Here is a 138713-nt window from a genome sequence, read left to right as displayed (position 1 = left end):
TCCACTTATGAATCACTTTGATCCAGTTGTTACCCAAAGGGGAAGGTCTCCTTGTGAGTTGTGGGGCATCAGCAGCAAAGAGGAGGCAGTGAGAGGGAGTAACTGAGGGATCTCCAGCAACGTATACAAGGATTGTCCTGGCTGGAGAACTCCTTTCAAGAAACAGATATTTCAACCCAAAAGGGGATTTTTATTGAAAATAACAAAAATCAGTGGCACACAACACATTCACACCACACACATTCAAGGGTAACAAGGAAAGAGAGTAAAGGGTGGGTGATAGCTACCATCCCGACATCCAAGAGAGAGAGGGAGCGTTGAGTGGCCAGCACTTCAAGGTGGGAGGGCTCGAACAGAGTGCGAGGGTGGAATGCTGGATCCAACCAAGCACACACTTTGGGCTGAGGGGCAGTCTATTTTATACCACGGACCCTACCTTGGGGCAAGATTGCATCTTCTACCCCCAAAACAAAGGCTTGAGTCGTTGTTCACAGGGTGGGACAAAGGATTGAGACAAAAAGCTGTCGAACTGTCTTCAAACTGGGACAAAAAGCCAGTAAACCTTCTCCAGAGTGTAACAAAGAACCAGGAAGATTTGATTAGATCTTCCCAGGCGGAACTGAAGTTATCAATTGTGATTGATGACCTGCAAAGTGGACAGGTGAATCTATCAGTGCTCAGAATCGATTAAGAAGAGGAAAGCGGTTAAGGTGAGATCGATAGGGTGGGATGTGCTGATTAATGCCGGCTCTGTTGTATCAGAATCCTTAGCGCGCCTAGGGACAAGGGAGGGGGTCAAGCTGGCCTCGCTTGTTTCTCCCCATATTTGCACATTCCATCTCCTGGGCGGGATCTGGCTTGCTGGCCTGGACAGCGGCTTCCATGTTTTCTGCCTGCTTGGGCAATGCATTGAATCGGTTACTAAAATCATGTAAACACTGCAGAAATGATCTTTTGATGTCTACCATAAATTGGTCACTAATTTAAGTCACCTTTCCCTGGACACTCAAAGAAGCGGGGTCTTACAGACCAACTAGTCCAACCCCATACCCAGTACACGAACAGCCTAAAGCAAGGGTGGCCAAACTGCAGCTCAGGAGCCGCATGTGGCTCTTCTAGACATATTGTGCGGCTCCCAGAGGTCTCTGAGTATTGCTGTGGCCCTACAGCTTATTTTAGTTTAGTTTATTTCCTTCCCTCCTTTCCCTTCTTCTTTCCATGTCTTTCCTCCCCTCCCCTTCCTTCTTCCATGTCTTTCTTATTTTCAATAAAAATGTTGGTGTTGCCAGGTCCGACTCAGAAAATACCTGGGGACACCCCTTTGGGGGTGAAGCCTATCAAGGATGTGATATCACTTTTATCAAAGGTCAGGTGATGGCTCTTCCCAAGCTTCACCCCTTCCTCTGATGTCACTTCCAGCATACTGCACCAAATCCCCACCCCTTCCTCTGATGCCACTTTCAAAATACTCCCCCAAACTCGCCTCTTCCTCTGAAGTCACTTCAATGCATCAAGTCTTGCGGCTCTCAAACATCTGACGTTTATTCTATGTAGCTCTTACCTTAAGCAACTTTGGCCACCCCGACCTAAAGCATCCCTGACAAGTATCCATCCATCCATCCACTCCTTGAAAACTGCAAATAAGGGGGAACCCACCACATCCCTAGGCTGCCCATCCCACTACTGAATTACCCTTAATATGAATAAGTTTTCCCTAATGTCCAGCTGGTACCTCCCCCACTGCAGTTTAAATCCATTATTTCAAGTCCTATCCTCTGATGCCAACAGGAACAGCTTCCTTCCCTCCCCTAAGGGACAGACAGCATTTTAAATACTTAAAGAGAGCAATCATGTCTCCCCTCAACCTCCCCTTCTCTAAACTGCGTATTCCCAAGGCCCTCAGCCTTCCCTCGTAGGGCTCAGTCTCCAGGCCCCGGATCATCCTGGTTGCTCTCCTCTGCACCCATTCTGATTTGTCCACATCCTTTTTGATGTGAGGCACACAATACTCCAGGTGGGGCCTGGCCAGCACAATATACAGTGGGTCAAGGACATCCTGTGATTTGGCTGTTATGCCTTCGTCGATACACCCCAGGATGGCATTAGCCTTCTTTGCTGCTGCATCACGTTGCTCACATTGAGCATCACATCCACCTGTTCCTCAAGATCTTGTTCACGCATATTGCTACCCAGGAGTGTATCCCTCATCCGGGAAGCATGCTTTGCATTTTTGTTACCCAGAACCTGGCACTTATCCGTGTTAAATTGCATCTTATTCAAGTCTGCCCACTTTCCCAGGATGTTCAGAGCTTGTTGGATGCTGTCTCTGCCTTCAAGGGTGTTTGCTGCTTCTCCCAGTTTGGTGTCATCTGAAAATTTAATCAGTAATCCCTTCACACCCTTGTCCAGATCATTTATAAAAATACTAAAAGGCACTGAGCCCAGGATCGAGCCCTGTGGCACTCCACTGGACCCCTCCCACCAGTCAGACTTGATGCCACTGACAACCGCTTTTGGGATGTGATTATTCAGCCAGTTCCTTGTCCATCTAACCATCATAGGTGCCAGTCCACAGTCTTCCAGTTTACCCATCAGAACCTCATGAGGAGCCTTGTCAAAAGCTTTACTGAGATCTAGATAAACGACATGGACGGCATTCCCACGATCAGGTAAGCCTGTCACTCGATCATAGGAGGAGATGAGGTAGGTCCGGCAGGCCCTGTTGGGGACAAATCCATGCTGACTTCCTCGTATCACCATGTTGTCCATCCGATGCTTGCAGATTTCTGCCTTGAATATCTGTTCCTTCCAATACCTTCCCTGGGACAGAGGTCAAGCTGACGGACCTGTAGTTCCCAGTAGTTGCCAGAACAGATTTTAAATCACTGCCTGACAGTTTATTGAAAACAAATGGATTGAAACTGAACCCAGACAAGATGGAAGAGATGCTGGTTGGGAAGGCGGATATTGAAGTGTGCTTCCAGCTGACTTGCAGACTCGGTTAAGAGCCTAGGGGTTATACTGGACCCAGCACTGCTGCTAGAAAGTTAATGCAGCTGCAAAAAATGCCTTCCACAAACTCAGTCAAGCCTAAAATTTGCCCCCCCCCATCTTGACATGGCTCATCTGGCCTCCTGGGCCCACAGCATAGTAATATGCATATAAAGATGTATACTTGGCGGTGTGCATATTACTCCCACTCCTGAGCCACTCCATGGGCTACCCATCAGTTGCTGGGCTTGTGTTTGACTGTGACATGCAACGCCCTTCGTGGGCTCGGTCCCTCATATCGACAGGAGCGCCTCCCCCCTTCAGCTCTGCCACGGCAGCTTAGCTTGCCTGAACAGGGCTTTTTGCAAGTGCCACCCAGAAAATGGGCAAAATCAGCAACTGCATGTACACGCGCATTCTCTGTAGTGACACTCCCCCCCCCTCCCCCGGCTTTCTGCAAACTATGCAAAACGGAATTATTCAGGAAGACTTTCTTACACAGATAATAGGCCGGAGCTGTCAGGAAACGCATCAGTCAAGGGACAGGAATTATTTTATTACTACGCATTGTTTGTTACTGTCATTAATCATGTCATGACAAATTGCTTATGTTTTGTTTAACATTATTTCAGCTCTGTATGAAATTTTTGCTTGTTTACTGTATTGTTTATTGAACACCCCAGGTATTGATTGTACAGAATTGCACTGAGAATCCGCCTTGAGTCTCAGTGAGAAAGGCAGACAATGATTTAAATAAATAAACAGAAACAAATCGCCCTGTGAGATACGTTAGGCTAAGAGCTTATGACTCTGCCATGGCAGAGTGGGATCCAAACCTGGGCTTCCCGGGTCCCAGTCCGACACTCTTCACCCCTACACTGCACTGGCTGTCCCCACACTTGCTTAAACGTCTTACTTAGAGATCAATGGTTTTTTAAAAAAAGTGCTCACCTTTTTGGATATGTACCTAAGTAACTTAACATCTAAGTCCTATGATTGGACGGGAGTGAAAAAGCTGCCATCCATGCAACCCAGGTGGAAATGTATGACACGTCTGACACGTCTTCTTTCTTACATCCCATCCCACCCACAGCTCGTTTTACACCATCATGATGATGTTCTTCATCATCATCATCATTGCTATTATGTGATGTTATCACAGTCCCATCAGATGTTTCGCTGGAATGTTTGGTCCCTTACTGACTTGGATTTTATCTAGGAAGCCAGGCATCAGCAATACAGAGCATGATCCAAGTAGTGTGGCTGTTTGCAACTGCCCAGATGTTATCCAGTCTATTCTGATATTGTTTAGATGTTTAGTTAATCTGAGATAACTGTGTTGTTGTTGTTGTTGTTATCTGGGAATGGAGAATTATCAGGAGGCTGCATGGTTTAATCCCAGACTGGGTGGAAACTGGATCAAGTTTATATTGGAGTGCATAGAAAACAAACCGTAAACTGTAGGAGGGCTAAAAAACAATCTCCTTCAAGGACTCAAGGGGTGGGGGATTTTGCACAGAGCTTTGACGTAAGACAAAGAGAAGCCATTCACTCCTGCAGCTTTATAAAAAAAAAGAGAGAGGGGGGAGAGGGAGAGAGAAAGAAAAGGAGAGAAAAAAACAAGTGTAGCCTTCAGATTCCCAGGAGAAAGTTAAGGCGGAGGTGACTTAACTTATCCGTTCTGGAGACAAACTGTCCTGGATTCGGGGAGGTAAGTGGCTCCGTTATCACTATTTATTCCTCCCCAGCAGGGAGCAGGGAAGCAAAGACTCTGCTCCTGCTTCAGCTGCAAGGTGAGCTCCCAGTGTGCTCTGACAAGGTAAAAGGGAGCTTGAGTTGTCGGAGCTCACAGAGCTCTTGGCAGACATAGACCCCTAAACATGCAGCTTCTCTCCCCCTGGCATGCAGCCGCATTCTAGCAAGAAAATTCTCAACAACCACATTTGGTAATACTCGACTTTAAAGTAATGGAATGTCAGACAAGTCAGAGTGGGAATCTAGGAGCAGAGAGAGGAATGGTGCATGCATGACGGGATGGTAAAGGAGAGCCAGAAAGGGAAATGGGAAGCTCAAGGGAGGGCTGGTGCGTATGCGTTCCTGCAAACTCTGTGCTTCAGCACCCTGGACAAGTCTGCGCTCCCTTCACGGGCTTTAGAAACTCCACTTTTTCTCTTGGAGAAAGAGAGGGAATTTTGCATCATCAGCAGGCACTAGAGCAGGCAAAAGCAGGCACACAGACTTCATTCCAGCAACACAGCTGGATAACAAAGTCGGGGGTGGGGGTGGGGGGAATGGAATAGCCATGAAATGGGTTCAAGAATATGGATAAGTATAATTTTTTACTCCATGTTTTTCTTCCCACTCACAGCCATGTTAAAATTTACACATATGGCAAATTCTAAAGATTTATTCTGCATTCAGAATATGCAATGCGAGAGAACCTGTCAAACATATATTAAACACAGAAACACACACACACACTATTATAATGACAAAGTTTTAAAGTCACCTTGCTCCTAAACAACATTAGCATTTAGGATTGTGGCCACAGGGTGGCCAACCAGTTTTTCTTCTGGCAAGAAAGGGAAAAGTGGGTCTACTCTGATCACCGGAAATGCTCTGCTAGGGTCTGGGTTTCCTTCGACTTGCTTAGTTAGCCAAAAGACTTGTGGGACAGGAGTGTACTAAAGAGGGGGGTTGGGCTTGATTGAATGAAAAAGCTGACTGGATCCAGCCTGCGTCTGACATCAGTTTCCCCTGTAAGTTAACCTGTAGCTTGCTGGCCTGTCCCTACTAGACGCATGGAGCAATTGTTCCCTTGCTTCTTTCTCCATTCATCAAGATTCAGGAGAAGGCTTGGATGTGAAACAGGCAGGAGTAAGTTTTACTTGCATTATTGGGGAACAAGAGATTGGGATCATAATAGAGCCAAGATCCAGAGCAACGGTATTCCTGCTCCCGAATTCCTGTTCCAGAGGTATCCGTATTCCTGAATTGGGGGAAAGCTGCATCATGTTTCAGTCTACCTGGAGGAAAAGGCAACAGGGGACATGATGATTTTTAGTACTTTTTCTCTTTTTTTAAAAAAAGAAGTGTCAGTACTCATGATGCTCGCTGCCTTGGGGCCAAAGTTTGCCGGCTGAAGGAGGTGCTGATACTGTGGAAATGTACTGCCAGAAAAAAGTCCTCCATGAAGATAGTTTGGGTGGGTAGCCCTGTTTGTCTCAGTGGAACAGCAGGATTTCAGTCCAGCGGCACCTTAAGAGGCTAACAAGATCTTTGGAGGGTCAGCTCTCGAGAGTCAGAGTGTTTATAAGGTGCCACTGGACTCAAATCCTGCAGAAAAAATCCGGCTGCTTTTGTTCACAGCTGTGAACCGGGATAGGAGTTAGTCCTTCATGGGCTCAGGGCTCTGAAATAATGATCTACAGCTGGGACTAAAATGCACCTTAAGGCAAAGGCCAGGATCCAAAGAGCTTCCCCAGGCATGCCTGTTGCCCCTCGGCTTGCTCCACAGGATGCCGAGCTTTTCTTTCTGAGAGCAGCAGACCTCCCTCGCCCTGTGCCACCTGCAAACTTGATTACGCACATTTCTCTCCTTCCTAAAGTTGTTTGCCCTGCGGCATGGGGGAGTGGGGGCAGCTGTTCAAGAAATCCAAGGACAAAGTTCCTGCGGGGGAATGGAACAAGTTGAATGGCTTTGCAGATCCTGGAGAAGAAACCTAATTTCCGCTTCTGTCGCATTATTTATTTACTGTATGATACCCTGCTCGTCTCCCCACTAAGGACTCGATGCAGCTTACATCGTTCTCCGTTCCTCCATTTTATCCTCAAACAACTCCTGCGAGGTAGGTTAAGCTGAGAGTGTGTGACAGGCCCAAGATCACCCAGTGAGCTTCCATGGTAGAGAGGAGAATCGAACTTAAAGTGCCCTGGCTCTCTAACCACTACACAACACTGCCTATATAGGGGTAATGATGCTGGGGTGAAGCCACAAGACAGGAAAGGGATGTTGGATGCTGAAATAAGGATGCAAAGGAACAGGTTACCTTTTGGGATAAGGGAAGCAGCAGGAAGGAGGGACCAGACACGAATCAGGGCATGGGAAGGGCCAGCGCCACACGAGCGAATGGCGTGAAAGACACCGGATTGGTCTCTAAGGCCGGCCCTTACTGGCGGGCAAGAACCAGCTACGGTCCGCCATAGAACCCGGGGCAGGCTGAGAACCGTTCATGGGACAAAAACCTCCTCTTGGCCTATGACTGGAAAAGCCGCAAGTGCCAAAGACAGGCAAGGGATGAACCCCCCCCCCCCAGCTCTCCACGCTTGTCCATCACTGAAATTTGGGCTACCCACAATGTTGTGCTTTACAGTATTGTGCTTTCTAGCTGCTGTAGCATAGTGGTTAAGTGGTTGGGTTGCAACTCAGCACTCTGCTGGTTTGACTCCCACTCCTGCCATGAGCTCTGCCGGTGGCCTTGGGGAAGCCCCTCCTCTTAGCTCCCCAGCTGTATTGTGGGGATAAAAACAACACTGACTTTGTCCACTGCTCTGAATGGGGCATTAATCTGTCTACAGGAGCGGAATATAAGCACAGAGTTATTATTATAGGAAGGACTGGCTGTCACTTAGATTGCAGAAACAGGAGGCCTTGGGCACACCAATGAGAAAAAAGGAAAACCCACATCCTACGCTCTGGGGCTGGCTGTGGCCCCTTCTCCATGTTCCTTATTATAGTCAGTTTTGCCTCAAATCCCTTGCAAGCAAAGCCTGCGTAACTACCCCCTCTCACAAAGCCCCGTCCTCAGCTGCCCTTTCTAAGCCTCAACAGCAGTTACAAAAAGCTATCTAGTCAAACTCACTGGCTGCCCGCCTGCTTCCAAGCACAATTTAGAGGCCTGGCTCTTACCATTAATGCCCTCAGTGGCTTGGGGCTGGGGTCCTGTAAGAACTGCCTCCTCCTGTACTGTCCAGCCCACTCCCCCAGTTAAAACCCTTCCCTCAAGCCCTGCTGTTTGTCCCCCGCTTCCAGGGGTGAGGTGGCTGGGGTGACCACCCTTCACCTGTAGAACACCTTTCACCTTGAGGCTTACCTGATATTTATCCTACTTGCGTTTAGATGCCAGGAGTTTAATTAAGGGTTGATATTGACCATCATTTTAAAAGTTTGTTTTTAGCCTGCAAAGTGTGTGAGAGTCCTTTTAAGCTGCTTGATGTTTTATGTTCTGGTTGGGTTTTTATTAATAACTTATGGAGTTTTATGTTTTTTATTTTGTTTTATTTTGTAAGCTGTCTTGGGCGGATTCCCTGAAGAGTTGGCACAGAAACGTTCTGAATAAATAAATAAATAAGATGTTCTCTTATGAGCACTGTGCGGACTGCTTTTGGTACACATCTCAAGGAGCCTTATTGGTCACACAATCCAAATCTCACTCTCTTCAGTGCATGTTGATAAGGGGGCAGGGAACTGTGTTGGCAATAGCAGGGATACAACTAAGAGATTAATTAGAAAGGGATGAGTTGTGCGCTGCCTGGGTTTTTATGGTGGACTGCTATGCTATTTTTGTTCTTGTCAGATTCCAGAAACCCAATGGATTCTGGGATCACAAGCAAGACTCACCGCAACATGAGATTCACCTGCTCTCTTTTCCTTATGGGTGTGTTGTATGTGACGCCTTTCTTCTGCCATAGCCATCTTGACCCCTTGGCTCTTGGTCGGGCTGATCCCCAGTGCTGGGAATCCTCATCGACTACCTTGCTGGAGATGAGAAAGCCCCGTGTTTCTGACTCTGTTGGTGGCTTTTGGGATTTTATGATCTTCTTGAAATCATCTGGGAATCTGAAGCATGGAGCTCTGTTTTGGGATCTGGCGCAGCTCTTCTGGGATATCTACGTGGACTGTGTACTTTCCAGGACCCACGGCCTAGGGAAAAGGCAGCTGGACGAAGGTCGGCAACAAGTTGCAGCTCGTCCCTCTTGGATTGCAAGGAGTAAGCAAGGCGATTGCCTGTATCCACTGTGCTTTTATTGCATGTGACAATGCATGTAACATTTATTTAAGACTAGTAACAAAGCCTGTTGTGGAAAAAATAAAACGGGTTTAGGTAGGGGAGGGCGGGCAGGAGGGTGGACATTGCCACCTGCTCTGCTCCTGATCCTGGCTAGGTGAAGTGGGGGGGGGGGCAGCCATTGCCACCTGCTTCATGCCTGACCCTGGCTGCATGAAGGGGGGTAGGCATTGCCACCTGCTCCTTATCTGACCCCAGCCGTGTGAGGGGGGGCAGACATTGACACCTGCTCTGCTCCTGATCTCAGCCAGGAAAAGAGGGGTTGGACACTGCCACCTACTCCATGTCTGACTCCGGCTGTGTGAAGGGGAGGTGGACATTGCCACCTTCTCTGCTCCTGATCCCGGCTGGGTGAAGTCGGGGGGGCAGGCATTGCCACCTGCTTCATGCCTGACCCTGGCTGCATGAAGGGGGGCGGGCATTGCCACCTGCTCCTTATCTGACCCCAGCCGTGTGAGGGGGGCAGACATTGACACCTGCTCTGCTCCTGATCCTAGCCAGGTGAAGAGGGGTTGAACATTGCCACCTGCTCCATGTCTGACCCCGGCTGCGTGAAGGGGAGGTGGACATTGCCACCTTCTCTGCTCCTGATCCCGGCTGGGTGAAGTCGGGGGGGGGCAGGCATTGCCACCTGCTTCATGCCTGACCCTGGCTGCATGAAGAGGGGGCGGGCATTGCCACCTGCTCCTTATCTGACCCCAGCCGTGTGAGGGGGGGCAGACATTGACACTTGCTCTGCTCCTGATCCCAGCCAGGTGAAGAGGAGTTGAACATTGCCACCTGCTCCATGTCTGACCCCGGCTGCGTGAAGGGGAGGTGGACATTGCCACCTGCTCTGCTCCTGATCCCAGCTGGGTGAAGTCGGGGGGGCAGGCATTGCCACCTGCTTCATGCCTGACCCTGACTGATTGAAGGGGGCGGGGCAGGCATTGCCACCTACTCCTTATCTGACCCCGACTGTGTGAGGGGGGAGCAGACATTGACACATGCGCCGCTCCTGATGCCAGCCAGGTGAAGAGAGGTTGGACATTGCCACCTGCTCCATGTCTGACCCCGGCTGCGTGAAGGGGAGGTGGGCATTGCCACTTGCTCTGTGCCTGATCCCAGCTGGGTGAAGGGGGGCATTGATACCTGCACCACACCTGATCCCGGCTGGGTGAAGGGGGGCATTGATACCTGCACCACACCTGATCCTAGCTGGGTAAAGGGGGGCAGGCATTGCCCCCTGCTCTGCACCTGATCCCATCTGGGAGAAGGTGGGGAATGGGCATCACTACCTCCTCCATTCATGATCACTGCTGGGTGAAGGTGGGTGGTGGGTGAGTATTGCCACCTGCTCTGTGCCTGATCCCGGTTGAGTGAAGGAGGTTGAGCATTGCCTCATGCTCCTCTCCTGATCCTGGCTGGGTTAAAGGGGGGCAGGCATTACCTCATGCTCCACTCCTAATCCTGGCTGGTGAAGGGACAGTGGGCATTGCCCCCTGCTCCGCGCTGATTCCAGAAGAGTGAAGGGGTGGACAGCATTGCCACCTTCTCTGCTCCTGGGAGAGTGAAGGGGGGTTTCACATTGCCTCCTGCTCTGCGCCTGATCCTGGCTGGGTGATAGTGGGGGAGCAGGCCTTGCCACCTGCTCCATGCCTGACCCCAGCTGGGTGGAGGCAGGAGGTGGGCATTGCCACCTGCTCCCCTCCTGAGCCCAGCTGGGTGAAGGGGGGCAGGCATTGCCACCTGCTCCGCTCCTGATCCAGGCCGGGTGAAGGGGGCAGGCATTGCCTTCTGCTCCGTGTCTGATCCCAGCTGGGTGAGGGGAGGTGGGCATTACCACCTGCTCTGCACCTGATCCCAGCCTGGACTTCACATTGTGGCTTGCCCTCTGGAGGGGCGGGTGCCTCTTTTGGACTTCCCTCCATGGCAGCACTCTCTGGAGGTACACCGGGGTAGGAAATGAGTTGTCAGGAATATGGTTTGCCTTTTATATAGTAGGATAGGAAGACCAGGATCATGTGCACAAAGTCCATGCGAACTCTCCTTCCCCTGTCAGAATTTCTTTCATTTCTAGAAAGGGTGTCACTGTTATGGGAAGGAACTCTGTCAAAGGAACTCTATTCCCATGTGGACTAGAGTTGAAAGGCAAAGGAGGGCCCCATATTACAACTGACCCCATGTCTCAAATGGTAATGTCAGGTAATGACCCTGAAGTTACAATTCTAAACACACTTGCTTGAAAGTAAATGAAACTTAAATCAGTGTGAGTTGATTCCAAGTTAGGACTGGGTCACAGGCCCCATAAAAACCAACAGACAGTACAGTTAGCCCCATTTAAGCCTATTTTGTAGCTTTCAGCGGAACCTAGTTGCAACTAAGTGAATTGTGGGTGTTCACATGACACTACCCTAAATGTAATTATTTCAGCTCAATAGATGTGGCCAACTGCATACAATTCAACCAATGCAAGCATCAAAGAGTCCATGCGATAAAAATAGAGGCAGATGAATTATTGGTGTTGGCTTGTCCATAAGTTGGTTGCTGTTTAGTTGATTGGAAATGGTTGACTGGAATCTCTTAAGCAACTTTTTTTCAAAAATGTCAGGAGTTCTGCTTGGGCTGCTTTTGTTTGACTCAACAGAACACATAGCAAAGAAATGTCAGGGCATCACACCCACTGCATTTTACTGGACTGAGTAGCAGTTTTTCTAAAAGCCAGGGCCGGATTGAGGGGGGGGGCAAGGGGGGTAGTCTGCCCCGGCGCCGCCAGGGAGGGGGTGCCGGGAGCAGCTGCCAGCTGCTGGAAGTGCGCGGGCGGCAGCGCAGGCAGCCTCCCAGCCCCCCACGCTGTCTTTTGCCTGCCCCGCAGGACAGGGGGCAGCCAGCTTGCCACAACCCCACTGTCCTGTGGGGCAGGCAAAAGGCAGTGCGGGGGGCTGTGAGGCCACCTGTGCCATTCACCTGCCCCACAGGATAGGGGCGGCCAGCCGCCCCCTGTTTTGTGGGGAGGCGAATGGCGTGGGCGGCTTCCCAGCTCCGCATGCTGCCTCCACCGGCGGATCGCGCAGGCAGCACGCTCCGCCCTGCACGATGACATCACAGAAGTGACATCATCACACAGCGCTGGGAGCACACGCGCACTGCGCATACGCGCAAGGAGTTGGACTAGGGTTGCCCTGGGCGCCGGCAACCCCAGATCCAGCCCTGCTAAAAGCATCTGCAAATTCTCAAGCCATATAAAACGCTTGATAATATGGATTAGAACTCATACTCTGGCAGCAGGTCCTGGTTTAAGGGAAATCAGGATTAGCAATTTACCAGGTAATTTATGAATGAGAAATAAGCTGCTGATACTTTAAGATAGTCAATCAGTTGCAGAAGAATTTCTCTTAATTCCATCTGAGTTGTGAAATGGTTTCAGTTGTGTGAAACGAAAAAGAAAAGAATTGGTCTGTTAATTTTCTCAAGTGCATAACTGAGAGCTAAACTAGATGTTTGGCCTGTGGACATTGATGCTGGTTTAGAGCTGAGCTTGGCCATTTAAAAATGCCAGAGTGGGCCTGCAGTGGGACCAGGTTATCTTGTTCCCCCTCTGTGCCTTTTCAAGTACTGAAACAGCTATGGAGGGGAGGGGGCTGTTTTGGCACTTAAAAGGCACTTAAAAACTGCTTGGTCCCTCTGTGCTCACAGTTTTAAAAGGCTGAGTTCAGCCCTAACATGGTGTTGGCATCCACAGGTTGGACTCATGGATGCTGTAACATCTAGTTTGGATCTGAGGTGTGAGGATATTAAAATAACACTTAGGGCCACATTAGGGCACAGTAGAAGGGCTAAAAATATAACTGAAGCCTTTTGGTGCCAATCTAATTAAAGAGCAACTTTCAACAGGGTCTTCTAATTGTGTTTCTGGCCATTTTGCACCCTGAGCTTACTCAGATTTCATCTGTTGCTCAATGAATAGAGCCAGTTTGGTGTAGTGGTTAAGAGTGCGGGACTCTACTCTGGAGAGCCGGGTTTGATTCCCCCCTCCTCCACTTGAAGCCAGATGGGTGACCTTGGGCTAGTCACAGCTCTCTGAAGCTCTCTCAGCCCCACCCACCTCACAAGGTGTTTTGTTGTGGAGATAATAATGACATACATTATAAACCACTCTGAGTGGGCATTAAGTTGTCCTCAAGGGCGGTATATAAATCAAATGTTGTTGTTTTTGTTATTATTATTATTACTTAATGATGACTTTGATGGTACTTTGAGTAGTCACCCTTGTGTGCATCAAAATGGCATGGTTTCAAATCAGGAAGCAATCTTAGACCCAAGCTACAAGAGACAAATTACATGAGGAGGAGCATGTGAAACGAGTCGCAATGTTAGCTGGGAAGCTGAGTTTTAAAAGAGATCGGAAGGTTTTGTCAATTTTCCCTCTCTACAGAGCCAGGGAAGATAGCTCCTTAGAGGGTTTGTTAATTTCCTCTGACAGAGGAAACTGACAGAGCCTTGGGGAGATGAAGAAGAAATTAACAAACCCTCTGAGCAGCCATCTTCCTGGCTCTGTAGAGAGGGGAAATTGACAGAGCCGATCTCTTTTAAAACTCAGCTTCTCGGCTAACATTGTGACTTCCTTCATGTGCTCCTCCTTCTGTAATTTGTCTCTTGTAGCTTAGCTCTTACAACAAGTCCTCAAAGCCACTTAATGTAGATTTAGCCACCTCATTTTCTGTTAACTAGGTTGTTACGTTCACAAATGGAAAGCCTTTTCCAATGAATGTTCAGGAGCGAAATGGGAGTACAGAACTAGGAGACAGTCATTATTCAAAATGGAAGAAAGCAGAATAAAAATGTGATCTTGTGTACATGTCAAGAACTGAAGGCAGGACCTTTGCACACACTAGGAAGGTATGTGAGCAGCAGCATTTCCATGCATACTGCAGTCCGATCTCTCAGCCCCTAGTAATAATTTTTTAGCTGTCCTGAGAATGTATTAAGATTTGTTTTAATGCCAGAGAATGGAATTAAATCAGAAACAAAACTGATTATGTCAGGGAATTTAAATATCAGAAACATGTTTTCATGTTGCTTTCCCCCCAACATCTAGGGGTTTTTTCACAAATTCAGGTGTTTCCTGTAACGAAGAAGAAAGAACTGACTGAAGATCTAATAAGCATCCGAGTGCACAGGAGCGAGTCTGCTTTACTTAGAAGAATTACTGGGCAGTTAAGAAAGAAGATGAAACAAACCTAGAATTGGCCAGTTTTTTAAAAAAATAATGCTATTTCTGGTGGATTTTTTAAAAAAAACTTTTAATTGCATTTATAGTTGTGAGAAGAATGTCTGTATTCTTTGGATCTAACAAAATCAGCTGCAAAATTAAATCCCATTGAAATTAGGACTAATGTTTTTGACAACTTCCGTTCTTTTCAACAGGACTTGGAGCTATTTATTGCTGGATTGTGCCTTTGGATAATTGTAAACCGAGGGCTGGTAGTCAGCGATGAATGAGTTTTGCTGCTTCTTGCTTTAAGGCGGGAATTCCGTTCAATAAACTGCTTGGTTCATAAGCAGCTGGTCGAGTTACTGCCTCTGCATATTTAGGTCCTATCGCACGGATAGGGATGGGGAAACGAAAGGCTGCCCACACGTGGGGATGAAGCCCTGCTGTCTGGCTCAATGCCACTGCGAATGCTCCTGCACAGAGTCCACACAGGGCAATTCTCCATCCCCTCTGGCCTGCCATTTCCACAGAGGGCTTTTTTTTGTCAGCTTCAGAAAAATGTCAAAAAGCCCTTTTGGGTCAACTGCTAAATGCAGGTGGGGAGGTCTGGAAATCTGCCTTTTCTTGTCCACGTGGGGGTCTAAGCCACCTTGACTACAATGTTTCTGGAAACATCAGATCAAAGCAGGTTCCGAAACACCGGAGCAACTGTGGAAGGCGATGGAAGGAGGACCTCAGGTGAATGCTTTGACCTCCCCGCCCCCACCCCTGCGGTTTGCAAGCCATGCTGAAGCAAATCCTCTGTGGGAAGCAGTCTGTTCTGCATGGGGCTAAAAGTGGAGCGTTCGTATTTGACCCGTGGAAAATAAGGGCAGCTGCCATTTCTTATCTGTTGCTATTGAAATCATGCCATTCACTCTTAAGCCTAAACACACAGATGTGCATGTCACCCCTAGAGAGGTTGATCAGATTGACATATATATTAGCATCTATAAGGCTTTGGTTTTCTGCTTAGAGAGAACATCAGTTGCAGCAGTGGTGTCCATCTTACAGCAGGGAACAACTTCTGCTGTTTTGAACTTTGTGGTCTTTGCCAGAACTGTTATATGTGCTTAATTAAAAATCCTTGTGTCACACCTTGTGGTTATCAGTGAAATGTGTTGACACAAAAGGAAAACTAAGGAGTGCCACAAACGTTCGAATGCCTGATGATGCTACAGACCGCAATTAGTTAACCCCGGGCCCAGGGGTTCTGTCCTGTGACATCTAACAGGGTCGCACTTACTTGTAACTGTTGACCTATAACCTGCGCATGCACTGTTCCCATGTGGGACTGCACAGAAGACATGATGATGAACCACACACACACACACCACCATTCCATGCAGAGTTACTGCAATCTGAGCTCACAGACTTAGACTAGAGTTACTCTGCATTAGGATTCACTCTGTAAGTCTTTAACAGGAATCCTGGAGAAAAGGACTGTAGGACTGATCAAAATCTAGACTGAGATTCAGAAGGCACTTCATTAACAGACTTAACAGCTGCTGAATGGAAGTCCTGTCAAATCAAATTAATCTGCTGTTCTCCATGACGCAAGTCAGGGGGGTTTATCCTTTTGATCCAATCAAGATTTTGTTTTTTAAAAAACACCACCACCAAAAAAAATCCTTCGAGATGCTAAAAGCAGATTTCTGTTTTGAGGTAAGTTGCATAAAAGAGTGGTTGAAAGGATGGATTTAGACATTCTTCCAGGATAGAAAAGTAATGTTTTTTCATCTTCCATTGCTTTAATTTTTTTTCTCTAATCTTACATTAGTCTGCAAAGACCATACAAATTAGGGTACAAACGCAACAAATGCAGTAGATAGAAATGCCACGAGTTAGAGAATCATACAACATGACCCAAACATATGGAACTTTAGTTGCCCTGATGTGAGCAGGCGTTCGTGGTGCTGCAAATGAAGGGGGGGGGGCTTCACCTGACTCTCCCCTTATTCTTACATTTGACCCTGAGACAACGGGTGTGGAGAAGACCTTGCTCCTTAGAAGAACAGCGAAGGACAACTGATGGGAATGCAGAACCCAGAGAGCCCCAACTGGACCTTGCAACAAAGCAGAGGTTGGCAACCTTTCATCATTAAAGAGCCAAACTAAAAAATCCAGAGCAAGAGAACCTACTTGCATAACTGAAACTATATAACTTGACAGTACTGATAATTCACGTGTTGATTATTAATTAATAAAGAGTCTACAGCTCAAACATTGGTTATTACATAGTAAAGAGTCCAGGAGCAGCTTTAAGACTAACCAACTTTATTGTAGCATAAGCTTTCAAGAACCACAGCTCTCTTTGTTAGATGCATGTCTTAAAGCTGAAGAGAAGCTGGACTGTATTTATTGTATAAAGTTGTTTTAATGTTATTTGTATAATATTTTATCTGTTTTTAACTGTTATTTACATAAATTGAAATGTTGTACTCTGCCCTGAGCCCGCCTGGCGGGGAGGGCGGACTAAAAATCTAATATAATAAATAAATAATAAATAAATATTTTGCAACTACAGACTAACATGGCTAACACCTCTGGATCTATGACTGGTTACTACAAATCCTTTATTTAGGAAGTGGCACATACAGAGTTTCACAATGATCACTAAATATACACAGAAGCACCCTGTATGATAGTTTTCATGCACTGGTATAAATTTGTGCATGGTTTGTACTTGGATTACTGGTGGCAATCGTTCCCCTATATCACTTCTTTTTATAAAGCATCTCTTTGAAGCCCTTTAGACCCATAAGAATCTTTGTCTGCCATTCCCTTCACCCCCTTCCTCAATACCTTGATGAAACTATTTCATTTTCTTTTATAACTGGTTCTGTATGGAGCCCCATTTGGTTCTGGAGCCAAAGGGCTTTGGTTCTGTAGACCCCTGTCCTAGATCCTACGAGCTTCTCCTTCAGTGTGTCATTTGCAGCAACCAGTCTCATATTGCTCGTCTCAACCATTAGCCTGCCAGAAGCCAGGAATGAACAAGAGGGAACGGAAAATCTGCTTGTAATGGAGACATACTATCAAAACTGGCCCATTTACTCCCTCCCTTTTTCAAAAGAAGGGCCACTGAACCAGATAACAAGAATTTGAAAATAATGGGATGCACAAAATGTATTCTAATATATTATTTAATTCAGTGTATTTTTTTTAACTTATAGAGTGATTTACCAGTTAATCTGTGCAATATTCCAAAAGTGAAAATATTTTCTACATGCAGTTCTTGAGCACATGTTTTTAAAATTAAAAAACAAATAATTCCAGAAATATTAAACATTCAGTTTATAATCAACAGTATTAATTGTTTGGAAAATCATCCTGACTGCATGATTTAAAACTTCTAATGTAGATTTACTTAAGAACTACAAACAGGTTCAAGGCAAACATAAGCCCTTCACAATGACCATTTCAATGTTTATTGAAATGTAAATTATTGCTATTTATATAGGGTACTATGAAGGATTGTATGAGAATTTGTAGCATGTCTATTTATTCACTGTTTGCACTGGGCACTTCAATAGATTGTGAATAGCTTTGTAACTTCATTTTAGTCTCACAACAGCCTTGTGAAGTAGGCTGGGCTGAGCTGCAAAAGGAGGACAGTTCCAAGGGAATGGAGCGAGCAACATGTTTAACTGAAGACGTGAACCCAAGGCTCTCTGGGCCAAGCCCAGCACCCTGGCCACAGCACCATGCTGGGCAATCTGCTTAACTTTGCTGGGACGGAGCCTGAAGATATTGGCACGTAATTCCCTGTTACTAGAAGTGTTCAAAACGTATCATAAAAAAGGATTGAATGAGGCTGCTCTATGGAAAAAAGCAGAAACCAGCTTCAGAGAGGCCAAAGGAATGACGGACTCGTCTCTAAGGCAGCGCAGCGCTCTGGAAGCAGAGATCTCTCACCGTTCGCTCTAGTCTGCCTCTGTGTGAATGTTGCAGGGTTTCTTTACCATGAGCATTGAGGCAAGGAAGCAGCGGTGCCAGCAGCACTCGGGCATTTCCTAGCTGGCAGACTTACTTGGCGGATGAGATCGGAGAAGGACTTGGAAACATGTTCAGCAGAGGAGAGGAATTCCTCCTCGAGAGCAGAATGCTGGCCTGAAAAGAAAGGGGGAAAGAATCTGTAGAGTCAACAGACATTTGAGCAAACTGGCTGCATTCTGACTTGTACCACTGCATTTTTAGTTCCGTGATTATAAAATTATTTGGTATGATGCGGACATCAAATAAATGAGAGGGTTTCAAAGCATAGGGACGAATAGGAACGATTGTGGACTGCTGTAGCTCTCTGTGGCATCAGGAATGTTGTGACGCCTTCAGACACCTTTTGAAAGTAATTTGGATGTCAGGAAAAGGAAAGACATCTGCATTTTTTAAAACGACTGACAGTCATCTGTAAATGAATAGAAGACACCTCACACTGTCAATTAAGCAGATGCAATAAAGTGAAAAACCACGACATGGAAGGATTCTGGCCTGTCCATGGAACACAGCACAGTTCAAGAGCAACACTTCAAATGCCATAATGCAACAGGCTCCAGGCTGAAACTGACTCCGGGACTCCTAAGGAATGTCAACATGCTCCGATGCTTAACATTAAAGTCACCTTCCTCAGATCATTTGTCAGTGCAGACTACTAGAACACACAGCATACAAAACACAGCACGAAAATTCTAGCATGGGAGCTACATTGGAATAAAATGGAAGCTGTGCCACAGCAAGCCTTCCTGAGCAGCTACAGTTTGTTTCAATCAAGTCTGTCCAGGACAATTTACCAGGAGTAACCTATTCACATCTATGAAAACTGACATAACTACTTCAAGAAACCATACTTTGTCTCTTTGAAGCCCCCAAACAACCATTGTATTAATACTTCCTTTTTTAGGACCAACCAAAATAATCTCAAAATAGTGAATACAACCTTTTGAGTTCCCCAAAACTTTTCATCAGACTGGAAGTTAAGGACGAAAGGGGAGAGGGGAGTTATTTTGGAGCATGTTGCAAGAGCCCAAAAGTCTTCAAAAAGTTTGCACACTGAAATAGATTACAGTTAATGAAACTTCATGGACCAGTCTTTCACAGAGCACCACATCATCTAATTCATCTGAAATACATCCTGGAGTCCACTTTGAGAAAGCTACAAAACTGCAGACTTTGGGGATTTTCCAGTATGATCTGGACCAGTATCATGTTTAATGGACAGTAGCTATTAGAAAGGAGGCTGAAAGCAATACTCTCCTTTCCCCTGATCCCAACAGTGTAATGTCCTGGCTGTAAGACATTCTGCACATGCTTAGATATCCTCTCTGTTTCTTTATGAGCACGTGTATCCCAGAGGAGCGCAGGTGTGGAAAATAAATATTACCAAATGAAGCTCTATGGTGCCCCACAGATCTCTGGGAACTCTCACCTGGTTGTGCTTGGAAAGAGAGGGCCTCTTTCAACTTCATCATCAACTGTTGCAGTTCTTCTTCCTCTTCCTCCTCCTCCTCTTCCATGTCCTTCACACTAAGAAATGGCTGTTGTGCAGTAGGACAACAATGGCTAATGCTCTGACTTTGGTTGGGGTGGCTTCTTTCAGGCATTTGAGGAACTCTTCTCACCCCATGATTTCGATGATGGTTGGCTTCAGGCGTGGCACTTTGGAAGAGTTCTTTCCTTAGTGGGATCTCCAGTGATTCTGAGTTCCTGGTGAACAAACCAGTCTGTGGGCCTAAAAGCCACTTTTGTTCAGGACAAGCAGAAGTGGGATCCAAAGACTTGTCATCAGCGTGCCCTGTGCCAGAAGGCTTTACCAGAGAGCAACAAGGTCCATTCAGGAAACTTCTTTCTTTCAAGGACTCCTCAGTACATTGAGTAATATTCTAACATGATATAAAGAAAAGACAAAATGCTAATTAAAATATTGACTAATATTCACAAACACACTGAGGTCCAATAATGGTACAGAGAAAGATGGAAGCCAAATTTGGGCCATGGCAAGGGAATTAATAATACTCCCAGTGTAGAGTATTACTTAGTGACCCTTACATGGGCTTCCTTTAAAATTGTCAGCAACTCAGAAAACTATGTTTGGCCTTCAGCATAAGACAAATAACCAAGAATTCTTCCACCTGGTATCATAATGTTAGCATATTGATAGACTGACTGTGAGTATGGAAACAAAAAAGAGAAATTTAACATACTGAATAATAACTATACAACAGCACTACTATAGTAATGTTGAAATAATGGTAAAAGCAACACAGCTGTTGACAAAAATCATGATATAGCCTGACGACCCCCCACCACACAGATCTATAGTTCAAAGTGCTCCGCAAAGCATTTATTGGCCTCCAAATCCTGTTCAGCAGTTTCCATTCCAGTCTCAAAATATATGTGAGTAAATGGTTTCAAGAATCAACTATTAAGCCCCCCTCAGGAATCAAATTCTTGATTTATGAAACTCCCACACCTTTATACCATTTATCTTCAGTTGTAGATGTTGCACAGTTTGGGATTTTGTAGTGTTAAGACTGTCTAAACCAACCTTTTTGCACCTGCGGGCATATTTCGAATTCTGGCAGAAGGTGTGGCAGGCGCAACCACAAAATGGCTAACACAGGAGACACAGCCAACCACAAAATGTCAGGGAATGAGATTACACATCACTCTGATAATAGCTCTCCGGTATTTCAGACAGAAGCTCTGTTTAATAGGATGCCTTTTAAAAGTAACACATTTAAAAATATTTTCTTGCATATTTACAAAATAAGTATACATATTGCTAAGAAGCCCTCATCTGGCAGTATCTTTCTTCATTTTGTAGGCATCTAACTCATTTATGCAAAAGGAAAAGGGAAAAAAAATTCTCCTGGCTTCTCCACTTCAGATAAGCCCAGACATTTTCAGCCTGCACTATTTCTTGTAACAATCACAGTTGGTGGTGAAGGGCTACTAACTTATGTGGACAATAAGAGATTCTAGCCAGACTTTGATAGGAACATAAATTATTTTTTGAAAAGTGACCAGAATTTGATGTTATTAACAATGCCCACCTGATGCAAACAGCATCAGAGAGACTCCCCTCCCAAGTCATGAAGGCAATTCAATAATTACTGTAAAGTAGAAACTTTGTGTACAGAAATGCCAGTCGGGACAATCCTGTTCAGCAAGAACATAGGCAAATTCTTTCGACCAGATGGTTTCCCTTTCAGGGAGATATCCCTCTTTATACCCTCCTCTCTCCCTTTCTCCTTGCTGCTTCAGGCCTCATGCAACTGAAATTAAATCAACAAAAGGTCAGAGAATATACAACAACACTTTCCACCATTGCTTCTCAATGATATTAATTATCTTGGTTGGATTAGTTACAGTGCCTACTTTAATGACGTGCCAGTTTGATTGGATTTGATTCATTTATGTTCAAATGCATAATCTAAGCTTGGGCAGAACTTCTGCCAACAACACATTAGTATTGTTTTGCTTCATAGGGGAGATAAAATATATCATATATGCATTTTCTATCTTAAATATATGTAACAGCTATTTTTTATTCATTAAAACTCCTATAAAACATACACACAACCCCCCCCCACAAAGTCCACCTGAATTATAAAAATATATTCAAATTGGAAGGATCTGATGACTTCAGAGATATTCCAGTTAGGTGCATTAAACAATTCAGCCAGGCTGACCCGTCATGTTCAGCCAGAAGAAAGTCCCACTGCGTATTTACACAAGTAGAAAAGAGCAGGGCTTTTTTTCAGCGGGAACGTGGTGGAACGGAGTTCCGGAACCTCTTGAAAATGGTCACATGGCTGGTGGCCCTGCCCTCTGATCTCCAGAGGCGTGGAGGGCAATCTCAACTCCCCTCTGTCTGGAGATCAGGGGGCGGGGCCACCAGCCATGTGACCATTTTCTCCAAGGGCGACCCACTGAGTTCCGCCACCTCTTTTCCCAGAAAAAAAGCCCTGGAAAAGAGCAAGAGTCCAGTAGCACCTATAAGACTAACAAAATTTGTGGTAGGGTATGAGCTTTCGTGAGCCACAGCTCACTTCTTCAGATCTGAAAGCTCATACCCCTGCCACAAATTTTGTTAGTCTTATAAGTGCTACTGGACTCTTGCTCTTTTCTACTGCTACAAGCAGACTAACACGACTACCCATCTTGATCTATTTGCACAAGTAACATACTTTACATAAAGCCACTGTTGTTATTATACCATAGACATTGGGCACTCAAAAAGGCCCATTTGGCCCTACCTACTTTCGAAAAACATTTGGAGTTGTGGGGTCCATGGGCACCACATTGGGGGCCCCGGTTCTACACTTGCTGTCCTTCTGTGTTAGAAGACAGTCACCAAATAGTCAACCTTCCCACTTGCTCCTGGAGTTATCCTGAATTAGGTTTTTTTTCCATTTCCCCTTCCTTGAATTTGTTTCACTGCTCAGCAAAACAAACTCTTGACCATTGCTACCCAAATAGAAATGGCAGATGGGATCTAAAGCTGTTTAGGTCCAAGCAAAGGGTTTTGTGCTAGCCCCGGGGAATTTCTCATTTGGACAGCTGAGCCCAACTTGAAATCCTGCTCAGTTTCAAAAGCAGTCTGCCTGAAGAGAGAAGGATGCTGTTGTTTGAGAGGGACATTCTCCGTGGAAGAAGTTTTGCAGTCCTTCAGGATCCTGGCCTACATTCCCTCACTGTGTTCACTTTATCTGTCTTTTTCTAACTGGATTATACAGCAGGGAGATTTGTGAGAACTCATGGAGGAAGCTAAATCTCATTCTGTCCCTGCTTTCACACACTGGCTCTGCCTTGCTTGCCAGCTTTGGCACCAGCAACTGTGCCCCCCCCCTTACCAACTTCTCTTCATTGCGGTAATTTCCACCATGGCACAATGCCAAAGATGCTGCCTCAAGTTGTGCTTCCATGAACAAGCTTTAGGTCTGCGTGCCCTGTCCCAAGCACAGGTGCCAGGTGGCTCAGGCAAAGCATGGAGAGGGCATGAAATTCTACCTACGGTACTCTGAAGCATAAATGGTATCAGAGGTGTCAGTGTTATGTTGAGACTAGCGGTGTGCAGCACTAAAAAAAAAATGTATTATTCAGACTTGGCTATTCAGAATACCATACATATTTGGTATTTCTAATATTCAGTTCCAAAAATACCAATATAGAATTTGGATTTAGGTTTTGTTTGGAATTCCAAATATATTCGGCTCCATTTCTCCCGATGGGGAAATATTTCCAGGGGGCTAGAGGAGACATTTTTTTCAAGAAAACTACACCAAACTGCAGGGAACCTTGCCCTGCCCATGTTTTAAGTGAATTGGACCAAAGGATGCAATTTTACAGGCCTCTGAACAAGCTGCTCCCAGCCACTCTCCATTGTTTCCTATGGAGGAAAATTCAAGGCTTTCTGCAGGAAGCCTTAGCCAAACACACAGCAGCAACCAATGACCAAACATTTTCCAAAGCAACAGAATGCTTTAGGCTGATCCTGCACTGGGCAGGGGGTTGGACTAGATGGTCTGTATGGCCCCTTCCAACTCTATGATTCTGTGATTCTATGATAACCAACAAAGCCCAATAGAACCAACGTCAAACCAGAGAATCCCACCAGAACCAAACTGAAGCAAGGGACACTGTTACAAGCCCAATAGAACCAATGCCACTCAAAGGTGCCAAGCAGAACCCAGGGCCAATGCAGGCCCAACAGAACCAAAATCACAGTAGAGAATGCTAGCATCCAACATAGCAAGCCAATGATGCCAAACCAGCAGCCAGACCTGGCAATGGCATATGGCAAGCAAGCAACACTGCCCCAGACACACACACAGAGTAATGCTGCTGACTCCTCCTGTTGCCTGGGAAGTGCCTAGAAAGCAGGGGTGGGGCAAGCTGCGGAAACTTTTAAAATGCAATTCCCAGGTATGAGAGACCTCCAAAATGTTCTGTCGTTTGCAGAATTGCTCAGATCTTGCAAACCGGAGGAAGTGGCATCCTTTATTGAGTTAAGCCAGCTCATTTGGGGTCTTCCTCTTTTCTTACTGCCGTCAACTTTTCTTAGCATTTTGGACTTTTCTACTTAGTCCTGTCTTCTCATGACAGCCTCAGTTTAGTCATTTTACCTTCTAGGGAGAATTCAGGCTTGATTTGATCTAGAACACACTTAATTGTCATTTTTGCCATCCATGGTATCCGCAAAACTCTCCTCTAGCACCATATTTCAAATTAATGAATTTTCTTCCTGTCAGCTTTCTTCATTGTTCAACATTCACATCACTACATAGTAATGGGGAATACCATCGTGTGGATTTCTTGATTTTAGTCCCCTTATTCTTAAGGACCTTTTCTAATTTCCAATAGATTCGTATAATTTGGTAATGTAAATATTGGTTTATCTGAATATATCCATGTATGCTGGGTACTCAAATAATTCCAAATGTATATTTTGCAAGTATATATCCAAATATTCCCAAACTGAATTACACATCCCTAGTTCAGGTATCTAGGCAACCTCAAATGGCATCCAATATCATTCTTGTTGCAACGTCTTTGCATGTACAGACATGGCTGGTTTCATTTTGCTTATTTTAACTCCCCCTATTAAATAAAAAGTTAAGGATTTCCCTGCAAACCTGAGAATACCCCTAGGTTTGCCTCTTCCTTAGACGTGTAAGTCTTACTTACAGTTTTTAAAATTCTCATGAGGATCATACTTGGCTATTAGATACATATTTTTTTTCATAAAAAGATACATGTTTTGTTGGATAGGTTTTAAAAGCTGCTGTTAATGGAATAGCAAGAGTCTAAAGTTTTGTTGAGATTTTCACTGGGATTTGAGTCAGATTTATAAATGATGAGATGGGGGGGGCTGATTCAAAGGAAGGGTTTTTTGGCCATTTGCTTGCTTGCTTTGCATGGTCTTGAAGGGTGACGTCCTTTACTTAGCTCTATTTCTCTAATTTTGAGTACCATTTCATTAATTATTGCAATTTGAGCTTGAACTCACAACTCCCACAAAGCTCATAAAATGTGAAGATGATAATAGCTCTAGATGTAATTGGCTTGGAAATAATTTTCAGTGTCTTTAGCTAAGAAAAATCAGGTTATAGATATAAAATTGCTTGATGCCCAGAACAGATGACTCATGTAGACAAAGCAGTACAGGCTAGCTTGCTTTCCTGCCCCACACAGCCAATTTACTGAGTGCTGATAAAAGGGACTATAATAAATAAGACTATTGTTTTAAAAACTAAAAAGACAGAAATGAAAGTAGACTATCATTTTGCAATATCAATTTATTATACAAACTTGGCAAGGCAGTATACATATAACTGAAAGATTCGGGTCCAGCAGCATCTTGCTCCTGGACCCAAATCTTGCTCTTCTGCTACAGACCAACACGGCTACCCACTGATACATATAACTGACTAGCTTGATACCCATGCTTCGCTACAGTATTTAACTACTCAACAGCTGACCAATCAGAGAGAGGGCGGTGAAAGCAGGCAGGAGCCTGCCAGCCACACAGGAAAGGCAGGCCCCATAGGGAGATTGGCAACCCGAGTGAACTTTGAGAAGAAGACTGGGGGGTGCATTTGACCTCCGGACACATTCAATGACTCCCAATTGCAACTGCAGAATGTTTAGAACGAGGACCAATCAGGCCGCATATGCAAATGACCTCTGTGTTCCAACTGTCTCTAGGGGGCAGGGGATGAGGTGTGGAATGTTGTGAGCCCCAATCAGCCCGCATATGCAAATGACCTTGAAAGGCTGGCCCAATCAGGGAAGAGTGGCCGAGCTGGCAGTGGGTGGGGGTGCAAGCAGGTAGCAGTCTGCCAGCCACACAGGGAAGCTGTATCCCTTTGGGAAAACACATTTTACCCCTTTTTACCCCTTTAGGGGGTGAATTTCTTAAAATCTCTTCTTAATGGGTGTTTATATCAGGAAAGGAATGTTCTCCCCAAATTTCATGTTTCTAGATTCAGGGGTTTGGGCTGGGCATTGATGAGTCAGTCAGGACACTTGTCTTTATAAATAGAGATTTTCTTATTCCAGGGTTTGGAAGTTCTTTTTCAAACTGTTTTGCCACAGGTTGGGAATCGTAATGTGTGATAATGACATGGTCCTGTCGGACTATTGGTCCCTTTTGTATTTTTTCCCCAGACTGATAGTGGCTTTTCATGTTCTTAGGTAAAAGAATCTTCTGCAAATTTTCAACAGCACACCACTTGAAACTTCATAGGTCAAGAACTAGAGTTTGATAGGGAATATGCTATTTATCTTCCATTGTTAATAGCAGAGTGTTTCCTTACTAAGCTATTCTAGTAGGATTTCCCACCTAACACTGTTTTTTCCTTATGAAAACAATTTCCCCTCCCTGGCCAGGCAAAGGTCCTGCTGTACCTTAATTCCCTGCTTCACTTTCTGCAGCTCCACCACAAGATACTCCTGGCTTGCGATTAGGTCATGGATCTTTGCTTCTAGTCTACGGTTTCCATCTTCTTGAGCAGAGTGAAGCAGCCGGACTTCGCCCTTCCTCTTGTTCAGTTGTGTCCTCAAGTATCTGAGGGCAACAAAACAGCACAGGGCCCTTACAAAACGAGGGGAAATAGTAGAAAGCTTTCATACGCATCTAAAGAACTGCATGTTCCCATATGAACCTGACTGACAGTGCCCTGCTTCCTAGTAGGCCTCACCTGGTGTGCCCCTTACCTTCAGAGAGAAGATGGGTGGCAAGTGGGGGGTGGAACATGGAGTCGCCACGGCCCCCTGGCCACCGAGACAGCAGTGCTGGAGGCAGGCGGGAAGGAGGAACAAAAGCCCAAGCTGTCTGGGAGCAGCTGGAGGCTGGAGGAGGGGAGAATGGGTCCCCCCCCACCCATGAATCTCTCAGCTCCCCACTTTAACAGGCTACTTTTCATCCCTTCTCAACACATAGCATTATGTATTATTGCAAATCTTGTCACACATATTCTTTTCATTTGTCTGAAATGACATTTCCCACCCAGAACTCTTTAGGATAATTTGGGTAAGAAATCTAAAATACAACAAAGAAGATTATTAAAATAGACTTCGTGACTTTACCATTCACGTATATAAATATATTTCTGGATTAACTGGAAACTGTTTGTCATATCCTTATTAATAAACCTGCATTGAAACTGTATTGATCAAAAATAGAATGAATGTCACAGTTATGCTTTTCAGAATATGTTTTTTTGATTTAGATGACTGGCTTCATTTATAAAATTTATTATTTATTTATTTAATTAAATTTATATTCCACTCTTCCCGCAAGTAGGCTCAGAGCAGATCACAACATATAAAATACATAATAATAACTTTGGCAGCATAAAATATAAAATCAACAAACCACTAAAAACAGCTGCGCATGTATCTCACCAAGTAAACTGTAATCTATAGCCTAAAATCTACAGCATAAAACCTGAATAAACTGTAATCTACAGCATAAAACCCCATGAAAATAGTTACTCAATTTGAGTTCTAAGCTTTGACATCTAAATTCAAAATCTGTATATGAAAAAGTAATTCAGAGTTTGAATTAAATGAAACTGAACATATATTTGATCTTGATCAGCTTAATTTCTCTTCCACTCCATTCTGAAATAGGATTTTTTGGAGGACTGACGGTTAGGGATAAAGCACTTCCTATGACTGCCAGTAGCACAGTTAGGAAATTTTAGACACTGGGCTTAATGGCTTTCTGGGGCCAGTAAAGAGAAGCACAGAGGTAAGCAAGGACCTTGGTGAAGTAGCATAGAAACAGAAATCTCCTCAATAACTAAATAAATAAGGAAGTTGGCTTCATCCCATCCAACTGTCTCCTAAGTAAACACACAGATGGTGAAACCTGACTTCTTTAGTCAGAGGTACCCACTGCGCTCAATAGGACTTGCTACCAGCAGCCTGCATTTGGTTCTCTCTGCTGGCTTGAACCAACAGCATGCAGCTAGAAGGGGGTTTCCACAGTGGAAACCAAAACAGAGCGACTCTTGGTTTACTCTGGCCAGACCCTGATGGTGAGCCTGCTGCATGTGAACCCTGGGCACTGACTTTCTTTTTTCTAGCCTGCACCAAGGCAAGATAAATATGCCTGCTGTCCCATATAGCTTTCCTAAGGGACTTCTGTGCACCTTTTCTCTGGCCACAAAAGCTCTTGCTATTACTCTTCTGATTGCAATCAAAGTACCACACTACACATAAGTGGAAAAAAGGAGAGACTCTGTATATCCTAGTTATTCAAGGCAGACTATGAGCAAAACCATCACTCACTTCTCTAATCTAGCAGCAGAATCTGACTGATGAGTGCAACACCTCCTCCTCCACCAGGCTGGTGTCTATGCCACTTTCTCTTGTACTGCCAAGACAGATGCAGAGATAAATACTAACATTAGAGAAACAAGTCACTGATTGAGTGCACTAGTGGCATGGAGTGTTTTTCTATAGCTGAGAACTATTGTCAAACACATGTTGCACAACTCACCAAGGCTACAAATTAGTAAAGAGTCCAGTAGCACCTTTAAGACTAACCAACTTTATTGTAGCATAAGCTTCTGAGAGCCACAGCTTTCTTCATCAGATGCATTGTCAGCTTTCGAGAACCACAGCTCTCTTTGTTAGTTGCATTGTCAGCTTTCGAGAACCACAGCTCTCTTTGTTAGATGCATCTGTGGTTCTCAAAAGCTGATGATATATCTGACAAAGAGAGCTGATGATGTATCTGACGAAGTGAGCTGTGGCTCTTGAAAGCTGATGCTGCATTTGACGAAGAGCTGCGGCTCTTTGAAGCTTACGCTACAATAAAGTTGGTTAGTCTTAAAAGTGCTAATGGACTTTACTATTTTGCGACTACAGACTAACACGGCTAACTCCTCTGGATCCAAGGCTACAAATGCATTCATACGCACCTGCTCTCTCTGCACAGGGCCTTGACAGATTCCTGGGTTTTAACCAATTCACCCTTAATGGAAGAAAGTACCTGGAGGAAAAGAAGAAGGAAACACACTCAGTGTTCTCCAGGTGAGGAACTCAGCAGACACACAGAATTGGTGAAAGGATACATTTTGCTGCTCAGCAGGCTAGAGAATATATTTACTCTACTCAATGGGTTGGATCCAGACTAAATTGGCAGCTGCCTGCCTGACCTCCCTCATCCAATTCCTCCACATCCCCTATCCCCCAGGCTCTGCATTTTGTGGAGACAAGAGGGCTGCAGAGGAAGGGGTGAGTCAGGGAAGTTCTAATCTGGCATTGGAAAAATTATTCTGGACCCAACTCAATGTGCACAAGTGCTGAGAACAGAATACTGCGTAGCATTTGGTGACTGTGGCTGTCCAGAAAAGTTCTGTCAAAAGCTGCGCCAAAGGACATGTGAGGTGGGCAGCAAAAGTCAAAGAAAAAACACTTTGGGTGGGATCCTACCGACTTTTTTGAGTAGATCCTACTTTTTAAAATGTCTAGCAATCCAGATTTGAACAAGTGTCACACAAGATGCCTACTATCTTTCAAAATATCCTGGAACTTTGACTGAATATCATCAGACCTCCTATGAATATCCTGTATCAATTCTGAACTTGGTAATTACAAGGCATGTTGACGACTCTTGGACGTCTAAAACCCTTTTCTTCATTATACCTCTCGTATCCCTCTGATCACATACTGATCTTTGCTATGCACAAGGACAAAAATGCTTTATTTGAGTTTCCACAGATATTTCTAAACTGGACATAGTTTTAAGATTTCCTTATCTATTCTCCATTTTAAGTCACACTGATGTGTAGACATATCTCAAATGCGTAAGTGTTCAACCACACTCCCAGGAGATAATTTACAATTGTCATTCATTTCTTTAGTTGAATTTCTGTTTAAAATTACTCCCTCCCCAAAGACTAGCTAATGTTTGGACAGCGTTATGGTGGCCTGTGGAATACAGACACAGGCCTCAGAAGTCAGCATGCGGTTCAGTCCCTGTGCCAGGTCTCAGCTTTTGGAAGTATTCAGGCAAGACACTTTCAACAAAAGGTAACGCCTCCACTGAGAGAGGGGCACACGCTGAGAATTCTCTTTGATCGCCACTGACTTCCTTGGGTGCTCCATGTGACTTGAGAATGGCAACCATTTTGTGTGTTTTGAGGGTCCAGCAAACTGATCAGCCCATGAGGGACAGAATATTTTTGAGGCAAGTGCTGATGTGCAACACACATCCTGGCAGCGTAAAATCACAAGATGCCTTGGAAGGTGATGGTTCTCAGCATCTCCCAGCCAGTCCTTGTATTAGTCATTTTTTCAAGATGCTTTCAGGATGACTGTTGGCAGCTGAGACACAGAAAAACAGGGAAGCACTTATCTGTAACTGTTGCTCATTGAGTGTTCTTCTATGCAGGCAAACATGGGAACTTCATCGAGTGTCTTCTGTGCAGACACACATAGGACTGTACAGAAGACCTGACGATGAAGAATCCTTCACCGGCTTTTACGTCCAGCCCTCTGACACTGCTTAGGGGAGGTCCACCGCTGCATTCATTACCTGTCTGGATGTGTCTTCTTGACTCTGCGGTCTGTTGTGGTGTTCCATCTGCTGTGCCTGGAACACCTTAACACCTAAGTTTCTGCTTGTTGGTAGGTCTAATCTATTCACTGAGAGGAAAGCATTAGGGTGTGCCGGCTGTTTGGAAGAGATGAGAGCAGCAGAGGAGGGTCTGCCAGAAAGAAAGGAAAAGGAGGAGGTAAGGGATCGTCAAACAGTGAACCCCTCCACTCATCCCTTCCCAGATCAAACCACACTAAGTAAGCTCAAAAATATTGTGGCCTGGATTCAAATGAACAAGACGACAGCAGTCTGCCCCCTCTGCTCAAATGTGGCATAGAGGGAATGTCACAAAAAGCAAGGGTTACATCAGTGCTTAGTTCTTGCAGCCCCTTCTTATATGCCCAGGGTAAGGCCAATCGCCACCTTGGAGACAGGTAGCAATTTTCCCCAGGCCAATTTGGCTAGGGATCCTGGAAGTGTTTTGCCATCTTCTGGGCATGGAGCAGGCGTCACTGGGGGTGTGGAGGGAAGTAGTTGTGAATTTCCTGCGTTGTGCAGGAAGTTGGACTAGATGACCCTAGAGGTCCCTTCCAACCCTGTGATTCTATGTTTCTAAGGATGGTGCCAGCAGTTCGGGGGGCAGGGTGGATATCAAAATGTACACTTATCACAACTGAGACCTTGTACACATCTCAAATCGTTTTTAAAAGTTCCTAGCCAAAGGCTTAAACTGAACCTGGGAAAACACTGGAGCAGGCTTCTGGTGTTCAGGCAACATAAGCCATTCGGAGGCAAATAACTCTTTGGCAGCAGACAGGAAGTTCAGGGGAAAGAAAACTGGGGGAGGGGAGCCTTGTTTACACACAGCAGTAGATCCCTCCCACTTCTTCTCTAAACCAGGCCTCCTGTTGGATAAACAGGTGGCAGCGGTGGCCGGGGTGCCTTTTACCTGCTCTGGCTGGCGAGCCAGGTATGGCCCTTCCTGGGCAGGAAAGATCTGGCCACTGTGGTGCATGCCCTGGAAACATCCAGGTTAGATTACCGCAATGCACTCTATATGGGGCTGCCATTGAAAACTGTCTGGAAACTCCAGTTGGTGTAGAATGCTGCAGCCAGAATGTTGAGTAGAGTGGGTTATAGGGACTCTAGTTGGCTTCCAGGCAGTGTTCAAGGTGCTGGCATTGATCTTTAAAGCCTTATGCAACTTGGGACCAGCATACCTTAAGAACCACCTCCTCCATTATGGACCTACGCGTCAACTCTGGTCATCTTCAAAGGCCTTGCTTTGGGTGCCTTTGACAGCTGAGGCTAGAGGGGGGGGGGCTACCTGAGAAAGGGCCTTCTCAGTCATGGTGCTGAAACTTTGGAACTCCCTTCCCCAGGGAGATTCGCCTGTCTCTCTCTCTGTGTCATTGTCTTTTGCCAGCAGGAGATAATGTCTTTGTTTCGTCTGGTGTACCCCCAGGAAACTCTTATTGGCCCTGTGCCCTGATTGTCTGTTTGTTTATATCTCTCTGTTTTTATTGCATTTATATATGCATTTTAATTATCTGCTCTTTGCCACCTATTTTGGAAGAGAAGGGTGCATATAAATGTTTTTAATAAATAAATAAATAAAATGCCAATTTTTGTTAGACTCTATTACTTGGAAGTACTATTTTGAAATTATAAAACATCGACAGGGTGGGGTGAGGGAGCAATTCAGAAAACAGTTCATCAGTAGTTCAGAGAGCAAATCCTATGCAAATGGACCAAGCAGGAAGGGTGAGGAGAGTTCTGCATATGTGGGGAAGTCCCAGTTTGTAGAAAAATCTACCACAGGGAGTCTTGGAACAAGAGTGCCGTGTTAGGAAGGGGGTGTGACGCGTGAAAGGGGTGTGGAGAAATGAGAAGGGTGGAAGGGAACAGAAAGCTCAGGAAGAAGGAAAAGGGGGAGGGAAGGATAAAGGGGTAAAAGAAGTAAAACAAGAACAAAATGTATAAAACCGTTGTGTGTATGTAAAGTGCCATCCATTCGCAGCTGATTTATGGCAACCCTGCCGGGTTTTCAAGGCAATAGACGACCAGAGAGACCCTGGACTTCCTTGGTGGTCTCCCATCCAAGTACCAACCAGGGCAGACCTTGCTTGTCTTCCAAGATCGGACAAGATTGGCCTAGCCTGGGCCATCCAGGCCAGGCCATAAAACCATTACCCAAGGGGGTACCCAACGGGAAAGGAACTCCCCACCACCACCACACAAATTCATGAACAAATAACACAATACATATGTTTCTTAAGGGTTATAATATCGTCCTGTACAAGTCAATCTGAAGGCAACCTATTATTTCAGCATAATCTGAACTTCACTTGAAAACTGAAACAAAATCAAAAGGGAACAAAGAGTTGTGCTGGCCCTTTGCAGAGGATAATTTCACCCATGGTAAGTTGGAGAGCTTGTTTTGTTAATGGCCTTGTTTTGTTAATGGCCTTGTTCAGTTCATAAACTTAATTATCAAACAGTACATAAACAGGATGGGGTCAGACAAAGAGCAAGCAGCTCAAGACTCTAAAGGACCCCATTATGAAAATGTAGATCATGAGGCTGCAAGCCTGAAATTAAGGTCAACCTGCTGCTAACTGAATGGCGTCTTCCTCCACTTTGAACATTTGGAGGATGACTCCAGTGTTGCTCGTCAGCAGGCTCCAAAAGTCCCAAGAGAGACTGAAATTCAATGTTACTCTGTCTTCTAATCTGAAATCATAAACTACCGGGCAGTTTGATGCTTTGCAAAGAGACACATTACCTTCGCGCGTCCCGGTGTTGCGCTAAATGTCCGCGAAACACCCGGAAGTATAGAGTCTTTCAAGCGCGATTTCAGAAATCGCGCTTGAAAGACGCTATACTTCCGGGTGTTTCGCGGACATTTAGCGCCGCGCGGAGGTAATGTGGATTCGGCCAATAAAATGTTATTGTTATGGCAACAACTAGTGACCTTACAAATGCAGTGAGTGTTCTTTTTCCCTAAAGGAAATCACCATATTTTCTTCTGGCCACTACCTTTTTATACTGCGTGTGTTACGTGCTGTCAAGTCGCCTCCTACCTATGGCGACCCTATGAATAAAAGACCTCCAAAATGTCCTATCATTAACAGACTTGCCCAGAACCTGCAAACTGGAGGCCGTGGCTTTTTTAATTGAATCAAGCCACCTCATTTTAGGTCTTCCTTTTTTCTTATTGCCTTCTACTTCTCCTAACATTATTGACTTTTCCAGAGAACCTTGTCTTCTCGTGATGTGACCGAAGTACGATAGACTCAGTCTTGTCATTTTAGCTTCTAGGGAGAATTCAGGCTTGATCAGCTCTAGTACCCACTTATTTGTTTTTTTGGCCATCCAGGGTGTCTGCAGAACTCTCCTTCAGCACTACTGGGCTTTATCCTCTACCTGAGGATGCTTTTAATGGTTTACAAGTAATCTCCGCTTTTCTGATTCAAAGTCATTTTACATTACACAGGGTTATTTAAAAGGACACAATCAAGTTACTTTGGGTCCAATCCAGGCTGATTTTCCCTTTCCTGCTTCAGACTCTCTCATGCTGTTCCTCAGTTTCCCCTGTCCTCCAGGAGCATTTCATGCAGATGTGAGCTGCAAAGGGAGTGGACTGGGGTAGGCAGGAAAGTATCTGTGGGCTTCAGACTCTGGGGCAAATACATCCCTAGTTTCATGAGATTTTTCATTTCATTTCTTTATCCCTCGCTGGTCTGAAATAGTCTTTCGGTTCACATGGACATAGACCAAACAACAGAAAGAAAAAAGAAAGGAGAGAAAAGACAGTAGCTCTAAAAATAAAGGGTTTGGGAATGAGGGAGCAATCTACATAGAGAGAGCAATCCTAAGCAAGTATACTCAGAATCCTATGTGGGTTTATTCAATGGGGATTGCACCCAGGAAAGCACCCTTAGGATTCCACTGTCAGTTACATTGTCACTGGTGGCGTAAAATACAGATGCTTCCTTAAGGAAGCTCAGTGTTTTGCTTGAAAAAAACAGGACCCCGAAGAGTTGCAGCAGTTCACAGGAGGTACAGCAGAGCAGACTCAGGGCGACCCCATTAAAAAAAAAGGTGAGTGGAGCAAAGAGCTTGCTGCAACCAGGCTGATCCAGCATTCTAGAATCTTTACCCACAGTTCCTAATAAAGCACATGCCAGGGCTGAGCGACAACGGCCAGCATACAATGATCTGCTCACAGTGCTGAGGCGCGGGAAGAGAAGCCTCCTTCTCCCATCATCATCAAGGCCTTTCTTCTCTGCGCTTCTTTCCTTTTGCAGTGCCGCTGAAACAGGTTGTTTCGAATGGTGCGAAAAAACAGCTTTGCATTTTCCTTAGCTGAAACCTGCCAAAACGAGACATTAGTGGAAAAGGATGCTGGGTGTAAAGATGGTCAACACATGAAGCTGCCTTATGTCATGTCTGTGCCTCATCCATGCCATGCTTGACCTGGTGTTCTGAATCATGTGTCATGCTTGATGCTGACCTGTTGTCAGTTCATAACCATTGTTTCATGCTTGACACTGTCATGTATGTCTGTACCCCTCCGTCCATGTCATTGTTCTAGGGGATGCTAATTGTCAATGCTATGGTTTGATTTTGTATTGTGGATGCTGCGTGTGCATCACTTTCGTTTCTCTTCCTCCCTGCCTGAGGACTCAGCTGCGTAATCTGTGTCTTTCTTTGAAGCTCACCGAAATGACCTTGGACTACCTGAAATGTTACCATCTCTGTTATTTATGCCTCTCTCTGTCTTGTCTAGCTCTAGTATAAACTCTAGCAGAGATTCCCAGACTTCTTCCCACTCAAACTTGTGGGAAAGGGAAGATGGGAATGTTTGAGTATTTAGACCTATACGTTCCTCAAGCCTCCATTCCTTTTAAGGAAACTGTACTGCCTAGAAGCTTTCTTGTTTCTAAGTAAGCTGTGGACCTGTATATGGAAATGATCTGATTTCTGAATAAAAAAGTCATTTAACCAGGCACCTGTGTCTTGATGCAATGGCCCAGAGATCTGTCTGCTGTATCCTGTCACCCATAGCCTGACAGATACTGACCTTTGTTCCGAACCAGTGCTTCATGCTATAACCTGATGTCATATTGCCAATGCCATAACTGGTTTGCTTTCACAGGCTTATTGAATTTGCAGGTGTCTTATCTAACGGACTGTAGAAGCTCTCAGTGCTTCTGACCTTGTACACTGCTCACTCCCATGCGCTGCTATGTTTCAGCTTTGATCTTATGCTTTCTCAGTGTCTAGACTTGATAGTGCAAATATGTGAGACGTTCTCAGGACGCGTTCGCGCCAAAAGCCCTGTGTTGCTGAAGGGAGGGGGGAGGAGTAAATGTGTAAGTTAAGAGGAAGGGTTTCCCATGTGTTACCATTCCTGTCAACTTGTTTTCTACTGCTTAGTTGCTAGCCTTGCTTCTGAGTAACCCTATGGACATATCTGTGGAAATGATCTGATTTCTGAATAAAACCATTTAACCAAGAGCCTGGATTCTTGCTGCAGTGGTACAGGGATCTATCTGCCATAGCTAGTCAACCTTATAGCAAGTTAAACCATTGCTCCTTCTAGCTCAGTATTGCTCACACTGACTGGCAACAGCTCTTAGAGAGACGGCCACTCACTGATCTCTGGCTTTTCCCCCACTCACTCCATATGCCTCCAATTTCAAAGTGGAAGCAGGCACTTTGGCTCCCTTTTTTTTCTGCGTTTTTTCTGAGATTGCAATTTCCTGCACTTTACGGCACCAGCTAAAAGACGCCGAAGAAAAGGAAGCCAAACTACCTGCTTCCACTTTGAAATCAGAGATGTATGGAGCGAGTGAAAAAAAAAGACAGAGATCAGTGAGTGGGCTGTCTCGTTAAGAGCGTGTGGAAACGGCCCAATGCAAGAGCTTAAACAACTCGTCCTTAATCCAGGATATGATGAGCTAATGATGGCTATCTCAGGGGAGGGGGGGAATCCCAATGGATATATCTGGGCCTACCATTTGCAAACTTGTAGACGTATCAATGTTTTTTTAATGAAAGGTACCAATTTCCAGTTGGAATGCTCATCAAGGGTCGCTCAGAAAAAATGTTAAACATTCTGGGGTCAAATGCTACCAGTTTGTCTCTTCAAATCTCAGACTAATAAACCTGTTTTGGGCTGCAGCAGCGAAATGCAAAAGAGAGGAGAAAATGAGTCCATGTAATCTCTGTCTTCTCCTGTGCAGATGGAAATTTTGTATTTTATATTTTATTTTGTCCTTGATCATATTTTGTGCTCTTCTAGGTAGAACAGGGGTCACACTGACTCCTAAATATTGCATGGATGTTTGTTTAAAGAAATGAACATAATTTGGGGGGGGGGAGGTCTTTGCTATCCACCAGGCAAGCACAGTATGTGATAAATTTATGTGCCATTACTTGACAGCAATTGCATTTCCAAAAACCCCAAACCAAACCTGAATGCTACCAGACAATAAAGGCCTATAAAGAAAAGGTAAACATTTTTGTAATTAGCAAAAATTCAACTACTGCTAGGTGCCTCCATAATAAAGGAGTATGATGCTTATACTCAGGGCTTTTTTTCTGGGAAAAGAGGTGGTGGAACTCAGTGGGTTGCCCTTGGAGAAAATGGTCACATGGCTGGTGGCCCCGCACCCTGATCTCCAGACTGGGGGGAGTTGAGATTGCCCTCCGTGCTGCTGAGCGGTGCGGAGGGCAATCTCAACTCCCCTCTGTCTGGAGATCAGGGGGTGGGGCCACCAGCCATGTGACCATTTTCAAGAGGTTCCGGAACTCCGTTCCACCACGTTCCTGCTGAAAAAAATCCCTGCTTATACTTCTTAAATTTTTTTCTCTTTTCTCTACTAGACACACTGGCTCAAATTCAAGTCCAAGTTAGACAAAAATGGCCACAAATGGGGCTACACATCCAGCTAATTCAGATGTGCGCCTTCTATGCATGTGGCAACTTGGCTTCTGCAAATGGATCTTCCTTATGGGATCCGCCTGGCCCATGGATCTTAACAGAACATACGTTCAGGATCAGAGCATCGAAGTTCATTCCTGGCCTGTCCGTGCTGCTCACAGCATGGCTCCTAAGCAGTTGTTCCAAATCAGAGGGTGGATGCAGAATAATAGGAGGGAAAATGCAGTCCTTGTATTTCCAGAGAACTGACTCTAGCACACTGAGATGTAAGTTGGTATGTTCGCATGTACAACGGAATTCCCTCCAGCTGAAAGCAAACTCACTGATTTCCCCATCGAAAGCTAAGCAAGCAAAGACAGATCCGTGAGTTACCGGCAAACAGTGTTCCATCACAGGGTGAGACTCCTTGTGGGGTTTGCTGCTTTGTCCAGTGAAGAAACAGACCTGGCAAATGTCAACGTTCAGGCACTTCAGACACTGATACCTGGCCAGGGAAAGAAAGTCCAACAAGGATCAAATTCACTAGTCGTAGTTTAAAATTAACGAAGTTTCCACTCCCAGAACAAGTACTGTGGGCTCTCAGAGTGAACAAGGGAAAGCTGGTTGTGGTAATTGCCTGTTGGCTGAAACTCTGGATTAGTTTTACAACTTTAAAAAAATGTGTGAGGAGGTTTTTGAGGGGGAGTACTTAGGTGAAAGAATGTGCTATTTTAAAGAAAGGGCAGATGGCTCTACCAGATGCCTGGTAAGACTGAGGGCTCTTCCAGCATTTGATCTCTTGGTACATATGGCTGTAATGCTTATTGTGGACCCTAAGTCCTGCAAGCAGGAATGGTGAAACTGTGGTGACTTTTCTTAGCATCTTACATCTGTCTTTACTCTGAGTCAGGCCGGCTACATCCCTTCATTCTCAACAACTGATCGTTCTCAGTATCTCCAGAGGGACAAAGTCCAAAGTTGCAAAGTTGAATTACGTGAAAAGATGAAGCTATGCTCATTCGGTGAGTAAAAAAACAAACAAAAACCATTGTCGTGATAAAAAACTAAGGTAAGGAGAGTTTCTGCAGTTCAAGGCTAACAACTAAAGATGCAGCATATATAGGGAGGGATCTATGGTACAGAGAGCCAGTGGCTGGACCTGCAGTGAAAACCTGCATTCAAATTTCCCCTGCCTAATGAAGCTCCCTGGATAACTTTGGGGCAGTCGCTCTCAGGCTAACTTTTCTCAAAGGATTTTTGTGAGGATGAAATAGAGAAGGAAAACCATGTATATCACCTAAGATCCTTGAAGAAAGAGTGAGATAAATATGAGATATAAACATCCCCCTCACTGGCAGTTTTCAAGAAGAAGCTGGATGAATATTTGTCAGAGATGCTTTAGGCTGATCCTGCACTGGGCAGGGGGTTGGACTAGATGGTCTGTATGGCCCCTTCCAACTCTATGATTCTATGATTCTATCCTTTTGGCATTATAACCATATTGCCACAGTACTTGGCACATACCACCTTTATAACTTTTTGTTTATCTTTAGAAGTACAATTTGTTGCATTAATTTAATTAAGCATTTGGTTTTCCCACCATCTCATTAACTTTCCTGCTATCTCTACTTCTGTGTAGCTTAAGTTTCATAGCCCTTTATAAAGTCCTGCCAAAAGAAAGAAAAGATGAATTGTAGCCAACCATAATCTTTATGGTATAAAACCGTGTGTCTAAGGATTAGTTAGTGTACATTCTCACTGTTACTCGTTTAATGATTCAGATAAAAACACTGAAAACTGGCATGCCGTGGCGAACTTTGGCTCAAATTAAGCTCTGTCCTGTTAGCTGCCCTTCCAATTATTCAAAAAGGCTTTTTACTCAGATAGGAGGGCTGTATTTTAGGGAGGGGATCTCAAATGATCTGCTAATGAGTTAGGAACCAGAGACCACCACTATGTTGTATTGGATTCCCACTAATGCTATGTCTTTGTGAACCTGTATCCTATGGCATTGTTTATGGAAATATTCCTGATACTGACTGTACTAATCTCACATTGTGTAATCCACCTTGAGTCTCAATGAGAAAGGCAGACTATAAATGTCATAAATAAATAAACTCCCCTTTAGCCAACCATGCACAACATCAAGAGAACCAGGGCAGCAACTTTGTGTTTTCCCAGGCTTTCTATAAAACAAAGTAGCCAAATATCCACTTTGGGAGACCCTCTAGAAAAAATGAAGAATACACTGCCTATCCATTTTATAGTTCTTTATTGGTTTCCCCCAAAGAATATTGGAAGTTGTAGTTTTCTGAGGTTGCTGAGAATTCCTTGGCAAGGATTTCTAGGCTCCCCTCCTGGAACTACAACTCCTGGCCTTACTTAGGAATAATACATGACTGTTGAAACAATTCAGTGAATTGTTCTTAGCCTGTAAACAATTAGAAACAGAGGTTTCAGAATAAAAAGAAGTCGAAGATATTGTGTAAGAATATGACAAAGCAAAAACAGCAAGAATTGATGGAGATTACAGATTGTGAAGTAGCTAACAAAGTGAAGTATTTAGGAATTGAGCTGACTGCGAAAAATATAGACTTATTTAAAAATAATTATGAGAAATTGTGGATACAAATAGAAAGAGATCTGATAAAATGGAATAAATTAAATTTGTCATGGTTGGGAAGAATAGCAGCAGTGAAGATGAATGTGTTACCACGTGTGATGTTTTTGTTGCAAACAATTCCAATCATTTGGGATTACAAGCAATTTGATAAATGGCAAAGAAAAATTTCGGACTTTGTGTGGGCAGGCAAGAAACCTTGTGTGAAAATGAAGGTGTTACAAGATTCGAAAGAAAGAGGCGGCCTGCAATTGCCAAATTTAAGATTATATTATGAAGCAATCTGTTTGGTTTGGTTAAAAGATTGGATAATGTTAAAAGACCGTAAACTGTTGGCTTTGGAAGGATATAAAAAACTGTTTGGATGGCATGCCTATTTGTGGTACTATAAAGTTAAAGCGGACTCTATGTTTTTGCATCACTACATTAGAAAAAGCCTTTTCACAATCTGGAAGAAATATAAGAATTATATGGAAGGTGGTATTCCCTCATGGGTAGTACCATATGAAGTAATAGATCCGAGAGCGGTTTATAATGAACAACAATGTCTAACCTATAAAGAGATAATGTCGATGGAACATAAAATGTTAAAAATTAAAACAGAAGAAGAGTTATCTTCTCACTATGGTTGGTTCCAATACCGGTAAATAAGAGATCTTTATAACTCGGACTGTTCAAAGGGCGGAATAAGATTGGAAAATATGGAATTAGAAGAAGTGATTTTTCAAGAAGGAAAAAAAGAAATTTTGAAAATTTATAAAATACTTTCAAAATGGTACACAGAAGATGAGACAGTTAAAGTCCAGATGGTGAAATGGGCAATAAACTTTCACAAAGAAATAACAATGGAATCTTGGGAGCATTTATGGAAAAATACGTTGAAGATTTCAACTTGTACCAGCATTAAAGAGAATGTCTATAAAATGATGTATAGGTGGTATTTAACACCAAAGAAAATCGCGCTAGGAAATACTAACATGTCAGACAAATGCTGGAAATGTAAGAAGCATGAAGGATCATTATATCACATGTGGTGGACTTGTGAGGTAGCTAAGCAATACTGGGGAGATATAATTGAAGTAATTAATGAGGTTTTGCAAACCCAAATAAATAAGAACCCAGAATTGCTGCTACTGAACTTGGGAATGGAAGATATTTCAATGCAGTACAGTACATTGTTATTTTACATGACTACAGCAGCAAGACTTTTATAAGCGCAGAAATGGAAAGTGCAAGAAATACCAACTACAGAAGATTGGATTTACAAATTGTTGTACATGGCAGAAATGGACAAAATGACAAGAAAACTGTAAGATCTTGATCCAGGAGAATACATTGCAGATTGGGGGAAACTGAAACAATACTTAGAAAAAAAATGGGATGTGAAAGGAGGACTGTGGCAGTTTGAGAACTATTAATTTGTGACTTTACAAACAGAATGGAGAAGTAACTTTACCTGTAATGAAAAAGTTAGCTATGCAGTTGGGGAATCCGAATCCTGAAAAAATCCCGAATCACCCTGATTCGGGGTGATTTGGGGAATCCCGAATCAATTAGGGGAATCCCGAATCGGCATGCCCCGAATCGATTCGGGGTGATTTGGGGCGATTCGGGATGATTCGGGAAAGCTTTTTCAATGGGAAAAAGCCTCCCCAGGCTTCTCTGAAGCCTGGGGGAGACATTTTCCCACTGAATCAAGCCAAAATTGGTGGGAGCCTTCCTCTAACTCCCCTCTAACAACCCCCCAACTTTCAGACAGATTGGGCTTTGGGAAGCCATGTTATGGCCCCCAAAACCAGGTCCCCCTATTCTCGCCTATAAAAGGGCATAGCTTTAGATTGCTGCTTCTAATCTCCTATTTTGTGCTTGCTGCTGCTGACCTCCATTATTTCCTATGGGGAAAAAATGAAGAGGCAGGCTTCCCTTGCCAGGGGTGGCATTTTGCATGCAAAATGCCCCCCCCCCAACCCTCAGGGGCCCTTCTCCCACCTTTCCTCCCACCTCCACCAAGGCTCAGCCAGCTCCCACTTGGGGGGGATTTCATGACCTCCCCAAGTAGGTGCTCTCAGCCCCCAAAGCCCACCCCCAACAGCCCCACGCAAACCCAATTCCCCCCAGCTGCCACACACAGACCCAAATCCCCACATTAGCCCCTCACAGACCTAAATCCACCCCCAGCAGCCCCATACCCATAACCCCAGGAACAGGCTGGCCAGCCCTCCCCCTTTGTTCCCTATGTTGGGAACTTCTAAACTCTCTTTCCCAGGGCAATTCCGCACAGCCCAGGGGTGCCACAATGGTGGGCACACTTCTGAGTGCCAACTTGTCCCTGGGAAAGAGCACCTGACCTGACACACAGACAACCACCCCCTGACACCCCCACCACCTACAGAGATGGCTGGCCAGCCTCCCCATTGTTCCCTATGATGGGAACCAACTGCACAACAAAGAATAAAACACAAACAACACAAAATACAGTTTTTAAAAAATTATTTTCTCCCTTTCAAAGTACAAGTAGGCAAAGCATTATGACACATTACACCAGCAGTCTCCCACACAGAAAAATAACACAACTCTCACAACATCAGAGAATCACAAAAGCACAATTCTTTTCAAAAACACTTTATTTCTTTAACTGCTTTAGGTTACACAGTAGGAGGGCATAACAGGGCATGATAGCAGTGTACTACACAAAATAATACAACTCACTTTACCGTTTTTGACAGCAATTGTGTTTGGGTGATTCTCTGATGTGAAGTGAGTTGTTATTTTTGTGTAGTACACTGCTTTCATGCCCTGTTGTGCCTTCCTACTGTGTAACCTAAAGCAGTTAAAGAAATAAAGTGCTTTTGACAGCAATTTTTGGGGTGATTCTTTAATGTGAAGTGAGTTGTGTTATTTTTGTGTAAGATACTGCTGCCATGCCCTTTGGTGTGCCCCCCTGCTGTGTAACCTAAAGCTGTTCAAGAAATAAAGTGTTTTTGACAGGAATTGTTTTTGTGATTCTCTGATGTTAAGTGAGTTGTGTTATTTTTGTGAGGTGGAATGCTGGAATGCCCTTTGGTGTGCCCCCCCCTGCTGTGTAACCTAGCTGTTCAAGAAATAAAGTGTTTTTGACAGGAATTGTGCTTTTGTGATTCTCTGATGTTAAGTGAGTTGTGTTAATTTTTCTGTGTGGGGGACTGCTGGTTTAATGTGTCATAATGCTTTGCCTACTTGTACTTTGAAAGGGAGAAAATAATTTTTAAAAAACTTTATTTTGTGTTGTTCGTGTTTTATTCTTTGTTGTGCAGTTGGTTCCCATCATAGGGAACAATGGGGCAGGCTGGCCAGCCTTCTCTGTAGGTGGTGGGGGTGTCAGGGGGTGGTTGTCTGTGTGTCAGGTGCTCTTTCCCAGGGACAAGTTGGCACTCAGAAGTGTGCCCACCATTGTGGCACCCCTGGGCTGTGCGGAATTGCCCTGGGAAAGAGAGTTTGGAAGTTCCCAGCATAGGGAACAAAGGGGGAGGGCTGGTCAGCCTGTTCCTGGGGTTATGGGTGTGGGGAGCTGGGGGTGGATTTGGGTCAGTGAGGGGCTAATGTGGGGATTTGGGTCTGTGTATGGCAGCTGGGGGGGAATTGGCTTTGTGTGGGGCAGTGGGGGGTGGGCTTTGGGGGCTGAGAGCACCTACTTGGGGAGGCCATGAGATCCCCCCCAAGTGGGAGCAGGCTGAGTCTTGGTGGGGGGGTGAGAGTAGATGTGGGTGAAGGGCCCCAGAGGGTTGGGGGGCATTTTGCATGCTAAATGCTGCCCCTGGCAAGTCAAGCCTCCCCCAGGTGGAATTGGTGGAGAACAGAGCACCTACTTGGGGAGGCCATGAAATGCCCCCCCAAGTGGGAGCAGGCTGAGCCTTGGTGGGGGGTGGGAGAAAAGGTGGGAGAAGGGCCCCTGAGGGTTGGGGGGGGCATTTTGCATGCAAAATGCCACCCCTGGCAAAGGAAGCCTGCCTCTTCATTTTTTCCCTATAGGAAAAAATGAATGAAGATCAGCAGCATCAACCTAAAGCTATGCCCTTTTATAGGCGAGGATAGGGGGACCTGGTTTGGGGGGCCATAACATGGCCCCCCAAAGTTCAATCTGTCTGAAACTTGGGGGGTTGTTAGAGGGGAGTTAGAGTAAGGCCCCCACCAATTTTGGGTTGATTCGGTGGGAAAATGCCTCCCCCAGGCTTCAGAGAAGCCTGGGGGAGGCTTTTTCCCATTGAAAAAGCTTTCCCGAATCATCCCGAATCATCCCGAATCACCATTCCTGAATCGGCTTGGCGATTTGGGATTCGGCTAGTCCCGAATCAGCTTCTCGATTTGGGTATACCCGAATCGGGAAAGCCGAATCGAGGTGCCTTTGCACACCCCTACTATTGATTAATCTAAGCTAGTATTACTATTAAGGAGATTTTATTAAAAATATACAGTTTAAATAGTGATGTAGACAATAGATATATTAGTGGATTTGATAAAGTATATATAAAAGAATTTGAAAATGCTTAGAGTAAAAGACATAATACATATATGATCTAGAAGAATTTAGTTGAAAATAAGTTAAGTAATAGGATAAGTTAAGGGTTGGAAAGCTGTTGGAAGTCTATAAGGAGGGGGGGAGGGAAAGGGTGGGGTTGATATAATATAGGTAAGATGGGGAATATGTGTATTAATTTTGTACTCACCAATAAAAATTTCTTAAAAAAAAAAAAGAAACAGAGGTTTCACCTTATTGCACATAACAGGGTTCAGATATTCATTATAACGGAATGCACCTTAGTCCAATTATTGGAAAGGTCTTACAAATGTTACATTTGACCTGGTGTGCAACCCTTTCTGTGGCGGACAATCTGTGGCAGGTGGGTAGCCAAAGCAGAAGAGCAGGTTCACTTTGGAGCCAAGAGAGGAATATCTCTTCCCCAATTGCTGCGGTGAAAATCTGGAAGAGAATTCCAGAAATTAACTTGAACAGATTCACATAATGCATGCAGTCTATTCCTTCCTTAAAACTGATTACTGGAATAACCTGCTTTTGTGTATGTGTGTGTTTTGGGTGAAAAAAATTGTCACAGTAACTGTGACAGCTTGAAGACATTGAGACTTTTCAGCTAATCTCTCTGAGAGCCAAATTATGTGAACGTGTGAGAGAGTCGAGTTGGGTACCTGTAAGCCTGACTCGTGTTACACATTATGTGTATTTTGGCACTGAGAAAGCAGCGTTGATACTTTGCCTTAATTTGGCAAGGAAGAGAGACACACAAGCAGCTGATGAGGAACAGATGTCCGCATCACCATGCACGCCTGATTCCCACTAAATTTACTAGATGGATCCGAAGCAGATCCAGGTACACTCCACCTGGAGCTTCTTGTAACATGCAATAAAGGGCAACTGTGGCTGGAGTCGGCCATTTTCTGCTTCTGTGTTAGCCACAGTGGTAGTCATGATGTCTGCCTGTCTGGCTGGCCAAAAGAGAAACAGTCCACTGTGACTGAGAGACAGCAAAGTTGCACTAATCAATACTTGATTACTTCTTCTAACCCAAATTTAAAAACCCAGTTTCACAGGCATCTTAGGCAAGTACATGGCAAAACATTCACGTCTTCAACAAAATAGGGTTAGAAAAAGGGAAGGCAGGCTACGTGATGGTTCTTGAAGCTGTCTGTGAAAGATAACTGTTTTAGGAAGCTGGCTACCTCTTGGGGCTTTTAAAGCCATATTAACGGTCACCAGTGTATTTGGGTATGGAATAGGGTGTGCCCGCTAGAGTAGGTTTCCAAGAAACACTGCATAAATTTTCTGATGTATGTGTCAGGCAAGAAAGACTCTGGAAGATAATAGGGTAGCCTAAAAGTTCCTGGAAGGCTATTAGAACACTCAAGTTACAAAGAACAAATCCTGTGGTGAACACCTGGAGCTGCCTTCTACAGAATCAGGCCCATCCCAGGTCAGGACTGGCTACTCAGACTGGCAGCTGCTCTCTGGGGTCATGGGCAGAGGTCTTGCACCTCCACCTACGGCCTGGCCCTTTCAATTGGAGATGCCGGGCATTGAACCTGGGGCCTTCTGCATTGTTGGCAATCTCTGTACATCTCAACAGTTATGTGGACAGAATAAAGAAAGTTTTATTTAAGAACTAGCATAATTGATAGGAAAGGGGAGACAGCCAGTTTGGTGTAGTGGTTAAGAGCACGGGAGACGGGACTCTAATCTGGAGAGCCAGGTTTGATTCCCCACTCCTCCACTTGAAGCCAGCTGGGTGACCCTGGGCTAGTCACAGCTCTCTGGAGCTCTCTCAGCCCCACCCACCTCACAGGGTGATTGTTGTGGGGTAATAATAACATACTTTGTAAACCGCTCTGAGTGGGCATTAAGTTGTCCTGAAGGGCGGTATATAAATCAAATGTTATTATTAAATCAAATGTTATTGATAAATGCCTAGCTGGCTGAGAGCGCGAGAGAGAGTTTCCGAGGAGGATCGGGCCCTGATGGTCACTCTACACATTACTTCTTTTACGAATTCTCCACAGAGCCAACCTGTGCTCTGCGCACATCAGCTTGGGGATTGGCTTCTATTCTATTAAAAAAAACAAGAGTGCAAATGGGCTTGAAAAGCTACCACTGGGAAAGGGAGAGCCCCTGGTTTTCTCCCAAGCTTCCCCACAACCCCTGTGCAAAAACAGTGTGGGGAAGGAGCGTTTTCTCCTTTCTGCACAAAATACCTCCACGTGGAGCAATGGAAATGGGGAAATGTCTCCCCTCTGCAATGTTTTTGAATGGGGAAAAAAGCTTGGGAGGAAGGCAGGCGTTCTCCCTCCCTTGAGGCAATGTGTGTGTGCCAGGAGCACAGGCCGGCTCCGTGGAGAACTCGTAAAAGAGGTAACGTGTTGAGGCAAGGTGAGAGTGCCCATCTGGAGGCAAGACAAGGAAATGGCGCTCATTAGAAGGAAAGACGCTCCCCTCACATTCCTATCCATCTAGACCTTGCAGCCCCCTGAAGGGCCTTCCTCTCTTTTTTTGTACCCCAGACATTGCTTTCTCCCACATGCAGGCCAAGCAGATGTTCTGCCACTGAGCCACAGCTGATGATGATAGCTGTCCTCAAATCCATATGCTAAAAACCTAAAAAGCATTGCCCTACTAAAGGGGTGAACAACATAGACCAGGTTGAGCTCCTTGAAGAAAGTGAGGGATAAAAATGTATTAGGTAGACTAGTAACAAAGCCCGTTGTGGGGAAAAATACAACGGGCTCTAGAAAGGGAGGGGCAGGTGGGCATTCCTTCCTCCTCCATCACTGATCTCGGCTGGATTAAGGTGGGAGGGCAGGCATGGCCACCTCCTCGGCACCTGATCCCAGCTGAGTGAATGGGGGCGGGCATTGCCACCTGCTCCGCTCCAGATCCCAGCTGGGTGAAAGAGGGGGTTGGCATTGCCGCTTGCTCCATGCCTGATTTCGGCCTGGGCTTCCCACCGTGGCATACTTTCTGGAGGTCTGGCTGCCTCATCTGGGCTTCCCTCCACAGCAGCGCCCTCTGGAGGTGCACCAGTGTAGAAAGTGAGTTGTCTTGAACACGCTTAGCCTTTTATAAAGCAGGATAGATAAAGAGACTCCATAAAAGGGTCCCTTTATGGCACTGGAGATGAAGTGACAAAGAACAAAGAGATTGAGGAATTAAGCTCGTTTTTGGTCACTAATGCCGGTACTGCTGGAGAAACTCCTTTTCTGCCAGGGAAGGCTGCCAGTCACTATTCCACTTACCCCAGTGAAACAACGACTTATGGCAGTTTCCACATAAGTCAGATTATGGCTTTCTCCCACCACAGTCAAGATCTGAAACAAAAAAGAAAATGTAAAATTACTGTAATCCCTCCACACATGATAGCTGTGATCACATTAATGGTAACTGAATAAAACCAAGTCATAACTGTGGAAACTGGAATAGCAGATGTTTATTTAAGCCCCTCGCAGGCAATTTCATTCATGCTTACTTACAGATATACCCTTTTCTTTAAACAGACAGCCAGCCTGGGAGTTACCCTTTGACTGCCCCACCCCACATTGCACACCGGCTGTGTTACCTGGAGCAAGTCAGTAAGCAGGCTCCTCACGCCATTTCGAGTAATATGAACACCCTGGCTGGAATTCCTTCCTGCAGAAGTTGCATAGAGCCTAAAGAGACCTGCCAACATCAGAGAATATCCATCAGAATCCCGGCAGAGTTAAGTGAGTCCTTTTCCAACTTCCATTTAGTCATTTGAAACCCAGTAAACAAAGTACAGTCTGGAAAATCACTAGCCAGAATGGACAGAACAGGTTTCAAATCCCCAGTCTGTCATACAGCTTCCTTTGCCAGTTATACTCTTCCAGTCTAACCTGCCCCACAGGCTTGTTGCAGCAAAAAAATCCCACGCACACACTCCTGAGCTCATTAGAGGAAGGGTGGAGCATTAGGGTTGCTAACTCCAAGTTGGGAAATTCCTGGAGGTTACGGGTGGAGCCTGAGGAGGGTGGGCTTGGGGGAGGTACCATAGGCTCCACCTCCAAAGCAGCCATTTTCTCCCCAGGGAAACTGATCTCTGAAGTCTAGAGATCAATCCTCATTCCAAGGGACCTTCAGGCCCCACCTGGAGGCTGGCAGCCCTAGTGGGATGCAGATATGATGATTACACAATTATACAGAGACCACTGGCGAATTCATTCATGCTTAAGCCTGCCCATTCTAAACCACCTTAAAGTGAAACTGTGGCCTCTCTCCAACCACCTCCCTTCCTTGCACCTCTTGACCAGTAGAGGAAAAGGAGAAAAAAAGAGGAAGAGAGAACTTGTCTTGTTTCTTGACACCTTTAATTCCCTTGGAAATTTTGCACTTTTTATCTATGCCTAGAAAGGCCTGAATTGCTAATTGGGCAAAAGTTGCCTATTTTTCAGTGATTTGTCAGACAAAACGTAGAAAAAATGTCGTCTCCTGACCTCTGTATTTAGTGAGCAGACCATCTCCCGAGAGAGCAATCAAAGCAACTGCAGCTGATCGGGGCAGGATAAAACCCATTCCATTCCTATAATGCAATCAAAACATCGTGACCCAGGGGCAAGAACAAGGGTAATGGTTGCCGCAGAGGCTAGAACATTTTTGTTCTTTTTCTTAAAAGACACACACATGCTAGGCCCAGCTATGTGACCACAATATCACAAAATGACAGCAAATCAATACACGAAAGAATGTTTTTGTAACCGTAGCAGAATAGCTGTGTATTATCCGGGGGGGGCTAATGCAACAAAGGATGCACAGTCTGCCATTCCCAAGGATCTCTGCCTGGAAAGCCAGCCGTCACTGAGGGCCAAGCTAGAAGTGAAAAATTACACTTGAATGGCAAGTGAACAGATTCACATGCATCCCTCCCTGTTCACTTGCACTCCACTCGATCACATGCATTCCTCCCTGTTCACTTGCACTCCACTCACTCACATGCATTCCTTCCTGTTCACTTGCACTCCAGTTGCTCACATGCATTCCTTCCTGTTCACTTGCACTCCACTTGCACTCCATTCAATCACATGCATTCCTCCCTGTTCACTTGCACTCCACTTGCACTCCACTCAATCACATGTATTCCTCCCTGTTCATTTGCACTCCACTTGCACTCCATTCAATCACATAGTGATCGAGTGGAGCGCAAGTGGAGCGCAAGTGAACAGGGAGGAATACATGTGAGTCTGTTCACTTGCCATTCAAGTGTAATTTGTCACTTCTAGCTTGGCTCTAAGATGAACCACTTCAGAATGCATTTGGGGGAACAGCATGTCTGAGTGGTCCTCAATACAAAATGCAAAATGCAGATGCCAGAGGAAAGCCTGCTAGTTGAAACCAAGGAAATGCAAACTCTGCACTAAAACCAAAAACTAAGATCCACATCCCCGCCCCCATTCTGACGCCTACAAAAATCAAGAATGCTGAGCATCACTGCCAAATAGGCATTTGCAGAATCATGTCCTGGCTATGGAACTTCTACTCAGGCATGCTGTGCTCTGGCCCTCGAAACTCCACTAAGCATTGCCCTCATATGTCCCATTGCCCTCACATGCCCATGGCTTATCCTTGAAGCCATGAGGGTTAGAAACATATTAAGATACTAAAAATAAAAATTTGCGCATATAAGAAAGGACAGGCCTGTGACTACGCAACACTTCTCTTATCAAAATGGTGCTCAGAGAAGACTGTTGTAAATGTTGGGAGTAGGCAATGTCTCTTTGCACCAAGCACTCCAGTTAGGGATGCCAAGTGCGAGAACTTTGGGAGTGGGGCAGATGTTGGGCACATATCATGTCTGCATACCATTTATCCATGCCATTCATATGTTCTCTATTCCCTGTATTGATTTGATCATAATGTCATGTACCAATATCCATATCCAAGATTATGCTTATACTGTGTATCCATATGCTATCTCATTATGCTCATGTACCATTAGATTCATGCCATCTTGAGCTTGCCTAAAACCAAAAGTACTAATGTTGAGACTGTTATCACTGAAGCCTGCTTCCTGACCTTGTACTAAAGTGTAACTCTTCGCAAGAGACAGAGGAAGTCGAATTCCTTGTAATCTTCTGGCTTTCTCTGGCCAGACAAAGCTATTGTGTTTCTCATGAGAACTGGGACTTTCGCGCCTTTTTGCTAACTGCCCCAGGGGAGGGGGAATCCTGCTCCTTATATCAAAGTGCATATGCTTGTATTCTCATTCCTGCCAATCCTATTCATCTTTGGAAGGACCTGTGAACTTAATGGATCTCTATAATAAAACCTTTTCAACCAAGACCCTGGAGTACTTGCTGTGAGGGGTTTGGGGATCTATCTGTCATGGACTGCCATTCCTAGAACTGACATTTTGGCAGGAATCCCTTTTTTCCTCTGAACCCAATACCCCTGGAGGTTAGCTACCGGCATCATGTTGATGGAGTTGAACCCGAGGACCATGGAGCCAGAGGACTCTACTAATTGCCCAGGCATACGGCTGGGACCAGGTGCGAATCCTGGAGGACACTCTAATGTGCTGATACCATCACCTCAACTGAGGCTAGAATATTTAATGGATGGAAATGTAGCAGAAATGCGTGGACTTGGGAGCTTCAGAAACTCTCCAGAGATATTGGGATATCAGGAGCTATAGAGAGTTGAGGCCCATCCCTAAGGCTGGGGTGGGCTATAGCCAGGGGAATCAACCACACACCCAGGAATGGGCCCCACACCAATCCCTATCTGCAGATGAGAAGATACAGTGGAAAGAGGGACACTACTGCCGTCGTTCCCTCGCAACGGAGGAGTACCTCAGTGAGGAAGAAATTGAGCAGCCTATGCTGGAGTCCATAGACCCCCTGACAGCGCAGGAGATGGACGTGACAGGGGGTGTACCGATAGACCCCAAGTGGACTAAGACTAGCGAGTATCGAGTCATGCACGAGCTACTGGAGGATATACAAATGCCGGGGCCCCAAGGATTACACCCCGGTACTGCACAGGGGATCAAACCTGAGGAAGTGGTAGACCCCTGAGACTTGTGCGAATTGGGCACTGCGTCTGGGCTAACAAACCCATCAGGGGGCCAGATGCCACAGCTGCCCACACTAGAAGGGACCACGGATTTTGGAAATGCCCCACCATGGAGTCCCCCTGCGGAGGCCATGCTGAGCATTCAAACTTGGCAGAATTACAGTCCCTTGAAATCCAAATGGAAAAGATGAGGTGTGAATTGAGGCAAACTGCACAAGGGGTGCAATCAATGATGAGCATCCCTAAGGGACCACCTAAACTCGTGAGCGAGCAACCAGTGGATTGGTCACAGCTCCTGCCCCTGCCTCAAGCACCTCCACAGGGACTGGATACAGCTCCCCCGGTTACTAGAGCAATGTGGGGCGTGATGGGAGCCAAGTTTAGGTGCTATTCGGCCAAAGTACGGGACTATCATGAAGGGATTAAAATTGAGTTTTTCCATAATGGATTAAATGCTGATTTGCTAGAAAAAGCATTGGTGCAAGACGATTCTGGTACATTGCTGGGATGGATCCAGAAAATTGTGAGCAAGTAGTGAGACCTGTGCGAATGCAACAGCAAACTGGAGCCCATAAACTGCCCTCAATGCTCAGAGGGCTCAGACTGGTAGGGCCCAGACACCCTGCTCCTGAATCAGAAAGAGCCTTACATTAGAGCCAAGGCTTGTGCATGCAGTCTGGAGGAGCTGGACATTTTGCATTTTGCCCTGGGAGGAAAGAATCTGTGGGAAGAAGCCAGCCCCCTAGGAGGGCAGCGGGCCCACCTAAAACTTTAAGCAGAAAAGCACCGCCAAAACGCGGGTGCCCCAAAACTGGCTTGGAAGCTATTGAACCACCTGAGGAGGAGAAAGAAACCCAGCTTGAGCAGCCATCGGGACATGAGGAAGACCTGCCATGAAAAGAGCCCACGGGCAGGTCCCCCCAAAAGCACCGCCAAGAAAGGTGAGTGAGAAAGGGGCTCTACTGTTCCTAGCAGTGACTTTAGTTAACCCTAAAAAGGAACCCACATACGAGTGCAGGCATTAATTGACTCTGATTGCACTTGGGACTTAATAAACCCAGCATTGGTCACAGGATTGGGGCTTGACATAATAGAACTGAACAAGCCCATAGTATTTTCACAAATGGATGGATCTAACATGAAAGACCCTGCCACTTATCAAACGGAACCAGTCCCCATGGGCATGGGGGAACACTGGGAATCCAGAATCCTTATTGTTAGCGCTGTAGTTAACTACCCGCTTGTGCTGGGGAGCCGATGGCTGTGGGACCACAGCCCCCAGATTAAATGGAGAACAGGCAAGTTACTTTTTGATGGGGGAAAAAATTGTACAGGTCATGTATGGGCCCAGGAATGGGGCTGAAATGCTCCCTCACCTCTAGAGACTGTATTACTTACCAGAGAGGAGCTGAACCCAATCCCCCCTGAGTATCAAGATTTAAAACAAGTGTTTGATGAGAAGGAAGCGGATGAGTTCTCCCTGCATAGAGCTATGGACTGTGCCACTGAATTAATACCGGGGGAGAAACTGCTGAACTCTGCTCTATGAGCCTGTCGAAAGAGTTCATTGACAAAAACTTGGCGCGAGGATTCATCCGCCCGGCCAGCTCCCCCTATGCTGCGCCTGTATTGTTCCGCAAGAAAAAGGATGGGGGGGCTAAGACTGTGCACGGATTATCGTGGAATAAATGCAGTGTCAATGTCTAATGCATACCTCCTCCCCATGATTTGCGACTTATTAAGTGTAGTAGCTCAAGGGAAAATTTTCTCTAAACTGGACTTAAAAGATGCTTACTTCTGAGTAAGAATAAGGGAGAAGGATGAATAGAAAACCTCATTCAACAACGTTGGGACAATTTGAATATCTCGTCATGCCTTTTGGTTTACATGGGGCACTGGGCGTGTTTATGAATTTAATTAATGAGGTATTACGTGAGTAACTGTACAAAGGTGTGATCGTTTATCTAGAGGATGTGCTGATTTATTCAAGACATTATGAATCACATGTAGAACTGATGAGAAAAGTGCTGACCACACTGCAAAAGCCATAAACTACCAGTGAAACTGTCTAAATGTGAATTCCATAAGGAGGAATTAGATTTTTGGGGGTACCTGGTGTCACAGCATGGCTTAAAAATGGACCTGGCTAAAATTCAAGCCATAGTGGGATGGAATCCCCCCAGAACAAGGCGACAACTACAATCATTCCTGGGTTTCGCCAATTTCTATCAATCTTTCATAAAGAACTTTGCCCAAATCTTCCTACCCTTAACTGACTTACTGAAAACAAAAGGGAAGGGACCCCAAGGGACAAAACCCAGTGCTAAATTGAATTGGACTACTGAATGGCAGGAAGCATTTGATCAGTTGAAAAAACTATTTACCTCAGAGTCGGTGCTACAACACACAGACGAAAGCCGTAAATTTGTAGTACAAGTGTATGTGTCTGATGTTGCAGGCAGGGGAGTATTGCTCCGATTTGATGAGGAGGGGAAATTACATCCCTGTGCATACAGTATGTGTCCAAAAAATTCTCTGAAGCTGAACGTAATTGGACTATATGGGAGAAGGAAGTTTTTGCGATTAAATTAGCTCTTACGACTTGGAGGCACTGGCTGGAGGGGGCAAAAATACCATTTGAAGTATGGACTGACCATAAAAACTTGGAAACCTTGCACACACCCCGCAAATTAGGCGCCAAGCAGCTACGGTGGGCTGAATTCTTTTCCAAGTTCAATTTTACACTGAAGCTCCTCACCGGCCGTTCGAACTTTCTGGAAGACATGCTCTCGCGCATGCCCCAACATGACAGCCAGGAGGTAATTGATACTCTGTTCTCACCGGCCCAGTTGGGTGGGGCGGTAACCACTCACAGGCAAGCTGCAAAGCCACAAAACACCCTCCAGCAAAATCTCTCTGACTGGGAGAGAAAGGTGAAAGAGGAGGGGGAAAAGGAGGGGGAAGATGTGCCCAAAGCCAGTCTGGAAAAAAGGGTGATGGCTGTTGATACAAAGCAGAGAAGTTATACATCCCAGCCAGCCTGAGAGAGGAAGTACTGAAACAATGTCACAATTCCAAATTAGCTGGGCATTTTGGATATTTAAAGACTCTGCACCTAGTGCAAAGGTAGTTCTGGTGGCCAAACATGAGGAAGGACATTTCCCAATATGTATCTTCTTGTCAAATCTGTATTATGGGGAAATCCAGGAAAGGAAAGCCCCCAGGATTATTGCAGCCACTGGAAACTCCTACTAGACCATAGTCGGTAATCTCAATGGACTTCATCACCGACCTACCCCTTCGAAGGGAAATACAGTCATTTGGGTGGTGGTGGATTTGTTTTCCAAACAGGCCCATTTCACACCCCGCACCACCATCCCCACAGTAAAGAAGCTTGCAGCTTTGTTTATGCAGCATGTGGTCCGGCTGCACTTGTTTCCTAATAAGGTCATACAGGACCGAGGAGTACAGTTTGTTGCCAACTTCTAGCAGGAGCTACTTCAATTAACGGGAATTGAACAAGGACTTAGCTCTGCTCATCATCCAGAGACTGATGGGCAATCAGAAAAAACTAACCAAGTGTTAGAACAATTCTTAAGATGCTACATTAATTATCAGCAAGATAATTGGAGTGATTTTTTTGGGTTTTGCTGAATACGCAAATAACTCAATCCACAGCTCCACAGGTGCCTCTCCCTTCAAAATAGCCCAGGGCTATGAAGGAACTGCAATGCCTTTTGCCCAGACCCCACAATCTCAGCAACCAGGAGATCTGGGAGAACGGTGGTCTGCTCTAACATCCCAATGGGAACTTATTCAGAAGACTCTTACCAAAGCAAAGGAGGATTACAAAAAAATTGCTTACAGAAAACACTCTACCCCCTGGAAGCTTCAACCAGGAGACTTTGTATACATTTCCACAAAGAACCTCAGAGTAGAGCAACCTAGCAAAAAATTGGGGTGGAAATTTTTGGGACCATTTCCTGTGAAGAGACTTATCAATGAGGTAACAGTAGAAGTGGAATTACCAAAGAACTTATGTCAAACCCACCCAGTCTTTCACTTCAGTCTTTTAAAGGAGGCTCCCCCTCCTGACAAATGGCATCCTGAACGGGGAGCCCCTTGCCCCATCCTGGTGGATGGCCAAGTTCATCATGAAATAGAAAGCATTCTAGACTCTAAACTCAAGCACAGTCAGCTGTACTACCTGGTAAGGTGGAAATATTTTGACCCCAGTTACCAGGAATGGATTAAACACTCTGACATGAATGCTCCTAGATTCATCAAGAAATTCCATGAACTGTATCCTGACAAACCTGGACCCTTGTGAACTGGAGGAGGGCCTTAAGGCGGGCAGTAATGTCATGTCTGCGTCCCATTCATCCATGCCATTCACATGTTCTCTGTTCCCTGTATTGATTTGATCGTACTGTGTAATTGTATGCTCTCTTATTATGCTCATTTACTGTGACCATTAGATTCATGCCATCTTGGGCTTGCCTAAAAACGAAAGTACTAATGTTGAGACTGTTATCTCTGAAGCCTGCTACTGACCTTGTACTAAAATGTAACTCTTCGCAAGAGACAGAGGGAGTCGAATTCCTTGTAATCTTCTGGCTTTCTCTGGCCAGACAAAGCTATTGCGTTTCTCATGAGAATGGGGACTTTTGCGCCTTTTTGTTGACTACTCCAGGGGAGGGGGAATCCTACTCTTTATATCAAAGGGCATTTTGTGTATTCTCATTCCTGCCAAGTCCTATGCATCACTGAAGGACCTGTGAACTTAATGGATCTCTATAATAAAACCTTTTCAACCAAGACCCTGGAGTACTTGTGGTGAGGGGTTTGGGGATCTATCTGTCATGGACTGCCTTTCCTAGAACTGACAGCACATCTGGGCAAAAACCTAGATGTGACATCAGTGAATCAACCAATGTTCTAGAAACTCTATGATATTACCATAGAGTTTCTGGAACGTCTACTGACATTTGATGTCATGTCCAGGTAGTGCTCAGATGTGACATCGGCACATGGCTTCATTTCATTTCTGCCCCTTCTCTATTTCTCTTGCCAGTCCAAATACAAAGGAGAGTACAGAGGCCTTTCCCTGGGAGATAGCCCATCCAAAGCAGGCCTGACCCCTGTACTCCAGAGGCTGCAGTAGAGTTAGTAAACTAGATAGGTCAGCTTCCTCTGTATCCTTCATCTTATTTGCTTTGCGGCTGTCTCTTTGTTTACCCAGATTGCCAATATCAGGGACCTCGTTCCTTCCAGCTGCTTCCCCTCTTCCTTTGTTCCTGTGCTCTCAATCCTATCTTAGGTGGATAGCTGGAATGATTACTCTGCCTTTCCTGTCACAGAATGGAGTTCAACAATAATGTTCCATTTTTCTTTTCTAAAGCAACAAGCGTGTGGGGTCTTAAGCACCTCCTTCCACTCTGCAGTCCACCTCTAACAGTGCAATCCTACGCAGAGTTACTCCACTGGAGTAACTTTGCTTAGGATTGCACTGTAAGGCTGTCACTAGAGAACAAGTTATCACCTGCCAGTAAACGGGAAAGCGGTCTTTGTCTTGTTTCACCCACCTGTCATATGCAGCAGATAGGAGGTTCAGAGTTAGCTTGGGCGCCTTTGGCTCCACCTGGCCTGGTTTCTCTAACCGGATTCTTTTAAAAAGCTCCTTTAGCAGCACCAAGAATTGTTGCAATGGAAGAGAGGTCTGCTTCTCAGTCTGGCAGTGGTGGATTGGCAGGATGCGTTGAATAAGAGAGACATCTATCAAATGCACTGTGAAAAGTAAAAGGAGGGATTACATTCTGAACTCCCGCCACAGCTCTCACGGGAAAAAATTCCAAAGTCCACCATGACTTTCAGTGAATGAAGATCTTACTTCAGGTTCCCAAACTGCAGGCTTCAAAGACCTCCCCAAACTCAACCCTGATCATAACTCTAATCATGATGGTCTCCAGGGCAGACTTGAAGCTCCAGGAACCAGGCCATTCCTACCTCTCCCACTTAAAGGCCCAGGAAAAAAGAGAAATAATGGGCAAGCTCCACAGTCTTATGCTGGAGATACACGTTTTCAACAATTCCTTTTGTTTAAATGCAAATAATGTTTGGCAATAATTAAGACGCTATAATGTGTTTAACGATAACAGATGGTTAAATGGCCCAGTATTTGCAGTGTCATAAAGTTTCGCTTACTATCCCAACGTGTTGGCAGGCCTTCCTACTGTTACTCAATGAGAGCGCCCCCTTCCTTGACAGCCCAAAATGCCCCCTGAAATCCTGTTCCTAGGGGTCCTCTACTCCAGGAGCAGGATTTCATGAAGCATTTCAAGCTGCCATGGGAGGAGCCAAGAAAGTCCGATGTCAGTCGCGCCTGTGTAAACTTTGCAATGGATCCATCTCTTTTCTCCAAGCCAGATGTTGCTATTGGACTTGCGCTTAATAACCTGGCACTAAACTTTTCATTCCCAAGCTCCATGAGGCTTCAAGTGAGCTTTCATAAGGAATGTGTTGAGTCTTGGTCAAGTTGATTTGGACAGTAACTTGATTATGCTGAACTTTGGAAAACCACTGAAACATTCCAAGGAAGTGTTAACATTTTGTCTCCAATGGTGTCCGACTCAGAGCTAAGCTACAAGTGACTCCAGACACATGCTTTTTAACATGTCAGGGATGCAATTTTACCTTGGAACTGTAGTTTTCAAAGAGAGAGCCATGTGGGATCACTGAGGAAGAGGAACTTTGCAGGGGAGGGGAGGGGAAAAGCTGGCAGTTCATCTCTCCATTGAGATTGCAAGAAAACAATTGCAAAGTTCCTCTCCTCCAGCAATTCCGTGTGGATCTGTCTTTGAAAATTGTCATTGAAAAGTACAGTTCCCAAGTAAAATTGCATTCTCGACACGTTAAAAAAACACGTTTGGCGTCACTTGTAGCTTAGCTCTTAGTGCCGTCATAGTTACCCAGAATTCCATCCCATTCTATTCTGCTACTCACATTGGCACAGATGTTGCACAGTACGGAGCTTCAGAGCTGTTCTGTAGACAGAATTCTGGATGGAATTCAGAGCCTCTGTGAAGAAAATGCATAAATGCCATGTCTCTTTTAACACAATTTTTAAAGGCCACTTTTCCTGGAGAGAATTAAGCAGAAACAGTGGCCAGGAATGTGAAAGGGGATGCTATATTGGGACCTAGTGGAATCTGTCTGCTTTGGGGGCTTTGGATGCCCAAAGGATTCTTGTTTATTTATTTACTTCATGTATACCTCCCATTTCTCCCCACTGGGGACTCAAAGCAGCTTCCATAGTTTTCCTCTCCTCCATTTATCCTCACACCAACCTTGCAAGGTAGGTCAGGCTGATTGTGTGTCAGGCTGGCAAACCGGAGTCTCCCAAATCCTAGCCTAACTCTCAAGACCACAACACTACATGGTACTCGTGTCCTATATGTGAACTTCTGTGCATGTGAGCGTGTGTATTCCTTTATGTGTCAGGTTGCATTCATGGGTGCATCTAAGGGCAAAAACATGTGTAGGGGTAAGGGAGTGAAAAAAGATGTGTGACTCCATACACATAACTAAGAATCTACACAGAAATATGTGTATATTTCACAGAGTGTGCACTGCTAGGGCAGGCAGCAGAATGCAATGTTGGGGATTTCTGAGTGCATACACGTCGGGCCTCGGACTTGGTTAGTAATTGGATGGGAAACCTCCAATGAAGACCAGGGATGCAAAGGCAGGCAACGGCAAACTACCTCTGTTCGTCTCTTGCTATGAAAACCCCACTAGGGGTGGCCGTATGTCAGTTATGTCTTGATGGCACTCTCCACCACCACACAGTCTAACTTAGGGTGGAAACATATGTCACCAAGTACCTAGGGACGCTCAAGTGAACTTCATTTCACATGTCCCCCTCCAACTTGCCATGCACTTGCTCACACAGTCACCAATTTGCTCTGTGATTACATTCACACGTTCGATATCAGTTCCTCCTCAACTGCTAAAAATATCCCAGTTTCCCCCACCTCCCACTTAGATTCATTGAAATGCAGATCTTGACACTGTCTCAAAGAAATGCAAAGTGGCAAGTCAAAGGAGCCTACAGTACTTGTTCTCACAGTGGAAACAGAGATGAATTGGCACTCTGCCCTCTGGACTGACTTGCAAATGCACTCACACAAAGGGAGCTCTTGTGAAAGTGGCATGCGCGTGCACCGAGCAAGAACCAGACATAAAATCCTGCACTTGAGCATCCCCAGGGAATTTGCATCGTGTATTTCTACTTTTAGAATGATAGCTTTTAACTCAATTTTCAGATAAAACTCCAACACTTTTAATAGAAAGCTAGTACATGAGATAACCAGGCATATTCTGAGATGCACAAGGCACTATTTACCTTGTTGATCTATATCCATCTCAGGAAGGCTTGAGATGGGAAGACAATAGTAGACTTCCTGTAACCAAAGAAATCAAGGTGTAACATTATAGTGGTCAAGCAGTGGAAACAAAATATACAAGTATCACAACTCAACTCAGGACACAGATAGAATAATCTTGTGTGCACTAGAGCTTGAATTCATTTGCTAAAAGACAGAGCAGCTAAAGAGAGAATCGTTACTGCTCTTTGTTCACATAGAGTAGATCAAACACAGTTAACAACACTTCCATAATAAAATAAAATAAAATTCTAAGCCCCTGCTAAACTAAAATATGTGAAATACTTGTGGCTAGAGTTATACTCATAAAGTAATATTTTATTTATTTATTTATTTATTTATTTATTCATTCATTCATTCATTCATTCATTCATTCATTCATTCATCCAACTTATAACTGTTCAGAATGTTTATATGGCTTGTTGGTGTCTAATATTTGTGGCCAAGGTTATTGGGTGCCAAAGGGGTGCAAACCATTATTCTGGAAAAAAGGAGTCCTCAAAGGCCCTCAAAGGGGTCAGGTGGGGAATCCAAAAAGGAAGGAGTTTGGTTGTCACCAGGAAATGCCATATATATTTAAGTAACGAGTACAGTAAAATAAAAGCCACCTCACGTGTTTTCTTTTCTTCTAATGGCATTCAACAACTTCATGTTAGTTTTCCTTACCTTGGTGTTAGCAAGCTACTGAATGTCTTCAGGGCCCTCAAGTCGCCAAGAAAATATTAACTGCATGCTAATTCCCCAGGAAAAGGTGTTTCATCTTTAAACAGGCACTGGTCACTGCTTCACAGTAAAATGCTCAGTTGTAAGCCTTTCCTTCCATCAGTTATTCCCTCTTCTCTCAATAAAAAGTTAAAGTGCAATCAATTAATAATAAATATTCTGCATAACTGAAAACAAAGAGCATCTTTGATCTCTGTTTCAAAAGGCCGTTTCACACAGCTTCACCTGCCTGTCTAGAACCTGAGACGCAAGCATCTCGTTGCTGAGGAACACGGCGCTGCTATGGAGACAGACAAGCAAAGGGAAAGTAATTCTAATTAACTTAGGAAGAAAAACATTCAATCCCGATGAGCTGCAGCTCTGGCTTCAAACTGGAGTGGCTTTTTAAAGAACATTTTTAAAATTAATGTCTGCAGTTTCCAGTACTAACAGGCTTGAGAGTTTTAGTATAATTAGTCAAGCTTTAGAATGCAACAACAAGGCTATCTTCTAAAAGATCCTGCACTTCTTGGTGTCTTTGGAATCTGATGCACTGCAATCCCATATTAATTGTCTAGAACATTAACATTACTAGCTACGATGTATATATACTAGCCATACATTAAAATGAATTACACATTTTATAATGGTGGGCTGAGATCTACATAGCCCACAGCAAATGTTTCTTTATCAGGAATAGAATAAAAAATCTGCCCTATCTGATGACCAATTTCTGCAATAAATCACAGTTATGGGATTACAACCCCATCTTAAACCCTGGATATCTATGCTTTCTCAGCAGAGAACAGATGAATCAAAAGGGCCGTTGCATCAAAATCATAATTGGTCATAGCCCCTCTCTATACTGCCTTGGTCAGGCTGCACCTGGTGTACTGTGTGCAGTTCTGGAGGCCTCACTTCAAAAACGATGTGGACAAAATCGAGAGGGTGCAGAAGAGAGCAATGAGGATAATCAGGGGCCTGGAGAGACTGAGCCCTACAAGGAAAGGCTGAGGGCTGAGGGCCTTTGGAGAACAGGAGGTTGAGGGGGGACATGATTGCTCTCTTTAAATATTTGAAAGGCTGTCATTTGGAGGAGGACAAGGAGCTGTTCCAGTAGGCAGCAGAGGGTAGGACCCAAAGCAATGGGCTTAAATTACATGCACAAAGGTACCAGCTGGATATTAGGAAAAACTTTTTCACAGTCAGTTCAAAGGTTGGAGTAGTTCAAAGGTGGAATCAGCTGCCTAGGGAGGTGGTGAGCTCCCCTTCACTGGCAGTTTTCAAGAAGAGGCTGGATGAATATTTATCAGGGATGCTTTAGGCTCATCGTGCATTGGGCAGGGGGTTGGATCAGAAGGTCTGTATGGCCCCTTCCAACTCTGTGATTCTGTGATTTTGAAAAAGACCCAACTCCGAGAAGTGGAGTACACAGCTATGACACTGTTGCAATTTCACCCACACCAGCCAATCATAAAAAGGCATGCCGCTGATGCCCCAGTATCCAATCATTTCTGGAAGCAGCCAACCAATGCTTGCTAATGCCTGGAGCGTTCCCCTGTTGTCACCCTGCCGTCACCAACCCAGAAAGCATGACAAGAAAAGGAACAAAGGCAACACAACCCTATTCACTATAGAGAGGACAGTGGTGTGCCCAGAAGGAGCCCCATATTTACCACATAATTGAGAGCTCTGCGGATGGAGGTTCAAATGCCAACCTGAAATCGCCCCTCCGTTGAGCAAAACACAAGAAGGGAAGCATGGCTGGCCTAACGGCATCACCCAGTAACCTCCACAGCTCACTCGGCATAGGAAGCCCCTTTGTTTACTGTAATGATAACACCTAAGCTGCATAGAACTAACACAATGGAGAAAATGTGAAAATATCAAAACAGAGGACTCATAGCCCTGAAGCCAGTTCAGTGCACGCTTTGCGCTAGGATCCAGCACTTCAAAGTCTTGTAACAAAATCCTTGGTGGTTCTGGAGTCAACTAACGACAAACATGATGCAAAACAAGGGCCATGGTATTATTTAGTGGCGAGCAGCGTCCTCATCTGCTACAGGCAAGTAAGAGGTGGAGCTAGTCCCGCCCCTTCTGAGAGAATGTATCCTGGGACAGCTGCTCTCCTTCAGACCAAGTTTAGTTGGAATAGAAGCAACTTGGTACGCCCGGACACTGGGGGGAGGCATTGTCTTCCCCTTTTCTATAAAACCAGACTGTGCCTGTGTGTGAGGCCTCTCTTTTTCTGAGCTAGAAGTTTCTATCTGACTCCTTGTTTTTCTGTGCCTTTGTTTTCTCTCTCCTGATCTTACAAGAAGCAAGACACTTCTGCAGAGCTCTCCTGTGCACGCATGCCAGAAACACACCCATACGCCCACTTACATGCAGCTGGATTGGCTGGCCACTTAAGACTAGGGAACAGCATTATTTAGATTAGGTTTCTAAGATTTCTTCTGCTACTGTGAGAATGCAAGTGAATGTGAATCAGCTTCAATAAAAGTAAGTTTTATCTGTTGCAATGTACTGACTTGAAGACTGACCACACCTGATTCTATGCTTTCCTGACTGACATAGCTACATTAACTAACAAATATCCTCAATGGTCACAACACACACAACACAAAACATACAACTGACATAGACTCGTAGTATAACTCTAAAGGGATTTTATTTTTAAAAATCACTTATTTCACATTCCAGCACATTGTCAGAGTGTCAGTTTGCTTGTCAGTTCTCTAGCCAGAGTTATGCCATTTTACTTTGCTATAATCTATAGTTGTTTAGTTTTCCTCCCTCTAGGCCCAGGTGGTGCCCAGGCCGCATATATCCGTGGGAGCGAAGAGTTCTCATCAGCCCGTTCCGGCCAAAGACCTTGACGTCCTCGTCTTCCCATGCCTTCACAGACAGGACTAAGGGGGGAGGCTGGGAATGGGTGTTTGAAGTGTTGTTACTTTCATGTGTCATTCTCAACAAAGCTTTTGTTCAGCCAAGGGCCTCAAGTCCTTGGGTCGTGGACCCCTGTATCCTGAGCATATTCTTCCAATAAACCTTTGAAAACAAGAAACCTTGTGCTTCTTGCAGAGGGGGGAGACGAACTCTGGATAACTGGGATTCCATATTCTGACACACATATAAGAGAGCCAGTCTGTTATAGTGGTTAAGAGCAGCAGGACTCTAATCTGGAGAGCCAGGTTTGATTCCCCACTCCTCTGCTTGAAGCCAGCTGGGTGACCTTGGGTCAGTCTCAGCTCTCCCAGAGCTCTCTCAGCCCCATCCACCTCACTGGGTGATTGTTATGAGGATAATAACACATTTTGTAAACCGCTCTAAATGTGGCATTAAGATGTCCTGAAGGGTGATATATAAATCAAATGTTGTTATTATTATTATTATAAGCAATATTTGTTTTTATTTTAGAAATATCTGTTCCACCTTTCAATAGCAGGCTCCCAAGGCGTCTTTAAGAATATAAAACAGGGCAAAAACAATTAACAATAAAAACAATCTAGAATCAAGCTTGCAAATACAATCACATGAGAGAATCCATATGCATATAAGGAGTATTGTAGAAATGTGTGCCATGCATGATATTATCAAATGGTTCCATCAGAATGCAGTAACTACCTGAGCAGCTTTCTCCAAATCCTTACCCTTGCCATGTGACTAGGGAGGGTGTGTAATTTTGCTTGTACCCACATGGACAGTCTGAAAATCTTTTAACTTTTGCCCATATTGGTTATTCTTTTTATCTTATTGGTCTATTTCAGACAGCACTTGCCTCCTTCTCGCTACATGCCATGGACAATCAAGATCATACCTTCTTGCAAGATGGGGATTTTGTGTAATATTTTATGTACTCACCAATAATTTTTTTTTTAAAAAGATCATACCTTCTTGCCTTGTTCATCAGACTTGTCTGTCTTCCTCCCACCCCAATGCACCTAGATATTCATTCATGTGTAGGGTTTGAATAGGGTGTATTCACATAAAATCCAGTGAACACATTTTGCCTAATAAATAGTTTGTATATTTTGTTTCTGCTGGCTAATGTGGGGGGTTTGAATATTTGTTAATGTGGATTAAAATTCAGGCCTCTGAAGTAAGTAGGAGGGGTGCTGGGTGAGTGAAACATGTTATGCTTGGATGGCGGTTGTGCGGAGCGAACTGCAGTTTTTAGTCTGAGTGCTGAGGGTGTCAGGATCTGTCATATTCAGAGTTCTTAACTCAGAGTCTGTTATGCTAGAGAAATGCAACCGAAGTAACGCCATATTAATTTCTGTAGTTGTTTAGTCTTCTTCTCCCTCTAGGCCCCTTCGATTGCCAGGAGCCGGTTTTCCATGGGAGAGGAAGCTGCGTCTTATCTGTTTTCTTCTCAGTCGACCTTGGATGGCCAGCGTTCCCACTGAGAAGTTTCCTGCTCTGTGAACTCTGGGGGGAGGCTGGGCTCTGGGGGTTTGATGTGTAACAACTTTCGTTTTGTACCTCATTCCTAACAAAGCTTGTGTTCAGCTAGGACTGTCTTGGTTCTAGAGTGTGGACCTCTGGGCTTGAATGCTGTCTTTCTAATAAACCTTTTGAAATCAAGAGACTTTGGCTTCTTGCAGAAGGGAAGAAGGCAGACTCTGGCTAACTGGGATGCCACAGCCTGACAGAGGGAAAGGTTAGCTAGTGAGTCTGTGCAGAAATCTGTGTGGGTGACAGAAGTATTATTCTGTGAGCGAAGAGCTGAGGGAAGAAGTCTGTGTTCTCCTTTTGGATGAACTCAGCCTAAGTGGCAATTGAAGGAAATAAGGCTTTGTGACTGAGTCTGTTTATTATTTTGGTCTAAGTGCACACTGCATGGAAAATTATTCTTTGTGACTGGGTCTGTGAAGAAAAATTTAAAAACTGTACCTGTTTTGAAACCATCACGTTCATAAACCATTTTGAAATCAACACATTTTAAATTACTCTGAAACTGTTATGCATATGCATTTATAAATAAATTCTATTTCTAGCTAAGGAAAACACCTTTTTCATCTGGAATACCGGATCCCTTTTTAACCCACAGCCATATGCTGACCGTCCTGTCATACTACCATCTAAGCCTTCCTATAATACAGGTCCAACTGAGAGAGAACTAAAAGGAAAGCCTTCAGTGGCAGCAAAAATCTAAGGAAATCAGAGAAACAGCAATACACAGGTCACATGAAGGGGGTAAAATGCCACAGCATATATGGCTGATTTTCCCTCCCTTTCCTCCCCAACCCAATCAAGGAATTTGTCACAAGGTTTGGGCCTGCACAAATAAGGTTTTATGCCTGTACACCCTATTCAAATATTACATGTGGAAATCTGGGTGTGTCAGAAGACGACAGGGCAGCTGGTGGGTGAGTGGAAAGGGGTAATCTCAGTATCCCACTACATACAGGGAGAAGGCAGGAGAGAATGCCATCCAAACCAGGCTGTTGCTTTTAAATTCTGTACTCTACACATTTCAGACTTCAGAGTTTTGCATTGTGAATTTGGATAAGGATTGGTAACGGGAAACATTTTGTTGAAAAAGAACTAAAATAACATTATCCAAATATTCCAAACTAAATAGATTTGGTTTCTCACTCAATTGGTTTATAGTAGAAATGAAAGACAAACACACATGAGTTTTCAACACAGCTAAATATTTCATTCTGTACTGAAGGAAAAAAACAAAGTTTTCTTTCATCAAAACTACTGTTGTTGAGTCACAGAAGCCACCACATCCAAGTGTTTGATAGCTGCAGCTGTACTGTTCGGTTATGAATTACAAACTTTATTCCAGATTGCTCAAACTGACTTCATGGTACGAAGAAACTTCAGTAACTGCAGAATAAAACATGAATGGAAGTTTATTTATGAGATGACCTCTGCTTTTGCTTTTCCAAACTGGACAACTATGGAATACCCAATTGCAGGTTTTAACCCAGTCGCTATGTCTGCAAGTACACAAACATTACAATCCTATGGAGAGTCTAAGGCCATTGTCTTTAATATGTGCATAGAATTGCGCTGAAAATCTGCCTTCATTCTTAAAAAATAAGTTTGTGTGATGGTCAGGACTAGGGGTGTGCAATTCAGTATTCTGATTAGGTTAAAAATACCGAATCAGGGCTGTTTCGGTTTTTTTCAGTATTACCGAAACTTTCTCTGAATACCGAAAAAATTCGGTAATACTGAAACAGAGATTGCCGCAACGATTTGGCCATTGTTTTCAATGAGAAAACCTTCTCCCGGCTTTCTGGGTATCTGGGGGGGGCATTTTCTGTCCAAATCACACCAAACTTGGCGGAGACCTTCTGCTAACTCTCCTCTAACTATCCCCCAAGTTGCAGAAAGATTGGACTTTGGGGGGCCATGTTATGCCCCCCCAAACAAAGTGCCCCATCCTCCTACAATCTCCATGGTTCTCTATGGGGAAAAACAAGTCATCTTTCTAGGGGGCTTTGGGTGGCATTTTGCAAGCAAAATGCAACCAACTTTCAGGGGACCTGCTCCCACCTGTCCTCCCACCCTCCATCAAGGTTCAGGCAGATTCCACTTTGGGGGCCATTTTATGGCCTCCCAAAGAAGGTGCCTCTATCCACCTCCACTCCACTATTCCCTATGGGGGAAATAAGAGAGGCTTGTGTGGCTAGGGGTGGCATTTTGCATGCAAAATGCCCCCAAACTTCAGAGGACCTCCTTCTACCTGTCCTCCCTCCCTCCATGAAGGCTCAAGCAGATCTCACTTTGGAGGGCCATTTTATGGCTTCCCAAAGATGCTGCTCTTAGCCCCCCTTTCTCTATTATTTCCTATGGGGGAAATAAGACAGGCTTGTCTGGCTAGGGGTGGCATTTTGCATGCAAAATGCCCCCAAACTTCAGGAGCCCATCTCCCACCTGTCCTCCCACCCTCTACCGAGCCCCATGCTGATCCCACTTTGGGGGGCCATTTTATGCCCCCCCAAAGGTGGTTCTCCTGCCACACCACTTTGTATTTCTACTGTGAGGAAGACTTCCACACGGCAGAAATGCATGGGATTGGGGCTGCCAATGGCCACAGCCACAGTCCACCTGCACCCAAACTGCCAAATACCACACACCCCTCCCCAAAACCTAACCTCCCCTGTCCTGTGGCTAGCCACTTTCTATTGATTCCTGTTATGGGAAAATCTCCCACAGCAGGAACCCACGGAATGTGGCATCTGTGACCATAGGAATAGTCCCCCTTTTAAATCTCCCCCCCCACAGTACCACACTGACCCAAAGAAACCCTCCCCAACATTCCCACACCGGCCACTACTCCAGGAGCAGGCTGGCCAGCTGTCCGCCGTTCCCTGTGATGGGAACTTTTAAACTCTCTTTCCCAAGGCAATTATGCACAGCCCAAGGGTGCCACAATGGTGGGCACACTCCTGAGTGCGAGCTTGTCCCTGTGAAAGAGCACCTGAACCACAGACATGCTCCCCCAAATTCCCCCACCATCTACAGAGATGGCCGGCTGGCCGGCCCCATTGTTTCCTATGATGGGAACCAACTGCACAACAAAGAATAAAACACACACACTGAATAAAGTTTTTTTAAAAATATTTTCTCACTTTCACAGTACAAGTAGGCAAAGCATTGTGACACATTACACCAGCAGTCCCCCACAGAGAAAAATAACACAACTCACTTAACATCAGAGAATCACAAAAAGACAATTCCTGTCAAAAACACTTTATTTCTTTAACAGCTGTAGGTTATACAGCAGGGGGGCACACCAAAGGGCATGCCAGCAGTATCTTACACAAAAATAACACATCTCACTTCACATTAAAGAATCACAAAAACACAATTGTGTATAATACAGGTCTCATAAATGGGGCAAAATGCGACAGCAATTTTAGAAGGGCTGGTATTTGTCAGTGTGGGTGCAGGTGGACTGTGGCTGTGGCCATTGGCAGCCCCGGTGTTTCTGCGGTGTGGAAGTCTTCCCCACAGTAGAAAGACAAAGTGGTGTAGCAGGAGAACCACCTTTGGGGGGCATAAAATGGTAGGAGATGGGCCCCTGAAGGTTGGGGGCATTTTGCATGCAAAATGCCACCCCTAGCCAGACAAGCCTCTCTTATTTCCCTCATAGGAAATAATGGAGAAAGAGGAGGCTAAGAGCAGCATCTTTGGGAGGCCATAAAATGGCCTCCCAAAATGGGATCAGCTTGGGCCTTGGTAGAGGGTGGGAGGACAGGTGGGAGATGGGCCCCTGAAGTTTGTGGGCATTTTGCATGCAAAATGCCACCCCTAGCCAGACAAGCCTGTCTTATTTCCCCCATAGGAAATAATGGAGAAAGGGGGGCTAAGAGCAGCATCTTTGGGAGGCCATAAACTGCCCCCCAAAGTGGGATCTGCTTGAGCCTTGGTAGGGGGAGGGAGGACAGGTAAGAGGAGGTCCCCTGAAAGTTGGGTGCATTTTGCTTGCAAAATGCCACCCCAAGCCCCCTAGAAAAATGACTTGTTTTTCCCCATAGAGAACCATGGAGACTGTAGGGGGATGGGGGCACCTTGTTTGGGGGGGATAACATGGCCCCCCAAAGTCCAATCTTTCTGAAACTTGGGGGGTATTTAGAGGAGAGTTAGGAGAAGGTCTCCACCAAATTTGGTGTGATTTGGACAGAAAAGTCCCCCCCCACTCCTGGAAAACCGGGAGAAGGTTTTCTCATTGAAAACAATGGCTGAATCAAGCCGAAACGCAAATACCGAATCGGCTTGCTGTTTCGGTATTCCCTGAATACCGAAACGGTTTCCTGATTCAGTTAAAACCGAATCAGGTTTAACAAAACAGGCAGGCCCTAGTCAGGACACGAAATCCACCACTGAAGTACCTTTACTACTGCAGCAATCCTTAGGTCACTTATTCAACCATGAGCAAAGGGTTGTGTCACCATCATTTGGCAACACACTACTGTACACTGCAAGGGTAAACCAAAAGCATGAAAGGAAGATGTGTCTCTAATGGACAGCTAGCATGGTGTAGTGGTTAGTGTGCCAGATTAGGATCCGGGAAATGCAGGATTGAATCCCCATTCTGCCTTGGAAGCTTGCAAGGTAACCTTACCTACCTTACAGGGATGTTGTTGTGAAAATAAAATGGAGGTGGGGAGCTAATGTTATAAGCCACTTTGGGTCCCCAATGGAGAGAAAAGCAGGTTATAAGTATCTACATAAATAAATGGGAGCCATAGCTAATCATGGCTCCGGGACATTTGCCCATCTTGTGCCCCAGATGCCTGCAAATGCATGTTTCCCTTTTACAATTTATGAAACCCAGCAAATATGCTACAACACAAGCGTAGCCATGGAAATCTCCAGTTGTAGGTGGCTTGAAGAGGGCTCCAAACCCATAAGCAACTTCAGTTGTCCAATCAGCAAAAAGAACACAGTTCTGACTAAAAGCCTTATAATGAGTCAAATGATTGGTCTACCAAGGTCTCAGTAAAGGTCCTTTAAAAAACCCATCCTTTAAAATCCTTTAAAAATGTAACATATAAAAAAAAGTTCCTTTAAAAAATGGAAATGTGGAGGACTGAACCTGGGGCCATCATTATACAAAAGGTAGATGCTCTACCTCTGAGGCCCACCCCACTCCACTCCCTGCTTTATGGAATGAAGGAAGCAGAGGCAGAAGAGGGTCACTGTCCCTGAGACAGGCTGGAGCCTTGAAGAGCAAGAGAACAGACTGAGGACTCTTATTTCAGGTCTTGGAGGAGGATATTTCTAGGAAGGGCAGGCGGCTAGGAACAAAAGAGGTTCTTGTAATGTGTTGTGTTGTAAATATTTTTCGTGTGTTTGACGTAGCCAGTTTGGTATAGTGGTTAAGAGCATGGGACTCTGATCTGGAGGACCAGGTTTGATTCCCCACTCCTCCACTTGAAGCCAGCTGGGTGACCCTGGGTGAGTCACAGCTCTCTCAGCCCCACCCACTTCACAGGGTGATTGTTGCGGGGATAATAACACATTTTGTAAACTGCTCTGAGTGGGTTGTAAGTTGTCCTGAAGGGCGGTATATAAATCAAATGTTATTATTAGTATTTATTTCTGCTAAATAATGTGGGGTTTTGAATGTAGTTGCTATAGTTTAAAAGGCAGGCCTCTAAGAAAAGAAAGGGATGGGTTGGATGGGGCGTGAGTGAGGTGTGTCATGACTGGATGGTAGCTGTAACTTAGAGGGTGGGATGAACTGCAGTTTTAGAGAGAAGTTCTGTGGGAGAGTTGTTGACAGAGACGGGGAGAGAGAGAGAGAGATGAAGTGGCGAGGTCCTGGAAGCTGAGGGAAGAAGTCTCTGTGGTTTTTTGTGTGTGGATGGTCTCATCCTAAGTGGCTCCTGAAGGAAATAAGTCTGTGACTCGGTCTGTTTAGAAAAATACAAAGAAAACCTGTACTTATCTTGCAATTAAGAAGCTAGTGGTGCTTTTGGAACCACCCTGAAACCATCATGCTTGTGGGCTTCTAAATACACTCTATTTATATTTAAGTACAAATTTTATCTAGGATCCTCTTTTAGCTCACAGCCACTTCACACCCTGACCATTCTGTCATTCTATCAAATATAACAAAGCCTTCCTGTATTAAAAGTCAAAATGAAAAAATTAAGGCGAGAATCTTTGGTGGCAGCAAAAAACTAAGGGATCATTAAGCGTTGAGCTAAACGAGATATCAGGCATGGCTTCATCCCAGTGGCCAGTGATGCAGTTTTACCTAGGAACTGTAGTTTTCAAAGACAGAGCCACGCTGGCTTGTTGGAGGACGGGAGGGATTTCCCTTGCAGTCCTCTGGCTGGCTGCCACCACTGCTGGCTGCTTGGCTGGGTTCCTCCCACCCACCCCCTCACGCCCCATGCTCTGGGTTGCCCACATTCTCAGAGGGAGTGGAGGAGGAAGGCAGTGGTGGACGACAGCCTGCAGCCCCAGATGCACAGCCACTGCCACCCAAAGCGGGGTGGGGGGAGCCAGGTGAGCAGCTGAAGAGTGGGGGTGGGGGGAGGGAGAGCCGGCCAAGTAGCTGGCAGAGGCAGCAGAAGGCTATGAGGGAATCACTCCCATCTCCCAGCAAGCCCACATGGCTCTGCCTTTGAAAACTACTGTTCCCAGGTAAAAACATGTCACTGGCCACTAGAATGAACCCGTTCCAAGTGTCACGTTTAGCTTGATCCTAAGAAGGACAAGGAGGCAGTATAATACAGGTCTCATAAATGGGGCAAAATGCGACAGCAATTTTAGAAGGGCTGGTGTTAACCAGGAATCTTCATAGCATATGGTAAGGTAAAGGCAGTCCCCTGTGCAAGCACAGAGTCATTATTGACCCATGGGGGGACGTCGCACCATGACATTTTCTTGGCAGACTTTTTACGGGTGGTTTGCCATTGCCTTCCCCAGTCATCTACACTTTACCCCCAGGGAACTGGGTACTCATTTTACCAACCTCAGAAGGATGGAAGGCTGAGTCAACCTTGAGCTGGCTACCTGAACCCAGCTTCCGCCGGGATCAAACTCAGGTCATGAGCAGAGCTTGGGCTGCAGTACTGCAGCTTACCACTCTGCGCCATGGGGCTCCCCTTTTCATAGGATATGATGCATCTGGAAAATGAGCCAGATTTTGTTTATCTGCACTGATGGCTAGCTGCTTATGCCTTATTTGGATACATCATCCTCGAATTTAAGCTAAACATGGAGGGGACTAAGAATAATTTAGACAAGGTATTAGACCTTATATTAGTTAAAACTGTAAAACTTAATTTTTGTTCCAGAGAAATCGCCATGTTAGTCAGTTGCAGTAAAAGAGAAACAGGAGCCTCACATCGTCCTAAAGACTAACAAGTTCCTATTCCAGAAAAGGTTTTCATGTAGTGAGTCCTCAGTAGGCATATATAGAAGCATGTATATTCTGAAGAAAACCGCTGTAAACTGCTGTTTACAATGTTTTTCTTCAGAATCTTTTATGTATATATACTTGCATGTGTCTAGTGAAACCCTCCACATATATCTAACAAATAAGGTTCTAGTCCATGAAAATCTTATGCTAGAATAGATGCAAGTTAGTCTTTAAGGTGCCTCAGGGCTACTGTTCATAATTTAGTGAACTGATTAATTAAGTTTTAGTCCTTTAACAAAACAACTGTTTTTCTTTTCTAAAATTACATTTGAATGGTTTCAAAGACAGAACGAACTTCCAGGCATTCTGCAATGCGATCTGCCTCTGGTCACTTCCACACGTCCTTAATGGGGCGGCCTGCCCACGGAACTCTGGAGGGTGATCTCACTCGTTACACCCGCCATCGTTCCCCATGCACACGCGGGTCATGATGATCCCGGTTTTTAAGCGTTTTTTGTGAGACCTGTTTTATTCCATTTTCATTTTTTATGCTGCTTTTTCTGCGTGATTATTACCGTATCAATGCATGTGGAGGCTTTTTTGAGCTTTTTAAGTGCTCTCCCACAACTCTCCAACCCCTCCTCTCGCTATTAACCCTCCCACACATGTATCTGGCTCGCATGCGCCATCGTATAATTCCCCTCCCCCGTTTGAACTTTTTAAAATGGTCCTTGTGCTGTTACGATATCTATGTATACAAAGGGAATCATACTGCAGTGCTTGCTACAGTGGATCGCTCAGCAATCCGAGTATCAGTCTAGGTTCAACATTGAGAATGGAATGCCATTTCTAATTTGAGGACCATTGTTTCGGGAAATACAATGGGCCCTAGCAGTGGTTCCTCCACCCCACCTCTCCCTGCTGCATCACTCAAGGGGGGGATCAGGGAAGAGAGTGGGGGGCTCCCTCCTCCTCCAACCTCTCAGTCGCTGCTTGGCTTGTGTGTGGCCCTCCCAAGGCCCTGTGGAGGCAGTGGGGAGCCCTGCCCCCGCTGCTGTGGGACTCTGGGAAGTCCTTGCTGCTGCAACTTGCTTCTTATCCCTGCGTACTGCACCTCTTCAGGTATAAGGAGTGAGTGGTGGGGAATATGGTTTGCCTTTTGTATAGTAGGATATGGAATTGCACGATCATGCTATTTTACTATTTTCATATTTATTAATCACTTTTGCATTTAAAACTTTGAGTGGGAAATCAATGATAGAGAAGGAGTACTACACATGTCCAGTTTCTACAGAAGCTGAAAGACAGGACAACAGTATAGCACAATCCCACATGTGCTCAAAAAAAAAAAAAAAGGAAAATTGGGCGGGAATACACCGTCATTTGTGACGAGGTGCAGATAAAGAACACGGTTTTGGGACCTTTTTTCCCCCATGACAAACACCCACAAAACACGTATGAGGATGATGCATGTGGAAGGTGAGTTCTCAAAGCGGATTGGGAAGACGTGGCTTTGGAACAGGGAAAACCTGGGAAAATGGGAGCATGTGGAAATGACCTATAACAGTTTTAGCAGTCCATTATGTAGGGGTGTATGCTTTGGGTATCCAAAGCGACTCGGGTTGCTTTGGAAAGCTTCGGAGAAACAGCCAGCAAAGTTCTGCAGGAAGTTCAAGCTTCCTGCGCTTTTTTAGGAGAGGGGAGAGGGGAGGAGGAGTGCGTGACTTACTACAACCTTCTCCCAACCCCTCCCATCTAGCAAAAAAAGACAGGAAGCTTGAATTTGCTTTGCTGGCTAACTGCAATGCAATGCAATGCAATGCAAGCAGCCAGCAAAGTCTGCAAAGAATCCTTCCTAATTTGCAGGTTGGGAGGGGTGAGGAGGGGTGAGTGAGTACAAGGGGGAGGAGGGAGGGTTATCAGGGAACGGAAGTTAGGAGTATCCAATCCCACTGCTGCATTCTCCTTCCAGCCAATGGATTCTCTGGAAGGAGATGCAGCAGGAGATTTAAAGCATCTCTGTCAGAGATGTTTTAGGCTGATCCTGCACTGGGCAGGGGGTTGGACTAGATGGTCTGTATGGCCCCTTCTATGATTCTATGATTCAAATTAGAGGCTGGCCTTTGGGCCAGCTTCCGTTCTGTTCCTGGCCTAAAGTGATTGAGAGACTCCCACTGCTGCTGGTAGAGACTCTCTGACTCCATTTTGGCTGGCCTGCTTCACTGAGGAGGAGAGGACTTCACTTTCATCTAGAGAGTTCCCTGCCTGTCCGACCACTGCTGGACTGCAGGACTGGTGAGAGAGTCAGTGACTCAGAGGGTTTTCTCTGGGGGGGATTTTTTTGGGTTGTCTGGTTGGGTGGGGGGGAGGGGAGGAATTATTCTTAAAGAGTTGATTTAAATCAATCTTTGTTTTTGGGGGGAGGAGGGATTCTTGAATTTGTGTGTGTGTGTGAGGGCCTTTGTTGGTGTGAGCAGCTTCTAGCTGGGGCATTTGTTTGGCGGGGGAGGCTGGTCTTCATTTGCAGTTTTAAATTTTTGGAGGGTTTAATTTTTTGGCTGCTGTTGTAGTGGGTGGGGGGATACTGTTCCTGTTTTGAGTTGTGTGTGTGTTGTTTTAAAGTTTACTTTTCCTGCTGTTTTTTTGAGGGGAGGAATGTTACAGTTGTTTGGTATTTAAAAGTTTCCTGTTGGTGTTTTAAATTTTTTTTACTGCTGTTGTTGGGTGGGGGGAGAATTGTTTCAGTTTTTTTGCCACTTATAAGTTTATTGCTAGGGTTTTAATTTTTTTCACTGCTGTTGTTGGGGCTGGGGGGGGGGAACTGTTCAATTTTTCTGCAGTTTAAAAGTTTACAGTTGTAGTTTTAAATTTTTTTCCAGTTGCTGGTGTGTGTGTGTGGGGGGAACCTGTTCCTGTTTTTTGCAATTTAAAAGTTTATTGTTGGGGTTTTAAATTTTTTCTGCTTTTGCTGGTGTTGGGAAACCGATATTTTAAGTGTGAGTGTGTTGGGGAGGTCTAGCTAGTGGTCAGGTAGGGCCCTGCTCGGGGGTTTTGATTTTAATTGCTGTGTTTAAGTGGTTGGGCCTAAGTTTTTAATTTTGGATTAGCTACTTTGCTGTGTGTGTGTTTGCAAGTGTGTGAGTGTCTGTTGGGGAATTGTATGATTAAGAGGGGGGTTGAGTGCATTAAGGTTTTATCTGTGCTTTTTAAGTTTTCTGTGTTTGTACCTTGTTTTGGAGTGAGTGGGTCTGTGTGTTTGGAAAGGGGGGGTTAGCCATTTAATTTTTCAATGGGTGGGCTGTGATTAATTGGGGGGGGGCTAAGTTTGTTAAGTTACTTCTAAATTTTTTTTTGGCTTCCTTGCTAGATTTCTGTGGGGTGCATGGGTGGGAGTGGGACTTAGAGTAGGTGGGCTTCCTGGGTTGGGGGGTTTCCTTGGGTTTTGCTTTGCTTTGCTATGATTAATTGGGGGGAGGCTGAGTTTGTTAAGTTACCTTTAAATTTATTTCTTGCTTCTTTGCTGCAGTTGGTGTTAGGAGTTGTTATTTATAGGAATAGTTTTTGTTGTTGTTGTTGTTTAGAGTTGTTACAGTTTGTTGTTCACATTTACAGTAGGTTGTTTACAGTTGTTGTTCTGTTGGTAGGGGTTGCTGGTGCTCTTTGTAGTCGTTATAGCTGTGTTTGGTTAGCATACTTTGGGTTTCCAAGAACAGTTCTACTTAGTTTTAAATAGTGCTTTTAGAAGGTAGGCTAGTTGTAGGCCTTCACTGAACATTCGCCCTCTGAACTAAATTGATAGGGAGCCAAGGGTAGTTCTCCCCATTAAATAGGATTCAGTAGGAAAAGAGTTAGTTAGAGTCAGATTCTGTTAAAATTATATATTCATATAAATAGGCTGCCCATTAGTACCCCTTAAACAGGGTTAACATACCTGTAACTTATGTTCATCGAGTTCTTCTGTGCTGACACACATGGGACTGCGCAGGCGCAGGCCAGCCGCCGGAGAATTTTCTAGAGCTTCCATGGCTCCGAAGGGGCCGTTTGTCGCGCGCCTCAGCGACCGTTTTCCCGCCCAAACGGTCACGTGATCCTCCAGCGACCAACGGCCCCTTCCCTCAGTTCTCCCTTGCTGCCGCTTGACCAACACACTTCAGCCATAACACCTTAAAAACACCAATTTCCGTTACAGCCAACACAGTATTGTGCATTGGAGTTCACAGCGGGGTAGGAGGGAGGGTTGTGTGTCAGCACAGAAGAACTCGATGAACATAAGTTACAGGTATGTTAACCCTGTTTTCATCTTCGTTCTTCTGTGCCTCCACACATGGGAGTGTACCAAGCTTCACACAATAAGGAAGGCGGGGGTGAAGTCCAACACAATTTTATTAAGCAAACAAGATCAACAATAAATAGATATGCATATATACATCTATGTAAAAATACTGTGTAAGGACACATAAATACTCAATATTTACATATATACACACCCCCAGGTACATATATACACACTTTCACTCAAGGGTACCCAACAGGTACGTCAAGAAAGTCATACCAAAACTCCCTCAGGAAAAGAGGGAGTGTAAGACAGCCTTGGCCACAGATACATCCTGCTCCGCATTGACATCAACGGCGTAATGCCTGACAAAGGTGTCTGCAGAGGACCATGTGGCTGCTTTACAAATGTTAACCAGGGGCACCCCCCTGAGGAGTGCCGAAGAGGATGCTTGGGACCGCGTGGAGTGGGCTCTGACATGAAGTGGGCAAGCCACCCCTGCTAGGGAATAGGCCTTGCTAATGGCCGTCACAATCCACCTAGACAGGGTCTGTGAGGAAGCCCTGTTACCCTTGTCCTTGGCCCCAAAACATACAAACAGGTGAGGACTGGAGCGGAATCCCTTCGTCCTATCCAGGTAATAGGCTAGGGCCCTCTTCAAGTCTAGGGTATGGAGGGCCTTTTCTCCCTTAGAGGAGGGTTGAGGAAAGAATGCAGGCAGTGAGATATCCTGCGAGAGGTGGAAGGCGGACACCACCTTGGGCAGGAACTCAAGGCAGGGACGCAGGACCACCTTGTTGGGATGAAACACAAGAAAGGGAGGGTCAGACCGCAGTGCAGACAGTTCACTGACCCTTCTGGCCGACGTGACGGCCACCAAGAATGCTACCTTGTAGGATAGCATATCCAAGGGGCATGTAGCCATAGGTTCAAATGGAGGCAACATGAGATGTGAGAGCACCAAGGACAGTGACCACCGAGGCACTGGCGCAGACACAGGTGGGTAAAGATTGTACATGCCCTTAAGGAACTGGCGGGATTGTGGGTGAGAAAACACCGTAGCACCCTCAATTCGGGTGTGAGCAGCTGATATCGCTGCCAGGTGGACCTTGAGGGAGGAAACCTTCAAGCCCATACCACGCAAGTGGCACAAATACTCGAATACAACCCCCAAGGGACTGCTGTCAGGCACCACCCCTCTGGCAAGTGCCCAGAGCTCAAACCTGCGCCACTTGGCCGCATAAGCGCGCCTAGTGGATGGCCGACGAGCATTCAGGAGGACCCTCTGTACCTCGTCAGTAAAGCCTATCGGGGAGGAACGATCCGCCAAGCCGTTAGGTGCAGCTGCTTGGGATCGTGGTGGACTAGGCTCCCGTTTAGGAGAAGGTCTTGCCGAGGAGGCAGACTCACATACGTCCGTTTGGACATCCGCAGGAGCTTCGGGAACCAAACCTGCCGTGGCCAGAAGGGGGCCACTAGGATGCAGTCCGTCCCGTCCTCCTCTATCTTGCACAGGACCCTGGGAATCAAGGGGAACGGAGGAAACATGTAGTGCAAGCCCTGCGTCCACGTAAACTGGAAGGCATCCCCAATAGAGAGGGGGTCGCTCCCTGCCCTGGAACAGAACGTGTGGGCCTTGGTGGTCGCCGCAGTGGCGAACACATCTATCACTGGATGACCCCACATCTGGAAGATCGGCCCAACGTACTCTACGTTCAGTTCCCACTCGTGTTCCAGTAAAGGGGCCCTGCTGAGGGCATCTGCCCGGGCATTGTCTGACCCAGCCACGTGTATAGCACGGAGCGACACGCCGTTCTTGATAGCCCACTGCCAAGTGAGTGTGGCTTCCCGGCACAGGGCCATGGACACTGTGCCCCCCTGCTGATTCACGTAGTACATGGCAGTCGTGTTGTCCGTCTGCACCAAGACATGACGATTTCTCAGCAGTGCTGTAAGAGACACAAGTGCGAAACGAATGGCCCTTAGTTCAAGCACATTGATATGGAGGGTCTTTTCCCTGTCAGACCAGACATCTTGCACAGCCACATCACCACAGTAAGCACCCCATCCCATCAGAGAGGCATCAGTGGTAACCGTGATGTCATGGTGTTGATACCCAAAAGGGGTCCCTCTAAACAAGTTGTCATCAGACAGCCACCAGTCCAAGGAGGAGAGGATGACCCTCGGGATAGAGAATTTGAGGGACGGAGGGTGCAGTAGAGCATCGTACCTCCGCACAAACCAGTTCTGGAGAGGGCGCATACGCAGCCTAGCGAAAGGCACCACAGAGGTGGCCGCTGCCATATGCCCTAGTAAGCACTGGATAGCGCGCACAGACTGGAACCGGTTCCTTTTAAACATGGACACTAGACCCCTTAGGGACCGAGCCCTCTCCAAGGGGAGCAGGGCCTTACCCTCCACAGAGTCCAAAAGTGCACCAATGTAGGACACCTTGCAGTTGGGCACCAGTTTGGATTTCTCCAAGTTCACCAGGAGCCCCAGGCGTTGGCACGTGCTAAGTACCAAGCCAATGTCCTGCACCAGCCTAGACTCTGAGTCAGCCACGATGAGCCAGTCATCGAGGTACGGAAAGATAGTACAACCTTCTTCCCGTAGGAAGGAAACCACAGGGGCCACACATTTAGTGAACACTCGTGGGGCAGTGGACAGGCCAAAGGGGAGCACCTTATACCGGAAAACCCTTTGCCGGTAAACAAAGCTCAGGTATTTCCTGTGCTCCTTCCGTATGCCCACGTGAAAGTATGCGTCTTTTAAGTCAAGAACCGCAAACCAATCCCCCTGTTTCAGCAAGGCGATCACAGCCGCCAACGTTACCATTTTGAATTTGGTCACCTTGAGGAAGGCATTAAGGCCCCTCAGATCTAAGATGGGACGTAAGCCCCCATCCTTCTTAGGGACCAGGAAGAACCTAGAGAAGAAACCCTTTACAGAGTCGTCATAGGGCAATTCTTCCACAGCACCCTTGGCCAAGAGCGACACGATCTCCGCATCCAGCTCGGCCATAGTGTTATTGACAGCTGTCAGGGGTGAACTGCATCTAGGCAGCTCAACAAACTCCAGCCCGTACCCCAGTTCAACAATAGTTAAGACCCATGAGTCAGATGTTATTGACTCCCACTCAGAGAGGAGTGGACTAAGTCTGTCCGAAAAGTTCAGGGATACGGCTGGCGTGACCTGTCAGTACTGCCTCCCGGCGCCCTGCTGTTCTTTCTGCAGGGCCGGTTGCTGTGCCTGACGAGGTTTGAAGGGCCGACGCCTCCTCTGCTGTTGTGCGGGAGGGTAGGGCCGCTGCTGGTAGGCAGGATACTGATGATAGCCCGGCCGCTGCTGTTGGTATCTGCCCTGGTAGTGGTAAGGGCCGGACCGGGGAGCGTACCGTGACCTGGAGGAGGGCTTGTCCGCTGGAGCCAGACCCAAGGACCGCGCCGTCTGCCTGTCCTCTTTTTTCTTTTTCAGGGTCTCGTCGGTCGATTTGGAGAACAGCGAATCCCCTTCAAAGGGCATGCTCTCCACCCTGGAACGCACCTCCTGGGACAGGGCCGTAGACCGCAACCAGGAGTGGCGCCTGAGGACCACCGCCGACGCCATCCCTCTAGCAGCAGTGTCAGCAGCGTGGCTCCCAGCGTTCATCTGCTGCTTAGACAGCCTCACAGCCTCCGTCTGTAGCAGGGACACCACAGCCTTCTGCTCAGGAGGGAGGTCCCGGGTATAGGATGCCAACTTCTCCCAGAGGTACAGCTGGTACCCTGCCATGATGGTCTGGTAGTTGGCAATCCTCAGACCCAGCGAAGCGACGATGTATTGGCGCCTGCCCATGGCATCAAGCTTCTTGCCCTCTTTATCGGCAGGCACCGAGGAGTGACCCGATCGTCGGGGGTTGAACTCCTCTGTGACCAAGGAGGAAGGTGGAGGGTGTTTCACCAACGCCGGCCAGGTGCCCTGCTTGATCTTGTAAAGCTGCTCGATGCGCTTGGACGTTGGAGGTTGATCACAGGGCACCTGCCACACCTTCTCCACAATCTCCTCAATACCCTCGAGCATGGGGAAGCCTACGTACGCCGGATTATCTCCATAGATACGTTTGAGGAGCTTGTCCTTGGTCTGGGGAAGTGCCGAAGAGATGTCCATCTCGAGAGCCTTGGCCATCCTTGCCATCTGATCGGCGTAGATGCGGAGGTCCTCGAATGGCGAGTCCGCAGATGGCACTAGCTCCTCAGACGGCGATGGTTCGGACCAGGACTCCGACTGGTAGCCGCCAAAGCTCTCGACATCCTCCTCATCGGAACCGAGCTGGGATTCCGGAACCTGGAGCGGAGGGGGAGCCCACGCCGACCTCGACGTCGAAGGCCTCGGTTCCGACACGGAGAAGCCCGCAGGTGCCCCCTCCCATTGGCAACGGTATGGCGAGGGGAGGTAGGAAGCTTGCCGATGCCGGGACGCAGTGGACCGGACTGATCGGACACTGTCCCCGGAACCATGCCGCTCACGACCGACCAGAGGTGGAGACGGACGGACAGGCGACGGACGGCTCCGACGAGGAGATGGGCTCGGTTCCAGCCTCGGCGACCGAAGGGCAAGCGATGGTCGGCTCCGACGGTGCGGGCTCGGCTCCGGCCCCGACGAGAATTCCGCGGGCACCGTCTCGAAGGCCATCGGATCCGGCACCTGCACGGAGATGTCCTCTGGCTCCGGGGAGCCCAGATGAGGGGAAGGCGTGTGAGGAAGCACGATGACCTCCTCCTGAGGAGCGGGACGCGGCGACCGATGGTGCTTGGTCTTTTTCTTCTTCTTCGGTGGTTCCGAAGAAGAACTCGGAACCGACGCGCTCCTCGCCTTCGAAGGGGACCTCGGCTTCGACCTCTTAGGCTTCGTCGGAACCGATCCGGCCGTCGGTTCCGACCGGGGACTCGGTACCAGGATCCTCGGTTCCGAAGCTGGTCTCGGATCCGACCTGGTAGATGAAGCGCTACGGGGCGGCCGCACCGGTCCCTGCGCTGGAGAGGCCGCTCTCGACGCCGAGGTACTCGGGGGACGCGGTTTCGACCCCGACCTCGCGGAGGCCACTGAGCCAGCTCTGGAATGCCGTTCGGCAGAGGGGCTTGGGCCGGCCTTGGAGGAGGGCAACGGAGCGCCTCCGGACATGACCTTCTGCCACAGGGAGGAATTCAATCGGGCCTTGCGCTCCTGCCGGGCCTTGCTGGTGAAGCCCTGGCAAATTTTACAGGCCGTCACATTATGGGTCTCTCCCAAACAGAACAGGCACAGTTCATGGCCATCGGTTTTGGCCATTTTCGTGTGGCATTGGAGGCAATGCTTGAAGAGAGCCTTTGAGGCCATCTTCAGGGGCACGCGAAAGGAAGGTCAAAAACAGTCCGAGTCAAATTACCGAGTCCACAACAATGTCCAAAACGAGATCCGAAGAATAGTCGAGGTCACGAAGTCCGAAGTCAAAAGCCAAGCAATCAGAATAAAGCACGAAGCACAAAAAAGCACAGAGCAACGAAGCTCACGTTCTCTCCAAGCGGCGGCAAGAAGAGAACTGAGGGAAGGGGCCGTTGGTCGCTGGAGGATCACGTGACCGTTTGGGCGGGAAAACGGTCGCTGAGGCGCGCGACAAACGGCCCCTTCGGAGCCATGGAAGCTCTAGAAAATTCTCCGGCGGCTGGCCTGCGCCTGCGCAGTCCCATGTGTGGAGGCACAGAAGAACGAAGATGAAGGTAGGGTTTCCCTGCCCATCTCTGGCACCCTTGGAACCAGGCCGGCCACGTTTTTTCTAATTTTCCTTTATATTGGGGTTTAGGGCCAGCTCGATTCCTGAAGAGGAATTCAGCTGTTTGGTAGGTTTATGTTCCCAAAAATAAATAGGGCCATTAAAAAAGATATTTAACTGACCATCTCCAGTAGTAATAGAGCCACAAGAAACATAGATTTAGAAAAAAGGAAGATAATTTTTTAAACTAAATTGTAAATTTTTGGGTTCTTTTTTAGAAACTTAATAACAGGTAGTTAGTGTAGGTTCAAGGCTGATGGGAAAGCTGAGAGGAATGGCTGATAGGAAAGCTGAGAGGGGCCCCCGGGAAAAGGCCAGAGGTAAGTCTAGAGGGGTGGAGGTGAGGGGGAGAGGGAGTGCTGCAGCTATCCCCCCATCTGAGCGGAGGAGGCCCTCCCCTGCACTGCTGCCATTCACCAGCCTGGCTTCTGGTGACAGGAAGAGGGTTCACAAGGCCCTCTTTCCTGAGGCAGCTGCTGGAGGGCCACCCCCAACCCAGGTGTGAGGCAGGGGCTGGCGCTGGGCCCTCCAGCGGTTGAGACCCAGCTGCTGGAGGAGGGGCAGCATGTGGTGTCTCCTGGGATAGATGTGGGGCAAGTGACTTTTCCGTCCTTCACGCTCACCTCAGGGGCCCATAGGATGTTGGAGGAACTGCAGGAAGAACCCCCTGCTGGGCAGTCCTCCCCTGTTTTCTCTGAGGCCAGCAGCAGGCCTCTCACAACTGTGCAGGAGAAGAGGGTGCTGGAGGAAGAGGAAGAGACTGTGGTGAAGAGCCCACATCTCTGCCCTTCCATCCTCATCCATCTCCAACTGCCAAGCCAAGAGGGGGACATGGTATGTCTGGCCCGAGCACCTCACAGCAGGTATCTCATGGGGGGCCTATGTGGCGTGGGGCCCCCATTACCTCCAATATCTGGAATCAATTCCAGAGAATGGAGGACCCCCGGTTTGCCCAGTGCCAGCACTGTAGGCAATGGATCAGTCATGGGGAGTGGGGGATGTGAACCATCTCTTCACATCTGGAATGCAGAACCACCTGAAGAGGCAACACCAGGCAGTGCTTCTTTGGGGGGAGAGTTCAAGTGGCACCACATGGCTGCCAGCTATCCAGAAAGAGGCAGGCTCCTCTGGTGCTCTCCCTCCACGGGTTCCTGTAGGGCAGGGACACCAATCCTTTCTGACAGAGATGCTTGGTACACAGGGCACTAGTGTGCCCAGAGGGGGGATCCAGAAGGTGAGCAGGCGCATCACGGGCTGTATTGTCAAGATGATTGCCCGTGATGGCCAGCCATTCTCCCTAGTCCATCAACTCGGTTTCCAGGAACTGCTCCAGGATCTCGCTCCCTCGTACGCGATCCCTGCTTGCACGACGTTGAGCAGGACCATGGTGCCCTTGTTTTACAGGGCTGCCAGGGACCATGTGAAGGCACAGTTGGCCCGCACTGCAGGGAGAACTGTGCACTTCATGTCCAACATCTGGACCTGCTATAGTGTGCAGCACTCGTACTTCTCGCTTACTGCACACTGGTGGCAACCTGAGGACCTTCAGGGTGTGGGTGGAGTGCCCAGCAATAGGCAGGGATGGATGGGAGACCGCCGGGCCAGCTACTGCAAGGCCTTGCTCCATGCCGAGGTTCTTGACGTGTTGCACATGGCGGAGAACACTGCAGCCACCTTGAGGAGGGAGTTGGACGGCTGGATAGGTGAGGGTACCATCACCATGGGATGCATGGTGATGGATGGTGGCCAGAACATGAGGGCAGTGGGGCGGCACGTGAGCCACAAGCGCATTTACTGTGCAGCTTACAAACTTCACCTAGTGGTGAAAGCTGCGCTTGGGGTGGGCTCCTCCCCGGAACCCCAGGACCCCACAACTCATGACTTCCAGTATCTCCTGCAGAAATGTCAGAGGCTCCTGAGTCACTTCTCGTGCAGTGTGAAATCCACTCACGAACTGCGCTAGAAGCAGGCCAGGACAGGTGTGCTGGAGCATGTCCTGATCTCTGACATAGTCACTTGCTGGAACTCCACCTGTGCCATGCTGGAGCACTTGGTGGAGCAGCAGGCCGCACTCGAGGTATGGCTCTCAGAGATCGATGCTTGGAGACTTCAGCCAGGAGGATTGGCTCACCATCTCCCAGACAGTGGAGGTCCTGAAGCCCTTAAAGGACTTCACTGTAGCAGTCTCGTCTGACACAGTGACCCCGGGTCTGGTCATTCCTCTGGTGCACATGCTCCAGAGTTCACTGGCCTCCTTTGTGGACCCAAATGCACCACGTGCAGACACTGTTCCAGTGCTGCGTGTGCTCGTGAGAAGGCTGCAGTAAGGCATAGCTGCCAGGCTAATGCCTCTCACGCAGGAGTCATACATGTTGGCGACCAGGTGCAACCTGCACATTAAGGGCACTTTTGCTGAGCGGGACAGGAACCTCACCCAAGCCAGAGATGCCCTCTGTGCACAGGTGAGGCGTAGGCAGGCCAAGAGGGGCTGCCTGTCATCAGAGGGGACGGGTGGGGGACCCAGTGCTGCGGGTCCCTCTCGCGCCCCTTCTGAGCAGGCTCCCTCCACAGCTACCGCCGGAATGTCCATTGAGATGGAGATGCTTCGGCGGCCCCTCAGCCCCTCTGGGATTGTGAGTTGTGTGAGAGTGGATTCAGCGGAGGCAGTGGTCAGGGACTACCTTGCAGAGCCCTGCAAGTTGCTGTCCACTGACCTGCTGAGATAGTGGGCCAAGAAGGAGGCGATCTGGCTGGACCTCTCCCTCAAGGCACAGCGGCTCCTCTCATGCCCTCCAATGAGCATGGAGAGCGAGTGCGTATTTTCTTATGCAGGCGACATCATCAGCCCACATCGCATTCGCCTTCTCCCATGGAGAGCGGAGCAGTTGGTCTTCCTGAAGGTCAACTCTTGGCTCTTCGATTTCTCAGGAGTGGACTTCCAGAATGAATGAGGTGAGCCTTCCTTGTAGCCTGCATCCTCTTGAGAGTCTGGGACCTGGGGAATCGCGCTCTTCCCTGCATTAAACTTTTAGAAGTAGAAAGAAATCCAGCAGGAGGAGGGTAGAACTCAGTGGCAAAGGGAACGCACCCTGCAATTTGGCTCCCCGCTCCAAGGAAAAAACTCCCTCCAAAACTGTCACAACCAGTGTGGGCACAAATTTATTCTGATATTTAAGGAAACAGGCCCCAGAAATGTTGATTGCCACTGGAGGGAGAGACAGGTTAGGATAGGGACTTTCACAGTAGGAAACTCAAGTGTAGCAGCCAAACTAAGCTACTGCGGAGGAGAATGTTGTTTAATGTTATTTAATGTTGTTTGCTTTTATAAAATGTTGTTGATGTTAAATTTAAAATGTTCATGTTGAAGGGGTGGGGGAGGAGTGGGGCAGGTAGGGATGGTGTGGGTGGATGCCAGCTGATGATGCAAGCTACCTCCCAACACTATCTCACAGGTGTTTTCCAGTTGAGCCTGAATCTGGCGGGGGGTGGGGGGTGGTCTGCAACCCTGCTCCGCAAATACCATTGTGTTGTGCTGTTCTGCTCTGTGCTGTTCTGCTCTGTGCTGTTCTGCTCTGTGGTGTTTCCCCACTGGCTGAACTCAGAGCCCAGCTGCAGGAAATGATAATGGTTCTGCTGGACTAAGTTGCAAGAGTGTCCCCCAGTTCATTTTGGCTTGGGAGGAATGGCTGTTTGTCTTCATGCTGTGAAACTTAAAGCCAAGGAATGTTTTTTGCAAGCAATTGTGTGTGTGTTTCTGTGATTCTCTGGTTTGAAGTTAGCTGTGGTACTATTATCTAGGAGACAGTTGTGATGTGTCACACTAGTGTCATGTGCCTTTAATGCTGTAACTGAAAGCTAAAAAATAAAAAAAAATTGAACTTGATTCAATGTGAGTTTGTGTTTTATTCTCTGGTGTGAAGGTTAATTCCCATCATAGGGAACAATGGGGAGTGGCTGGCCAGCCTGCTCGGGTGGGGGGGGGAGGGAAGGGACTTGGGTGTGTGTGTCTGTGGTTCAGGTGTGCTTTCCCAGGGACGAGCTTGCACTCAGGAGTGCCCTCCACTGTGGCAACCCTGGCCTGTGCATAATTGCCCTGAGAAAGACAGTTTAAAAGTTCTCATCATAGAGAACAATGGGGAGTGGCTGGCCAGCCTGCTTTGGCGGGGTGGGGAACTTGGGCTGCATGTCTTTGGGTCTATGGGGCTGTTGGGGGGGTAGATTGAAAGGGGGATTGTGCCTGTGGCCATCGATGCCACATTCCATGTGTTCCTGCTGTGGGAGTCTGGATTTTCCCATAACAGGAACAAATGGAGAGTGGCTGGCCAGTTACTGCAGGGGTGGTTAGGTTTTTTTGTGTGTGTGGGGGGGGGGAAGAGTGTGGTTCTGATGGGTTGCTTGAGGTGTGTAGTGTAGCCAGACTGTGGCTGTGGCCATTGGCAGCCCCAATCCATGTCTTTCTGCTTTGTGGGAGTCTTCCCCACAGTAGAAATAAAATGGTGTGGTGGGAGAACCACCTTTGAGGGGCCATGACATGGCCCCCCACAAAGTCCAATTTCCCTGAAACTTGGGGAGGGCATGGTAGGACAGGTAGGAGCAGGTCTCCTAACATTTGGTGCATTTTGCATGCAAAATGCCACCCCAAGCCACCGAGAGAGATCACTTGTTTTTCCCCATAGAGAATAATGGAGAGTGGAGGAGGATGGGGGTTCCTTTTTGGGGGGTCCATAACATGGCCCCCTGAAGTCCAATCCTTCTGAAACTTGGGGGGTAGTTAGAGAAGAGTTAGGAGAAGGTCCTAGCATTTTCCCCATTGAAAATAACGGCATATTCTTTACAAAGCAAACCCGAATCTTTCCGAATCGGGTATTTTGAAGTGGCTTGCCACTTCGGAATTCCCTTTATTCCGAATCCTTTTCCCGATTCGGGTAATCCGAATCGGGAGACATGAATCACCCTGCACATCCCTATGTTCAACATCTAAAAAATCCAGACAGTTTGTTACATAATTGACTGGAATAACTGTGAATTTAGTCGTGTCAATGTTATGGAAGGCAGAAACTGGAGCAGATTCAAGAGGCAGACAGGCAACAAAAGATGTCATAATCATTTTGAACAGTACAAAGAAGTTTTAGGGGGAAATGAAATGTTATTATTAGCCTACATTGTGTGTGCATGTTCTGGAGTTAAAAGTCATGAATGGTTTCATAATTAAAGTACAAGAGCTATAAATATTTGGGGCTTTTATCTGCATGCTTTACATGGCAATACATCTGTGACCTACACAGTAGAGAAATAGTGTGGTGTAGTGGTTACAGTATTAAACCAGCATCTGGGAGACCCAGGTTCAAATCCTCACTCTGTTAAGGTAGCTTGCTGGATGACCTTGGGTCAGCCCCACACATTCAGCTAAGCCTAACTCACATGGTTGTTATGAGGATAAAATGGCAGAAAGGAGAACAAGTAAGCCACTTTGGGTCTCCAGCAGAGAGAAAGTAAGTAAGTAAGTAAAAAGTCAACAATTTAATTTTTACAAAGTTTTTTCACCTACCATCTGCAGGTTCTTCAACGTTTTCTTCTTCCGGACTCTTCAGCTCTGTTAAATCGTCAGGTAACCCCTCAGCCTCTGTGACGAATGGAAGTATTCATTTTACACACATTCATATCCGGGATGAACTTTTTTCAGTCTTTTTGTATATTCTGACCCTTCTCTTTCATAGTTTTCAGAAATAAATAGGGGGTGTCCTTTAGGGATCTCAGTCATCAATATTGGCCAGTGCGCATAAAAAGGAACTGCACCAGAGTGAGAAGTATGTTCCAGTGGAGAAAATTCTACGCTCTGGATTCATGGGGCTTGAGTTCAAGTTCTCAGCTCTACTCCTGAGGCTTTGGATAGCCTCAGCAACATCATCTTCTCTGTCCCAGTTCTATACATGTAAAGCATAAGTTCTTTTGCCTTTCCTCTTGAAGCTGATACCATCATGAATAAGGCATATAAAACTATTTTGTTCTCTGTATTTGCGATAAATCACAAAATATGCTGGGGTTCAGAATGAGAAAGGACAGTCCACTCCACAAACTAATCCCAGAAAAGCCAAAGTCATAAAATCCACCTAATCCCAAATTCTCTGATTTAAAAATTTGTAGTTCAGACGCTAGATTTTTTATCCATTCTGCTCTGACTTTCCTCCAGGTCTGAAATCGTCTTTACTACTAACCTACTTACATGTGAATGCTACTATTTTATTTATTTATTTATTTAATTACATTTTTAGACCGCCCTCCCCGTCAGATGGGCTCAGGGCGGTTTGACAACAAATTAAAAACAGTAAAAACATTATAAGAACATTAAAACATTGTATAAAAAACCATTAAAATTGCCGGGTGTAGAATATTAAATATTAAAATGCAGCATTGTCCTGCATGGGTGGTGGAAGGTCTTCAGTGGTATGGCCAGCGAGAGGACAGCCTAGCCCCCACCAAATGCCCGGTGGAACATCTCCGTCTTGCAGGCCCGGCGGAAAGATAACAAATCCTGCCGGGCCTTAGTCTCCTCAGACAGAGAGTTCCACCAGGTCGGAGCCAGAACTGAGAAGGCCCTGGCTCTGGTAGAGGCCAGGCGGACCTCCCTGGGGCCAGGGACTATCAGCAAGTTCTTAGTGGCTGATCGAAGCGACCTCCGGGGAACATATGGGGAGAGGTGGTCCCGAAGGTATGCTGGGCCCAGTCCACATAGGGCTTTATAGGTCAACACCAAAACCTTGAACCGGACCCAGTACTCAACCGGTAACCAGTGCAGCTGACGGAGGATAGGTGTTACATGAGCCATAACTGGTGCTCCGGCAACCACCCATGCAGCTGCATTCTGAACCAGCTGCAGTTTCCAGATCAAGCCCAAGGGAAGCCCTGCGTAGAGTGAGTTGCAGTAGTCTAATCTGGAGGTGACCGTTGCCTGGATCACTGTTGTGAGGTCATGGGTCGATAGGTAGGGGACAAGTTGTCGAGCCTGTCTTAGATAGAAGAAAGAGGATCTAACAACCGCTGCAACCTGTGCCTCCATAGACAAGGAAGCATCCAGGACCACCCCCAGGCTCCTCACTCTCGACACTGGTGTAAGTAGCGCTCCGTTGAGAGCCGGGAGCCGGAGTCCCACACCCATGGACCCTAGACCCACATGCCGGACCTCCGTCTTCAAGGGATTCAATCTCAGCCGACTCTGCTTCAACCATCCAGTCACAGCTCCGAAGGCACGTTCCAGGACATCTGGGGCAGAGCCAGGCTGTCCGTCCATCATCAGATACAATTGGGTGTCATCTGGGTATTGATGGCATCCAAGTCCGAAACTCCGTACCAGCTGGGCGAGGGGGCGCATATATACATTAAATAGCAGAGGGGAAAGTATTGCCCCTTGAGGGACACCGCACACCAACGGGTGGCGGGATGACAACTTCTCCCCTAGTGCCACCCTCTGTCCCCGACCGTGGAGAAAAGAGACAAACCACTGCAGAGCTGTCCCTCGAATCCCCACATCGGCAAGGCGGTGGACCAACAGGTCATGATCGACCGTGTCGAATGCTGCTGATAGATCTAATAATATCAGCAGTGCCGTCTCGCCTTGGTCCAGCTGTCTACGGAGATCATCCATCAAGGCGACCAGCAATGTCTCCGTCCCATGTCCCGGACGGTAGCCCGACTGGAAAGGATCTAGGGATGAAGAATCATTCAGGAAGACCTGCAGCTGCTCTACCACCGCCCGCTCAATCACCTTACCCAGGAACGGGAGGTTCGAAACTGGGTGGTAACTGACCGGGTCGGTAGGATCCAAAGATGGTTTTTTCAGGAGAGGCCTAACCACAGCTTCCTTCAACGCTTCCGGGAAGATCCCAGAGCTCAGAGACATGTTGACAATGGCCTCCAGGGCATCCCGTAGCCCATCTACGCTGGCCTTCACCAGCCACGAAGGGCACGGGTCCAAGGAGCATGTGGTAGGCCTAGCTGCTCGCAGGATCCTGTCAATCTCATCCCCAGAGAGCGGACTGAAATGGTCTAATATCATCCCAGAAGGCGGTCAAGGGGCCTCCATTTCACACACTGTATCAACTGTGGCTGGGAGATCACAGCGGAGAGACAAGATTTTATCAGCAAAAAAGCTCCCAAAAGCCTCACAGCTAATATCCGAATTTAAATTTTGACGGTCCCCTCCCGATAAGGAGACCAGAGACCAAACCACATTAAACAGTTTTGCTGGGCGTGAGCTAGCTGATGCAATGGAGGCTGCATAGAACTCTTTCTTTGTAGCCTTCACTGCCATCTCATAGGCCTTCATAAACGTCCTATAAGATGCTCTTGCCTCTTCGTCACGAGTCCACCGCCACACTCGCTCTAGCCATCTCAGCTCCCGCTTCTTCCAACGTAGCTCCTCTGTATACCAGGGAGCTAGTTTGGTACGGGGGTGGAGAGGGCGACGGGGGGCGATTTCCTTGATGGCTTCGGAAAGACGGACTTGCCAGTCTTCCACCAGCTCATCCAATGAGCCGCCAGGGAGCATCGGATTCCGCAGAGCATTCTGGAAACCAATTGGATCCTTATGTCTCCACGGGCGAGCATAAATAAGCTCACCGTCCTTGCAGGGGGGAGGTGGGATATCCAGCCGAGTCTTCAGGACCACGTGGTCTGACCATGGCACCAACTCAGTTGTTTCTAGCACCACATCCATCCCCATCCCAAAGATCAAATCCAGCGTGTGGCCTGCTTGATGTGTAGGGGCCGAAACAATCTGGGAAAGTCCAAGTGCAGCCATGGAGGACACCAGGTCCACAGCCCGACTAGAGGTGTCATCATCAGCATGGATGTTGAAGTCACTCAATACCAATAGTTTTGAGTGTTCCAAGGCCCATCCAGCCGCCACCTCTAGCAGATGTGGCAGGGCATCTGCTGGTGCGCTGGGCGGCCGGTACACCACACAGATGGCCAAACTTTCCTCGGCACCCCACACTATGTAAGACAATGGACAAGAGCCTGCTGTTAGGACAGAATATGCGGAAGCAGAATGGTTTCCAATTGGCAAAGGTGTCAGGCAAGGATGTATATTACATTTCTATCTGTTCAACCTATATGCAGAACATACCATAAGGAAAACAGAATTAGATTTAGAAGAAGGTGGAGTGAAAATTGCTGGAAGGAACATTAACAATTTGACATATGCAGATGATACCATATTACTGGCAGAAAATAGTGACTTGAAACAACTACTGATGAAGGTTAAAGGAGAAAGCGTCAAAGCAGGATTACAGCTGAACATCAAGATGACAAAAGTGGGAGACTGCAACCAGGAGACTGTAATCAGAAGGAGGCTGAGGCTTGGAAGGGCACCCATGAAGGAACGAGAAAAGAGCCTTAAAGAGAAGGATGTGTTGATGGGGACCAAGACCAAGATAATCCAAACTATGGTATTCCCCATTACTATGTATGGATGTGAAAGTTGGACAAGAATGCTGACTGGAAGAAAGTTGAGATCTGGTGCTAGAGATTTTTGAGGATACCATGGATGGCCAAAAAGACAAATAAGTGGATACTAGATCAAATCAAGCCTGAATTCTCCCTAGAATTGACAAAATGACAAAACTAAGGCTTTGGTCACATCATGAGAGGACTCTCTAGAAAACTCAATAATGCTAGGAAAAGTGGAAGACAGTAGGAAGACCTAAACGAGATGGCTTGACTCAATAAAAGAAGTCACGTCTTCCAATTTGCAGGAAAGGATGTTTTGATGATTTTTCATTCGTAGGGTTGTTATAGGTCAGAGGCAACTTGATGGCACGTAACACACACACACACACACACACACACACACACACACACACTCAGGACAATGGGCCTGATCTGGAGAGCCTGATGTTTGAAATGGCGGGTGTGTGAATAAAGTTATGCTTCTAACTTCTTAATCTAAAGAATGTCTGCTGCTAGCAAACCTCTTTTAAGCCCCCTTCCCTAATTTACAAGAGGCTTATGAAGCAGAATGCAGGGCACCCATCAGAAAAAACAAGAAGTGTCAGAGAAGCCCTGCTGCACACGTGAAGTCCACCATGAGGTCTTCTGAATGCCAGGGGTACTAAGCTAACTTTGCGGGTAGTTAATCCGGGGCACACAAGGCACTGGAGTCCTCCTGTTGACTTTTCAGCTTCGAATTCCTTGAATGGACATGAGCAAAATACTCTTTGTCTTAGGCAGGGGTTGACTCTCTTGAGCGAACAGACCATCACTGATGTGGCACACAATCAGAATATTGCTACCTTCTCACATCACCTCTGAATATGATTTTTTCGATGGAGTCAGTTCATACATTTAGTTACTTTGCAATACTAAGTGTACACTAATCAACTGAGATGCACGTATGTGTGAATCTCTTAAGTTTAAAAGGGGACAATGGGACTATAATTAGTGCTGAAAACCCAAATACAAATAATTACCCTGTTAGATCCAATAGCTTATGTTTAAAGCGTGTAATACCCGCAGCAGTAAATGTATGTTTTCCCACACACTGACTGATCATCAATTCATGGACCTAAAACATGCAAATATGTATTTCAGGATCTTTGCCTTCCTTCATGCGTATCACTTTTATTATTTATCCTCCCTCCCCCTTGCTATTTCTCCCATTTTCACTGAAAGAGGAAACATTCTCAGATTTTGGGGGGGGGGGGTAGGTGAAGGAGGAGGCATTTTGTACACACGCAGCTGCTGAAAGGGGAAAACTTTCCTTCCCCAGACCGTTTTTGCACTGGGGTGGGGGATGCTTGGGAGAAAGGCACGAGTTCTCCCTCCCTTGGCAGCAACTTTCCAGGCCCATTTGCAATCCCATTTCTCTGCATGGAGCACAGGTTCGCTCAAGGGAGAACTCGCAACTGTAGAGTGACTGTTTGCCACAAAAGAGAATGGGAGAATGTTGTAAGTCACTTTGGGCCCCCACAAGTGGGGTACAAATGAAGAAAAATAAAATAAATAATGCAGCTATACTGGCTTGTAGCAGTGGAGCTGTGGGAAATATACATTTAACCTTTCCCTTTGCGCCATTTCCCCAATTTAAGTTGCCCCCTTCCTAGCCCAAGCTATTTGTTGGCTTTGTCTATAGAAAGCTGGAGATTTAAACCAGGAAGCAGTAAGAGAACAAAGAAAAGCACTGCTGTTTCCCAGTCAAATCTGGGGTCTCCTTGGCTGCACCAAAGTAACTATAAATATGGAGATCCAGTCTTATTTTTTGTTTATTTATTTTTGATATTTATTTAGTTTCCTTTCTACTTTATAGAACTCAAGGCAGCTTACAGTGTAAAAACTACAGTAATAAAAATATGCCCCCTCCTCTGATGGTAGAACGGCAGTTGCTTGGATGGTGGCTCTCTAGCCCCTCCTTGCAGGGTGAGAAGTCTTCCTTGGCTGTTAGAAGGAAGGAAGTCTTTCATGGATGTTAGAAGTCAGAAGAAAGATCTGCTGGCAGAGAGCGAGACAGCAAGAGTGCGCACAAGTGATCTGCTCTGCTCTTGGAAGTCTTTTTTCTTCTTCCCCCCTCTGTTTGTTCATATTGTACTAGCTTGATGCCCGTGCTTCACTACAGTATTTAACTACCTTAAATCCAGTTATAATACTTATGGATATATAACATTTTTTGGAGTACAATGTGCATATTTCTTTGCCGCATCTTTAAGTTGCTTCCTCCTTTTAGCTTTGGTGTATCTTGCAGGACATCTGCCAAGAGACTCCTTGGGGGCAGTAAGAGGTGACGGCTGTGAGAGGTGTGAGTTGGATTGAGGGAGGGGTGGTGTGGTAGGCACTTCAGCAGGTTCATGTGAAATGACCCCTAGAAAGGTTGTGCAGCCTCTTTGTATACCTCATTGGTGGTTTTCCCCTGAGGTGCTAGGATCACCAGGCTGCTGGGTGAGCTCACTCTGGAGCAGGCCACATAGAACTGCCCATGTGAGAAGCAGCCCTCCCTCAAGGCCATTCCTGCCACTTTCAGTATCTACCCCGGGTCTTGTTGATCATCATAGCAAAGCAGACCTTGAGGGGGAACTGCAGTCTCTTGAACTCAAAGCGGTTATCTGATGGTATGAATGGTATGCATGGTATGAACACTGACTCCCCCCCGCCCCCCAGCACTACTGGTGAACAATGTAGCCTTATGATGTTCCTGTGGAGGACTTTCACTCATCGTCTGGTGCTATTGCAGAGTTTGGGTGGGGTGAGGTTCTGCAGCAGCATCACTGGAGCCCCCACTTTGAGGAGAAGCTTGTGGGCTGGAAAGCCAGGAGGGTTGAGTGTGTTGAGGAACTCTACAGGGTAGTGGACCGCATCATCAATTTGCACCACTGAGTCCACAGATCAGTACTCCATTTCTGCCCCTTCGAGGGGGTTTCATTAATAATGGCAGCCTTGTCGTTCTTGGGGGTCAGAATGGCACGCTTGCACAGCCCATTCATGGACTTCTCTGTGATAGTGACGATATCAGGGTGTATCACGGCTGTTAGGTCTGCTAGGGTTGTCACTACTGTGGCCAGGCCTGCAAGGATGGTCACCTTTCCCTTGGACTTGGGACTTTCTGGTACCTGGTCACTGCTGCTCAACGCACCGCAGGAGTACGATGTGCATATTTCTTTGCCACATCTCTAAGTTGCTACCTCCTTTTAGCATTGGTATATCTTACACAATCTCTGCCAGGAGGCTTCTTGGGGGCACTTAGAGGTGATGGCGGTAAGAGGTGTGAGGTGGAGTTGGACTGAGGGAGGGGTGGCGTGGTGGGCACTTCAACAGGTTCATGTGAGAGGTTCGCATTGAAATGGCCCCTAGAAAGATCATGCACCATCTCCCCATGAACATCTAAAAATTCAGTTCCCATACTAACTTTTATATAAAATCCCTTTTCAGGAGTCTTGTACTGCCTTTCCTCAACTGTCTGTAGTTTCCTTTACCTGATTTTTACCTCAGAACACAGTTCTACAGCTGACCCATCAGCCTGCCAGCCACACAGGAAAGCCAGGCCCCACAGGGAGATTGGCAACCCTAGAGGGGAGGTGTTTTTTTACCTCAAGATGCTTTCGATGACTGGGAGTCATTGAATGTGTCCTGAGGTTCTGCATGTGTCCTGCATAGTGTTTAGAATGTTGAGACGATGACCAATCAAGGCCGCATATGCAAATGCCCTCAGGGAAGAGTGGCAGTTGGCGGGAGGGGGGGGGGAAGCACCCGGCCAGCCACACAGGGAAGCTGTATCCCTATGGGAAAACACACTTTACCCCCTTTTACCCCCTTAGGGGGCGAATTTCTTAAAATCCCTTCTTAGTGAGCCCTTACATCACGAAAGGAATGTTCTCCCCAGATTTCACGTTTCCAGGCCCAGGGGTTTGGGCTGGGCATTGATGAGTCAGTCAGGACACTTGTCTTTATATAGATATATATATATATATATATATATATATATATATATAGAGAGAGAGAGAGAGAGAGAGAGAGAGAGAGAGAGAGAGAGAGAGAGAGAGAGAGAGAGAGAGAGAGAGAGAGAGAGAGAGAGAGAGAGAGAGAGAAACCTTCAAGGCCCTTAGTGGACTGGTACCAACATACCTGCAGGACCGTCTCTCTCCCTTATGTTCCCCAGAATATCTGGTCAGCAGAAAAACAGCAGCTGGTGATCCCTGGCCCCAAGAAGATTCGCCTCACCTTGACCAGGGCAAGGTTTTTTCGGCCCTGGCACTCACCTGGTGGAACTCTCCCAATACACGTATATTAGGAGTTGTAATCAGAAAATGCCAAGTTTGGCTCTCCACTACCCAGCAAAACAGGTAGAACCACAAACAAAGGTTAAGCTTTTCGACTTACCCTCAGCTCTTGTTTCTTCAAAGTGAACTTGGCCACTGGATGTAATGTTGATCTCTAAAACAGAATTAAAGCTGATTAATTCCATGTTGAGTTCTAAAACAGAATTAAAGCTTTTATAACTAACTAACACAGCAGCTCAAAGGATTAAAACTACTTGTGTACCACAGAATCAGTTATCATGGCTCTTATGCCTCATCAGATTGTTTGTAATTATAAAATGCACTATTATACGTTAACATAATAAAATCTGTTTTTATGAAAAGACAAATTGTGTATTTAATAAATGTATCCTCTGCATTTTCAAATGGATTGCCCAAGATGGTTGTTGTGATATTGCAAATGGGGACCTACAAGAAATGCACAGGAAATTCTCACACTGGTCTCCGCTTTCTCCTGGGGCTTCTAACAACACAACACACACCCCATGTTCCTTCTACCTCTCTTCCCATCTATTTCTTTCTGTGCCCTCCTTTTCTCCTTTTCCTCCTTGCCACCAAGAAAGAAAGAAGGTGGCAGCCGCAGGGGGCAGGTGCTGCGTTTGGGCTGGGAGGGAGCCCAAGCTGGCCAGAGGGTCCTCCAAGCCCAAACACAGTCAGTGCTCAGCACCTGCCTCCTCTGGCAGACACCGCCCCACCCCCCCGGCACTGCAGTGCCCACTTTTTTCCCCACTGCCTCTCTCACCTGCCCACACCACTGCCCATTCCTCTTTACCCTTCCTTTGGTCTGCTGGCTACCTCCTTCCTTCAGCATTGCTTTGGATGGTCAATTGCCTGCCTGCCCATGCTGCCTGCTGTTTCCTACCCAGCAGCTGCCATCACCCTACTGATTTAGCTTGACTTGGAGAGGAAAGCAGGATAATTTTTCTTCTTTTTTAAGGCTGTGTTTATGGAGGTTGCCAGGCAGTTCCAGTAGGGGAGTCATGATCTTGCAACATTAGATTGGCTGTTTAAGTTTCATTTGCATTTGCAAATGGTTCACTGCTTTTAAAAATAATCCCTAATTTTTATTTTAAAGTTTTTGGATTTTTTGGTACGCCTGGGGATTCCTCTGGATTTGCTGAAAAAACACCCTTCTCTGTATACGGTCCTCTTTTAAGGATTTATTAATTTGCATTCTAGGGCCATATTCAAAATTAGATATAACTTAGAGCATCTTCCTTTGGCCACTCAAACAGGCAGTTATCTGCTCACTATTTATTTATTTATTTATATTCCACCTTTCTCGCTGAGACTCAAGGCGGATTACATTGTGTAACATTAGTACAATTAGTGGCAAGGACAATGACAGGCATTTCCATACAGTGTCAAGAACATTTCCATAAACAATGTCATGGGGTAAAAGAATATAAGTTTACAAAGATATAGGATTGGCAAGGATCCAGTATGGGGTTGAGGAATTGCTGAAACAGAACATAATCAATTCTAGGACTTATATTGAACAACATACAGCACAGGTAGGATATAGGAGTACATATTTAAAGCAACAGATAATATATAAAGCAACATAATGGTGAAATCTATGGTTTCTAACTCATCAGCGAAACATCTGGGATCCCTTTCCTACAATACCACCATCCCAAGACAAAAATAACACGGCCAATTATCATTCAATCTCTAATCTGCTCTTTCTGGGCAAAGTGATTGAGAGAGCAATAGCTGACCAACTCCAAGTCTTCTAGGGTAACTGTAGTGCTTTGGATCCTTTTCAGTTTGGATTCAGGTCAGACTATGGGATGGAAACAGCTCTCGTAGCTTTAGTGGATGCTCTCCACCTAAATATAGAAAATAATAATGCTTCATAATAATGCTTCATTATTTCTCCTCTGGGATCTATCTGCAGCTTTTGCTCTGATAGACCATGCCATCATGTTGAGGCATTTGGAGGCAAAAGTGGGTATCAACTGATGCTCTTTGGACTGGTTTAAATTGTTTCTCATGGAACCGACTCAAAGGGTTGCTGTCAGAGACCAGCTGTCTCCAGAGTGGGAATTATCTTGTGGGGTTCCACAAATGGGTTGCTGCCTCATGGCTGTGGTCAAATGGCTAAAAGTTATCAAGTTGAAATTGAACCAGACAAGACAATAAGTGATGCTTGTTGGGAAGGCAGAGTTCTTGAAAGACACTGTACTCCCCACTTTTGGTGGAGTTTGTTTGTGTTATACTGGATCCAGCACTACTGATAGAAAAACAAGTTAAGGCAGCTGTCAAAAATGCTTTCTAGCCTGGAAGATGACCCCTACCTCAACACAATCAATCTGGCCACCTGGATCCATGCTGTGGTAACATCAAAATTTGACTACTGTAATGCACTATACATAGATCTCCCATCCAAATTAACTAGGAGACTCCAATTGGTGCAAAATGCTGAGGCAAAATTCTGCAGTCACTCAGTTGGCTACCTATTAGCTACCATGATCAGTTCAAGGTATTTTTTTAATCACATACAAAGCTCTTCACGGCCTTGGCCCGACATACCTACAGGACCGCCTCCCTCTCTATGTTCCTTCACGGCAGCTTTGCTCATCTGAACAGGGTCTCCTCAGGTGCCACCCTGCACATGGGCGAAATCAACAGCAGCCCGTACATGGGCTTTCTCTGTGGTGGCCTCTACCCTAAGGAACAGCCTGTCTGAGGAGATCAGGAGAGCCCCCACTCTACTAGCTTTCTGCAAACAATGCAAAACCAAATTATTCAAAAAGGCTTTTGTATTGTAGGGAGGGGCTCTCAGATTAGCTTCGCTAATGAGTTAAGGATCATAGACTTCACCACTATGCTGCCTTACGTACTATCTGGTGTTTTAAATATGTACTACCTGTGCTTCATGTTATCTAATGTCAGTGCTGGAATTGATTATACTATCTGCTACTTGAAGTATGATCCTACTGGGTAGTTCTATGATGTTTAATATGTCATTCTTAGAAGTGCTTATACTCTGTTTCAGCATTTCAGCAACTCTGTATTGGATTTCACTGGTTTTAAATCTTCGGTCAATCTTCTTCTGAAGAAATTCTTCTGATTTCTTGGTTGCAGTCTCCCTTTTGGTTGATGATTGACCCAAGAAATAGAAAATCTTTAATAATTTCAATTCCTTCATTGTCAGCCTTAAAGTGGTATAATTCGTCAGTAGTCATGACTTTCCCCCCCTTAATATTCAGCTGTAATCCTGCTTTCTTCTCTAACCATCATCAATTATCATTTCAGGTCTTCACTATTTTATGCCAGTAATGTTGTGTCATCTGCATATCTCAATTGTTAATGTTCCAGCTTCTTCTAAATCTAATACAGTTTTCCTTATGATATGTTCTGCATAAAGATTGAACAGATAGGGAGATAATATATATCCTTGTCTGATACCTTTGCCAACTGGAAACCATTCTGTTTCCCCATATTCAGTCCTAACAGTAGCCTCTTATCCAGAGTACAGATTGCACATCAAAACAATCAAATGTTGTGGCACATCTGTTTCTTTTAACACCATCCATAGCTTTTCATAATCCACACAATGAAAAGTTTTGCTGTGATCTATAAAACACAGGCTGATTTTCATCTGAAATTCCCTAGTATGTGCCATTAGCCAACATAAATTTGTGCTGTGATCTCTAGTGCCTCTTCCTTTTCTAAATCCAGCTAAAACATCGGGCATTTCTGGTTCCAAATATGGTAAGAATCTTTGTTGCAGAATTTTGAACACCACCTTGCTTGCAATGGTCCAGTAGTTGCTGTATTCTTTGGCATCCCCTTTTTTCAGAAGTAGAATGTAGTGTCAGTTCCTGCCAGGTAGATCCCTCAGTCCCTCTCCAGTGAACACACATTGATTCCAGTAGAAAAGCTTTTATTAGGATCTTTACAGTTCAAGTCTGAACTCCATCACGGAGCTTAGTAGAAGTGACAAGGCAAAACAAAAAGTCTATGTTATACTTGATATTCCCACGCTCCAGCAACTGTTAAGGTTTTGGCGCGCAAGTCAGGTTCTTTGTCTCTTACCTCAAAAACCCTATGATGAGACCCTAGCATCAGAGCTCATTATTAATGGTACCGTGTACTTTTCTACGCTGAAAAGCATTTCTAGGGAGGTGGAAATATTTTCTTCATCAAAATATACTAAAAAAAAAGAGCACGGTGAACTGGCTCAAGTGTCAGACTAGGAACTGGGACAACCTGGTTCGAATCCCTTCTCTGCCATGGAAGCTTGCTGAGTGACCTTGGGTCTTTCAGACTCTTGCAACCTAATCAGCCTCACAGGCTGTTACGGAGATAAAATGGAGGGTGAAGCAAACATATTCCTTTTGCTTACCCACTTTGGAAGTACTTTCTACTACTTCTTCTTCTTCTTCCATTGTCAGAAAAGGTGCTGCAAGAAACAATAGATATATTCTGTCATTTCCATGACTTTATTTTATTAACGTGGTGATCTATGAAAGATACAGTCCTATGCTGAACTTCTGCAGAGGCCTTACATTTAAAAAGGATCCTACTGGAAAAAGTAATATAACAAGGATTCCCAAGAAAGACCTTCACACAAAAGGAACATGGTCAAGTATGTTCTTTTAGATTAGGGCTATCTGTGGCTTCAAAACATTATGGATATTAGGAAAAACTTTTTCACGGTCAGAGTAGTTCAAAGGTGGAATCAGCTGCCTAGGGAGGTGGTGAGCTCCCCTTCCCTGGCAGTTTTCAAGAAGAGGCTGGATGAATATTTGTCAGGGATGCTTTAGGCTCACCCTGTATTGGACAGGGGGTTGGACTAGAAGGTCTGTATGGCCCCTTCCAACACTGTGATTCTGTGATTATTTGTTGTTTGAGGCCACAAAATTTATATCAATGACTTAAACAAACAAACAGGTAAACAATAATACACAATGGTCCTGATGCAAAGAGTTTCCATGAGCCTCGTGGGCAATTAAGATTATTTTTCTCTTTGGGTAGAACTCTCAGGTCGTAATCACAAATAGATTCCCAAACTCCCTTCATTTTCCAAATGCCATTTCCCTTGTGTCAGGGTTAAGGGGCTTGCTGTGAAAGAAAGACAAGTTCAAACACCCCCTCCAGACCATGTTACTAGCTTCATGGTTGTATGGATCCTGGTTGTTAATGGTAACTTTCTGCACTTTGAGAAGAAGCAGTCTCCATTTTTTTTAACATGATTACTCTCAGATTTATGAATACAATCAAAATTATGTGAACAACACTTGATTAATCAATAGCTTAGGGATTCCAATAACATATGGGATGTTTATTCAACAGTAACTAAACCACAGGGATTCTTGGCTTAAAAATCTGGTCCCTGAGAACATATGATTTTAAAACTGTTCTTCAGTTTAGATTCTGCATTCTACTGTTGACTTTTACCTTTTCTACGTGGGTATAGTTCATCTATTTCACCTAATGCAACTTGCTTTTCCTGCATGGGGGAAAATTTTTTAGTTTAGTTTACCAAACAATATTTACAGACAGGACAATTATTACAACACCCCTATAAAGTGCATTCTGACTTTAAAAAAATGGGTAACAGTAACACAACTAACACTGCTTCCTAAACGTATCTACTTTTCTGTCTTCTGTAAATCACAGAATTTAATAGTAACTCCCTTTAGAAAATTCTGTGATTCTGGAAGGTCCAAAATTAATATTAGAAATTAGAGATTTGATTGTGGGCTGGACTTGAACATAGACGGAGAATCCCACAATTGCAAAAAACAGCACAAGATGTAAACTGGCTGCATCCTGTCATTTTCAGAAGGAATTGTAAACTAAGCTGAACTTTTAGACTTTACGGGAGCAATCCTAAGCAGGTCTACTTAGAAATAAGGCTTGTTTTATCCAGACTTAGTCCCAGGAAAGTGTTATTAGAATTGCAGCCTACATGTTCGCCCCATGCATATAGATGTGGCCACGGTGATACTGCATTTCTGTGACTGGAACTGTCAGTGTGGTATTTGGCCCCAAATGCAATCAGGCTGTGTACAATACAGACTGGGGCTCAGACACTGTGTGTGTGTGTGGGGTGTGTGTGTTTAACTCTTTCTCCAGAGTCATTTCCTGACATTTCCTCTAGTCCACTTTAAGTCCTGATAGGGAAAAAGACAGATAACGGTGTTGGAGGGAAACAGTTAAACCTCCCCAACACTGTGGCCCAATGAGGGCTCCCTCAGTTTTAAAAGCCCAAATGTCATGAAATCATGGAACTCCAGGGTCTCATGTAGTTAGGCCCTTTGTCTCTTAGATGCAGAAACCTGCACAACCACAGAAATGAGTGCTTAGTAATGTTACAACTTAAGTTTAAACACACTGCGCCGTATGGAGGTGAGGTCCAGGGTTCCCCCAGGCATCAGTCAATCTCATGTGAGCAGTCGATTCTGCTCGACTCCCTTGCAGGTGGTTCAGGGCAGTGGTGCCCTTGGAGAAAGGATGTTGGTTTTTCCCACTGCACCATTTCCCCAGCCTGAAATAATCCCAGCAGGGATTATTAGGGCATCCATATGCAGAGCAGGTGCAGCAAACAGCATTCAGGGAGTGCCTTGTTTGTCCAAAATTTGGTAGAGAAATTTATGGAAGTAATTACGGGATAAGAAAACATCAGGACGTTACCCGAATCAGATCACAAGCTAAAATCTGAAGATACTCTTGATTTTTCTCGCTAATTTCTAGTTCTGTAAGGACTTCCCAACTGCCGTTCTGGAACCTCACAGGCATGAAAAAGACAATCTCTTCAGGAAGCCTAAACTGGCCTAAAGAAAACAAAGATAATTCCTCTGAAATACGTTTCTTTCCCAGGGTAACACTTACATATATGTACGCATGCACACGCACACACTATTAAAACCAGCACGAATAGGTAGGACCCACCTACACCTACACCAAAGTTACGTATTTATGATTCCCGTTGATTTCAGTGAGAGAAATTCAAACATGTTCTTATGCTGCTAGTGAAATGAGTGGGATTTAACATTGGTTTGGCTGGATTAAGCCCCAGAGGCTTTGAACTGGATTAGGAAAAAATGCTGTTTTTCCTACAATCTTTAATGAAAATGGAGAAGTTTGACAGATAAGGCTGTGGGGACTACTCAACCTGAAGGGGAACATTTACCTTTGCTGATGACTCCTACAGAAACAATCTCCTCCGGGGGGGAGTCCTGGTACCAGTATCTCAGCACTGTTGCAATGACATGTGCCGGTGCCATGCCTAAACAATGGAGCCCCCAACAACTCAATGAACCCAATGAAGCCAAAAATTCAGAGCGCATCCATTCACTGTCCATGGGGGAAAAAAGAAAATACTAGAATTAAAATTGTACAGTGAAAGACTGCTCTCTAGAGAGAAGATTCCCAAACAGTTATTCTTGAGAAATTCAGGTCTCAGGCTGCAGCCTCATAGGATGCCACAACTTGTTCACCAACATTTATTGCAATGTGGGAAGGACAGATGGTTATAATCAGGGGTATCCTGGGGAGTACAAATGGTCGGCTCAGGATCAAGCTAAGAAGACGGGCCCCGGTGGGCCTGGAAGCTAGCAGTGCAAGGGCGACGCAGCTCAGACCCAGCCAGCAGTGCTGAATCCAGCACTGGCTTACTGACTGCCTCCTCCTGCATGGCCCCAAGTGGTGCTGGAGGAAGCAACTGATAAGCGGATGCCCATCATCATGGGTTGCTCCCCAAAGGCCTGAGCAGAGTGGCTCCTGTGGCTCTGGTGGACCTGCTTGGCTGTGCTTGTCCTTGGCCACCAGCAGCCCACAAGGAATTTTCCCAGGAATTTAAACGGTTGGTGAAAAGGTGTGCAACTGATGCCCCCACTCAATTAAGGAGCATGGCCTGCTGTATTAGTACCATAGAACTAGTGGATGATAGAAGTAAGAATGGGCCAGACAGGCTGGAAGGCACCAGGACAGGACTCAAACCAGGACCCCTCCAGCCCTTTCCCACCTGCTTCATAGAGCCAGCTGCCACAGCTTGTTTAAAAACAGCAGTTCCTGGGATGCAGTTTCTCTCTTGGTCTGGAATCACCTGACGAAGTCCCAGCACAAGATCGAAGGAGCCACATTATAAAGCATGTGATGCTTGGGCTTGCAAAGTGGTTCCTCAGCCTTGTCAAATTGTCAGCTTGTGGGGTCCTGATCCAGACTAACACTTAAGGCTTTTGAGATTTTTCAGACACAGGAGAGACTTCTTTTTTAAACAGGCTAAAAAACAGGCAAGTACCTAAAGCTAGTTTTGCAAGCTGCAACATGTCACAAACTCTGTGCATTAAATCTAATAAAGTAAAAGCCACTTCATAAAGATACTTTTAAATATCTGTTATCGCTCAAGTATCTGGAAAAATACCGATCAAACAGAACATCCAACAAGGGACGGAAAAAGCTTGGTGGGCCCCAGATGGCGCTGTCATATCTATAGAGTTCTGTTTTACTTAGGTCAACAAAGCTACTCCCGCTGACGTTGCCCCAGACAATGAGGTTTTTTATTCCTGTGAAAGAAAACAACAGAGCAATGAACAAACAAGGGATTAGTCGCATGAAGCACGTCAACCACCATCCTCTCCCCTCCCTGTCCCCAGAAGACTGCTGGCTCAGAACTCCTGCTCACTGTGCTGGAGAAAATCACAGCTTTGCCCGAGAGGCTGCATCCCTGCCATGGGATCTGGATTCTGGCACCCATGGGCTGTTGTGCAAAGAAGAACTTTGTCAGATGGCAACCTTACCCGCTAGAACCCATTCCCCACCTCATGCCTTAACATGCTCCCAAAGGTCAGCAAATAAAATTAACACAAAAAGCATGATATCCAGAGTTCATTTAACTGATGTGTGAAAGGATATTCTCAGAGATCTTGTCCCTTCCAAAGAGGATGTACATCCTTCTTTTTCAATATTGTTATGTAGATTTATTTATTTTTAAAAACCTGTGAAGGATTTTTGTAAATTTCTATAGGGATATGTGACGCAGAGTGGTAAGCAGCAGTACTGCAGACCAAGTTCTGCTCACAACCTGAGTTCGATTCTGGTGGAAGCTGGGGTCAGGTCGCCAGCTCAAGGTTGACTCAGCCTTCCATCCTTCCGAGGTTGGTAAAATGAGTACCGTTTCCTGGGGGTAAAGTATAGATGACTGGGGAAGGCAATGGCTAACCACCCCATAAAAAGTCTGCCAAAAAACCCGTTGTGATGAGACGTCCCCCCATGGGTCAATAATGACTCGGTGCTTGCACAGGGGACTACTTTTACCTTTTATGTGACTATTACATTTATATATTTTACTTGCTCCAAGGGTGATTTTATGTGTACTGTAATGCTTCCCGAGTCAGAAAAAGAGGAACAACTTGCAATTAGTTACCTGCTGAATGCATGTTCAGCTTTCTTGCCAACATAGCCTTGGCTTCGCATTCCAGCAGAGCTAGCGTGACAATATTTTGAGGGTTAATGGACGGAGCATTCATCATAAGCATTAAAGTCTTAAGGTTGGAAAAGGTTTTCCCCATCACGACTATTTTGACATTACTTCTGGCGTTCTTGTCAATTAGAGGACCGTAGACTTTGCACTGGGCCATCACTTGCTGAATACAGTCTTCAAGTGTTGGGATGGTCTCCTGAAGGATGTCATCAAGCAAAATGATGACATCAGCCTGAAGAAAAGCCCCATCCAGTTCAGTGTGCAAAGAAACACTACGGAGAAGAGGGAACGCTAAGTCTTCAGCCTCCATCACAACCCCACGAAGAACTTCTTTGTAGTCACTTCTGTCCAGCAAATGCAGGCTGACTTCGGTTTCCATCCCAAATATTTCTCCATTGGCCAATAAAGGGATCAGGTGATAGCAGATATGACCAGCTGCTCTGATTAGGAAAAGGACAACAAATAAAAACTTCAATACTGAACAAACGCTGCCTATTTGATATGTATAGAATGCTTTAAAAAACTCTTTTATGGCATTTCCAGTAGCATTTGCAAAGGATTAATACTGCAATTAGACCTCTGCCAGTATCACTTCCAGACCATGGAGCAGCTGCTGGTTTTATAGTGATGAGATGTATTGGGAATATACTTTCATATAACTGCATCCATTTTAATGTGCTTAAACTTAAAAAATAGACATAAAAAGTAACATCAGAAACTGTTACCAGAATTGGTCTTCCTGCAAGTGCGGGGGGGGGGGGAATTAGCAGCAAGGAGAAGGCTATGCAAGAGGGGTAACAAGCGGGATCCTCCACCAATTTTTACAGGGTCCCCTCCCCAAGGAAACTGATGAGAGGTGGGTTCTTCAAAGTCAAAGAGGATTTTTATTTAAAGGGGAAATGCACACATACAAGAGATAACTCACAAGCATACAAGATTCCTAGGAAAAGCAGTGGGGGAAAGTGGAATAGGCTTGAGGGATTTTCAGGCGATAATTACCTATCCAGAGAGCAGAGTAGTCCACGGGGGAAGAGGGCTTCAAACATCCTGCACCTGGCCAGACAGGAAGGCTCAGAGAGAGAAACTCTGAGGGCACTACACTTGGGTCCCAGTAAGCATGTACAATTTGAATGAGGCAAAGCCAGGATTCTGATAGAGCAAATCAGGCTCTGGGGCTGGAGAGTACTTTCATCATTGAGACAAAAAACTTAAAGGTTATCTCCTGGGAATGACAAACATTCAAGTACCTTTGATTGGAGCTACCGAGGTGTAGCAAGAATTAGGTTGGTTTCTTCTGGTGTTTTACAAAGAAATGGCACTTAATTAACTGTTCTCAGAGCTTAGCTGATGAATTTAGAGATTTGATTAAGCGTTCCCAGGATGATATTTTAAACTTATCAGAGTTGATTGATGGCCCTCAATCGCAGGACAAGATTTAATCAATAGGGAAAAGGGAGCTTGGAATGTACCGGAGATGACTCACAAGTACTTTTATTGTCAAATCAAAAAGAGCCCAGGAGCACCTTTAAGACTAACCAATTTTATTGTTATTGTCAAAGAAAGCACATTCCGCAGTGTGAAGGGGACAGGAGCCAATCACACCCAGTCCTCGACATTTCATTCATGACTCACTCTCCCGGGCTGACAACATCCTGCCAGCTGGGCAGTTTGCTAGTGCGGCTTGTTTCCTAATGCGAATTATGACACACCAGGTTCAATGGCTTTATGATTTGTATCATAAGCAGTTATAAAACACCGGAGGCTGCTGACAAAACTTAAGAGTTCAGTCCTAAACAGTTACAGCCTTCTAAGCCCATTTATTTCAAATGACACTGGAAGGTGTAACTGTGCTTAGGATTGCAATAAAATAATTCTTACTTCCAAGTAGACCTCTCTGATCAACCCCACTCAAGCACAAGCTAAAAGTCTACGCAAACTGATCCCTACTAGGTGCCACGTGTGTAGCCACTCTGCATTAAAAGTACAGGAAACACTGTTCAATTATTCATCCAGCCAATAGAAATGTAATGTTGGAAAAACCAAGAAAGTGGAAATGAAAAAAAATAGAGGAAAGAAAACAGAGAAGGAAAATAAAAACGCAGGATAGATACAGTAAATGGTGTGGTGGGGCGGAGAGAGTCAGGGGATCAGAGTGAATATAGATCTCTAATTTAAGAAAATAGAGGTCAAATTGAACTATTATGGTCTCTCTAAGCAGTATATACAGGCTTTGGGTTATGCTCAGGCTAGAACTATTTTAAAACAAAGAATATTGGATGTCGAATGGCAGATGGATGTGAGTACGATTAGGAACCCTGTATTTGATGTTACACTTAATAAGATAACTTTGAACCATATTAAATTTGTAGATAACAGTAACCACAGAATTTTTACCCTTTTAAGGTACCTTCAGCTATATTGGCGGCCAGATTTACTATATCTTCGAAGAAAGGCTGCATGTGCGGGATGGGAGCTGATGAAACGTTAGAATATGTTATTTTTGAATGCAGCCTGTACCAAAATATTAGGGAAACTCTGGTTATGCCTATTGTCAATTCCTATCCTGTTCGCAGCAGAACGATACTTCTGTCAGTTATGTTTGCAGGTGATAATCAAAAGCTGACTAATGTCTCCAAATTTGGCTGGTTGGCTTACCAAATTAGGGAAGAGACAAAGAAGCACAGATAGGGTCATTTGGCATTTGATCTTAATATTAACTTTTAGATCTTAGAATTTTAAACTCTTATGGATAATTTTAGATGGTATTCTGTTTTATAATTGTATTGCTTTTACTCTTTATTCAGTACTATGAGCTCTAGTTTCTCTGCTCATGTACATGTTTTACTTTTTGGAATATCACTTTTTACTGCATAAGTTTTTACATAAGAGTAATTTTCCATTAAAGGGTAAATGTGCCAGAATTCTATCACAGGACAAATAGCCAGACAATTCATTCAGACCTCTGATACCGTGCAATTTTCAGAGATAGGTAATCTGTGCTGCATGAAGAAGTGCTCGCATGTATCTTTAAATTCCAAGTCAAAGGTTCACTAATTTACATTTATTTCCCAGATTCAGCTAATTTTCTAGTTTATCTGATGACTGCATTTGCTGAAGAGAAACAGGTTATGCTAATGCTCTTGAAATTCCATATTAAAGAGTGATATGCCACAAGGTAGTCATATTGACTTTTAATAGAGTTGTTTTTCAATTTCCCACCTGTTGATCCAAATGTGCAAAGGATCGATAAGGCTCTTAAGTTCTTCCTCTTCTTGTTCAACGTCTATGTGAGTCTGCAAGTTTTCCACAGCAATTTGACGCATCTCTGCAGTCATCATGTCTGATGTGACATTATAGTAATGCTGAAGATTAAAAAGTGTAATCAGCAGGCAGCCATTCAGATGTGGCTCAAACATACCTGTCACTACTTAATCCAAATCTGGAGAGTGGAGACCAAAACGTTTTTTTAAAAAAAAATATGTAGGAAGAACCAGAGAACTGTATATATGAGACCTCAAAGGTCAGATAGGCATTTCCTTGCAGTGGTAAGCCTTTCTAGACTTATATCTACTGGGTTTCAAATTCTACTAGATATTCTCTTATCCACTTCCTGCTTATTGTCCATTCCCAGCAGCCCCATCAGTGACTTTCCCCTGCATTTTATTGGTAGCCTCACGGGTCATGAGTTCCAGATCTCTTGTCTTTCAGCTGGGAACTGAGATGTTTATTCAGAAGTCAGCCCCCCTTACAATTGTAACGTCTGTTGAGAGACAGTATAAACAAATGATCTATCAAAAAAGGGATAAAAATTAATAAACCCATAAAGTAACTTTTTACCTGAGCATGTTCTAGAAAATCATTAAATCCTCCCAGAAGAAGACCCTTTCCTCCACGGTCCAACAATTCTCTCCAAATAATTGGGGAGCGCTTGTGCTTCCATCCATTTTTTTCACAGATCTCCTGAAGCCATTTCTATATACAAAATCCCCCAAGGTAAGTGTGAAACACAATTATCCAGAAAAGACTTCCAAACAGCAGGGCTTTTTTTTAGCGAGAACATAGTGGAATGGAGTTCTGGCACCTCTTGAAAATACTCGGTAATAGTGCGTGAAAATAGTATTATTTCAAAGAATTCCATGTGTGTCTTTCTCATTTCCTTCTCGAGAGTTCCGCCACCTCTTTTCCCAGAAAAAAAACCCTGCCAAACAGTAAGAAGGCACTGGCTATACTAGATGACACTAGGGGTGTACACTGAAAGAATTTCAATTTCAGTCCTGGATTTGGGGGTTCTGAACCAACTATGTACTGTTATTGGTTTTTTCTTGCTGAGGCATGGCTGGCTCAGATCTAACCTAGGGTTTTGTTGTTGTTTTTTGTTATCATGACTTTCAGCCTCGCACTTTGCAATGAAGGTTTCCAGATTCTTTGGGGCAGCTGTTTTTGCACGTTTTGGCACTTTTTCTATAGTACAACCAAAACAAAGGGAGAAGATTACACTTCCACAATAGTTAAGTACACACCAATACAAGGAAGTGTGCCAACACAGCTATTATTATTATTGCAGCACAAGTAAATTATACAATCAATATAAACACAACAGTTTCGATTCCATTCAATTCAATGTGGCTGCAAACTTGTTCCAATAGACTGAGAGAGTCAAGTCCCATATGTTAACGGAACCTCTTTATCACAGGCTGCAAACGGTGCCAGTTGTGAAGTTAATCGGTGGCGTCCAAGATTTATGAGCTCCAAGGTGGCGACGAGCTATACCGGTCTATTCCTTTCGGCTCGTTTCAAACCCAGTTCTTCATCAGGCCACCAATGTCAGTTAATCAAAGTATTTCGTATCCAAACTCAAAAAGCATTCTGGTTTACATTCAGGTTTACATTTAGAGATCCAGCTCTCGAGTTAGGTGCGGGGGGCGCACCTAACTCGGGAGCTGGATCTCTAAATGTAAACCTGAATGTAAACCAGAATGCTTTTTGAGTTTGGATACGAAATACTTTGATTAACTGACATTGGTGGCCTGATGAAGAACTGGGTTTGAAACGAGCCGAAAGGAATAGACCGGTATAGCTCGTCGCCACCTTGGAGCTCATAAATCTTGGACGCCACCGATTAACTTCACAACTGGCACCGTTTGCAGCCTGTGATAAAGAGGTTCCGTTAACATATGGGACTTGACTCTCTCAGTCTATTGGAACAAGTTTGCAGCCACATTGAATTGAATGGAATCGAAACTGTTGTGTTTATATTGATTGTATAATTTACTTGTGCTGCAATAATAATAATAGCTGTGTTGGCACACTTCCTTGTATTGGTGTGTACTTTTTCTATAGTGCCAACCTGGATAGCCCAGGTAAGCCTGATCTCGTCAGATCTCAGAAGCTAAGCATGGATGGGAGTCCTCCAGTGAAGACCAGGGTTGCAGAGGCAAGCAATGGCAAGCCACCTCTGATAGTCTCTTGCCCTGGAAATCCCTGCTAGGGTCACCATAAGTCAGCTATTACTAGAGGACACCTTCCACCACCACCAATTAATTATTACCTCTGCATCCCGCTGTTGCCTGTTGGTTTCATGTTTCCTTGCGCTTACTCCCAGGGAAGTGTCTTTAGAATTGCAGCCTAAGATTGAAGTCTGCACTTTCCCCCTTCCAAACATTTCCAAAGATGGTAGGAAGGGAGAGGAGGGGCCTCCCCTTTTTGAGGACCTAATCAACAGGGATATAATGCCATTGTCTGGGTAGTGATGGTGAAAAAAGCTGTGCTAATGTGCACTACACACATTCCCTTTCCTGTCAATGTGAGGCTCTTCCCCCTTTGGACTTGATTGGTGAATGCTGTTAAGAAAATTATTCCCAACAGCATAGTCCCTGGTTTCATTGCAAAGTCCGTTTTTAAGATCTTTTGAATATCTGCCTGAATTTCTTTCCATTTTTTTTTATTTTGTTGCACGTCCACCACGTGATAAAAGGTACCTTCTACTTCTTTACACTTCCAACATAACCCACTGTAATTCTTATTCATTTTTGCTATATCTTTTGGAGTTATATACCACCGATAAAACATCTTGTACCAATTTTCTCTTAATGTTTGGTTTACAGTAAATTTTATACCCTTCATCCATAAATTTCCCCACTTTCAGAATGTTATCACTTCTCCAAAATTCTGAATCCATTTTGCCATACACATTTTAACTTGTTCTGATCCTGTGTCATATTGAAGTAGGAGTTTATAAATTTGCCCCAACATGTGGTCTTTCCGCTGAATGATTATCTTTTCAAAATCCGTTAATTCTCTTAATCGGCCTCTGGGATCTTTGACTGCTTCTTTTAGTCTGGAAATTGCCTGAAGATATACCAACCATTGCATCTTCTTACCTTCTTCATTAATTGATTGCTATGCTTTTATTTTTCCATGGGAGTTTATCATATCTTTATAAGGCACAGCCAGCTTTTTGATGCATCTGATGAAGAGAGCTGTGGTTCTCGAAAGCTTATGCTACAATAAAGTTGGTTAGTCTTAAAGGTGCAACTGGACTCTTTATTATTTTGCAACTACAGACTAACATGGCTAACTCCTCTGGATCTATGAGAGTGAAAATAAGCCTTTAAAAAGGTGTGAGCAACATTACTATCATGCTGAACAGGGGCATGAACAGGCAAAATTTTTCTGGTGCTTCAATCAGCCATCTCTCTTTGAAATGCTAAATAACACATTTGGAAAATCATACCAGAGCTGGAGAAAGGGGTAGCAGTAGCTTTTATTTTTAAAACTTGGTTCAAAGTCAATGTGAGTTAAGCCACATGTTAGTAAGCTTTTTATTACCCAAATATCCACACACATCAGAACTGAAAGTAGGAAAGGAAAAAACAGGAGAACCGTACTCAGCTGAACACCGGTGGACAAACTTCATTTACCTCCCAGTTGTCAGGATGCTGAGTAATCTTATGTATCTGGAAGTCAGGCAAATTTTTCTGCAGACAGTCAGCTAGAAGTTCTGCCTTAGCATAGTAAGGGCAATCTGCCCTACCTGGAAATTAAATAGTCAAACTTGAGAACTGTAAACATTCATGAACTTGTATCCCCTATTTGATATTTTTTAAAATGCGGATAATCAAGACACATTAACAGTGGCATTACTTCACAGAACACAGCATCACAAGGACATCAGGTATAACAGAATCATGAGGAACTAAGAAACCTAACTGAATAAAATATTTCAGCAAGAATTAAGGAATTAAAAAAGCAACCTGAAGCAGATCTCTTTAGAATACTACTCAGGTCTATTCAAATAGAGAAAATGTTTTTAGGATTGCACTCTCCCTTCTTTACTCCAGATTTATTAAATATGTCTAAAATAATGCACGTGATAAACTAAGAAGTTCTATAATATAATGCATTTTGATCCATATTACGAAAATAAGTGTCCTGTATCTCATGTGACCTGGGGAAGGCAATGGCAAACCACCCCGTAAAACGTCTGCCAAGAAAATGCCGTGATGCGACGTCCCCCTATGGGTCTGTAATGACTTGGTGCTTGCAAGCTTATCTCATGTGGGATAATCTTGCTTATCTCATGTGACAGCAGCTAGCCACCCCCTGCAGGCAAACGCAGCCAGACTGGGCACCTCCAGATGTAATGGGGTCTCTGCCTACGGGAGGGGCCTTCCCAGAGATGTATAAAATATTACTTTCCAAATTGATGGAGGAAAACCAGCCCCACCCCAGGGAGGGGGGGAGACCATAATTTTTATTTTACTATTTATTACATTTTTATGGGGAGCAATTGAACATCAATTAAGGGGGAGGTAGAAGTCAGCTGGTTAGTGTCCCCGAGAGCTGTGTGCGGGCGTGGGGGGGGGGGGGTCCTGCCTAATTTTTTCGTTCCTCCCAGCCCCCGAAGCGTCTTCTGCTTCTCTTTCGGGCCCCTTTCTCCCAGCACCGAGTCAATGCGTTGCTAAGAGCTGCTGTGATTCTAATATTTATTTATTTTATTTATATCCCGCCTTTCTCACTGAGACTTAAGGCGAATTACATAGTGTGGGATCAGTGCAATCAGTGGCAAGGAAAAGGGCAGGCATTTCCCTACAGGAATACAGTGTCGAGAACATTTCCACAAACAACGTCATAGGGTAAACGAATACAAGTTTACAAAGACATAATATTAGCAAGGATCCAATATGGGGTTGAATATACATTTAAAACAAACCAATCAAACAATATTTCCAACCAATTAGCATCATTATTTATTTATTTTATTTACTTCATTTCTCCCCAGCAGGAATCCATAGAACCACCCCTCCCTGCGCGCTTCCGTGCGGCCAGAGGAACAGCACTCTACGTATGCTCAGAGGCAAGCTGCGTGGAGAGCAAGGAGAGCTCGTCGCCGTCCCCCACCCCAATGCCGAGGAAGCTCTCTGGCCTCACCTGCCAGCACGAACTTGGCCATCGGAGCAGCCGCCCGGCCCGTCGGAGAGGGGGAGGCTTGCGCAGCCGTCGGCCGGAGGGGACGTTGCCAGGCAACGTGGCAAGCGGAAGGAGTCGGTTTGTCCTCTGTCGGGAGCCGTACGCCGAGCTTCCGGGCCGGGTCACGTGACTGCGGCGCGAGGCAGATCCGGATGTGCGCGAAGGTGAGCGCGTGGACGCCCGTGGGAAAGGCGCGAGGCCGGGTTGCCACGGAGACGGGAGGCTGGGAGGGGGGCGCCGCTGTTTCCCCGCCTCTTCTGCCCGCCAGAGGCTTCCCGGGGGCAAACCCTGGAATGTCTGCACGCCGAACGCGTGTCTGTCGGGGCGAAACGGAGGCCCAGTGTCGCTTCCCACGCTGCTCCTGCTGGCCTCGGGCCCGGTCGTTTTGACTCTGGAAAGCCCCTCCCCTCGGGGGTCTCTGAGGCGCCGCTGGACTCGAATCTCGGCCTTGAGCCCTCCCGGCTAATCCTTCAAGAGCTCCCTTGACCCGCATTTCAATTCCCCAGCGCTACAGTGGCAGCGAGTGCCGCAAGTTTATGCGAGGAAAGATTTTTTGCATCTGCATCTGCTGACGGAGCCTGCCATTGGGAGACCCTGGCCTCTTGGTCAAAAGAGGCGAGCTCTTCTCTCTTCTTCTGACATCCTGGGAAGATGCGCGCCTGAGGCAGAGAGTCACCTGCACGCAGATAGTTTGCTGAATGCTACCGAGATTAGATAGAGAAACCCCCAGCAACTAACTAGAAACGTAAACAGCAGTAAACCAAATCCTTAAAAAAGAAAAGTTGAAATTATAATTTCACAAGTTCTATAAATGTTACACAACATCATCCTACCAATATTTCATAAAGTGACACGTGTTAATGAAAATAATATAATACAGAATAGATAGGAAATCTGAGAATTATTATGGAATTTGTAATGGTACGTTATTGTTAGATCCTTATTGATGCACGTGTCACTTCATAAAATATCAATAGGATCGTGTTGTTTGGACCTTAAAGATTACATATTTCAGATGGTACAACATTTCCTATCCTGTATTATATTGTCTCATATAAGTTTGTAACACTTATATGAGACTTGAATTTGTGAAATTATAATTTCAACTTGTTTTTCTTAAGGATTTGCTTAACTGAATTATTGCTGTTTACATTTCTAGTTAAATAGTTGCTGGGAGTTTCTCTATCCAATATTGGTTACTCATTCCCCAACTCTTGTTGTGTGGATGCTACTAGGAAGCAAGTTTTTGCCTGCCTTCCCCCCAGCATTGTGGTGCTTTCTTGCACCTCAGATTTCAGCATCTTTTCTGCACTCTTTCCCAAACCTACTTTGCTGCAGTGTTTTGGAAAGGATGGCTGTTACGTGTGTGGGAAAGTTTTTCCCCATTCCAGCCTACACCAGTGCTATTTTCTTTGCACCAGTCTTCAAGCAGCTCTCTCTCTCTCTCTCTCTCTCTCTCTCTCTCTCTCTCTCTCTCTCGCATACACACACACACACACACACACACACACACAAAGGTAATTGGCATAAGTATGTTGATTATCATTAAAAAAAAACTCTCCACGAAACATGTGGGGAAACCCTCCTTGTGGGGAAGCCCCACTGCTGCTGGTGCACTTGTTTAGCTAGAAAGAAGCCTGAGAGTGCCTGTTTATAAGGGCATGAAGCTGCATCTTATGCAGCATAAGTGTCTTGGATTAGGAAGCAAGAAAGTCAGTCCTTACTATTGACTAGATAAGGTGGTTGATGATCTAGTCTAGCCATCTCTTTTAAGTGCCTGGTTCTAAATAATCATTTTTAGGACTGATTGGTTTGTATAGAGGAAGAACGAAGCAAGGTGATAGATAGTGGAATTCCTGTCATTAGGGCTGTCTTCTCAACAGACGGGCAATAGTTGGATACAAAAAGCTGTCAGTCTAGATACCACTCTTAACTGAATTCTCAGAGTGCCCAATGATAGATGTGCACATAAATAAGCAAAAGCATTCACTGATGTAATCTATTTGCCAGAAGTTTTATTTTTCAAATGGAGGTTTATTTTTAAGCAGACTTGAAACCTAGGGTGAAATTACTAAAGTTCTTAACTTGAAATTAAGGGCAATGCTTCTGGTCTTAGTCTGGAGTAACTCTGTTTAGGATTGCAATGTTAATCTCTGTTACTATAGCACTCATTCGACAACTACAACCTCAACTTTTCTGACAGTTTTTCTTTCTCTTCTCAGCTATGTCAGTAATAAAACTGTGACATCGCTGTATGATGGGAAACAGAATGGCCCTGTTAATCATTAATTGTTGTATACGGAGTATTCTGTAGAACGTATATATGCAATTTAATGTAGAAAGTCTATTAGTAAATTTGTTGATAAAAGTTTGCTAGCATGTTATGTTAATCAAGCTGCCATTGCAAATTCATTTCACAGGTGACCTACATCGTTCAGCTCTGGGCAGCTTATTTTTTCTGCTAGAATTTATCGAGTCATTTTTCTTTAAACAGATTGTAAAATGATGAGCCGCAAAATGAATAAGAAACTGGATTGTCTTATAAGGACCATCAGACAGATGCAGGCATGCCCTTCTGCAGTGAATCCTTGTTCTCGAACAGTGGTGAGGACGTATGCATTGGGGGCTAGTGGACATAAAAGTCCTTGCTCCAGGCAACGCCTTTTGTATGAGTCTCCTTGCTGGCTTCATTCATCTGCTAGGGTTTTTTCTCAAGATACATTCAGCATGATCACAGAAAATACCAGTGCAAATGAACAGAAAGCTGCTAATGGCTTGTTACATGATCAAACACAAAACTCTGGATCAGTGACTGTAGAACTCTCCAGACCTTCATCCAGTTTCATAGTCACTGCAGAGACAGATAGGAGTACAGGTGAAGAAACAGATGAGAAGTCTGCGTCCCAGAAGTACTTTGATGATCTTCGAAGGTGCACATCCCCCTGTGATGTACTGGACATGGTTTCAAGACACCCAATTTCCCCAAAGTATGTCAGTAACAGCCTTGCCACTATGTGGATGCTAACCAAAAAACTGTTGGATGACCAGAAGCGTTACGAGAGACGGGTGATGTTTGAGCACCCTCAGTTCAGCCAGCTCTGTCAGTGTGTGATGCAGGAGGCCAAGTACATGTGGCGGGATGACTTGGCATACAGCCTGCATGCTGTGGTGAAACTTGGAGTCCCGCAGAACACCCGGTTGGTACAGACAATGTTGAGGGTATGCCAGGTAAGCGACGAACCTTTTAGAGTCTGGACAGAATTTCAGAGGTGCCTGCAAAGTAGGGTTGCCTTGCCAACCTCCAGATGAGGGCTGGAGATCTTTCAGAATTAAAACAGATCTCCAGGCAACAGAGATCAGTTCACCTGCAAAAAATGGTAACTTTAGAAGGTGGACTCTTATGGCATTATACCTCACTCCCCAAACCCCAGGCTTCACCACCACCAAAATCTCCAGGAATATCCCAACCTGGAGTTGGCAACTCTTCTGCAGAGTGTAGTTCATAAAGGATCATAAGTACCAAATGGGGCCATAAATGTAGAACAGGGCAGAAAAACATTAATGCCACTAATTTTTGTGATTATGCTTAACATTTGTATATCACTTCTAAGTGTTTAAAGGGCTTCACATGCATTATCTTGCAGTCTTGACAATAACTGTCAGTGTTATTAACTCTGCACTGCAGATGAAGTCTGGAGGCTCAGAGGCGTACCAAAGGCCACCTAGTGAATTCATGGCAGAGGCTAGACTCTTCCTGATTCATAGCTGAGTTGGCCAAGGTGGAGGGAGTGAAAAAGATATGCCAAAATGGAGGCTTGATGGCAATGTAGGGAGAAGTTGGAAGGTTCTCTCTTACGTTCTGAATTTCCACTGGGCCAACTTCTTGTTTTCATTTCATAATAGCAGTCTGTTTTGAAGGAATGGGGCAGAGCAGTGGGAAGTGCCAGTGCTTTCCCAACGCCATTTCACCAACACATGCCGTGTCTGCAAGCCAGAACATTCAGCATTGCCAAGCAATAGATATGCAGCAGCCCCTGAAATTGTCTGTCCCTGTGGCTGTCCGCTCTTGGTGCAGAGCTGCCATCTGTAACGCAGGCGCTGAGAGCTAGCTAGTGGCTGCTCCCCCAGCTTTGGCCCTTACTTAAGATGCATATGCCACCTCCATAGCATATAGCCCTGCGCTAAATAGGATTGTGTCAAACTACATTATGGAACCTGGGCACAAGGATCCCCCCCCCTTATTGGTTTCCCTTCTGATATTAAACAGCAAATACCTTGTGAAGTCTCTATGTGGTAATGGGACAGCTGTGTGTGCAGTTGCCATATTGCAGCCTTGGGTAAAAATTAGGGTAACGGCATGGTGTGACGCTTATAGTTTCCATCCCAGAGCCATGGGAAATTGCTTCATCTCCTGAGGACAATTTTTATTCTCCGTAGGCATCAGGTGAGTGGCAGATCAACAGTGCATTCTTGAAGAATCTGATTTAATTTATAGTCTACATTTTGCACACACAAAAGCTCCGCATACCTTATTTTCCCCCTCAGGAATTCAAGTGAGGGCAGATTGGCCATTGAGACCACTGGGGAAAGTCTTGGGAGGACCACCCCTCCCCCAGAACTGTCCTGCTCCCAGGGCAGCCCTAAGCAAAGTGAGCAGGAGCGACTGCCACTGCAAGCTGGTGGCCCCTGTGATGTGGGGAGGACCTGCTGCTGCCACCAGCCAGTGGCCCCCACCCCCCTCAAGAAAGATTATCACAAAGTAGGCGGGATTCATCACTGTTGTGAGCTGATGCCTCCTGCAAAGCGGATAGGACCTGGTGCCACTGCAAACCAGCCGCCGCCGCCCTGCATGAGGTGGCCAGGCACAAATGAGCAGGAGCCGCCAGAGCCAGGGGCTAACGGCCCTTGCCCTCCGCTCAGGCTGGAGCCGCGGTGAGCCTGCTCCTTCCCAGCTCAGGGAGGGGGGCCCCTTTCCAGGGCCGATTTTGCATCCCAGCCCACACCTGAATGCAAGGTAATTGCGGAGTCATCCTGTTGCAGAAAAGTTCAGTAGATCTTCTAAATGTGACTCAGGAGTTTGAACTGAAATTTCATGGGGCAGATTGAGCTATTTATATGACGCCTGCTTTTCCCTCTTGACTGAAAAGGCTTCTGAAAACTGGCAGCTGTGCCTTTTAACTTCCTTATGTATTTTTGTAGGAACGTCTGAATGAATTTGATGACCGAAGTCTTTCCATTGTTGCTACCACTTTGCAAGGAATGGAAAAATGCAAGAATGTGGAAGCTCTCCAAGCTGGATTGCAGTAAGCAGAGATCCAGGGGTTTTGTCTAATATCATTGTCCTGTAGACATTTTTTTTAGCGAGTAAAAATATTTGTACAGGGTCTTCTTTGCCAGTAAAATGCAGTTGCATTGTATCATGATTTGCAAATCAAATGGGAGAAGATCATGATGGCACTTTTCAAGTAAAAGCACAGACAGAAATGAATCAGAAACAAGACTCAGTAAGTCCAATAAATGAGAGCCCTCGGCCCTCTGAACCAGTTACATTCCCAGTGAGATGATTCAGGAATTGAGGAGGTTTCTGATGTAGGATACTTGGATAAAATGGGTTCAGAATATGCAGGAGCAGATGCAGTGGTTTTATGCCAAGTGTCAATTCCCAGTCCAAATTCACTTGCGGGACTCGGAAGAATTTCGGGGGGGGGGGGGGATGATCACGCTGTCAAGCATGAAATCTTGAATTAGCTAAATTTGTGTTCTGTAGGAAATAATTACTGGCTGTTTTTTTTTTAAATCAAACATGAAGCTGCCTTGGCTCATCAAGACCCTTGGCTCATCAAGATCAGCACTCCTCTGGCTGGCAGTAGCTCTCTTAAGGTCTCGGGCAGAGATCTTCCACATCATTTGCTGCCTGTTCCTTTTAACTGGAGATGCTGGGAATTGAACCTGGGGCCTTTTGCATGCAAAGCAGAGCAACATATATGTTAAATATATGTTGCTTTGCCAAGATCCAATGTAGTTGTATTGATTAGAGTATTGGACTAGAATCTAGGTAACATTGGGCCAATCGCACATTTTCAGCCAGACCTACCTCACAAGGTTGTTGTGACGATAAATTAGAGGAGAATGATGCAAGCTGCTAGGCAGGGTATAAACGAAGTAAATAAATATAATTTTGAACAATTCTAAATGTTAGCTCTTTGCTAAGCCTGTTTATGCCTGTTCTGTATTTTTTTCTTTATTACTAGATTATTGGTGGAGCAGCGAATCCCAAAGATCTCCAGTGTGTTTATGTTGCAAACGATGATGAAATGTATAGGAGAGGATTCACCTCTCTCCCTCAAGGCAAAACTGGAGGTAAAATCTGAGACTTATTCATGTCACTTATATAGTCCCAATCTAGGAATCGGAACTGACTGGGTGTGTTGCATGAACCAGCCCCTGCATAACTCCCCAGTATAACTCCCCAGCATCTCCCTGCATAACTCCTTCAGACAATGGAGAAAAAATTGGGTTGCTTTAAAGGTTTTGCGTTTCATCTCCTAGCTAAGATGCCGGTTCTCTCATTTCACATTGATTCTTATAGTGGAAGCTTTGCAATAGAAATAAATGTGTCCCAGCCCTGATTGTTGTGCTCTGTTTTTCAAGCAAACACACAGGATTGCCAGAATGAGAGAAAAAAGGAAAATAAGCAGTCAAATATGGAAAAAAGTTCAGTTTGGTGGAATTTAGAGCAGCAGAGACTTTTCTCTGTCTCTGCTTATTCTGAATTGTCACTTGAGGGTAGATGTTGGAAAAAACGGAGGTGGTCTTTCCTCTGTATGATAGATTAGCAACAAAGCCCGTTGTGAGTAAAAAAAATACAACAGGCTCTACAAGGGGGAGGGCGGGCGGGCAGGCATTCGCTCCTCCTCTGTCACTCATTCCAGCTGGTGAAGGAGGAGGGTGGGCATTGTCATCTGCTCCACGCTTGATCCGCCTGATCTTGGCCATGTGAAGGGGTGGTGAGTTTGCTCCCTGCTCCATGCATGATACATGCTGTGTAAAGGGAGGGGGGCATTGCCTCCAGTTCTGCACCTGACTATGTCTGGGTGAAGGGGGGCAGGCATTGCTGCCTGCTCCAAGCCTGATCCCAGCTGGGTGAAGGGGGTGGGCATAGCAACCTGCTACCTGCTGGGTGAAGGGAGGAACAGGCATTGCCTCCTGCTCCATGCCTGATCCTGACAGGTGAAGATGGGTGTTGGGCTTTACTACCTGCTCTGCTCCTGATCTCAGCTGGGTGAAGGGGGTGCGGGCATTGCCACCTGCTCTACTCCTTATCCCGGCTGGGTGAAGGGACGAAGGGCATTGCCTCCTGCTCTGCGCCTGATCCCACCCAGGTGCGAGGTGAGCATTGCCACCTGCTCCACTCCTGATCCAAATTGGGTGATGGTGCAGGGCGGGCATTATCACCTGATTCGCTCTTAATACCAACTGGGTTAAGGTGGGGGGATGGACATTGCCATCTGCTCTGCTGCTAACACCAACTGGGTTAAGTGGGGGGCAGGCATTGCCACCTGCTCTGCTCCTAATACTAGCTGGGTTAAGGTGTGTGTGGGGGGGTGGGCATTGCCACCTGCTCCTCTCCTTATACCAGCTGGGTTAAGGAGGGGTGGGTGGGCATTGCCAACTGCTCTGCTCCTAATACCAACTGGTTGAAGGCAGGGGGTGGGCATTGCCACCTGCTCAACTCCTAATATCTCTGCTGGGTTAAGTTGGGTGGTGGGCATTGCTACTTGCTTCATCCCTAATACCAGCTGGGTGAAGGCAGGTGGTGGGCATTGCCACCTGCTCTGCTCCTAATACCAACTGGGTGAAGGCAGGCGGTGGGCATTGCCACCTGCTCCACTCCTAATATCTCTGCTGGGTTAAGTTGGGTGGTGGGCATTGCTACTTGCTTCATCCCTAATACCAGCTGGGTGAAGGCAGGTGGTGGGCATTGCCACCTGCTCTGCTCCTAATACCAACTGGGTGAAGGCAGGGAGTGGGCATTGCCACCTGCTCCACTCCTATTAGTAGCTCGGTTAAGTTGGGTGGTGGGCATTGCTACTTGCTTCATCCCTAATACCAGCTGGGTGAAGGCAGGTGGCGGGCATTGCCACTTGCTCTGCTCCTAATACCAACTGGGTGAAGGCAGGGGGTGGGCATTGCCACCTGCTCCACTCCTATTAGTAGCTCGGTTAAGTTGGGTGGCGGGCATTGCCACCTGCCTCACTCCTAATACCAGCTGGGTGAAGGCGGGAGGCAGGCATTTCCACCTGCTCCCATCCTGCTTCTGGCCTGGGCTTCCCACCATGGCACTTTTTCTGGAGGGACGTGGTGCCTTGCCTAGGCTTCCCTTCATGGCAGCGCCCTCTGGTGGTGCACCAGGGTATAAAGTGAGTTGTCTGAAAATCGCTTGCTCAATTATATAATAAGATAATTTCCACCATTGTCTTGTTAGGTCGGCATTCTTTCTAATAGCCACCTGTTTTGCTTTTCAGAACAAGATTTTGAGTCAGATCAATCAGTTGACTCCCCCAAATGCCCAGCACATGTTCAGTGTGCTGGCTAAAATGAATTACCGCTCCCTTCCCATTCTGAGTGCTTGCAGTGACAAAATAATAGGTAAGTCACTATGCATTCCTCAAATTGTCGTCCCCCCCCTTTCCTGCTAGCTCAGCCTGATTACCTTGTTGACTCCCATTTCCTTCAAGCTGGAGAAAGACACCTGTTTATTAAGATTTTCTGCAGAGCCACCTGGTGGGGAACCAAAAAAAGAGAAAAGACCAAAAGCGGAATAGAGGATTGTTTTAAAAAAACTGTTATCTGACACTGTTTGCATGGAGTTATGCTGTAGTTATATTTGAATTGGCCTTCGGTACAGGCTGATATGCAGAAAGCCCCAAAAGAAATGGGCCCGAATTGAAAGAACGGTGCTGAGTTCTGTGAGCCCCAGAAGGCTTTAGTCTTGCTTTCTGTAAACACATACAACCCCAGTGCTACATGGCCAATGGATTTGTGACTGAATAAGGCTTGAATGGGAGTGACGACTTCAAAATAAAAAAGTACTGAATTCCATTGCATTGCATGATTGTGTACAGGTCTTTGCTGTCAGTTTTACTCCTATATTCATAATGATTGTAATATTTGTTCTTACAGCATATTTATGATTCAGTAAATGCATAAAATCTCTGAAGTTTACCATTTCCAAATGTTTTTGTTTTGTCCTTTCGTCTTCTCTCTTTCTCTGTGTTAGAGAATATCGAGGGAACTCCATTCTGGCGGCTGCTGACAGTGCTGAGATCTTGCAAAGACCTTCTGTACCGCAATACTGTGCTGTTTTCTGGAATAGCTGATTATGTAGCATCAACCTTCTATATGTGGGACACCAAACAGGTAAAGCTGGGGAGAATTGTTTGTAGCCATACTGTAGCCCTGCTGGATCCAAACGAGTCTCTTTATGGAGCTGGCAATTTTAGGTTGTCTCCTAGATTTGCCTTTATGCTGATCATAAATTCTGATTATCTGTTGCTTTGTATAACTGCAGATACAGAGAAACAGAGCTGGAATGGACCCCAAGGGTCAACTAGTCCAACCCCTTGCATAATGCAGGAAATGCAAGGTTATTCCCCCCCCCCCCCACTAACCCCTGCTCTATGGCCAAAGGAAGACAAAAAACCTTCAAGGTCCTTGGCCAGTCTGGCCTGGAGGAAAATTCCTTCCTGAACCTGAAGTGGTGATCAGCATTACTCTAGGAATATAAGAAGGGCCCGCAAGAGCCTAGTACTGGCTCATCCCTTCATGCCCTCCCTCTCAAAGTCTACCTAAATTCATACTGAGTCATAGAATCAGCATTGCTGTCAGATGGCCATCTAGCCTCTTCTTAAAAAACCCTGAAGAAGGAAAGCCACCTCCTTCTGAGGAAACCTGTTCCACTGAGCTAATGGCTCAGACCAGTGTGTATAATGATGTTTGTTAGCGCTACTTTATTCATAATTGCTTATTCATAATTGTGTATAGGCTGATGGCAGGCTTATTCTGATGTATAGTTCAAATGGTGGTGAAATTCTATTTATTCCTTTGAAACATTGCTATAGATTAGCATAAACTTAGAAATAAAATGCTAGCTAGCCACATAATGCACTGTAGGATTTCAGTCCAGTTGTACTTCACAGTGAAGGCTTTCAAGAGTCAAAGCTCCCTTCTTCAGACTCCTAAAACTGTCCACAAAGAGCACTGTGTAGGGGGCACGTTCAGTCACTGTCTGTCCTTTCTTGAAAAAGCTTAGATCAATGCCTGTCCTGAATGATTTTAGACAACTGTATTGCAGTAGAACAAATTAACAGTCATTATGGACTTAATTGAATTTGACAAAAAGTTTAAAATATTGAACTGTTTATATGTTTACTTCATTTATATTCAGCTGTTTTCTCAGAGGCTCAAGGTTCTATTAGGGAGGCTTGAAATTTTTGAATCAGTTGTACAGAGGAAATTGTCACTAGCGAGACAGGATAAGTAAAGGTCAGACCTTTTGTATTAGGGTAAAAGATGCTAAAATCATTATGGAAGAAGTTAGCAATGTTCAGGGGGGGAAAGCAGTCTAGGATCTGAAGAGCTACTGCTGTGGCCAAGAGATTGTTATTTTCAGAATTCATGAACAGTACATTTAAATTGTGGCTAGCCAGGCTCCCTGTTCAAGCTGAGTAGTGCACATATAATCAAATTAAATGGATGTTCTCTCGATTTCAGGTAGTCCTCTTCCTTTCTGCCTTTGAGAATCTTAGCTTTCGCCCAGTCACTCTGATGGATACTTTCGCAGAGAAAGTCATATCTCATCCTAATTCTTTGAACATGAAGGATATTATGGCTGTTCTTCGAGCCTATTCTCTTCTCCACCACCTCCCTGAAGGCCAAGATCAGCAGTAGGTTCTGGCTTCAGAATCGTTTTGTTCCTTACGCTGTATTGTCATTTGTTGTATGACTCACGGATTTTTTTGGCAAAGGCCATTGCATTTGGATATCCTATCCATGAATGCTAGACTGATCCCTGATTACAACTATGATAACTAGAAATTGAAGCTTTATATGATTCAGTTTCCTGAGGACTTGCAGTAGCAGATGGGAATATTTGTTCTTGCTTCCTCAATGTAAACTCAGACTTGCTTTTGGATGGACCCAGATTTAAAGTACGTGCTGCTATTCCCATGGCCCTGGTCACTTTAATTTTGCTTGTGGTCAGCCACCAGTTGGAGGCCTCCATGGCAGCACCGAGCAAGTCAAGCCACACTTGGGATGGAGCAGCTGTGGGAATTCCATTGCTCATCACATACTGGAATTGATGTCGGATTGAACGAAAAGGCATTTCCATTAGGAAAACAGAAAACTCAAATCTGTGGTTGCCAAATGCAATTTGTAGTTACTTGTGCAGATGGTGTTTATAAGAGACCGATGGCTTCATCCCAGGTAGAATTTTACCCTTCTAAGAATGGTTGAAGCTTAGAATGTATGCACTTGTATGAGAGTTTGTATGCACTTTACCCTAGAGGTGGGCACGAACCATGAAAAAAATGAACCATGCGGTTTGTGGTTTGTGCATTTTCACGAACCACGAACTGGTGCAAGTTCGTGAACCGGTTTGTTGTTCGTAGTTTGTGGGGTTTAAATGCCCCTTTCCATGCCACTTTCCCAGCCGGCCGGCCAACCAAGCCTTACCCGCTCTTTAAATGGGCATTTCTCTGCTGCTCTGAGCAGCTGGGAAATGGCCATTTGAACTGTGGGTGGGTCTCGGCTGACCGGCCGGGAACTCCCGGCCAGCCAGCCAAGCCTCACCCGCTCTTTAAATGGGCATTTCCCCACTGCTCTGAGCAGCGGCACAGAAAGGGGCATTTAAAATTAACCAAATGAACCAGCAGACCAGTTCGGAAGTTCATGGAAACGAGCTTCGACAAACCGCTGGTTCAGGAACCATGAACCGGGCTGGTTCGTGGTTCCTTTTGGTTTGTGTTCTGTTTTGTGCCTATCTTTACTTTGCCCTTTATAAAGTAGTACTCTATTCTCACCATCCTTCTCCTGAAAGAAAGGGGAAGAAGGGCTCCTCCTCGTAACCAGGATTGCAAGTGATATTATGTCACATGGGAATTAATTATGCACAAATAAGTCATAATATTTTCTCAGTTTCACAGTGCAATCCTAAGCACGTTTACTTGGAAGTAAGTAATCTGTGATTTGTGTATCCAAATCTCTCTCTCCCCCTTCTTTTTGAAGGTTCCTTGAGACTCTGAATAGCGCCTTGAATCGTTACCTGCCCAGGATTGCTAACATGGATTTACTGAAGGCTGTATACTCATTCTGCATTTTAGGATATCTTCCCCAACCAGCCCTTCATCAGCTGTTACAAGATGAAGTCCTTAATGATCTGATGACTGGAGGTCTGAAAATTAATTTTGAATTGTATTCTTGCTCAAATCAGGCTTCAGACCATAGAACTTCTCAACATGATTTGGTTGTATCCTGTGTATGTGTATACATAAACAAGGTTAATTCTTCCATTACTGAGTTTTGTAATCAAATGTCCATCTTCAGTTTAAGTAATAAATATCTGCCCCCTTGTATTGTTATGACGTACTACAACGTTGGCAGTTCTAGTCCCCTCGCTTTAAGAAGTAAGTGAAAGCAAAGTATCCCAGTGATTTCCTCCACTCAGTTACAGTACTTCAGAATGTAGACTGCATTTGCTTAGGCATAAAGGCATATGGTGCTGTCTCACTTTTGGAGGTATCCTAATGATGGCAACTGTTCACACAGTCCAGGTCACTTTAATTTGAACTGTGGTTAGCCACCAAGTGAAGGCTTCCACTCTAGCACTAAGCCGTTCTTAAAGCCAGACATTAAGTTTGAAAAATCCTTTTGTGACAGATCAGAGCCACATATTTATATCATAGAGGGCCTGCTTAATCCGGGACCAAGCCTCTGAGTGCTGTAAAGGATATGGCACGTGTTAAAACTAAGACTCCAAAATCCATTAAGAACATTAAAACCCATAAAACACTATTAAGTATTGCTTTCTGGGCCTTCTGGCTGTTAAATTACACTTTGTGTATATCAGTTCAGCTGCTTCACCGGATGGGTGACGCTTGTCACACGTAAAGAACGTGGGGTCTGACATGTTGAATCCATGATATTTCAAGCGGTTGGCTGTAACAGTATTTCACTATTGACTATTTTCACTGAATCCCACCTGAGAAGAGAGAGTGGATACTTTCTTTGTATTGTGTATGTATATATAGTCTAAACCATATTTAACCCATTTCAGTCTAAACAGTAGGGTTTGAGTCTCCAAAGACAGAGAGTTCCACCATGTGAGTGCCAGGGCCGAAAAAGCCCTGGCCCTGGTCAAGGTGAGGCGAACCTTCTTGGGGCCAGGGATCACTAGCAGCTGTATTTCTGCTGACCAGATATTCTGGGGAACATAGGGAGAGAGACGGTCCTGCAAGTATGTTGGTCTCAGTCCACTAAGGGCCTTGAATGTTAATCTATTATAGAATGATTTCAAAGAATTACAGCTTTTGGGGTTCCAAGGCATTTATTCAGTAAGAAAATTGTAATCTTTTTCTTTTCCCTTCTAGCTGGGAAGAATACGGAGCAAAATGAAATGTTGTTGCATGCTGTGAACGTTTGTCTAGCCCTTGAGGGTCATTCTGTCATCAAGCCAGCAACAGTCTTACCAGTGGAGAAAGAGCCCTTGCCTCCTTCTTCTCACTTTCCTGAGGTCCAGGAGGTCCTGCTTACACTTTTGGAAGATGCGAGTTTGTTTCGACCGAATGTACAATTAACTCACGGTTACAGCATAGGTATGCAACTGAAGGTGACCATTCCCATGATAAAATAACTGAAATGGAGACCTTGAGGTGGATGGAGAGGGAAAGGAGACTGCGAACTTGCTGGAGACACTTGGCAGCTGTGGGGGCTCAGCAGCTGCAGTACTGACCACGTGCTGTCACAGTGGAAAAAATCCTGCTTCTCTGTGACATCCTCTCTAGGGAACCTGCTTTGGGAGGTGCATCTAGGTTTGGTCCACCTCTAGACTGAGTCTGCTTCATGTCTGTCTGTCACTTCCTTTGAAGCAAGATGGTTATGGTTTGATTTGGAGCCTCTCTTAAATAAGCAGTTTGCTAGTCAGGAGCTCAGTTCCAAGTTGGATTCCTTCCCACTTCATCCTGCTGTGCTCCCCAAAAGGCACCTCCCCTCAGTAGATCCGCCAGGAGCACGGAGAGCTGCTAAGCGGGCAGGGGAGTCAGTGGAGACCTCATGCAAGGGGAAGTGATGCTTGGACGGCCAGAAGGAGGCAACTCTTTATTTATCTGTAACATTAATATTTTCCTCTGTTCTCAGATTTTGAAATCCAAATTAATGCCAACAGAAAAAAGATGGTGCCGAGCAATGAAGCTGATCAGTCAACAGATGATTCCAGCCTTCACAGGTGCTTTTATTCACCTATATGCTTAACTGCAAAAACTTAACTAATTTACTTTGGATTGGTCCATGATTTTGAGGTTTCAATAGAGGGGTCAATTATATTCTGCTGAAAACTTTATCAATAAGTGGAGGATTTTATGAAGAAATGTTGGCCTTTTGCTGAGCTGGTCACTTGTGGGGACTAAGAATCCCCTGTAGCCAATCAGGCTTCTCTAAACAGGAGGGCTTCCCATTCATTCTCCTTTTTGGTACAGTCTTCTGTGTGTGCAAAACATAACTTTGTGGGCTACGTTGGTGGGGAGAAGTAGTGCCATTTTTCAGTTTCCTTGTAAGACTGGATTAAATTGCTAGAAGGAAAAAACTGTGTAGCTCGTGAGATAAACTGGATAATGTTGGGGAAATAATTAATTCAACAGAGAAAGACGAACCCAGTTGAGCTTTTGGGATTTTTTATGCTTTGATGTTTCTGTTTTTAAAGAAGAGTTGGACCAGATCTGTTTCTCATTTTGTCCTGTGTGCCACTGTAGCAAGTTCATTTGTACATGAATAGCTGAGGTTTAAGCAAACATTTCTCCATCGTTCCAACTGGAAAGACATTTACGCTCTTGCTGGGGAGAGGTTTTCTTTCTTCCTCCCATCTCTTTTACTCTGGCACCTGATGTTGGGTATGGAGGAAGCAGGCAAGCCAATACAATCATATGGCAAGGACTTAGAAGTTCCTTGCTGCACTAAGGAGAATGTGGCCCTTCTTTGCATGAGCATCTGTCTGCCTGTCTCTTGAAACTGAGCACATGTGGGAAAGAGCATGAAATGGCAGCAACGCTGAAGAAATATCAAAGTACAGTTCTCATATTTTAAGCAGGTTAAAATCAAGTCCCGTCAAGTTCAGCCTGCATGCAGATCAGCTGTGCTGCAGGTGCAAAAGCTTCTGCAGCTCTGCTATGTCAGCTGAAAAGGGGGGGGAGGTGGAGGTAAGGAGAAACAATTCTACGGGCCTGACACGGCTTCTGCGACCCCAGGAGCAAATCTGTGCATGTACAGGACTGTGCAGCTGTTTGACTACAGCAAGCAAACAAGGCTTCTGGATAGCGGCTCTTTCAATAACCAGTTGAGCGGCATCACTCTTCAGCCTAGCGCGACGTAGTTCACTGCTCTCGTAGACATTGCTGCTGTTGGTTACAGGGTGGCTGTGCTGTGTGCACCGGTGTCTGCTTTCTGCCTCGGTTCGCGGCACCCCCGCGGCAGATTGGCCATGAAGATGAGACATCTGAGGCTGCTGGGCTATCACGTAGTTCTGGTAAGAGGAACCTAGAGAAATGGCAGCCTAGATGGGAGGACTTACTTGGGTTTCTGTACTCAAAGGGCTGCGCATAAATTCTCTTAAGGAGATGTTTTGTTGATGTTACTTTGGTGGCTCGAACTCATTAATCTTTGAATTTAAGAGACAAATGAACAAATACAGAAACGCGTGCTTAGTTTATATAAAACACCAAACATTGATCCTAGTTAGGATAAAAACTGATATTATTTTCCACTGTTTTTTCCGCTCAGATTCATTACCCGGAATTTCAAAAACTGAAGAAAGATGCGGCGATTGAGCTGTTGAAGGGTGAAATATTTTCATCAGAAGAACATCTTGGTTCTGATTAGAGCATCTAGCACTGATATTGAAGTGACTGGATGACCCTGTAATATTTTGTGAAAGGAGAATGCAGTAAATTATAATGATACAAAATGAATAATGATCCACATGAATTACCTCCATCTCCAGTGAAAGAATCTGGTGTGGTGATAACTTTCCGTTATTTATGAGAATGTAAGCATATTAGAATAAACAAACATCTATTGATGGTGACTTCTGAGAGTGATCTCAAAAGAAGACAGCACCAGTCCTTCGGCTCTAACAAAGGAGGGGTGAGATTCATGCCTGTCTCCAAGTTACGTGTCTGACTTGGGCCCATTCCACACCATTAGTTAACACGGATTCAGATTTCATTCTGCTTCTTTTGGTCTCCAGAAAAGAAGGCATGAGATGCAGAATCGAACTTTCCCTGGCTTTTCCCCAACTTTTCCCTGAATATATATGGTGCCTTTTTTAAAGCCACTGTTGAGTCACCATTTGATGATGATAACAACAACAACAACATTCGATTTATAGACTGCTCTGCAGGACAACTTAACACTCAGAGCGGTTTACAAAGCGTGTCATTATTATCCCCACAATAATCACCCTGTGAGGTGGATGAGGCTGAGAGAGTTCTGAGAGAGCTATGACTGACCCAAGGCTTCAAGCAAAGGAGTGGGGAATCAAACCCGGTTCTCCAGATTAAAGTCCTACTGCTCTTAACCACTACACCAAACTGGCCTTCTTTGATGTGTCTTTTATGTGTGCAGAATTCTTAGTCTTCTACTGCTTCTCTCCCTTGCCCTTTCCTTTCCCTGGGCACTGATTGGTTGGCCAACCGGTGGAAACCACACACACCCTCTTTATTATTTTTTTAAATGAGGGAAGAGTCATAATGCTGTGATGTCATTTCTCATACTGCAAATACATTTCTCATAAAGCAAATCATGCTGCAAATCAAGACTGCAAATTCATAACCTTGCAAAGTGTGCCTGTAAATCACATTTTTATCATCTGACCGACTCTTTGGCTTTTAGGGGAGACTCACAACACTGTGATGTTTGTTCATTCTACATTGTCTGTTTCATTCCCTGACGGCAGTCCACATTCCCCACTGATCGCTTCTTGGGTTTATTTTTTTATTTCCTTTCTTTACAACCAGGATTCATGTTCATGGTGATTTGGAAATGGGGGTGGGGGACTCATCTCAAGAATCTGCCTTCCCCATCCCAGAACACAGTCAAGTTATGTGAGGAGGTCATTGAGAACTCCGTTTTTGGGCATCGGCATTTTAACATTTTTCTGTTGTATAGAGGTGCCATTTTGCACCAAACAGACAATTCAAACAAAACCAGAGCAATCTGCTAGCAGCTAAGGGAACAAGCACAAAAAGTATTTTGTAGGTTTCCTCCCAGAATTCCACTGCCTATTGCCTCTCTGGAATTTAAAAAAAAAATCGTTTCTTCTAACATTCATTGTCAAGAACTATTGAATTTCTAGATGTATGGAACTCCTTAGGAATTGTTATATTTTGGGTTTTGTATGGTTATGTTTTAAGTTAATGTGGAATAAATTTATTACAATTAAAAAAATTGCTGGGCACAGGACTGCCCAGTGAGCGAATGCAGGGAAGGGCAGGGGATGGTGGACACACTGGGTTCCAACATTGCAATGTTATGATGCGTGGGCTGAAATTAAAAAAAAACTACGTCTGCTCCAGTCCCCACAAAAGGCAGCTTCAAACAGCTCAACTCATCTGGAATAAAAAAGATGCCAAGTCGCCTTGAGTGCAGAATGCCAGGAGCCCAAGCAGATTCAGCACCAATCGGCATGGATGCTCAGAAGCGCCAGCTTAAAGTGGGCTGTGTGGAATGGGCCTTGGAAACCCTGCCTCCTATTTCCGGGTTTCATTCAGTAAAAATGCATTTTGCACACCCTCGAAGACTTTATTATTACGCCATGCCCCACATGGGTGGAATTAAGATCAGATAAGCTTTGTCTTGAATTGAGCCATGGAGTTTATATACATGGAAGCAGCATGCCAGAGTAGATGTGAAGCTGCCTCGTACTGAACCAGATCATTAGTTTTTCAAGGTCAATATTGTCTGCTCAGACCGGCGGAGTCTCCAGGGACTCGGGTTGACGTCTTTCACGTCATCTAGTATCTGATCCTTTTAGCTGGAGAAAGGATTATACGTTTTGCCTTCATAACACATTAGAATTGCCAGGGGCAGCCTTGTGCCACCGGGTTTTCAAAATTTTATCTCCAACAGAAGCTCTGGATGAGAGATCCCCCGTCGCCACCCTGGGCTCGGCAGCCCTGATGCCCGTGCCTGCAAGTAGCTTCTCTGAGGCACAATCTATGATAAAACTGCCTCTGCAGTCTCCTCTGTTTTATCTCTGGGTTTCCTACCCTATCCTTTTAGAAGCAGGCATAACCATGAGCTGCAGGGCCAGGCAGCAAGCTCCGGTTCTTAGTCTTGCTGACAATCAAAGACCTCTCTTCAACCTTTTTGTTCACCTGGCCATCCTGGGCTGATATTTTTGGAGCTATGCCTGTTTAAGTGTTCTGGATGGAGTTTCCTTTCACTCTTCTATAATTTCTCTGGGTTTGGATGGACCAAGGTAAGGCTTTACTGTGGGGCTTGCAGCCCGCCCCCCCCCCACACACATTGTTTTGATTGGGGATGGGGGGAGAACTTTGTTTTTGCTAGCCAAATGCCAATTACAAAATGGAGCAAAGATTGGCATAAAGCATTTGGGGCAAGAGGGCCAGGGGGATGTAGCGCCGGGGGGGGGGTGTGCTGCTAGCATGGGGACATCTCTTCTGGAAATTCACCTGCAAGTGATGTCACCCCTCCCCCCCCATGCACCACTCCAGCAATTTGTTGCAATACAGTGACTAGAAATCACACTTGATGCATCAGCAACACCATCCTCCCTGTTTCCTCCTGCTTTGATAGTGGAGCTGGTGGGGGCAGGGGAGAGGCAAGATGAGGCCCTTGCTTTCTATACATCCACACCAGCATCAAGCCCTTCCCCAAAGCAGCAGCAGCAGCAGCAACAAAATGGAGTCTCTGGAAGGGCTTGTGACCCACCTACAGATCACGATCCATGGGCTGACACGGATCAGGTAACAGTGTATGCAACCTTGCAGTCTGTGAGCCAAGCTACAAGAGACAAATTACACGAAGAGCACGTGAAGGGAGTCGCAATGTTAGCTGGGAAGCTGAGTTTTAAAAGAGATTGGAAGGCTTTGTCAATTTCCCCTCTCTACAGAGCCAAGGAGATGGCTGCTCAGAGGGGTTGTTAATTTCCTCTTTGCCTCCCAAAGGCTTTGCCAGTTTCACCTCTTCTAAGAGGCGAAGAGGAAATAAACGTGAGCAGCGATCTCCCTGGCTCTGTAACAAAGCTTTCCAATCTCTTTTAAAACTCCGCTTCCCGGTTAACATTGTGACTCCCTTCACGTGCGCCTCCTTGTGTAATTCATCTCTTGTAGCTTGGCTCTACGTATGCAACCAGTGTATGCAGGTATCAGTGTATGCAACCTTTCTGTGTGTATACACTGAAATGCAAGCATCTGGAACGGAAATCCTGCATTAGACTTCTCTGCCTAAGCTGACTACAGAATTGCTGCTGAGAATATAACTGAATTCTGTCGGGAACTTAAAGCCTCTGTTCTACATTAACCTCCATTATGAAAAATCACACATTGAATAAGAACACTTTTGTCTGGCCGTAAAGCAATAAAAGGAAATGTGGTAGTAGCATCCTTGTATTTTGTCCTGAAACAGTTTCATGTAATTCTGACTCCCTTGGCATCTTCTCCAGTAGTCACTCAAGATGAATGAGATACAGTGTTCCCTTGCCCCGTGTTTCTTCTTCCCTATGCATCTGACATCATCCTATCTTACTTTGCAGTTAGTAAAACAATATGGGACATCTGGTAATAATTCCCTTATCCATTATTCCCTTTTTAAGAGGCAAATCAAAACCTTAAGAACTTTATATATTGTCAATAATACCACGGCCTCTTCCACATCAACTTTACATTTCTGCATATTCGACCCAAGAGGATAGGATCCACTTTATTCTGGACTCCTACCGCTTTGATTCTTTAATTCCACACTTTGAGGGAGTCGAACTGAAGTAGAAACTGTTTATTATTTCTGGACTATGATTCTATGATTCTATGACTAGAAAAATGCCCCGTTTCTGCGACAGGCAGTTTCATCAGTTGGAAACTTAGAAGTGTTTTTTTTTTAATGGCTGCAACATTGCAAGGTTGCTGTTTAAATTTTTTTTTAAAAAAATAATGGACTAAAAAGTACAGAAATCACAGAGGAAAACTTCAAAATATCAAGTGGGATTCAGGGCTCTCTGCAGAGCTTTTGTGTTAGCCATATTGCAGCATTCCCCCCCCCCCCCACGTTTTCAAGATTTTTTTCCTTTAAAGTATTAATGTTGCAAATGTTGCAATTTAATTTTATTAATTAAGGAAGAAAAACTGGATTGGCTGCTGTTCAGCCAATCAGGATGCAGGGGAATAAAGAGGCGAATGAAAGGCAGGGCCGGGGCCAGGCGTCACATCAAAGAAAGCATTCTGCACTTCAAAAAAAAAAAAACACCCCAGTTTGACTTCCCTGGGAAAAAAAATGGGGGTATGCGTGCAGGTAGAAAAGTCAGGGCTCTGGAGGGAAATTGATGCAGAATGGGGCCAGAACCAATGACAAAGCCCCTTGTGGAAAAGACCCATGACTGCTGAATCTTGTAAAAATAACTAGTCTAGATTGTAACACATTTTTACGCTGCTATGTGAATCCTAGAGTGGTGGCTTCGTCAGTGAAATACCAACGAAACCAGACTTAGGCCTTTTACCTTTGAAAGGGTCCAAAAACTCTGGCTAGGCATGGTGGTTGGTTTCCATTGAACAGCCCAGCCCTATGCACAGTTGAGTACTAAACTCAGTGGCTTGGATTCAATGAACCCCCAGCAGAAAGTACTTACGGTCTGGGATCCGCCCCAGGCTTCTCCAGCTCCTGAGCTGATTCCTGGGGTCCAGGGATCTGCAAGGTCAAATAACCAGGGGCTAGTAACAGGAGCACCTTTTCTGCCTCTTGCATGAGTTGAGCTATTTCCATGTACAGCTTGGTTCTCTGAGATGCCATCACGTGAAGCAGTGAGTAAAGGCTTCAGTTACGCTATTGTGTATCTTTGGAAAAGAAAGGTGAAGGCACAGAAAATTGGGGGAAGAAAGGCTTGGATCCCACAGAAAACCTTGGCAGATGGGGGTTCAGTTAGCAAAGTGGGACTGCCCATCTCCCCCCAGGCTGCTGCAGACCAAAATGCCCCCCACAAATGCTGAGTCTAGGGGCTAGGGCCTCTAGGAACAGCACAGGGGAGGAGCTGGCGATCTGGAGGAGGGCGGAGTCCATGAAAAATCACCACTCTTTCCGTTCATAGAAATTTTCCGTGGGATGCAACCCAAAGGGATTTTTCCTAGATTTTTTAAAGGACTTCTACAATTTCCCCCCCAATGGAAATATTTGAAATTATGAAGAGCACTGGATTTAAAAAATCCTGTGAAATATTTTCTTTTTGGGAGTGAAGTGCTTTTAAAGATATGATTTTATTCACTCAGACTCTGTAATTTGGCTCATTTCACACCTACATTATGAAAATAATACATTTGTTCAGTTTTTTCAATGCTAAAAAGTTTTACTCAATAGACAAATGTGCTGCCAACCCTGTTGTGACTAAGAAATACACAAGGGCCAATACAGGTAAAATGTACCAATGAAAGATGCAACGTCCCCATATAGAAATAATTAACCACTATTTATAAAGAGTGTCAAAACACCAAAAAGGAACAAAATGCAATATATACAAGAACATGTATTTTCTGTATTTTACAGAAAAGTATTTCCCGTGACCAAGAAGGCTGTGAAACAGGAAGGCATCCGGAATCCTGTTGGGATATCACTACTACATGGACTCATCCCACATTTGTGGGGACCATCATTTTTGTCAACTTTCACCACTAAAAGAATTCACGGGTTCATCCTGCATGTGTGGGGACCCTTATTTCTTATTCTGGTTTTCACCATGCAAGGACGTTGAATTTCGTTTGGAGTGAGTCGTATCATTCTCTGTTTAGTTCCGATGGATGCCAGTAATAGGCACTGATTTTTTTAATACATACGTTGCGTCTTTCATTGGTACAAACCCTGTTATGACAGCATGTGACAGTTTCTATCCAAATAGCATTCTTTTGTTTACTACAAAAAGTGTAGTTTCTGTTGTCAACTCCCCCCCCCCCTTTCAAGTGGTAAAATCAAAGATTTCTCAGGTAACATAGGGTTCAACAGTTTGCATCTCTCTCTTTAAGAAAACTATGTCATATACACCTTTTCATAAAATACAACATATAACACTGTTCTATATGCTAAGCTACAAATGATGCATTTTATATAGTTAAAACAATAAAATAATTTTAGTTATGATAAGAAAGTCTTACATATATTTCAAGTTTTCCCCAGATCAATGCAGGGGCAAAAAAGGCCAATTCAATCTTGGGTTGTATCAAAGGGGCCATAGCGTCGAAATCGCAGGAGGCCATAGCCCCTCTCTATACTGCCTTGGTCAGGCCATACCTGGAGTATTGTGTGCAGTTCTGGAGGCCTCACTTCAAAAAGGATGTGGACAAAATCGAGAGGGTGCAGAGGAGAGTGACGAGGATGATCAGGGGTCTGGAGACTGAGCCCTATGAGGAAAGGCTGAGGGCCTTGGGAATGTTTAGTTTGGAGAAGAGGAGGTTGAGGGGGGACATGATTGCTCTCTTTAAATATTTGAAAGGCTGTCATTTGGAGGAGGGCAAAGAGCTGTTCCAGTTGGCAGCAGAGGGTAGTACCCGAAGCAATGGGCTAAAACTACATGCACAAAGGTACCGGCTGGATATTAGGAAAAACTTTTTCACAGTCAGAGTAGTTCAAAAGTGGAATCAGCTGCCTAGGGAGGTGGTGAGCTCCCCCTCACTGGCAGTTTTCAAGAAGAGGCTGGATGAATACTTGTCAGAGATGCTTTAGGCTGATCCTGCACTGGGCAGGGGGTTGGACTAGATGGTCTGTATGACCCCTTCCAACTCTATCATTCTATGATTCTATGATTCATTTTTTAAATGATTGTTTCCCAAGCTTTCAAAATTTCCAGACATGTTGCTGTAGAAACCATGAAGATGAGAAAGTAAAGTATTAAGTTAGATTTTTGAATGCACATTTAATTATTTAAAAAAGAATGTTCCTTCTAGCTGTCTTAAAAATCTTGCAGTTGCAAACAGAAACATCCATGTTTAGGCAGTACATTCAATTTTTTGAAGCTGCTTTTGAAGGAAGCACAAAAGGAAGCTGGACTGAGTACATGAAAGCACACCAATGCATGCCCGTGGCCTAGGGATGGTGCTGTCGATCCACAACCTCTGCACTAATTGCTGCGTAGTGTTTTTCCATTGTAAGGTAGACTCTGGATTTAGCTGAAGCTTTGCAGCCACAGATAAAAGGATTAATGCAAAAATAACACATTATTTTTAATTACTATCATAGCCTTCAGGAAATACATTTTTAATTTTGTACGTTCACAAAGAGAATTCAGTTGTTAGGGTTAATCTATGACACATTTGGTGCAGGAAAAGCACGTTGTTTCTCTGTACCAGAAAAAATGTCCTGTGGACAACTGGATTTCTCCTTGTTCTTAAAAGAGATTATCATGGTTGTGAATAATTCCTGTCACCCAGACAAGCTTTTGAAACGAGTAAGATGCCACTGCCTCACGAACTTCTCCAAGAATTGCCTGAAGAAATTTGCAT

At 45.3% G+C, this 138713-nt stretch overlaps 4 protein-coding genes across 5 annotated transcripts; 2 read left to right on the top strand and 2 right to left on the bottom strand.

Annotated features, from left to right (window-relative positions):
* The first annotated feature begins 8581 nt into the window (after positions 1 to 8581).
* On the top strand, positions 8582 to 14282 carry FAM237A (family with sequence similarity 237 member A). The gene is made up of 2 exons (XM_054970139.1): positions 8582 to 8981; positions 14137 to 14282. The coding sequence occupies exons 1-2, from the start codon at positions 8582 to 8584 to the stop codon at positions 14280 to 14282; spliced, it is 546 nt and encodes a 181-aa protein (XP_054826114.1).
* A 3138-nt stretch (positions 14283 to 17420) lies between these two features.
* Positions 17421 to 60387, bottom strand: DYTN (dystrotelin). Its single transcript, XM_054970137.1, has 14 exons — positions 60369 to 60387; positions 58967 to 59041; positions 57550 to 57751; positions 54838 to 54884; positions 48498 to 48598; positions 48178 to 48249; positions 45195 to 45358; positions 38175 to 38286; positions 35080 to 35225; positions 30848 to 31019; positions 29229 to 29299; positions 26704 to 26890; positions 19718 to 20171; positions 17421 to 18405 (listed from the first exon to the last, which is right to left on the bottom strand). The coding sequence occupies exons 1-14, from the start codon at positions 60385 to 60387 to the stop codon at positions 18254 to 18256; spliced, it is 1974 nt and encodes a 657-aa protein (XP_054826112.1). The 3' UTR covers positions 17421 to 18253.
* A 6402-nt stretch (positions 60388 to 66789) lies between these two features.
* MDH1B (malate dehydrogenase 1B) lies at positions 66790 to 114768 on the bottom strand. The gene is made up of 13 exons (XM_054972584.1): positions 114691 to 114768; positions 113181 to 113293; positions 110098 to 110232; positions 109480 to 109622; positions 106204 to 106700; positions 105202 to 105343; positions 103969 to 104132; positions 103470 to 103609; positions 102231 to 102282; positions 101176 to 101232; positions 96883 to 96936; positions 88568 to 88642; positions 66790 to 66951 (listed from the first exon to the last, which is right to left on the bottom strand). The coding sequence occupies exons 1-13, from the start codon at positions 114710 to 114712 to the stop codon at positions 66902 to 66904; spliced, it is 1644 nt and encodes a 547-aa protein (XP_054828559.1). The 5' UTR covers positions 114713 to 114768; the 3' UTR covers positions 66790 to 66901.
* Positions 114769 to 114865: 97 nt separating this feature from the next.
* FASTKD2 (FAST kinase domains 2) lies at positions 114866 to 131554 on the top strand. Of its 2 annotated transcripts, none has more exons than XM_054969907.1 (12): positions 114866 to 114893; positions 117150 to 117957; positions 119929 to 120032; positions 120981 to 121089; positions 123255 to 123378; positions 124010 to 124149; positions 125503 to 125675; positions 127018 to 127181; positions 128379 to 128603; positions 129145 to 129232; positions 130411 to 130525; positions 130780 to 131554. In XM_054969907.1, exons 2-12 carry the CDS (start codon positions 117232 to 117234, stop codon positions 130876 to 130878), a joined length of 2067 nt encoding a protein of 688 aa, XP_054825882.1. In that variant the 5' UTR covers positions 114866 to 114893; positions 117150 to 117231; the 3' UTR covers positions 130879 to 131554. The 2 variants fall into 2 exon arrangements, with proteins under 2 accessions (XP_054825882.1, XP_054825883.1); XM_054969908.1 differs by having other exon boundaries at positions 114884 to 114893; positions 117224 to 117957.
* Positions 131555 to 138713: the final 7159 nt, after the last annotated feature.

This window comes from Eublepharis macularius, chromosome 2 (genome assembly GCF_028583425.1).
Source record: "Eublepharis macularius isolate TG4126 chromosome 2, MPM_Emac_v1.0, whole genome shotgun sequence".
In the NCBI taxonomy this organism is placed as follows: domain Eukaryota; kingdom Metazoa; phylum Chordata; class Lepidosauria; order Squamata; family Eublepharidae; genus Eublepharis; species Eublepharis macularius.
This window is presented reverse-complemented; position numbering and strand designations above follow the sequence as displayed.

Excerpts from the sequence above, each read along its gene's own strand:
- FAM237A (XM_054970139.1), top strand. The coding sequence starts at position 8,582 with ATGGATTCTGGGATCACAAGCAAGACTCACCGCAACATGAGATTCACC. Across the intron at positions 8,982-14,136 it reads TCCCTCTTGGATTGCAAGGA|GGGTTTTTTCACAAATTCAG; the intron begins GTAAGCAAGGCG and ends CCCAACATCTAG.
- DYTN (XM_054970137.1), bottom strand. Across the intron at positions 31,020-35,079 it reads TCTTCCCGCGCCTCAGCACT|ACCCTCCTCTGCTGCTCTCA; the intron begins GTGAGCAGATCA and ends TCTTTCTGGCAG. Across the intron at positions 26,891-29,228 it reads GCCCTGTGCAGAGAGAGCAG|GGCCCTGTGCTGTTTTGTTG; the intron begins GTGCGTATGAAT and ends TCGTTTTGTAAG.
- MDH1B (XM_054972584.1), bottom strand. The coding sequence starts at position 114,712 with ATGGCCAAGTTCGTGCTGGCAG. Across the intron at positions 104,133-105,201 it reads TTGGATGTTCTGTTTGATCG|TGAATGGATGCGCTCTGAAT; the intron begins GTATTTTTCCAG and ends CCCCATGGACAG. Across the intron at positions 103,610-103,968 it reads TGTAGGAGTCATCAGCAAAG|GCCAGTTTAGGCTTCCTGAA; the intron begins GTAAATGTTCCC and ends TGTTTTCTTTAG.
- FASTKD2 (XM_054969907.1), top strand. The coding sequence starts at position 117,232 with ATGATGAGCCGCAAAATGAATAAGAAACTGGATTGTCTTATAAGGACC. Across the intron at positions 117,958-119,928 it reads CAATGTTGAGGGTATGCCAG|GAACGTCTGAATGAATTTGA; the intron begins GTAAGCGACGAA and ends GTATTTTTGTAG. Across the intron at positions 127,182-128,378 it reads TAATGATCTGATGACTGGAG|CTGGGAAGAATACGGAGCAA; the intron begins GTCTGAAAATTA and ends TTTCCCTTCTAG.